Below are 144,179 nucleotides of genomic sequence, written 5' to 3' on the forward strand. Positions count from 1 at the left end.
GGGGTTAATCCGATTAGGAAATCGTTGAAAAAAACTAGGTCTATTCAGATAAATTAACAGATAGCTGTTGGAAGCACTAACGGTCCATCGGGGATTTTTCCCCCTGAAAAACTATCTGGCTATCCCAAAGCTTTCGTACATCCTCCGTAGTGCCCAAATGTGGCGGGACGAAGATGGCCTCAGCGTGTTCGATAATACCCTCCGTCTGGTGCTCCAGGAGGTTACCAATACTTTGATGGACGAGGCCCTTTAGGTACAGTCTTCCCTTCCCATTTCCAAGGGTGGCCTTGGAATTCGCCATGCCTCGACACTAGCCCTTCCGGCTTTTCTCTCCTCTGTATCTTGTGTCGCTGACTTAGTGAGCGTAATCCTTCCCGACTTTATAACCGTTTCTCCTGACACCGTTTTTTCCGACGCCTTACATCAATGGGAGGTGGGCGTTCCATCCCCCGACCATTGGATACATCAACGCGCGTGGGGTAGTCCGCTCGTAGACAAATCTATCGAATTCTTGACTGCCGGCACCTCCTATGACCGCGATAAGGCAAGGCTACTCTCGGTGAGTGCTAAATAGTCCAGTTGTTAGTTGGACGCTCTCCCATCACCATCCTTAGGTACCCTTTTTGATGACGACTCTTTTAGGATAGCCGTCGGCCTTCGGCTAGGTGCTAAAATTTGTGTTCCGCACACATGCAACTGTGGAAGCCAGGTTGATTCTTTCGGCTCTCATGGGTTGAGCTGTAAGAAAAGTGCGGGTCGTTAAACGCACCCTCGTATCTGCTGGAGTTCCATCCATCCTCGAACCTCCTTTTCTATCGCGAGATGATGGGAAAAGACCCAATGGTATGTCTCTGGTCCCTTGGTCAGGTGGAAAATCGCTGGTGTGGGATTTCACCTGCACTGATCTTCTAGCGCCAAGGTATTTGGCATCTTCGTCAGCCCCATAGAAATGGGATAACAAACTAGAACGCTTAATCGAATGCCTGGCAGACCACCGATTAGATTCTTGGCTAAAACGACAGTAACACCATCTACGCCGCGCGCACGAAGCTTATTTTATCTAGTGATCACGTCTACTTTGTGAATAACGTAGGCACTGATGTACATAACCATTTACAGGTGTTGTTGATTCATTAGTGGTCTTTTCCACTTTCTTTAACGGTTTTAGATGTAAGTACAAAGCGAGAGAAGGCTGCAAACTTGGGTTACTTAATCCAAGCTGCAACTATCCAGAATGTGGTTTTCGGATTCATATTTTTCGAAAGGTAAATACAGAAGTTCTTTGTTATTTTACGAGATGATAGATTACCTTTGGAATAATTGTTGTAACCATCTTTATTATTAAAAAAATAGTTTCCTGTATTTAGGGCTAGTTAGGGAGACTTAGACTTTGCTATCTGATTCTGTCACTCTTGTAAGCTAATGTTATGCAATTATAAGTTACCTAGCTAGCTCAAATCCAAAGTTAATTTTTTTTTCACTGTTTGTTTGGGAATTTTACATTGGTCGCATAGGCCTAACTACTTATAATACATAGTTTATAATAGGTTTTCAGTTTGCTTCTGTTAAAATTAGATGTACTTTTGTTTAGATAAACTGTCTTTGCTAAAGGATTATATAAGGTATTAACCAAGTATATTCTTGCTGTCTCTGAGGTCTGGCCCTCAATGGGTTAGAGTGTGCAATAACTGGTAGTTTTACCGGGGAGTCGGGGTCCAGCTCTTGTAACCCATATGGGCAGTGTCACACCGGGAGATGTTAGGTCTGATCAAATGGTCCTATCTCCACCTCCGACTTCGGTCAGATTTGGGCTGGATACTGAGCTTCGGCTCAGGCTAACGGAGAGGGTCCGTGCAAACTGGCCACCTCGGCGGATTGGGTAGCCTGCTGTGGGGTGGCGGGCCTCCGTATGAGGGCACGGTGGTCCTGTTTCCCGGCCTTTTGGAGGCACACCGGGATCTCCGGTGCCAGCTGTCCCGGGTTACTTGGGCTGCTGTGTGCTCATCGTTCCCCTTTAGGAGCTCTCTCCAAAGGGTTTGACTCTTTACCTTCGTAGGTAGGGTGTCGGCTGGAATAGCTACAGCATACACTCTTAATCCCACTGCTGTGTGCGAAGTGGGGATTGGTCCACCCATTGCTGCACCTTCTGCTGGTAGAGTGGCTTGCGTCAAAGGTGCGACCATCAGTAGTAGGGTTCTGCTACCCATGCTGGATTTGTCACCTGTCTGGGCTAGGTGGACGCTGGCGTAGGACACTATGATGATCGGCCTCCCGTGGTATGGTCTCTGTTACTAGGTACACCGGGCTATAAATTCTGACACACTGTCTCTGAGGTCTACATTTAGCGTTGAAGTAATACACAATGTATATACTAATTTAAAGTATTAAATATAATTTATTATACGTTTGATTCGCTCGCGTTCTACATGTCAAACAGTCTCATCGGTGTCATATTTTCTTTTCAAAGCATTGATACTGGTCTTGTGGATTTAATCCTTACGGCAGTCAATATGAACTTAAAGGGGCTCCAAAGTTCGGTGGCAAAAAAAAAGAAAATTGAGCATGGTTTTCATTCCCCCCAACCCCTTACTCGGCCTTGGCAGAGGCGGGCAGAGTCAACCGTAAATTTCGCACTTTATTGACTTTACACACATTTTGCCACCGAACTTTGGAGCCCCTTTAAATTGAAGTGACCCATTATTCCGACTTTCCCATCATTTTATCTCACACAACCTTCACAATAGCTTCATTTTCAAGTGATTTATTGCAGAAATAACAAGAGTTACCTGGGTGGTTAATTTAAAAGGTGGTTACATGAATAGCGGCGGATGCGTTTTAAGTCAACGAAGGCGCAAAATTGTAAGACGCGTTTCGGGTATAACGTTAAAACCGCAAATACGACACTACGATTACCCGTATGTAAAATGTTCATAAACCATTTTTTATAGAAAATAGCCGGGCCCTAATGTTCGTAATTGAATTTATAGCCGTATATGCAATACTAACGTAGATATTCGTGATAAACCATTACTGTGCACCGGTTTCCCCCATAAACATTGCGCGTAAAACATGCATTTATAAAAGTAACGTGTGAAAAGATATGTTTTTGTTTTAGTAATTACTCCTTAAATATTTAATTACGCAAATTTTAACCATTCTTCCTTATTTATTTAAAAAAAACTAGCTTTCTATGATTTGAAAGAAACGCGTTTTCTAGTGCGTTCTTACCAATTGGAAATTATGGTAAAAAGAAAACTATTTCTAACACTAACCTGTGAAAAGATGTTTTCTTTTGTGTATTTACTCTTACACGATTTAATTACGCAATTTTGAGCCATTCTATAACTTTAATTAAACGTAAGTCGCTTTAACGATGTCAAAAAACCGCGCGAAATAGAGTGTTAGTTCGCCAGTGTGGCGCCGATGGCGTAACTTTCGTTGCCAGCCAACGAAAAGCATGGGCCAAAGGCAGGGTTCTTCAAAAGATCTAATTGGACCACGCGACAAAATTTCAAAAATCGTTCTAGTTTGTTATCCGATTTCTATGGTCAGCCCCTCTCTGGGCCGCCACCCAGGCTGAAAACAAGAAGAAATCCAAGTACGAGGGCCTAGAAAATCGATATCTATTCAAACACGTTGCCATTGAAACTCTTTGCTCTTTCGGGTGCGATGGCTTGCCTTTGATTAACTCCATCGGTCGAAGGATTCGGGAGTCACCGGCGAGCCGCATTCCGTCGCGTATCTCATGCAAAGGATCGCAATCGCTGTCCAAAGGGGCAACGTGGCCTTGGTATTGAACAAATTCCCTCCGGCGCCTCGCTAGTGGACTGCCTACTCACTATACATTAAATGAGACTGTTTTTTTTGCTGTAACATAATTTAGCCAAATTATTGTTTTGTGTGCTTTTTTTAAATCGTTTTCGTTAAACAAAATCGCATATAAACAGTCTCTATCTCTCAGTAAGCTTGTTCGGGTCGGTCTATAGCTTGATGCCTTTGACTGTATTAGCGTCTATGGGAAGATAACATGGGGTTCCAACTCCCTATGGGTTGTGCGGCCCGAATCGGCCTCATTACAATGCATAGAAATCTTATAACATAGAATGATTCCGTATTAATACAAAATTGGCCAATTACATTTTCGGAGGTTTCGTCATTATCAACCAATCACGATTCAAAGAGTGACTACGGCAACGACTCGTTGCCATCTAGTTTGAGTTACTGAAAATAATAATTCGATTATGAATTACGTCACCTTAAGAATCCGCATTTGATTGGCCCACGTCAATCGAGTCACGGCCCCTTACACGCGCTCACCCGTGATCGCGTTTAATGTAGTTTTTAAACATGGTAGACTGTTTCTTTACTCGTAAAGATTTTTCTCTTATATGCAAACGTTTTGGATAACTATTGCGTTGTTTGTTGTTATGGCTCCTCGATGTTTCATTTCCACATGTAGAAAACGATTTGCGGTGGACGGTAATTGATCGTTGTTCAGGTAAAAGTTTGAGTTTCTTTAAGCCTCGGGGCAATTTAAAATGTTAACAAACGTCGGGCTTCCAAATTGATGATTTGGTAAAAATTACTTCAGGAAGTTCAGTGAGCCTAGTGGAACAACAACTCAGGACTATAATTACTGCAATATCCATTTTTTTAAACACCCTTTATTTAACATTGTAAATATCGGTCTTCGTTGAGTACTATCTCTTATGTTGTTTAACAGTGGAATGTTGAATTTAAGCAGAGTGCGAGACATTTATCTTGGCTAAGCTTCTAAGAGAAAAAGCATATTATTAAATAGAAGGTAAAGTTTTGAAGAAAAAAAAGACAATTATCAGTATAATTGTTGCTGTTTAATTCAATGACTGTCGTCAATTCGTCATAAGTGTACGTCATTCTTTAGTGTAATGTATTTTTTCTGGGATATAATTACTCTTTCATAAGGTTTTGTTTATCTAAGTTTCTACAAACATAATAATAAATTTAATTTTACTTACTTTAAATGTGAAATAACCTTTAAAAACAAAGGTTAATATTAAGGACCTTCAGTCACTGCTTCTCCCATCACTGCCATTGACATTGCCTGCTATATTAAAAGTTGGGCCTATGTCAGGCCTAGGCTTAAATATTTTCAAAGCGAACCTAAACGAAATCTTTTTTATCTTCCTCACAATGGCATTTAAATATTCCTTATAATAAGTAAATATGAAAACAAAACTAAAAGTTGAAAAAATTTTAACACTATTAATTATTAAATAAAAATCCAAAAACGTTGAAGTGGTTCATGTGAAAAATTCCAGCAAAAACCTATGAGAATTCTGCGAGCTTGGATCCATTGAGTTGGGAATAATACTATCTAGAGCCCCAGTTCAAATTCCCCCATAGGCTTTAACACAGCATTAGTGAAGATAGGAACGAAAATCATGGGAGGGTTATCAACTACGACAAAAGCCACCTATGAGCGAAAAATGCAACTATTTAAATGAAAAATTCTTCGATTGCCTCTGCCGCCACCTATTAGCGACTGACTTTGTGAACCATAATAATTTAAAGCTAAAAACAAAACAACGAAGTTTCCTGGTAAATCATATTTTATTTTGAAATAATTTAGAGTATTTTAAAAGATTAAATTGCACTAAAACAAAATAAAGTATGTAAAAAATGAATTAAAATAAATAATAATGAATAAAAATAAATAAATTATAATGAATAAAAATAAATAATAATGAATAAAAATAAATACTAATGAATAAAAATAATAAAGAATATAAATAAGTAATAAAGAATCCAGTACATGTTGAAGGCTGCCTGAAGCTTGTCAAGGTGAATATTATTGTCCTTGAAATAGGATTAGTTTGGTCAATTTCTTTCAAATTGATTCCCTCTTAATTTTTTCATTTAGAGTTTTGGCAATCTTACTCAATCTGATATTGCTATAAATGTTCATGGCGTTTTTGATATGGGGGTTCCAGCTAAATTCTTGGTCAAACATGTGTTCTGTTAGATTTGAAAAAATGTTTTCCCTCATCAAGCATCGTCTTACAAGTGTTTCAATTCTGAGTGGAATGTTTTTCAAAGAACCACCACGTTTTTCAAGGTTGAGGCTTTTGGTGCATTTTTCCGTGAGTGTAATGATCATTATTACATTTTTAGATGGATGTACCAACCCACGATGGTCGCAATTTAAAAACAAGGATGGTGATGAAACACAATAGTCATGAAAGCTTCTATTGTTGTCATCTGGATTTTCCTGTAATTCTGCTTTGCATTGATGACAGCTAAGAATTCTATTCAGCTTCCTTACAACAAAGCAAGCGACATAGTGAAGGATGTTGGCCGTAATCAAGTTTGAACCATGAAAACGAAACTCTAAATCAGCATCGTCTTCAATTTCATCAGTAAGTGAAACATCAGATGTGGTGTCCTTTTGTAAAATATTATTGGAACTTTCGCATAAATTAGGAATTGATGTATCATCGAGGGTTTAAATATTGGCGCAGCCAGATGCCTCGAAATTTGCCATAAAAGACCTCTTATAGGCAGACTTAAACTGAGCTACTGTGGGGTTATTGTTATAGCCTCCCTACTGTCGATAAACACTAAATGTAAGTGCTAAGTGATCTTGAGATAACTTGTAGGTAGGGAGATATCTGTATAAAGTGAAATTCTTAAAATTTGATTCTTTCAACTCAACTTTTAACCTAATCAGTACTTCAATGGTCCTTCAAGCGTAACTAGAGTATCTACCAGATGTAGAATACCAGTGATGGAAACTGCAAAACCCAGAGGTCCAGTTTTTCTAGTTGATTCTGAAATCAAGTTTCCTTCGTAATCACATAAATTTAACATCAAATCTTTCATTTTCAGGAGGCTTGTCCTTGCCCTCTCTTTGTTATAAATATTGATTGGAGCCATGTACCCTTTAGCGTCTGAATTTCGTGAATTGAGGATATCAAAAGCTCTGTGGTAAGCAAAACAAACTTATTATTTTAACATGTGCTAATATTAACACCCTATCTCTACCTATCCACAATTTCAATGAAGTTAACTGTTGGATCACATTTTTGAAACTCAGTAGCGGCTTTTCATATGTTGTGTTGTAAGTCTATATGAAAAAACTAAATTAGGATTTTTGAATGTTAAGGGAAAAACATACATGATCGGGCATTGAAAGACATGTGTTTTTGGTTGCAGAGTGCTACAATTTCCTATCAGTGTCTTCTCTTGTCTTCAAAATGTATTTAATTTTAGTTACTCCACGAAAACCTTTCACTTAAATCAAGTGTGCAATCTGTACCTCAAGTGGAAGTGTATTTGGATTTCCAGTTTGAACTGCAATATCAAAGATTTCTTGATTTGAACAACAAAGGATTCACTTTATCTGGAATCCTTATTGTAATTTTGAATAATTAAGTTCTCTATTTTTTTTTGGAATTTTCGTGCTGCTCCTACTTATGCCAAGAAACTTTTGCAAGACGAAACTGCGCATTTCCTACCCATTATGCTTAAAATTTAATTCAAAATCTATTACAAAATAGTATTGAACTCACAAAAGAAACCTTTTTTGTGTGAATAAAGAGTTTTCAGATAAAAACGCGTTTTCAAATTTTTTCTTAAACACGCGTCGCTTTCCCTCTTCAATTAAAAAGTCAAAATTATAATAGTTCACAAAGTCGTTAATAGGTGACGGCAGAGGCCATCGAAGAATTTTTCATTTAAATAGTTGCATTTTTCGCTCATAGGTGGCTTTTGTCGTAGTTGATAACCCTCCCATGATTTGCGTTCCTATCTGCACTAATGCTGTGTTTAAGCCTATGGGGAAAATTTGAAATGAGGCTCTAGATCCTGTAAGAATCGTCTGAGCTTCTACTATTTTTAACCGCCATGTTATGGCGCTAGCGGCTTGCCATAGTCAATGAATGGCCGCTGATTGGCTGAAGCTTAAGCAAAGACTATATATTCATTAGTCGTTGCTACAAAATGTCTTGGCGTCAGGTTCTCCCGTAGACGGGAGCATTCTAGGTAAGAGTATAAGATTTCTATGTTACAATGTAAGCCATTTGTGATAGTAGTGATTTTTTTAATAAAGATATTTCTAGTTATTGCTTAAGCAGATTTATAGATCGTTATTTAACACTACTAAAATACCCATAATAACTAATCTACTAAGCCTATGCCCTAGCACATATTGTCAAGAATAGATAATTTGACAAAAAATAATGAAAGCCTGATTTTGAAGGTTAAAAATGGTAAGTGGCCCGTGGCCAGTTTTTTAATTAAACTATCTGGGCTCTACTAGCCACAGGTCCAGTTTAAAAAAATTCCTTATTTCTCAGCTTGTGTCAGCCCAAGGTTCGTAAACAGTGTGAGAAATAAGGCACTATCACAAACCAATCTACAGTTTAACAAGTTGGCAAGCCAAAATATACCTTCTCGGAAGCATTGTCCCAAGTGGTATTAAATTCTCGAGACGTCCCTTAAAAATATCTCCGCAATTCAGAGTTATTTACTAAAAACGTAATCCCGGTTCAATCCCGCCCGGTATAAAATTTTAATTGTAAAATAATTGAGACGAAACAACAGAGTTTAATTTATTCAGAATAATATAAATAAAGTAGTTCCACCAGCGAGTTAGACGTACTAAAACAATGCACAATTGAATTTAAACCTATTTACAGAACAAGATTATCAGTTAAATATAATACGAAGCAAATTTACAGAACAAGATTATCAGTTAAATATAATACGAAGCAAATTTTAATGAAAGAAATATATACAACGGGTATTTGTATTTTTCTCGCTTACGACATACTCACCGCATCTTTAATGCGCATTTTAATTCAACACTCGCCCTTGAATATACCGTCAAAAGCTATATTCGACATCTGGTAGTGGACAACTCGTAAACTTCCTGTTGACGTTGTGACACATACCGCGTGAAAAAGACCAAAACCGTCCAATTTCCAATATCATATAATGACTCGCACACCCAGGAAATCAATTATGTCCAAATATCCACACCAATAAAAAAATAATTAACAAGAAATGAAAAACTTACCATTCACAAAGCACAGAAAGCCCCTTGACTAAATAATAAATGACCGTAGACGGAATAGTTAGGGCTCTTTATAAATAAAACCAACTAACCCGATTGATGAACTGCATTAAACATCTTAATCAGTCGAGAAAACGTTTAAAATAAATTACGAATGACGGACGACCCAGTTAAAAACCCTGACCACTATGTAAACAACTCGATATTTTCTTCATAAACGAACTATTACCCTTGAAAACTAATACGCTAGATAAATTAATAATAACCCACTCGAACCGGCTTCGGAGCAAAAATTACAATAAAAAAATATAATTATAACCGAATAAGCTTTATAGCAAAAATAACGAATTGAAAAATAATTATAATTATAATCGAATCGGTTAGCCTGCATGACAATAACGAATTGAAAAATATATAACACTAGCCCTATCGATATGGCTTCTCAGAAAAATAACGAATTGAAAAATATATAATACAAGCCCTATCGATATGGCATCATAGAAAAAACTAATTGGAAAATATATAATACTAACTTAATCAATTAGGCTTCAAAACAAAGGTAACCAATAGAAAAAATAAACAACGCAATCAACAAATTAACTTACAATTTAAGCAAAAGTCAATCCAAACACCCACACTAATAGCATTGTATTAACATATAATTCTAATAGCAAGAAACGAACACACCCTACAAAGCACGAAAAAGCGACTTGCGTAAATATTGAAGACACGTCAAACTGGTATCACCCGATTAATAAAATTATATCACACATTTTAAGCCGTTAAAAGAATTCGTTAAATAAATTCCGAATATGTGACAAAGTTAATCAAACATTAGACAACGACGTACATGCCGACAACTTAAAGGTTCCTCGAAAAATTAACGATTTCTCACAAACCTTGACAATACCAAAAGGTTATTACTCTTAAAAAATAATAGATAACAGCGTACTATGGACGTGAAAAAACCTACCAACACCAATAATACCAAAAAAAAGGTAAATAAAAAACACTCGTTATCTCAACCAGAAAATAAAGAGATTAAACAAATTAAAATAAATCAGAAACTAAAGACATTTTTTATAAAGACAAATATAGTTATTTTTACGCAGTAAATAAAACTAGGTGACCCGGGATCGATTTCTGCTACCGATCGCATTTTACATAAAAAATAATTAATTAATTTTAAATTCAATATAATTCACAAAAGCGTAAAATGTTGTTGAAAAAAAATTTACAAAAGTGTAAAATGTTGTAGGAAAAAAATTGACGTCAATAACTTTATAGCAGCGTAAAGGACTATCGCTTAGCTGTTTTTGAAAAACACTGAAGCTTAACAAGCGTCGGTGGCAGGGCCGGATTAAGCCGATTTTCGCCCGGGGGCAATTTCCGAGTGGGCGCCCACTGGAACCCGAGGAGCGTGGGGGGGGGGGGGGGTGGCCAAACTTAGCATTTCGTTTATGTTCTGAGTGAAACCGCTTAGATACCAATTGAAGTAGCGTGTTTGAGGTGTACTCTGCCGTGATTTGCACAAAGGCATTAACGACCAAAACGTCATTTTAAGAAAAACTCAGTTTTGTTGCTTTTTTTTTATCAATGAAAAACTTTCCCTCAGAATTTTCTGGAAAATATCCTATCTAGTAGTATTTTTTCTGCTCTTTTTAAATTTATAGTTCCTGATTGAAACTAGCGGTTCCTTTATCCCGCTTTTTAAGTAAAATTCCGATGTGCATGGTATTTTTTTAGGTTTAAATGTTCACAAAGGCAATAATGCATTTGCGCAAATTATTTAAAGGTAATCTCATATTACTTAAATTATTCGCACAAAAGCATTTAATGCTGATTGGATAAACCCATAAAATGCTTTTGTGCTAAGTAAAGGATGGCGCTTAATGCCTATTTGCGAAGTAGTTCCGTGAAAGTACCGAAATAATGCTTTTGTGACAAGCGTATATCTTAAAACCTAAGAGGGCTAGAAACAAACTAATTTCAGATTCAGAATCAGCACCACCAACTTACCCAGATAAAACTAAAACATTAAAATGTCAAAAATGGTCGTTAATGCCTTTGTGCAAATCACGGCAGTACTCTATATATAATAATTGTCTGCGCAAAGGATTAGGTAGGGTACCTTGAGTTAATAAAAATTCGGCACAATTGGAAACCTAAGGTTCATTTTGTAGTTCGGCTTTCAAAATACCAAACACTCATATCTTAATCCAAACCCTACAAAGTTGATTTCCAAATGTCAGGAAACGATTTTTTCGATGCGCTTTACGTTAACATAAGTATTATTTCTATTAAGGAGAATATGGAAATAAGCTTAGAGAAAACCCAATTCTAGTAGTTGAAGAATTCGGTAAAAAGGCAAAGGTAGAAAACCGTAGAATGTCTCACATTATTTCCTAAAAATATTTCTTTGTATAATAAAGATAATATATTTTTGACAATAAAAATACATTGATATATATTTTGTGTATACCACTTAGGGGCCCATTATCTGACTGTTGTCTGTTGACTCACTGAAACTATTACTTGTTACCGATATTAATGTACAATAACCGTAATTAACTTAACAATTACCTAATTAATATTGAATGCCCATTTAACACGCGATATATTTAAAATTACATTAAAAAATTTAGGTTGAGCTCGGAATTAAATAAACCTTTTTAAATTATGATTTAAAGTTTATTTACATTTGCAAATCCAAATCACCAACAATTACCGTCAATATTATAACATTAACTGTTATAAAAAGTTTAATAAAAAACAATCAAAATACAACAAGGGCTAACATTTACAGCGACGAGTAGACGATTCCCAGATTACGTCACTAACAGCATATGTAACTTAATTACTCATAAGAATGCTACTAGCTCTATTTCTTCACTAACGGTTTGTTTCACAGATATTTCGTCATCGGTACCCTACGTTATATTTGACGTCATATTTGATGTCATATTTGACGTCATCGAATCTCAAATGCTGATAAACCGACGGCCATTATTTTAGTTAACAAACCGGTTTGAACAACCAAGGCTTAGGAGCTAAAATGAACTACTGTCAAATTCAGCGATCACTTAATTGTCATTTTTCCCAACCTTTTATTTTTCTAAACTACTCATTATTTAACTTCATCCGCACAAACCGAGCGAGTTTATAAATTTCAATAAAGCTACATTGGCCTGACTAAAATTCCGACACAAAAAATTCCTTCTCAATTTAGAGGTTTTCCATTGGCTTAAATAAATATGTTAGTAGCCAATAGTGTGACTCCCAAAATTAGTAGGATGAATAAAAAGGTTAAAATCTAACGTAGTCCACCTTTTTACTGGTTCGTGGTGAAAAAAACCGTTAGTGAAGATTTTTGAATGGAATAAAGATACAGTGGCATACTTATGAGAAATTATGTTACATATGCTAACCGTAGGGAAGTATAACCCGAGGAGAGACACGATTGCCGTGGATGGTGCTGGGTGTCGGAACATTATCGCCCCAACGTGAGATTGCTCGTTGCTGTTATGCTAGCCTATAAACAAAACGTGGCTACGTTCTTCCCTCTCAGTCACTAAAACTAACTTTTAAAAAAGACTTTCTCGTGCCAAAATAAAGTGTGTAACAATGCCATTATTCAAATTTCAAACGGGTAAATTTTATTTTTAGATCTTTTTGTGTTTGCCGAATCCGCTATGGGTATAACAAGATTTCTTCAGCGCCCCTATTTGGATGGCGCCCGGGGGCAATTGGCCCCTCTGCCCCCCCTTAATCCAGCCCTGCCAAGATCATATCTCTCGGAATACTTTCACAGAAAGACAACCAGTTTTTTATCTCTCGGGCAAAAGTTAGGCCTAACTACAACCTCGTGGTTTAGCATTTTTCAACTTAACCCTAACTACAACCTCATCGTTTAGCATTTTTCAACTTATTTGATTCATTTTAAGATTAAATGTAAAAGGAAAACAACATAATTAAAGGTAAACAAATACTTATATCATTAAAGGTTTGAAAATATTCAATTTTACATAATATTGGTTTTATATTAGCTAAGTGGGTGATTTGGCTAAGGCTTTGTCACTAATTTGGACAAAAACAATTATTGAATTTATTTTAATTATTACATTTAATTTATTTCTGATTTATTTAGCTAAAATTATACTCAATCTTTTGTCTCTAAATTAAGGTTTTTTACTTTTCAATTCCAGTTTACTGCTCTCTAGTTTTGAACCCAGATTTCGTCGCCCAAAGAAAGTAAAATTAAAATTTAATTTGATAAACATAAGACTTAAGTTTTGGAAATTTCATAATACTCTTTCATTTTATACAGGGTGTCTCAATTTGCTCGATCAGGCCATTTTTCTCAAAATGTATTTATGCTAGGGTTCTGAAATTTCAGAAAAATCGAACGATTTTGTGCCGTTTTGGAAAATTTATTTTTTCACCGGTAGGTGTCACGCAAAATGTTTCAATAGAAAAGTTGTAGGGCATAGTCGAGAGTGTAAAAATAATTTTGGTTCGGTTGAAAAAGACCTATTTTTTACTGAGTTTGGAGGTCGGGGGAAAAACAAGTTGTACTAGCAGGCAATAGCCTTTAACGTAAACAATCGTACATAATCACAACACACATGTACATTTATTTTAGGGAACTTATGCTTTCATGCTATGTAGTTCATAATCAGATCTGCAAAAAGTTATTGTTAAAGAAAATTATTACGTTCAACACCTAATTAGACAAAGTAGACAAAGACCGCGTCTTCCATTTCGACGTGGTTACGAGTAAGATCATCAAACAAAGATTTGTAGACCAAATATTACGCTTATTTTTCTTTTGTTGTTTTTTAACGTGAAATATCAATTGTCCGAGTAGTATTTAAAGCGTTTACATTTCAAAGTTAAGACATTATCTCAGCTTGGCCGATTGTTGTCCAGTATGCCTCTTTACACTCGAGATCAGCGCGCTCATATGCTAGAATTATTTTAGGGAGAAGGTCGTCGTAATGCTACTCTGGTAAGTCAGTTATTTAGACGACGATTTCCCAATTTCAGACCAAGTCATACGACGGTTCTTAGAGTGGTCCGCGACTTCGACAACTGGGGTAATATCAATCCGAGGTTTCGTGGTCGTGGTCTCCAGGACATCGACATGGAAAACACCATACTTGCCTACTTCGTCGCCTATCCAGGACTGCCAGCTTTGACTTAGGGTTGGATCGAAACTACGTTTGGAGAACACTCAAAAGACACCATTTTCATCCTTATCGAGCGACACTTCACCAAGGACTGCATGAAGGTGATAGACAGCGCCGACTCGACTTCTGCAATTGGTTTTGCCTCATGGGAGACGCACACCAGGATTTTCATGATCAACTACTGATGTCCGACGAATGTTCATTCGGAAGAGATGGGCCTTTCAACCGTCAAAACCAACATATGTGGGACTACGAGAATCCACACTGGGGATTTCCTCACCGCCACCAAGTGCAGTTTCACTTAAATGTGTTGGCTGGTTTGTTAGGTGACAGAATTATTGGCCCGTTCTTCCTGCCAAATCGTCTGAACGGTCAAAACTACTTGGAGTTCCTTCAAAATGAAATATCCAACGTGTTGGACGACATTCCTCTGGCCGAGTACAGACGCATCTGGTTCCAGCAAGAATGGGCGCCACCTCACCAATATCGTGACGTGGTTGCATATCTAAACGACGAGTTTCCTGGAAGATGGATCGGAAGAACTGGTCCTGTTCGTTGGCCGGCAAGATCCCCTGATCTAACACCACTCGACTTTTTTCTTTGGGGATTCGTAAAGGACTACGTATACCAAACACCTGTGACGAGCGTTGAAGATTTACGACAAAGAATCATCGAAGCATGTCGCCGAGTGACTCCAGAAATGATTCGGGGAGCATTTCGCAATATGCAACATCGTGCATATTTGTGCATTGCATCAGAAGGTGGCATTTTTGAAAACATTTTGTAGAAGTCATTAAAAAACATTTGTCACTTGGGCTAATTATTATTTGTTTATTTTTCGAAATCTTATAACTGAAATGCATGTTACCTACAATTCGTTAAAGGCTATTGCCTGCTAGTACAACTTGTTTTTTCCCCCGACCTCCAAACTCAGTGAAAAAAAGGGTCTTTTTCAACCGAACCAAAATTATTTTTACACTTTCGACTATGCCCTACAACCTTTCTATTGAAACATTTTGCGTGACACCTACCGGTGAAAAAATAAATTTTCCAAAACGGCACAAAATCGTTCGATTTTTCTGAAATTTAGTAACCAAAGCCTTCCATACCTAACAAATAAACCCTGAACCCTAGCATAAATACATTTTGAGAAAAATGACCTGATCGAGCAAATTGAGACACCCTGTAGATCAAAATGGTTTTGATCATTCAGTCCCCGTAGGAGTAAAGAATCTAGAATCTCATACATATATTGAAACCAAAAATTTCCAGATCAATTTTTTTGAGAACACTTTTAAATGGGTATTGCAAAATTTGTTCTATTGTTATAATTCCAATTTTTGTTAGTTCAACATTTTCACATGACCAATCTATATCCCTCCGCTGTGGAATCCACACAGAAAAACTGCAGTTCCTAAGGACTTCCATAATTGATAATTCTAATGTTGGAGATTCTTTAGACATGGAAGGTAATTAAAAAAATGATAATATCAAATTATTAACTTGTTAATATAACTTTCTTTTAAGTAGCTCAAAATATTACACTATGTGATAGCCCCACCACCGCCTTATATTGAAATTATAACGTTTTTAAGGAAATTTAGGACTTTGTCAGGTGATGGTTGACTGACAGAAGTATTCCTAGCCGTTACTCAAAGATATTAATTCAACAAGGCGGGGGGAAGATGGCGACAAAATGCGAGTCGTGGCCTTTCGTGGCGTGAATTAAATCTGAGAGAGGGGGTTAAATACGGGGAAAAGAAAAATGGGGGAGATTGGAATTCAGAATGGAACCCTTTGTCATTAATCAATCACAAAATCTTTATTTGACACCGAATTTTATAAAACACTAAATACAGAAATGAACAAATTGCGGGGGGATTGAGGGGATAATTTTAGTTTGTTTCTAGTGATGGTTAGGCCATCTCTACTATGGTTCTTTTAGCTTTTTCCAACATAAGAGGGGCAATTAAAACAGGAAAATATACACTCCTTGACCATATATTTCTAATGAAAACTATCGCTTACTATTTTCTATGGGATCGGTTCCAGTATCCCTACTCTCATGCATCTTGGACTCAACGGTTGGAGGGAGCAGAAACAAATATACACTTACACTAAATAATAAACACTACAATTAAACTACTACAATTAGAGGTTCGACATTTAAACAATGGCAATGTTAACTTAAAATAAAACTAAACAAAAATGGCTACAACGAGGGTACAATGCGAACTAAAAAATATAGTCCGAACTGCAGAAATACACGAAGCGAAATGAACTCTCAACCTCGAGGGGGCTTGCTTTAAACCTTTTTCTCGAACAATAGCGTGGGGTTAAACTTTATTTCTAAAACGTTTTCTCTACTTTCACTGGCTATTTCGTATTTCGACCCTGGGTACTCTACAATGGGGGGGGGGGGGGATTATGATGGAAATTCTACTCATCATTTTATTTCGGTGTCCTCCACTCTCTTCGTTTACGGGTTTTCTCGTTCCTCGGTTTACGTAAGATGCCCGACACACGCACTTCACAGAACGGGACGTCTTTGGGGTTGCTTGTTTACACGTTTTCTTTATTCACACTTTCTCTTTATTTACTCGTCTACGGTTCGGCGGCCGGATTACGGGTTTCTTCCTATATTCTTCTACTTCACAAGCTGACGGCGGCGTAGGTACTTCGGGTTTCGGTCTGAAATGTCCGGCTAGGCTAGGGAATCGGTCTCGGTCATCTGGTTTTCTTCCCTCGGTACGTCTAGATTTTGGGTGATCAACAGGTGATTCGAGGGTGTTGAGGACATTACGTTTCCCGGATTCATTACTGCTCGGCTTATACTCTTCCGGTCGGAATGTCCTGGATGTAGGTCATCTAGGCAGTCAGTGAGGGATGTTTCGGTCATGAGGGCTGCATTGAGGGTTAATTAATATCTAAGCGCGACTTCATCGCGCATTATTTTATATTTATCTCGACATAGTCTTTCTCTCGTCGCCCGGGAACCAGAGTTCTCCCGGTAATGAAGGCGGACTTCCTTCCTGGAACAAGTTGAGTTCTCTCAAGTTCTGTCCAGTTCTGTCGAGTTCTCCTCAGTTCTCCTCAGTTCACCCTTTTTGGGGCTCTGTCTCTTGGTTTTGTGCCAGGAATTTTAGGGTGGAGTTGAAAATAAAAAGCATTTGGTGACCTCCCATTTTATTTGGGTCATGGGATGTATGACGTTGCCTGACCTGCGAAAGGTCCCTTGGGGTTGGTTCTGATTGATTGCGGGGGTCACAGTGTTTGTGGGGGAGAAGATGCCAGGAAACCACGAGGTTATATTTATTTTATTGTCAAGCGAAAATGTCCAGGCACACTTTTGACCTATGACCTGACCTTGGAAAACGTGCGCTTTTTGTTAGATTCGGGTTACCTGATAGTGGGCTAAAGGCCCACTAACATGACAAAGGTTCCATGGGAACGCTGTGAGTTGAGGGAATATTACTGGTTTAGTTCGGCGAGCTCCTGAGAAAATTTGGGTTGGGTTGGTTCGGAGAGAGTTTTTCACGGTAATAACAATGAGGAAAAAGACACCAATTATCTCCAGATGCCAAGGGCTCTTAATTTTAACATTGCTGAAGGCAGGGATTTAGTTTATAATTTATATTAAGTACCCTGTTTAATTAACTCTATCAATTTTATATTTTATAGTGGGGGGTTCATTGAGTTCTATCAGATTTATAAACTATATTTAATTTGTATGTATGGTTCAAAAGTTAAAGTTTTTAATTTATCATTAATTTTAATTTATATTTAAGACTGTGATTAGTTTTATTAAATAGAGCTCATAATTCTAAGATGTTTGATGTAGGGGACTTAAGAATACTTAACAATAACTGTCAATATACAGGGTCAAGAGTGCGGGGGAAAATGTAAGAACAAAAGTAAATAAAACATAGAAAAATAAAAAAAAAGTGTAAGTATGCGGGGGAAAGTGAACCTGAAGGGTTACAAAATTTTATTGGCCAGATAAAAAATGGAAAGTACTCAGTTAAAAGTCTCAAGTTAAATGATGTGTTTGTAGGTAAGAAATAAAGTGATTATTAATTTATAATATAATTTCTGTTTTCAGGAGCTCTCCAAGAAATTATCGAGCAGATGAAAAAATTTAAATAATTAAAATTCAAAATTGGATGAAATATGCCAAAGATAGAGAAAGAGACCCAGAGAAAAGTAAAAAATAATCAAATGTATTTGATGAACTAATGAAATTCGATTTAATAAAATAAAACTCGTTTTTAAATATCAATTCGTTTAAATTATTATTGTTATGCATATATCATTTTAATTTTAAATATTCATGTTGGGCAAATATTCAAATCGATGGTATCGGAACTAATAACCATAAGTTGGCCAACCGTTTGATAAATCCTAAAAAACAGTCATTTTTAGTCATCTCCAACGGAAAACCGACTGCATTTCGACTATTTATCCTTTCCGTTTTCGAATTGGCCAACAGCATTTACCCAACTGTTTTACCGGCAGACGGCCAGGTACGACATTTCGACGCTATAATCACTGTTTTTCCGTGGCCAGTGGTTTTGTGCTACTAGGGTAGACTCGTTTCGGTCGCGAATAGATTGTTAAACTAGGATGTACGGTGCACATACTTTCTGGTTCTTTCGTGCTTTGTATTAAAATGTAGAGAGATGGCTAGAGCCTCCCTTTCCGTCTAATGGTAAAACATCAATTTAATTTTTCTAGTACGAAATTTCGTTATAGAAAAATTTCAAGACACCGTATTTTCCTACCGACTAATAAGTGGTTTAATCTAGGCTGCTCCTAGGTTCAATCAAAAATATATATAAATAACATAAAGTGAACTTCTTCGGCCCTTACGCGCAACGTGAAAAATGAGTTTCCTCCTCAGAAAATGTGGATTGCGGTCCCCTTTGGGGGTTAACAGGGGGGTTTGGTAAATCGCCGCGGCGGAGTGTTAAATTCGCGCATTTTTACACCAGGTACATGAGCGAGTATTATAGTTCCACCTATTCTCAAAACCTTTTGGTTGCAGAATACCGGCCCTAAATGGGTTAGAGTGTGCAATAACTGGTGGCTTTACCAGGGAGTCGGGGTCCGGCTCTTGTAACCCATAAGGGCGGTGGTGCACTGGGAGATGTTAGCTCTGATCAAATTTTCCTATCTCCACGTCCGACTTCGGTCAGGTTTGGCCTGGATACTGAACTTCGGTTCAGGCTAACGGAGAGGGTCCAGGCAAACTGGTCGCCTCGGCGGATTGGGTAGCCTGCTGTGGGGCGGCGGGCATCCATATGCGGGCACGGCGGTCCTGTTTCCCGGCCTTTTGGATCCACACCGGGATCTCCGGTGACAGCTGTGCCGGGTTACTTGGACTGCTGTGTGCTCGTCGTTTCCCGTTAGGAGCTCTCTCCAAAGGGTTTGGCTCCTTGCCTAAGTAGGTAGGGTGTCGGCTGGAGTTGCTATAGCATCCATTCTAAATCCCACTGCTGTGTGCGAAGTGAGGATTGGTCCACCCATTGCTGCACCTTCTGCTGGGTTGAGTGGCTTGCGTCAAAGGTGCGACCATCAATAGTAGGCTTCTGCTACTCATGCTGGATTTGTCACCTGTCCGGGCTAGGTGGACGCTGGCGTAGGGCACTATGATGATAGTCCTCCGGTGGTATGGTCTCTGTTACTAGGTACACCGGGCTATAAATTCTGACACACTGGTTGCAGAATACCGAAGCCAAGGCTTAGAGCTATGTTCTAATTCGCACACGCTTTTAATGAATGTGAAAACTTAGTGTTATTTAATATGAGTGAACCAGAAGTAAGTGGACGACAATTAGAACTAGCTGTACTACTAGAAAATTATGAAAATGACGAATACTTCGTAACTGATAAAACAGGGATCGTGAAACAAACAATTGAATATATGAAAAACAATGGGAGCTTGAATGAATTACTGCAAGATATGTGTGCACAGCATGATCTGCTGTTTTCCAAATATGAAGATGACCCCTGTGGGTATTCTTCTTTCGTGTTTGACTGGTACCAATGGGTGCGTAACTTGTTTGGTGATGAAGAACCGGATCCAGTTATAGTATGTGAAGCCATACATCGACCAGCACTCTCCAAGGTGCTTCACTGGTTTGCTGACAAAGTGTTAGATGCCAAAGCGAGTGTGAATAGGAAATATTCAATTGAAGAATCGGCTGCGGTTGAAATCCCAAGAAAGTTTGAACGGCCGTACAACCTTGTGATTGATGAATCTGAAATCAGAAGGTGTAAAACTAGACATCTAAAGTCTGATCGATTATACACCATGAATCGTTGCCTACGTTATTATAAAGGCCCGTGCATGCTTCCCTAGAAGGGGGGTACTTTAACGTCACGACGTCTTGTTTCTTGGCTTCTTATTCCCAAGAGATGGCGCACCGAGTTGGACCTAATAAGGGGTTTTCGTAAAGTTTCTTAATAACTTCTAAGGGGCCATATATAAAAGTAGAAAATTTGTAAGTTAATCAGGAATTTGTTGAATATTAAATGTTTTATAATCATGACAATGTAATTAAAAGATTGTACAAATAAGATGAAAAAATAGCAGTTTATTTCCCATAAAAATATTAAACTTTATGTACCTTCCTTGATAATGGAATGTAATTTAGAGGTTTCCGAATTTGTAAAGTATCAGTAGCGTCTCTGGCGTGATTATAAATATTTTTCTTGTAGTAATTTGGGTAGGCTAAAATCTTTACAATTACAAACTAACACTTTGGTAAAATGGGATAATATAATTTGTAATACTGTGGCTAATACTCGGTCTTTAGGTAAATTTGGCAAAACTAACTGTATAAATTTTGTTACCTCTACTAAAAGCAAAACTAATAATCTGCTAGGGTATCTTAAAGTCTATCTATATTAGTAACATGAATGAGTTTGCAAGAGACATCAATAGGAACTGATAAAATTGAATGTGTTCACTGACATCAGTTTCACCAAATACAGATTCTATCACTTATTTTTAAATCTTGTTCTTTCGGGAATTAATGCAAACTGATGTGTATCCTATCATTTTCATGATGACCTTTACGTTTATTACTTACTACCTCTCCAAGGGGACTTTGTACCCTAGGAGAGGTTATACAACCAGCGTGTCAGTCTGTGTGTGTGTGTGGCCTGCGAACGCGTTCGCATTTTCGGGTCAAAGGGTAATCACTGCGTACGCAGTCGAACAACCGTTTTAGCAGTTAAAGGTTGGCAAAACCACCGTGTAACGGTAAGCGTTAAGGGATAAATTTGCTATTGCGTTGAGTTTTTACCTCTCCGAGGGTACTTTGTACCCTGGAGGCGTTATACAATCACCGTGTCTGTGGGTGGGTGTGTGTGTGTGTCCTGCGAACGCGTACGCATTTTCGGGGCAAAGTGTAATCACTGCGTACGCTTTGTGTTGAAATCACCGCGTTCGCAGTTGCTAGGGCTCTTTGCGTTCGCCGTTGCTAGGAATTAGGGATGGCAAAACCACCGTGTGACGGTGAGCGTTAACGGATTATTTTGCGGATGGTTTTGGTTTCGATGGTGTTTTGTCGTTAACGCTCACCGTCGTGACGGTTTTAACTCAGTTTGATTGGGTACTTAGTTATTGTAATGTTTATGCGTAGGTTGTGAATGTTGAGTTCGTGTTATGACGGTTGTGGGTGTTGAGTTTGTGGTGTTTGTGTTATGATGGTTGTGGATGTTGAGTCGGTTGTGTTGGTACGGGCGTTTTATCTCCAACTTCTTCTTAATGACTCTGGGACGGACCGAGTGCTGAGTGTTATGCAACCTCTCAACGTCCAATGGCAGGGTTTCCACCAATTGTACACGGTATTCGTCTTAGTATCAATTTGCGATTAATTAGCGCCGGCCGGGAATCGAACCCGGGTCTGCCTTGTGCAAGAGATTTACTCTAACCACTCAGCCACAGAGAAAGGGGTGTCCCGCCGGTGATTGAGAGTTTCATTCTCAATCACCGGAAGGACACAAAGCTGTAGCTTGGCTCCCGCCGTTAACCCGCGCCTCTCCCGTTCACCCGCCGTTCACCCGCGCCTTTCCTCCTTTAATCACCAGAATTTCTAATCACCAGATTCTCCCGTTCACGGGTTGCTTTCCCCCAACCCCCATTCACTGGATACTTTATCTCTCGTTCACCAGCTCCTTTCCCCCATTGCTTTCATCCCTTCTAATCACCAGTTGCTTTCCCCCATCCCCATTCTCCAGAATTTGTTTTCCTCGTGCAGATATCTGGAGATTAGATTTTTACCCGTTTGCTTATCGCTTCCGAGCCCTTTTAATTTCTAGGGTATAAGCAATAATAACAAGTTATTTTCAATTTAATTAATTTTTTATTTTATTTTAGAACTTTGTTTACATGTTAGTAGGTACTATCAGATATTCCATTAGATGGTTATCTTGTACATTACACAATTAAAACAAATTAAAGTAGTTAAGTTTACAGGCATTTAAATAGGGTGCAACGATCTCCTGCAACTTAATTTAATTAAAAGTTCTAACTCACGTATTTGTAGTGTTTAGCAGCAGTATCGTCTGACATACAGTCACAAACGTCATCTTCTTCTTCTTCAGGTACAGGTGAGAAGCTTTTGTCAGAGACCGTAGTTGCTTTTGGCGTCGGGGGAATGTCCCATTCTAGCGAAAGGTACTTTTTTCCCGATGGTGAATTATCCCTAGCCGGACAGTTTGGAAAGCATCTGGCGTGTTCAAGTTCTGGTACGTCTCCTGATTTCCATCCTTCTAAGATTCCATGGCATTTGTAACATCGTACTTCATCGCCCCGCTGAATATAGTAGAATCCAGCCTTCGCTAGTTGCTCCTTAGTGACGTGCGGATTTTTCCAGTGACGAAACGTTTCAAGTCGATACACTTCAATGTCCATAGCTGATCTAGACCAAATACGTTCTATAGTTTCAAATGATACATTCTCTAAGCCTACATTTACCCCTAAGTCTACTAAACCTAATTTTATCAATATGGTTAAATTTCTACGCTAAAATTCTCAATATAAACGCTTTTTTTCAATATGCAAATTGTTTTAAATATGTCTAAAAATATAGTCTATTACAAAGAAAAAATAGTTACTTACTTTACGGGTAGAAATCCTTTGTCAAGCTGTAGCAAAGACTGAGCGATCCGTCAGCAGGTCTTTACTCGTCAATGTGCCGTAGAGAAATGACGCACGGAAGATTAATTTATTCCTATCTTGTTGAGAATAATTCATCACGTGATCTAAACTTCAAATAACCCTCAAATTCTATTGGCTGTCTCTCTCTGACAGTTTAAACTGCCTCTAATGATTGACGGCACATATTAACCCACTTGAGTATTTGGAAAAAACCCTTTGCTACTCGAAGGAGAGTTTTGGAAATACCACGTTGACGATATCAAAATCGAGCTCTCACTTGAAAATGTTTACGGAAAACAATCCTCTTGGAAAATTGAGTTACGTAGAAGATTGCTAAAAAATGGCTAAGTGTTAAGTTTTTTTCAATAATGAGTCTTATTTTTTACATTTTAAAGTATTTATTAAGAGTGAAAAATCCTATGACTACACTGACGGCATATCTTAAGTACCGGTGGAAAAAAATCCAGTGCTCAAAGTTCAGTTATCTTATTAAACGTGCGCGTGCACAGAAAAATGAACGAGTCACGTGATAGTAACTTAATTTCTACGCTAATCTTACCCCTACTAGACCTAATTTCTGTCTAATACATTTCCAATATATATATATAAAAGAATGCCTAAAAATTTCATTTTAAATATAATAAAATAGCCTAGCTGATTATTATTATTATTATTATAACTTACTTTTCAGCGTGACCTTCAATGACTATTCCCAATGCTAAGACTCTTTATTGAGATAACTAAGAATTGATTCCCATGACTACCCTGACGGCATATCTTAAGTACCAGTGGAAAAAAAAATCCATTGCTCAAAGTTCAGTTATCTTATTAATCGGGTGCGCGCGCACAGAAAATGAAAGTCACGTGAGAATCGGTACGTCACTGAAAATAGGGGGAAGTGTCATCACTAGAGTTCTTTTTATCAATATATTTAATTAAGGATTATTTCAAAGTTTAGATGGCGCCATGGTTCTCAAAGCAGTGATATTAAAAGATCTCAACGGGTGGAATTGGAGAAACGCTAAAAATATTCTCGACATATTCATTCTCCCTGAGTATAAATAAATAAATAAATAAATAAATACATTCTTGGCGTAGTAGTAGGATTTTAAGAAAAAAATTAAATACGGAAAATCAATTATTTTATTTTAAAGGTTTTGTGATTTCCCACCAAACAATTTCAACATCTTCAATGTAGGCTGAAGATGCTTCGTTTTATTCAGCGTTGGGTAAATCGCCGTGTAAAAAAGCATCTAGCATTGCATTAACTTTTTCCTCCTCCTCGTCCGAGACCCCTACAATACGTCTCTCGATCTATAAAGTAAAGAAATCAAAATAAGCTAAACGATAATCCATACCTTCTATTCACTAGTTCAATTTATCACTGTCTCATATATCTACTATCGTACATACATACATACATACATACACTAACTTACTAACGCTTTAAAGTTAATCGAATAATAATAATAATTAGATCAAAACAAATTTCAAGCTTACGTTAATATATTCCCTCGAGTGAGGGCCCAATCTTTGAAAAATCTTCTCAATGACGACATGGGTAGCTAGATGGGCGTCGATGTAACCTTCGTCCTCTTGCAGGTTCAATTCACGTAAATACCAGTTTTTATATTTTCTTAACATTATTTCTAACGTTCTAAACGAAAATTGTTTTTCGGTTGGCATATCCGGCTTAAAAGAAAACCTAAGAACAGCTTTAGTTACACGCATATCCACGTTATTTTCCATAGCTAATATTTAGCCCTTAAACTTGCTCGTAATTACGAAGAATGTAAAAATATAGAATGTTCGCTCCTATATTTATACCAAATCAGAAATCACTTGAAATAATAACTTAATTTGGTACTTAAAAACGGTGAGATGAAGGGAGAGGTAGGAGGAGGGGTTTGGTAATTTATAAATTTTTATAATCAAATGTACCATAGCAAAAGTATATAAATAATACAAGAAGTGTACTAATTAGAATTTTCGCTCGCCAGGTAATTTCGTTTGATTTCCGTTTCGCACGGACGCAGATAACATGGTAACGCGACTACAGCGAACCGATAAAGCTAATTAATAAAATATTGTCAACCATTTGAAATTAGAAATGTTAAAATAAAACTTTTACAGATAAATCTAATTTATAAAATATTGCCAATTGAGGGTTTGCAAGTTAGTTTGATTATAGGTTTTGAGTGTTAGAAAAAACTGCGTTTCGCTACATTACACGGTGCGTTTAAGAGGTTAGAGGTTAGAGGGAGAGCAAAGACTATTTATACGCTTCGCTTCGCTTAGATACGCATATGCTTTGTTGACCTCTACAAGAGTTACAGACCTAGACCAATCAACATTTTCTGTAGACTTTCGGTTAAAGGCTGAAAATAAGATAGAAGACTTAATCAATATGTTTGGTGAAATATATTTTTCTCTGGAAGTTTGTGTAAATATGACTCAATTTTCATGATGACTATCAATTAGTTTCAACTTCCACATTAACAACCAAGGCTTCAACTTCTTTATAGATATTACTTAGAAATAACGCTAAATACAGGGTTAAATTCAATTCAAAATAAAAGACCATGACAATAAAAAAAAATATAAATCGCGAAGAAAATGAAGTAACGCGACTTCTAAAATTAGTATAAAATGTTTAAACCCTCTGAAAACGTGAAAATTCATATAGGACAAAACCCAAATACATGTTTACTGAGCTTAGCACTCTACTTTTTCAATCCTCTATTCTCAATGGTGACCTCTATTTTTACCATCGTCTGCTTCGTAAACTTTATGGATGCATTGGGAGGGCTCAAATTAAGCTAAGGGGTACACTTCTTGTTTAATTTATATACTTCTAACCATATTAAAGTATCAATTTTAATTAAAGGAATTCAACTTAAGTGTTGTTTTGCTATCTGAAATTCGATAACAAAGAAGGTAGTACAGGGGTACTTAAGTTGATTTTAATATTTTTTTAGAAATAACTTAAGTATACAGCGAAATAATCATTAGTGGTATCTAATTTTTTTTAAGTGCCCCACATACTTCTCATCTCGTATAAAAGGGGGTCATTTTTGTACTATAAAACCATTCCATTCCTGAAATCCGCTACAGGAAAATCTGCAAAGGGATAAAAAACAATATATATATATATATATATATATATATATATATATATATATATATATATATATATATATATATTTCGCGTAACGTCGACAGGCGGAGAGTTTAATTGGATTCTGCAACCATTTAGTCAAAAGTTGGGATACACTTCTTGTTTAATTTATATACTTCTATCCATATTAAAGTATCAATTTTAATAAAAGGAATTCAACTTAAGTGTTGTTTTGCTATCTGAAATTTGAAAACAAAGAAGGTAGTACAGGGGTACTTAAGTTGATTTTAATATTTTTTTAGAAATAACTTAAGTATAGTCATTAGTGGTATCTAATTTTTTTTAAGTGCCCACATACTTCTCATCTCGTATAAAAGAGGGTCATTTTTGTACTATAAAACCATTCCATTCCTGAAATCCGCTACAGGAAAATCTGCAAAGGGATAAAAAACAATATATATATATATATATATATATAGCTTAAATCAAATAAATAAATAAATATATTCTTTATGGATTATAAGTTCGCGAAAGGTGTGTATTATATTTAATTTCTTACATTTCGTATCATTATTTAATGATTTTTTATTTTTAAAAAAGTATGTCTTACTCTGAAGTCACACTCTGGTTTTGGAGTTACAGCTTCAATTTTTGATGGTGCCCCAGCCGTGTACTTAACAAACGGTGTCAATAGTATCGTTGTCTCAATTCAATCTTGGGATTGTCTTACTGAAAAATGGTCCTATGTCATTGACGCTCTGGGGTCACAAACAGGAATACGAATTACTCTACCAACGCCTACTATTGAGCAGTATTCGGATTGCTGTTACAACCATTACTTTCGCGTAACGTCGACAGGCGGAGAGTTTAATTGGATTCTGCAACCATTGAGTCAAAAGTATTTGCTAGATGAAATGTGTTTAACTGGGAGTTTGACGCTTAGCGTACCCCAGGTAATTGCGTTCGATTAGTGTAAACCCAGAATTGATGAGCAACTTTCCGTACTTCGGCAAAATCAATCATCCATCACCACAATGTATGAAGTTCTCGAACAAAAATTCAGAACTTTCTATAGTGTTTTCAAACCTTTGGAGAGGAGAGAGAATCCCTGTGGCTTTTTAGAACTATACAGTGGATTCCGTCTCTCAAACGACTATTCTAAGCCTTTGGAAAACCTCTTTTTAGAAAAATTCTGTGGGAATTGCCCCTTTGAAATATATTCTCTAATGAATTATTGTTTGAACGATATAAAACATTTACAATTACTGTTGGGAGACATACTGTAATTTTCTAAACAATAAACAAATACGAACCATTTTCATGTTTTATTATTATTAGGAATATGGATGAAAAAAAACACATTAAATATTTATTTCAAATATCTGTAGAACCGAAGCCTCTCGATCCTCTTTCTGTATCTTCTTCAATTTGCTAATACAAACCAAAACAGGAAAATTGAAATAATAATAATAATTTTGGAGGGTGGAACATATCAATTTAACTCACATGGCATTCCATAGGAACTGGTATCGAAATACATTCGCAGATAAGTTGAGCTATTCGATCGCCTCTGAAGATTTTAAATGCGTTTTTCCCGTGATTAATCAAGACAACTCCTATTGTACCAGTGTAATCTTTATCTATCACACCTGCTAAAACATCAATACCATGTTTTACTGAAAGACCCGAACGAGGGGCTAGAAATAAATAAATAAATATAAAACATGGTATTCGTTAAATAAATATATATATATATATATATATATATATATATATATATATATATATATATATATAATATTACCAATACGTCCGTAGCAGAAATCAGGTATAACTACACTTAAATCAGTATTTATTAGCTCTCTTGCCATGGGGGCTACAACATAGTTATATGCACTACATAAATCAAGACCTGCAGAGCCAGGTGTTTCTCGAGTAGGCGCGCATGCATATTTCGTTAATCTTACGAATTTCAGAATTTGCTGAGGAATTTCCATTATGGATAAATATTAAAGACAAATATTAAAAGATTAAGCTAAGCAATTTACGAGCGACGTCCTAGCGTACTTGTAATTAAGAAAGTAAGTACTTAGTTTTACGATTTTGCTTAAAACTATGATTTTAAATCGATAAAGTGAAACACGTAAAGTGTCCCTGACCAAAATTGTTTCGCAAACATCTGTACCGTTTAATAAGATACGAGTATGATAACGATTTCTAGAGCCCTATGTTCGATAATGATTCATTAGGAAAATTTGAATATAGTTTAAATTTTTAATTACTTATTTTTTGGTTTGACTACCAATTTGGAGGACTACTGTTTTGATTTTGATATAACTAAATTTGATTGGTTTTCGAAAAGTTATTGAAGTTTAGTAAATTATATCCTTCGCATACTTAAATTATGCCTTTCCACAATCAATGTAATTTAAATAAAGTTATTGAAAGATTGAAGCATTTTTTTTGTATACTTAGATGGAATCATATATTACCTACTTTATCAAGTCAAAGTTTAGTAAATTATACCCAGGATATAAGTTATCATGTTGACTTATAACCCTAACTTAATAATTTAAGCAATTCTTTTCTCTCTCTCTCTTAAAGAAATCTTATTGTAATAAGCTTAAAAATTTAGGAATAAACTTATATTATAGGATGAAGAAAAGTCAATAGACATTTATTTGTAAATTATTCGCAATTTTATTTATTTATTTATCTATTTATAAAACGAACTACAGTTCGGTCTCTGGGAGGCTTAGGGTAATGACAGCATCCCATGAAATCGAACGCTGAGCACTCCTCCCGTCGACGGCTTCTCTTCGACCCTCTTCTTCCACAGTACGTACAGCGGAGATGGGGCGGGAACTCCTTTATAAGATGCCCTGGGATGTGTTTGGTATAGACATTACCATGTCGAAAAATTACTCCCATTTGATAATGCGCGCACTCTCGACCCCAGCAAAAGAAGAGTCCTCCGCCTCTTACTGCCAATTCTTCCGTACATTCGCCGCAGTGAAAGCAAATCATAGATTCGGTTGTCGTACCGACGTACTCATTTCCCGAGGCCAAAGTTATGGAAATAGGATCCATTACTAAAAAATTAGTAAGAATGAATGATTGAATATAATATATATATATACAAAGTTTAGAATTTACAATTGAGGTATTTCTACGTGCTTAGTCCCTCGAGCCGATTCCGAACGAATTGGCTGTTTTCTTAATACTATCTCTCAATTTTTCTGTTTACCCTTTTTATACTCGAAGGGGGGTGAGGGGGGTGGAAGAGAAAACTTTTCGAAAACCAATCAAATTTAGTTATATCAAAATCAAAACAGTAGTCCTCCAAATTGGTAGTCAACCCAAAAATAAGTAATTAAAAATTTAAACTATATTCAAATTTTCCTAATGAATCATTATCGAACATAGGGCTCTAGAAATCGTTATCATACTCGTATCTTATTAAACGGTACAGATGTTTGCGAAACAATTTTGGTCAGGGACACTTTACGTGTTTCACTTTATCGATTTAAAATCATAGTTTTAAGCAAAATCGTAAAACTAAGTACTTACTTTCTTAATTACAAGTACGCTAGGACGTCGCTCGTAAATTGCTTAGCTTAATCTTTTAATATTTGTCTTTAATATTTATCCATAATGGAAATTCCTCAGCAAATTCTGAAATTCGTAAGATTAACGAAATATGCATGCGCGCCTACTCGAGAAACACCTGGCTCTGCAGGTCTTGATTTATGTAGTGCATATAACTATGTTGTAGCCCCCATGGCAAGAGAGCTAATAAATACTGATTTAAGTGTAGTTATACCTGATTTCTGCTACGGACGTATTGGTAATATTATATATATATATATATATATATATATATATATATATATATATATATATTTATTTAACGAATACCATGTTTTATATTTATTTATTTATTTCTAGCCCCTCGTTCGGGTCTTTCAGTAAAACATGGTATTGATGTTTTAGCAGGTGTGATAGATAAAGATTACACTGGTACAATAGGAGTTGTCTTGATTAATCACGGGAAAAACGCATTTAAAATCTTCAGAGGCGATCGAATAGCTCAACTTATCTGCGAATGTATTTCGATACCAGTTCCTATGGAATGCCATGTGAGTTAAATTGATATGTTCCACCCTCCAAAATTATTATTATTATTTCAATTTTCCTGTTTTGGTTTGTATTAGCAAATTGAAGAAGATACAGAAAGAGGATCGAGAGGCTTCGGTTCTACAGATATTTGAAATAAATATTTAATGTGTGTTTTTTTTCATCCATATTCCTAATAATAATAAAACATGAAAATGGTTCGTATTTGTTTATTGTTTAGAAAATTACAGTATGTCTCCCAACAGTAATTGTAAATGTTTTATATCGTTCAAACAATAATTCATTAGAGAATATATTTCAAAGGGGCAATTCCCACAGAATTTTTCTAAAAAGAGGTTTTCCAAAGGCTTAGAATAGTCGTTTGAGAGACGGAATCCACTGTATAGTTCTAAAAAGCCACAGGGATTCTCTCTCCTCTCCAAAGGTTTGAAAACACTATAGAAAGTTCTGAATTTTTGTTCGAGAACTTCATACATTGTGGTGATGGATGATTGATTTTGCCGAAGTACGGAAAGTTGCTCATCAATTCTGGGTTTACACTGATCGAACGCAATTACCTGGGGTACGCTAAGCGTCAAACTCCCAGTTAAACACATTTCATCTAGCAAATACTTTTGACTAAATGGTTGCAGAATCCAATTAAACTCTCCGCCTGTCGACGTTACGCGAAAGTAATGGTTGTAACAGCAATCCGAATACAGCTCAATAGTAGGCGTTGGTAGAGTAATTCGTATTCCTGTTTGTGACCCCAGAGCGTCAATGACATAGGACCATTTTTCAGTAAGACAATCCCAAGATTGAATTGAGACAACGATACTATTGACACCGTTTGTTAAGTACACGGCTGGGGCACCATCAAAAATTGAAGCTGTAACTCCAAAACCAGAGTGTGACTTCAGAGTAAGACATACTTTTTTAAAAATAAAAAATCATTAAATAATGATACGAAATGTAAGAAATTAAATATAATACACACCTTTCGCGAACTTATAATCCATAAAGAATATATTTATTTATTTATTTGATTTAAGCTATATATATATATATATATATATTGTTTTTTATCCCTTTGCAGATTTTCCTGTAGCGGATTTCAGGAATGGAATGGTTTTATAGTACAAAAATGACCCTCTTTTATACGAGATGAGAAGTATGTGGGCACTTAAAAAAAATTAAATACCACTAATGATTATACTTAAGTTATTTCTAAAAAAATATTAAAATCAACTTAAGTACCCCTGTACTACCTTCTTTGTTTTCGAATTTCAGATAGCAAAACAACACTTAAGTTGAATTCCTTTTATTAAAATTGATACTTTAATATGGATAGAAGTATATAAATTAAACAAGAAGTGTATCCCAACTTTTGACTAAATGGTTGCAGAATCCAATTAAACTCTCCGCCTGTCGACGTTACGCGAAATATATATATATATATATATATATATATATATATATTGTTTTTTATCCCTTTGCAGATTTTCCTGTAGCGGATTTCAGGAATGGAATGGTTTTATAGTACAAAAATGACCCCCTTTTATACGAGATGAGAAGTATGTGGGGCACTTAAAAAAAATTAGATACCACTAATGATTATTTCGCTGTATACTTAAGTTATTTCTAAAAAAATATTAAAATCAACTTAAGTACCCCTGTACTACCTTCTTTGTTATCGAATTTCAGATAGCAAAACAACACTTAAGTTGAATTCCTTTAATTAAAATTGATACTTTAATATGGTTAGAAGTATATAAATTAAACAAGAAGTGTACCCCTTAGCTTAATTTGAGCCCTCCCAATGCATCCATAAAGTTTACGAAGCAGACGATGGTAAAAATAGAGGTCACCATTGAGAATAGAGGATTGAAAAAGTAGAGTGCTAAGCTCAGTAAACATGTATTTGGGTTTTGTCCTATATGAATTTTCACGTTTTCAGAGGGTTTAAACATTTTATACAAATTTTAGAAGTCGCGTTACTTCATTTTCTTCGCGATTTATATTTTTTTTTATTGTCATGGTCTTTTATTTTGAATTGAATTTAACCCTGTATTTAGCGTTATTTCTAAGTAATATCTATAAAGAAGTTGAAGCCTTGGTTGTTAATGTGGAAGTTGAAACTAATTGATAGTCATCATGAAAATTGAGTCATATTTACACAAACTTCCAGAGAAAAATATATTTCACCAAACATATTGATTAAGTCTTCTATCTTATTTTCAGCCTTTAACCGAAAGTCTACAGAAAATGTTGATTGGTCTAGGTCTGTAACTCTTGTAGAGGTCAACAAAGCATATGCGTATCTAAGCGAAGCGAAGCGTATAAATAGTCTTTGCTCTCCCTCTAACCTCTAACCTCTTAAACGCACCGTGTAATGTAGCGAAACGCAGTTTTTTCTAACACTCAAAACCTATAATCAAACTAACTTGCAAACCCTCAATTGGCAATATTTTATAAATTAGATTTATCTGTAAAAGTTTTATTTTAACATTTCTAATTTCAAATGGTTGACAATATTTTATTAATTAGCTTTATCGGTTCGCTGTAGTCGCGTTACCATGTTATCTGCGTCCGTGCGAAACGGAAATCAAACGAAATTACCTGGCGAGCGAAAATTCTAATTAGTACACTTCTTGTATTATTTATATACTTTTGCTATGGTACATTTGATTATAAAAATTTATAAATTACCAAACCCCTCCTCCTACCTCTCCCTTCATCTCACCGTTTTTAAGTACCAAATGAAGTTATTATTTCAAGTGATTTCTGATTTGGTATAATTATAGGAGCGAACATTCTATATTTTTACATTCTTCGTAATTACGAGCAAGTTTAAGGGCTAAATATTAGCTATGGAAAATAACGTGGATATGCGTGTAACTAAAGCTGTTCTTAGGTTTTCTTTTAAGCCGGATATGCCAACCGAAAAACAATTTTCGTTTAGAACGTTAGAAATAATGTTAAGAAAATATAAAAACTGGTATTTACGTGAATTGAACCTGCAAGAGGACGAAGGTTACATCGACGCCCATCTAGCTACCCATGTCGTCATTGAGAAGATTTTTCAAAGATTGGGCCCTCACTCGAGGGAATATATTAACGTAAGCTTGAAATTTGTTTTGATCTAATTATTATTATTATTCGATTAACTTTAAAGCGTTAGTAAGTTAGTGTATGTATGTATGTATGTATGTACGATAGTAGATATATGAGACAGTGATAAATTGAACTAGTGAATAGAAGGTATGGATTATCGTTTAGCTTATTTTGATTTCTTTACTTTATAGATCGAGAGACGTATTGTAGGGGTCTCGGACGAGGAGGAGGAAAAAGTTAATGCAATGCTAGATGCTTTTTTACACGGCGATTTACCCAACGCTGAATAAAACGAAGCATCTTCAGCCTACATTGAAGATGTTGAAATTGTTTGGTGGGAAATCACAAAACCTTTAAAATAAAATAATTGATTTTCCGTATTTAATTTTTTTCTTAAAATCCTACTACTACGCCAAGAATGTATTTATTTATTTATTTATTTATTTATACTCAGGGAGAATGAATATGTCGAGAATATTTTTAGCGTTTCTCCAATTCCACCCGTTGAGATCTTTTAATATCACTGCTTTGAGAACCATGGCGCCATCTAAACTTTGAAATAATCCTTAATTAAATATATTGATAAAAAGAACTCTAGTGATGACACTTCCCCCTATTTTCAGTGACGTACCGATTCTCACGTGACTTTCATTTTCTGTGCGCGCGCACCCGATTAATAAGATAACTGAACTTTGAGCAATGGATTTTTTTTTCCACTGGTACTTAAGATATGCCGTCAGGGTAGTCATGGGAATCAATTCTTAGTTATCTCAATAAAGAGTCTTAGCATTGGGAATAGTCATTGAAGGTCACGCTGAAAAGTAAGTTATAATAATAATAATAATAATCAGCTAGGCTATTTTATTATATTTAAAATGAAATTTTTAGGCATTCTTTTATATATATATATTGGAAATGTATTAGACAGAAATTAGGTCTAGTAGGGGTAAGATTAGCGTAGAAATTAAGTTACTATCACGTGACTCGTTCATTTTTCTGTGCACGCGCACGTTTAATAAGATAACTGAACTTTGAGCACTGGATTTTTTTCCACCGGTACTTAAGATATGCCGTCAGTGTAGTCATAGGATTTTTCACTCTTAATAAATACTTTAAAATGTAAAAAATAAGACTCATTATTGAAAAAAACTTAACACTTAGCCATTTTTTAGCAATCTTCTACGTAACTCAATTTTCCAAGAGGATTGTTTTCCGTAAACATTTTCAAGTGAGAGCTCGATTTTGATATCGTCAACGTGGTATTTCCAAAACTCTCCTTCGAGAAGCAAAGGGTTTTTTCCAAATACTCAAGTGGGTTAATATGTGCCGTCAATCATTAGAGGCAGTTTAAACTGTCAGAGAGAGACAGCCAATAGAATTTGAGGGTTATTTGAAGTTTAGATCACGTGATGAATTATTCTCAACAAGATAGGAATAAATTAATCTTCCGTGCGTCATTTCTCTACGGCACATTGACGAGTAAAGACCTGCTGACGGATCGCTCAGTCTTTTCTACAGCTTGACAAAGGATTTCTACCCGTAAAGTAAGTAACTATTTTTTCTTTGTAATAGACTATATTTTTAGACATATTTAAAACAATTTGCATATTGAAAAAAGCGTTTATATTGAGAATTTTAGCGTAGAAATTTAACCATATTGATAAAATTAGGTTTAGTAGACTTAGGGGTAAATGTAGGCTTAGAGAATGTATCATTTGAAACTATAGAACGTATTTGGTCTAGATCAGCTATGGACATTGAAGTGTATCGACTTGAAACGTTTCGTCACTGGAAAAATCCGCACGTCACTAAGGAGCAACTAGCGAAGGCTGGATTCTACTATATTCAGCGGGGCGATGAAGTACGATGTTACAAATGCCATGGAATCTTAGAAGGATGGAAATCAGGAGACGTACCAGAACTTGAACACGCCAGATGCTTTCCAAACTGTCCGGCTAGGGATAATTCACCATCGGGAAAAAAGTACCTTTCGCTAGAATGGGACATTCCCCCGACGCCAAAAGCAACTACGGTCTCTGACAAAAGCTTCTCACCTGTACCTGAAGAAGAAGAAGATGACGTTTGTGACTGTATGTCAGACGATACTGCTGCTAAACACTACAAATACGTGAGTTAGAACTTTTAATTAAATTAAGTTGCAGGAGATCGTTGCACCCTATTTAAATGCCTGTAAACTTAACTACTTTAATTTGTTTTAATTGTGTAATGTACAAGATAACCATCTAATGGAATATCTGATAGTACCTACTAACATGTAAACAAAGTTCTAAAATAAAATAAAAAATTAATTAAATTGAAAATAACTTGTTATTATTGCTTATACCCTAGAAATTAAAAGGGCTCGGAAGCGATAAGCAAACGGGTAAAAATCTAATCTCCAGATATCTGCACGAGGAAAACAAATTCTGGAGAATGGGGATGGGGGAAAGCAACTGGTGATTAGAAGGGATGAAAGCATGGGGGAAAGGAGCTGGTGAACGAGAGATAAAGTATCCAGTGAATGGGGGTTGGGGGAAAGCAACCCGTGAACGGGAGAATCTGGTGATTAGAAATTCTGGTGATTAAAGGAGGAAAGGCGCGGGTGAACGGCGGGAGGAACGGGAGAGGCGCGGGTGAACGGCGGGAGCCAAGCTACAGCTTTGTGTCCTTCCGGTGATTGAGAATGAAATTCTCAATCACCGGCGGGACACCCCCCTCTCTAGCCACCAACGCCTGTTAAATTACGGTGTTTTTCAAAAAAACAGCTTTGGCGAATGTCCTTTACAAAGTTATAACGTTAGGTACTGTAATTTATTCTACATCATTTTAAATATTTATAAATTATATTAATCTTATATTTAATTAAATATTTATAAATTATATTAATCTTATATTTAATTAAATATTAATAAATTATATTAATATTATATTTAATTAAATATCTGAGTATTTTAATTTATTTGATCGTGTTCAGGAATTGAAATCGGGTCGCATCGTTACAATGCAGATAGTTTACCGCCGAGTCATTGACTTCCTTTAGGAAAATAAAAAATAAAGAAACCATTATGATAAGGCGGGTTTTTTACCTTTTAATAACGCTTTGAAAAAGGATAATGATTCAAAACTCCCGCGGAAACTATATAAAAGTAATAATATAGCGCCACCGTGTGGAGAACTATCAATCAAACCGGGTAAAAAATATAATCTCTTCAATTTTTCGAACTTCAGTCATATCTCGAGGGGTCAAAAAACAACACGAAATAAAGGTATATAAGGCCGTTGCCGTCAATTTAGAAGATTAAGTCTGTCTTAGTTCTTGGCTGTCAGACGAACTACTAGAGGACGGGGTCCTGGTATCGGTCAAAAGTTATGAGGTAACTCTGCGGTTTTAATTAGTATGTTCGGTCTTCGGTCAAGAAAAGAGTTAAACCGACACTTGTTACATTTCATTGAAAATTAGACCTTCAGCTTTATCGGAAGCGTATTTAATAGTACGAAATTTTGGTTTAATTGAAATTGAAATTATTATTAAAATAGAACGAAATTTCGTGTTCAATTTAAATTATTGCATCGAAGATATTCTAATGTACTGTCTACTCTGTTGATTAAAAACGGATGCGCCGCCCAGGTTTTGAACCCGAGCCTTCCTGCATGACAGGCACATGATCTACCACAGAACCACGGATATATGTTACGCTTCTTTGAAAATTATAAACTCAGCTTAGCGGAAGAGTATATTAATGGTTTTTAAAGTCTACATTTTTTACGTATGAAATTTTTAGGGTCAAATCTTGTTTTAGCGCAGTCAGCAGAGATAAGAGGATTAAAGGGTAGAGCCTGTGGGTGGTCCACTTTGTTAGTTTTTTTGTTATTTATTTACGGGTTTTCTTATCGACTAAAATAAAGGCGTTTATTTAACGTTTATTACTATACGAGCTGTCGTTTAGTCAAGTGGCTCTCTGTGCTTTGTTAATGGTAAGGTTTTTGCTTTTTGTTAATACATTTGGTGTGGATATTTGAATATCTACGATTCCTAATGCAGTCATTGATTTCCTGGGTGTGCGAGTCATTATATGATATTGGAAATTGGACGGCATTGGTCTTTTTCATGCGGTATGGTATCTTCATCAAGGGCGAGTGTTGAAATAAAATGAGCGTTAAAGATGCGGCAAGTAAGCGAGAAAAATTATTCGTCTCAATTATTTTAATTTTAATTAAAATTTTATACCGGGCGGGATTGAACCGGAATTACGTTTTTAGTAAATAACTCTGAATTGTGGAGATATATCTTTAAGGGTCATCTCACCAAATTAATACAACTAGGGACAATTCTTCCGAGGAGAGGTATATTTTGGCTTGCCAACTTGTTTTCTTTTCACTCTCATTACAATTTGGTACGGAGCAGGCAACCATGTTCGAATATTAAATAAGGTTATATAAATTTCCAAGCTAAATTAGGCTTCACTTTTTTCATTTCTATCAAAATATCTATTACATTTTATACTAAAACCATTTATATTATTGAAAATAATGGATTATTAACTTTCTTTTTCTTTATCCTTCGAATTCAATTCTTTAAATAACTTAAGAAAACTTTAATTACATCCCAAGCTAGTCCTAAGGCAAGGTTCCTAAAAGCACGCAAACGTACTAAGAGGTTGGCTCTTATAAGAACGGCGGGAAAGGAGATTTCCAAAGCCACACGAAAAGGGGGAAAGATAGCCGTGTTCCCCTAGTCGCTGGTGAGATAAACGAAACAAGACGCTGCGTGCAGAGGCATTGGTTAAAGCAACTGCGCAAGCGCCAACAAATAAAACCTGAAAATATCTGCCGTGCTTTCATATTACGTTTCAGCCGCCCAATTTGGCTAAATATATGACAAAATCACAAAATTTTATTTGCTTGATGAGATTTATTTTACTAATAGAAAAGTATTTATATTTGATTTACGTTTTTGAGAGTTTGGTTGATTTTTATGGTTTTTTTTAGTTTTAAAAGAGATAGTAGAGCAAATGGGGAAATATTTTATTTGATTTGATTGGGCGTTATTAGCTGAAGCTTACGCGGGCCGGTTGAGCCTAGTCGATTGGGCTCTCATCTACAACTTTCGTCGAACCACGTGGCTCAGTGGCTGTTCTATTTCAGCTTCATTAATTTATGGGTAAGAATTTATTTAATAGTTATTGTATTCTAAGTCACAAAATTTATTTCCAAATTTATTTTCTATAGGTTCAATTTTAAACTGTCTGTCACTTGCCGTACGCCCCTACACTACCAAGGTTTTTACAAGCAGCATTAGCCTACGATGTTGTTTACCTTATTAAGCCTTGTTTTGAATTAAGCGACAAGCTGCAAGCACCACTCATCTGTTTTAAACTGCTATGGAAAGGATAATTATTGTGATAATACTGTGATATTATTTTGAAATAATAGATGACGGTAAAATATGTTAATTATATAATTATACAAATATACTTCAATAAATAAATATGATCATGCATGGCTATGAAAATTTTACATTTGTATGTCTAAATAAAACCACTTTCTATTAAGAAAGCATGGTTTAGATTTAAGATTTTAGTTTTAATTGCCTTTATATTGGATTAAATGTTTTTATAGCTATGCCTTATCAAAAAATGTGCTGTATTTGGCTGTACAAATTATTTCAAAGGAAATTCAGAAGTATCATCGCATAGATTTCCTGCTGATGAAAAAATAAGAGCTATTTGGTTAGAAATATGCGAAAGGTGTCGCTAACAAAAAAAATCAATAAAAACCATTTGTTTTTTACACATAATTGGTAACGATTAGTTGGTTCCACTTGTATTTTTGGACCATTCCCGTTTGTTTCCACATTGGTATTGTTGATGGATTAAATTGGTTTGTTATTGGTTTTGAATGAGATATTTTGTTTTTCCAATTGTAGAATTTATTTATTTCCAATTGGTTTTGTTTATTGTATTTAAATGGGATTTTTTGATTTTCCAATTGTAGAGTTTATTGGTTTTGCTTATTGGTTCTAAATGGGATATTTCATTTTTCCAATTGTTTTTTTTAAATTTGATATTTAGATTTTCCAATTGTGTTGTAGAGGTTTAAATTGGTTCCAATTGGAGGTTTATAGTGGTTCCAATTGGAGGTCGATAGTGGTTCCAATTGGAGGTCGATAGTGGTTCCAATTGGAGGTTGATAATGGTTTCAATGGCATTTTTACAGTGGTTCAAATAGGTGTTATATCAGCAAACCCGTTTGTTAACACAATTACGCGATTTGTACACGTGTCGTAACACCCCATTTTAAGATTAAAAAACACGTTTTTCATAATACGTGGTTTTGGTACTCACACAGGAATTAAACGTTACATAGTGTATTGAATGAACCACAACTATAATGATGACATCATAGTTAGGTGGTTATTGAACGGAGTCACACTTTGCCGATAAGATTATATGTTTACAGTTTACAGTAATGAATATGACTGTGACAATTCAAGAAATGTAATTAGGGAGAGCATTCGATCGGTTTGCATTTACCTTTAAGACGGGTGAATTTGCATGGAAATAGTAAAGATAAATTTTATTTAATTTGATTACAGTCAGTTTAGTTGGATTATAAAGCAATTCTGAGGAGACTATAATAGAAAAAAAAACAAGTTTGGTATTTATTGGATAAATTAATTTTACTGGCAGCAATTATGTCTGAAAAAGTGTGGCAGTGGGCTATCACTAACCCAGGGCTGTAGCTAGCATTTTCACTAAATTGACAATTAAAATTACATAGAAATATAATAGGTGATTTAAATCAAAGATTAGAGCCCATTAGGTTTCCAAATGGTACCCTAAAGAAAAACCCAGTCGCAGTAGGAGCCCATTGAGTTCCAATTGAAACCATTAGAACCCATTTGGTTTAAAAACAAACTTTAACTGATACCATTCGCAGTCTGGAAATTTCCATCAGAAACCATTCTGAGCCTCAAAACTTCCATCAGGAACCATTCGGAGCCTGTTGACTTCCATCAAGAACCATTGGAGCCCATTTGATTTCCAAATGGTACCAATGGTGCCCATTAGAACACCATAGACCCCATTGAATTAATAGTTGTCCCATATGGTCCCCATTAGATACCACCAGGAAACCAAATGGAACCACTAGGTAATGTAATGGTACCACCTAATTTTTTCGTAAGGGATTGGATCCAACCTCCGGGTTGTTGGTCTCAATTGGGATACTATTTGAGGCAAAAGTATGAAATGGTTTAAATGAGTCTATTGGTCATTATTACTCCAATTGGGGACCTTTTCATATCGAATTAGTTCCAATTGTGTTGCGCATACTCCAATTGGAATTTTCATTATAACCAGTTGGTTTCAATTGAGGTCAGATTGGTACCAATTGTAAATTTGTTCTCCAAGTGTTCCCTAATTGGCCTCTAACATATCCGAATTGGTGCAAATACGGTCCCAATTTGAATTTGATTGGTTTCAAATGCTTTTTACATAAAAACCCCAAATAGAAAGTTAATCCCAAACATGCTAGAATATGTTCAGAGCATTTTTCCAAAGATAATTTTGATAAGGCTGCCATTCGCACCGCCATATTTATTATTGTGACTCGAGTCCAGCTAGGAAAGATCGTAGCGGTAAGATTTGGCAAGCTAAAATTTCAGAAATAAATAGAAAAAAAATCTAGCGTGCACGGGCCTTTATAATAACGTAGGCAACGCATGAATAGAGTAGTTGGGGGAGCTATGGTTGAAATTTGGTCAATCAACAAAAAGGGTTTGCAAATTATAAAGAGGCTGAAACAGGGTAAAAAACCATTAACCACTAAACAAAGGGACGAAGCACCTTTAATGTACACAATTAGTCTTTCGCTCCACAACCAAGATCTTGTGAAAAACAATATACCACCAGCTTTCGAAGCCATAAACAAAGGTAGATTATTTATTGCGGACAGTAAGTTAATCCCATATGTAAATTACATTTGCAAGATCATTGTCGACGGATTTCGCAAATGGAGGTTTGGCCCACAAGCTGCAAATGCCATAAGTAAGTTATCACTTTCTTTTAACCTTAAATAATTGATTTCTAAAATATTTTTTCATTGCAGAAGAAACAACCGCTTTGGTTAGAAATACCAAGTGCTTAAAAGGACTTTTTCATACAGCTGTTAAGGATATACCTTCTATCCTTAAATATGGATTTGAAGAAAACGACTTGGAGAGGTATCGCATAATTTTTGAAATAAAATTAATGCACGCTAAAATAGCGGATTTGGTTAGAGCTGCTGCTAGGAGAAGAAATGAAAGACGGGGGAAGAGAGGAGTTGGTGGCCAAACATTACGATGCATGCTGTACGGAATGAAACCTAAAAAAGGTAAAAAGACTGAGAAATTTTTAAAAAGCAAGGCCCCAAAGAGAAGGAAGGTATCAGAGAAAAAACAGCCCTCTAAGAAGAAAAATAAAACTGCTGACATTTTTGCGGAAACCTCCCCTGTTACACCGGAAATTCAAACATCAACATCACGCTTTCAACAATTTCCGTATCAAAAAAAGGAAGAAAAATTCGAAAGAAAATTATGGAAGATTTTGAATATTAGTTTTAATTTTTAAACTAAGGCTTAGGGTTTTTTTTTAAATATAAAACAGTATTAGTTGGCATGTTGTTGGGAGCAATATTGAGTAAGCGCTATGTGATTTTTAAAATGTTCCTAATATTTTATTATCTAAGATGATATTGTTTATATGAATTATGTGATAAGCATTAACTAATATGATAGTCATTAAATACAAAACTTTATAATTGAGGGTATTTTTTAAATTACGATTGTGCCCCCCATTGGTAAAACCGCTGATATTAAAGGCCATTTACTTTTAAGCATCCGTAGCAAGAAAGTGTTACCAGCAGCCTCATTCCAAGTTTATTAGTGAGCTTCGGCCCCCATTGGGAAAAAAGCGATCGGCGCCACTGCTTCATTGTGCAACTTGAAATTTCAGCATGTGACACTGTCTTTGCTAACATGAAATATGGACCAATGACGTCAAACTTTGCGGCAGTACAGCGCCATAAAAATTGCAGAACGTACTCAGCTTCAAGCAATTCTGAAGCAGTTTTGCATTTAAAAATATCTTCCAAAGAAGAGAAATTGGATGAATCCACTGCACATCCAATAAATTCCCCATTTTTTGAATTCCCCATCATTTTTCCAATTATCTTCACTTCGTCGAAAATAAGGGCTCCCTCGTTTGCAGTGTTAGAGTATCCAGGATGGTCTATTAAAAACTTATCAAATCTTTCGGACTCTTTTTGCAGATAAACAAAGTCCAGACCGCTTTTACTCGGAATTCCTCGGATTTTATCACGCAAAGTATGGGCACTAGGAAATTTTAAAACATCAAATGAGGCCAGTGCTTCATAGGCAGCAGGAGAGCGGGAGAATACAGCTAACGCTATTCTGTAGGTTAGCGGACTCCATCTATTTCCATTAGAGCCTTTGTTGCATTTTTTTTTATTTTTGAGAAAGTCGTTATCGGGATCTCTCTTACTGTTCATCTCCCAAGCCATTTTCAAAGCCAATCCTACAAGTTTATTCGTTTTCATTGCTTCCTTAAAAATTATCTCCAAGTCTTTCTGTCCTTTTAAGTTTGTTTCATTTACAACTTCTGTTAGATTCTGGTCCTGATTTTCACTTAGCTCGAGACTTGTTTCTTTTAATTTATTTTCAAGCTGTGTTATTTTTTGGGTTAGCTTGAACCTATTGCGCTTGTTTTGGAGGATTCGCTTGTTCTTGGATTTGGGAGTGAGAACGCTGATTCGGCATTTAGAATCCACAGCTTGTCTTCTCCATTTTCTTCTTGGGGTTTCTCCATTTTTCTTCTTAATTCGGTCTTTTATATACCTTCAGTGTTAAAAAAATGCTTCAATTTATTATCCTTGGTTTAAAAATGGCATTAAAGAGTGGCGGCGCCAGGGGTAGGATATTCAGGCTATAACCTACTTTTCATTTCACTTAGGGGCCCGTTCCATTTTTAGAGTTTTAGCAATTTGTATAGAGGGGCCCATAATTCATAAAAAGTATCAAATTCCAAGCGCTGCCACTGAATAAAGTCTTACCATTTTAGAGCTCGACATTCTGGACATTGATACATCCTATTCGAAAGTTTTTCTTTAGACACATTAGATGGGGGATGTTGTGAAGTTCATTGAGACGCATGGAGCAGGTTTAACTCATAGTCTTTATTAAGTCATTCTGTCTTCAATATTAGTATACAAGTGTTTATATATGCGCTTATACCGCTAGTTGTTTTCTTACCTGTTCGTTATCAATATTTAGATAAGGCTAATAAAAACAATATGTTACATGGGAGTGAACCAAGCCAAACACTCTTTAGATTGAACACGTTCAAATGCGAAAAAAACCTTCTGAAGTTTTTTAGTGTCCTGTATTGTTCCTAATTCGTCCTGTTAACAAAATAGTAAAAAATAGTGGAAAAGTTTATACTGTAGTTGCTTTTTATAATACACTGACTGGTCTAAATTGACTGGTACCTTTGATAATCCTGGACAAAACACATGATCTAGACCTAACTCGTTTAGAGCCATTTCAACAACATCTAAATGTAACAGTTTTGTCTCGAAATCAAAGTAGTCATACTCGGTGATGGTTTTGAACAAGATTGAAATATAAACTTTCCCATTTGAGGAAAATATTAATTTGATTGGAGAATCATAATAACTCGAAACTGCTATCAATCCATTTGGCCTTGTAACTACAACTTGTTCTTCTTCACCATTGAAATTTGTCATTCGTGTAAGACAACAGTCAGCTAAGAAATTATGATAAGAAAAAAATTACGAGAATTAATAAAATAATCTAGTTTGGAGATTTATATAAAATATTTTTACTTCTTTTAAGAGTATGGAAAAAAACTCTTAAGTTGATAATGGTCCTGGTGTTAAAGGTCGGTCTTGTTGATCTTTCAAAGTTGCAAATCTTTTTGGACTAATTGCTTCCACTGACTCGTTACGTTAATTATCATCACACACCTCCATTGTTACCATTTGGGCAAGAGGAATACATGGTTTTGTGTTTACGACGTCACTTGTATACGGTTGTTTATCAGCAAGCTTTCGTTTCCGTTGAAACGTTCCACCAATCATCAACTTGTTTATTTCATCCCATTTGTCTGGTGGTACATAATTACCAAATATCTCAGTTTGGGTTTCTGAAACATTCGCATGCTTTTCAGTTTGTGAAGCAATATCATTTCCATTGGTTTCACTTTGAGTTTCTCCGTCTTTGCTAGCTGGAGCTTGACTTCCGACACCAACAGTTGTGAAGAATGTATTAACTTTAAAAGTTTCAGTTTTAATGCACATTTCTAAAGTAATTGGTTTTGGCACTTCCATCATTGTTTGTAAAGCAACAGCACGACTTTCTTTAATTTAGAAATTGATTTGAGTACTTTTATTTTTTGGCTTTAAAGCCAAAAGAGCCAACTGGGCTTCTGTTTTTTTTTCGAGGCATTTTAAAAACTACAGAAAACAATCCTAAATTGAATTAAACGATTGGGAATTACTAAACCGACAAAATTTTATGTATTCAAATTCAAAACAAACCTAGAAAACGATGTAATATAAATTACTGGGCCTCTGCGCTAATTTCTCAAGGAAAAGCAGACGCTGCACACGACTTTGACAATTTCGCCTCTAGAGGGGCTAGTGTCGCTGAACTATTTTCCGTTGGGAATCGCCGACGCGTAACGTATAACGACTATTCCGATGAGGTAATCTAGCTCTATTGCGATTGGTAGTTAAAAAGGGGGAAATAACGCTGCCCTCTCTAGCTTCTCATTTTACATGGCTAATACAGTGAGAGGTATCAAATGGCCGAAGAAGTTCACTTTATGTTCTTTATATATTTTGGGTTCAATGCATGAAATATGAAATATAATATATACCTTACGCCGATATTTTCTAAATGCGCTACGTAATAGTGCCATATATCGGTGACCAAAATTAATATTTGAAAAAAGAACGCGACAGATTAGGCCTAATAACGTACATTTTCTGCGTTTTGCAAATTATAAATGGGTAAAAGTTGTGTAATAAAACACTGCCAAAACTACTCTTTAAGTTTCAAAACTATAATTTCATCGATAGGATTTAATATTTGTATAATAAGATGTAAGCTTCTTATTGATTTAAACTGTAATAGGTTTACTCTATCCAAACCACTTGATAAATGGATACATTGTTTAAACCGTGAAAGCTGGAGTCTAGCTAAATCTGATTTCATTTGTAGCGATCACCAAAAAAAGTGATGACAAACAAGTTAGAAATGGCAAACGATGCCTTATAAAGACAGCAAATACTAAAAAATACCAAACAATTGATCAGGTATTGAAATAACAAATTATTATTTTACGTAAAGAAATTACAGTAAGTTGGAACACCAATAGGAACTGGTTTCACACTGAACGACACCATGATCTTTTTTTTTCTTCGATTAGCTTCCTCTATCAGAAAATTACTCAAGAACACGGTGAGCTTATCTTTGGTTTTAATATGTGAGAGTAACTTTTTTAAGGGTACCGAGCGAATCTTGGTATTAAATCCTTCGATCTTGTACCTTATTGCCGAATTTCCTTTTTGCCTTCTAAGACGTATTTAAGGGAGTTTTCGATATAAGTATCGAATAATATTACATGAACTTCTGAAAACCCTATCGCAGAAGTATTTCGTTAGTTCGGAACACGTATTCAAGCAGGAATCCATAACTCTATTTAGAGGTATGGATTCCTGATTCAAGTTATTTATACTCATAGACTGTACCTCAGCCATTCCATCAATTATAGCCACATCAAAGTCATGTCGCGCTTCTGATCGGTAGAATCTTCTCTATTTTCGGAAGGCTTCGATAGTGCAACAAGCAGATGAAGAAGTTTCGCTTTATCGTCGCTGTGATTTAGTAATTAATCAGCACTGAATAAAGCTCTTTGTGCGACAGTTAGTTCGTATTTTCTAATTACGTCATGTAAATCGTTATCTGGCTGAGAACAAAATAAGATAATTAGACGCTCGAAAAGATTCCGATCTTCTTTCAACTCTAAAATGCCAACTTTGGTTTTAACATTCGCTTTTTTGCAGTTGTACTAACAAATAAAGAATGACATTGCGAAGAGGGTCCCAAAGGTTTACTTTACCTTCAACTAGTGATTACGCTTGTTTACCGCCATTTGTTTTGTTTTTTCTGCTAATTTCGCCAATTGGGGTGAAGTGATAGTGTGTCAGAATTTATAGCCCGGTGTACCTAGCAACAGGGGCCATACCACCGGAGGCCTATCATCATAGTGCCCTACGCCAGCGTTCCCAAGCCCGGACAAGTGACAAATCCAGCATGGGTAGTAGTACCTTACTACTGATGGTTGCACCTTTGACGCAAGCCACTCAACCCAGCAGAAGGTGCAGCAATGGGTGAACCAATTCTCACTTCGCACACAGCAGTAGGATTAAGAGTGGATGCTGTAGCAACTCCAGCCGACACCCCTACCTACGTAGGTAAAGAGTCATACCCTTTGGAGAGAGCTCCTAAAGGGGAACGACGGGCACACAGCCGTCCACATAACCCGGCACAGCTGGCACCGGAGATCCCGGTGTGCCCCAAAAGTCCGGGAAACAGGACCACCGTGCCCTCCCTCAAACGGAGGCCCGCCGCCCCACAGCAGGCTACATAATCCGCCGAGGCAGCCAGTTTGCACGGACCCTCTACGTTAACCTGAGCCGAAGCTCAGTTTCCAGCCCAAACCTGACCGACGTCGGAGGTGGAGATAGGACCTGTTAATCAGAGCCAACATCTCCCAGTGCGCCACCGCCTTTTTGGGTTACAAGAGCCGGACCCTGACTCCCCGGTAAAGCCACCAGTTATTGTACACTCTGACCCATTTAGGGGTGAAGTGAGAAAAACTTTGTTTGAGTCTCTGGTCGAAGGGTTACTTCAACCAAACCGCCAAGAACCTTCAACTTTCGATTTTCTTGTTCAACGCATTCGTCGGGACCTCTATATATCTTGAGTAATAGTCAATTATTACTAAATACCATTTTGCTTCAAGACATAGCATATCCACTGCGACCATTTCCCAAGGTCGTCCCGGAAGTTCGGATGGTAGCAACGGCTCTCGACGAATACGTTGCTCCCTCAGGCATTTCTCACATCGTTTGATCTTTTCTTCGATCTCTTTCGATAACTTTGACCACCATACCGATGATTTCGCTCGTTCCCGGCATTTAACGATTCCTACATGGCCGTCATGAATCTTATCCAAAACTACACTTCGCATGGTTTGCGGAATGATCAACCTCGCCCCTTTCATCAGCATTCCGTCTTGGAGAGAAATTTCGTTTCTGTACGGAAAAAAGTCAACGCAATTACTTAGAACACGCCGTTTATCCGGCCAGCCATGCTCGATATAATGCCGTAACTTCATGAAGGTGTCATCTGCCAATTGTTTTTGAAACAGTTCAGCAAGTTTAGGATCGGAAATTGGTAGATTACTCATCACTAATTGAATGTGCGCTGCGATCTCATGGTGAAGCTCGTCGTCGTTCACGTCGCCAAGTGGCGCTCTTGAGAGCGTATCTGCTGCAACCAACAATTTGCCTGGAGTATAGTAAACTTTGTACGAATACCTCATCATGCGGAGACGCAGCCTCTGAAGTCGGGGTGACAAGTCATTCACCTGTTTCGATTGGAAAATGGTAATCAAAGGTTGATGGTCAGTCTCCAACATGATGGACAGTCCTGTAATAAAATCTTCGAAACGCTTGCACGCCCAAGTTAATGCGTAGGCCTCTCTTTCGATCTGATGATACCTTTGTTCCGTCTGAGACAGAGTCTTTGAGGCGTAGGCAATCACTTGATGCGTTCCATCAGGCTGCTCTTGTCGTAACGGCGCTCCAATTCCATAGCTTGAGGCGTCCGCTGATACTGTGGTGGGTTTTTTTGGATCGAAAATCCCGAGAACCGGTTTACTGGTCAAAGTATTCTTAAGAAATTGCAATGCTGCCTGTTGGTTTGGACCCCAAATCCAACTGTTCTTTCTGCTTAGCAGACTGTTCAGCCATGTGTGGAATGAATTTCCCCAAGTAATTCACCATTCCCAATAGTCTTCTTAGTTCCGATACATTTGATGGCGCTTTCATCTCCGTGATCGCTCGGATTTGGTCGTCATCTGGACGGATGCCGGTAGCAACGACGATGTGCCCCAGGAACTTGACCCGGCTGACTCCAAATTGACATTTCTTTTTGTTATGCCGGCCGATTTTAACCTGTCCAGGACTTTTGTTAGATGCTCATCGTGCTCAGCCGTGTCCTTCCCCGAGACCAGTATGTCGTCCTGTTGACATACAGTGTTGTTAAGTCCTTACACGCACGACGACATCTGAGTCTGGAAGGGTTCGGATGCTGACGTCAGTCCAAATGGGAGGCAATTGCAACAAAATCTTTCAAAAGGAGTCATAAATGCGGTTAATGGTACAGAATCTTGATTTAAAGGAACTTGCCAATATCCAGAGTTGCAGTCCAATTTGGAGAAGATCTGTGCACCAGCCAATCGTCCCAACGTGTGATCGGTCGCCGGCATCTGGTAAGATTCCCTCTTTATATGATGATTAAGCTCCGTGAAATCCAAACAGATTCTGATTTCTCCAGCATTTTTCATCACGATTACCATGGGAGCGCACCAATCTGTGGGTTCTTCGATCCGCCGGATGACACCCAGCTCCACCATCCGTTTTAGCTCTGCCTCTACCTTTTTCATCAACGGTATGGCAACACGTCTCGGCGTGGTGATTGCATAAGGTATGGCTCCTGGTTTCAGTTCGATTCTGTACTCTCGCTTTACGCGGCCCAGACCTTTGAAAAGACCCGGATACTAATAATAATAGCTTCAGTTTCAACAACTCGGTATGTTGTACTTCACCGATGTGTTGTACTATTCGCAGGGTTTCACTCGCATCCCGGCTGAGAAGTGGATCTTGTAGCTCGTCAAGTACATAGATTTTGTCGTGAACCACGGCGTCATGTTTGGACAGTTCCGCCTCGATCACCCCTTTGCAGCGGAGTATCGTCCTTCCGGGTCCGAATAGTCGGCGATCGGGCATTTTCAGCGCTATATCTTGAAAAAAAAGTATCACAGAGTTTGGCTGGAATTACGCTAACGTCGGCTCCGGTATCGATTTTGACTCGCACTTTTCTGCCATTAACCTCAACGTTCACCATCCACCTTGGTCTTGGTAATTTCGCCCAGAAAGACATCTGACGTCAGACTGCTAATATCTTCGGATGTGACCTCATTCGTTGCCTTGCTTCGACAGACCCGATCGTAGTGACCAGTCTTCTTGCATTTTCTGCAAGTTGCTTTGCGAGCAGGACACTTTTCTCGGCTGTGTTGCTCATATTTGCCACAATTCCGGCAAGAATCTGCAGAGGAGTTTGTAACCGTTACATTATTAGATTTACTTGCCGTTCCGTTCTTTGCTTGAGATGGACGTTTATGCGGTCACATCCGCAACTGATTTCGTAAGTTGAGAGTGTCCACGACTGCTGTACTACCGTTCTGACGCCCTCCATTCAGAGACTTCTGCTGACGACGAATTTCTTCAGATTGCCGAGCCGTGGAAATTGCTTTCTCCAGCGTGAGTGTGCCGTTAAGCTGCATCTTTTCGGATAATGCTTTGTCCAGGACACCAACGACTATCCTGTCCCTGAGAAGCTCATCTTGTAGTGTGCCGTAGCTACATTTTTCAATCTGCGCCCTGCATGCCGTGATAAATTCTTCGACCAGTTCTCCCTCTTGCTGGACTCGTGAATTGAAGGTAGCTCGTTCAAAGATTACGTTCTTTCGGACGGCAAAATGACCTTCGAATTTTGCCAAGACTGTATCGTAGTCCTTGTGAGCAGCCACAGTGGCGAATGTGAAAGATGCAAAGATATCGTCAGCCTTGTCCCCCATCAAGTAGATTAAGGCGTTAACCTGGTCTTCAGGCGGCTTGGAACTCAACCCAGAGGCAAAACGGAATCTCTCCAGCGCGGCCAATCGTTCGGGGTTGAGAAACTGAAAGGTTCTGGCGGTGATACTTGAAAAGATGCGAAGGTCTGCACCGCATCGGCCATGTTGACGGGATCCCAACTGCTACGACGGAAACAGGAGCACGTAATGAGTACGGACGCAGGATCAGCTCGTTCACCGTATGGTCGGAAAGCAGGGGTCGTACACTTCTGACACCATGTTTTGTATGAATGATACAAAGAAGATTACAATAAAACAAGATTTATTAACAATAGTTGTACGCGGCTTTACATAAGGAGACTGATGCCCTGAGAATAATTCTCCGGCTTTTTATACTAGAAGTATGACGTCATGTCAATAAAAAAGAACGTTAAAAATATACATTGTTTAGTTAACCTATTAGGCTATATTAGATAATTATAGCCCTAATATTACATCGTTGGCCCTCCGAAGATGTTTTCCATCTAAAATACGTTTAACTGTTTGAGAAGTGTTTAAACCAGCTTCTAGCCACATCTCTGTTATTCCAATGAGTTCCACAAATTTTCAAAAGGCACGCAGTTGGGGTCCATTTCAATGTGCAACTCCCCTGGCAATAAAATCCAATTATCGATTAATAGCGACATTTCAAGTTGTTCCATAGAGTGATAAAGACCCAAATCCATCGTCACTATTGGCTTTGAATTAGACTTAATTTTTCGAAGTTTTTCATGACCATTAGCTGTAATGATCTTTCCATTGGAGAAGAACCAATAAGTGGAAGTACCGCGATACGATCGAGTAAGCTCTTTGGACTCGTCAATTATTGAGTTGTGAGCTGACCAAGTAAGACCCGTTTTTCTTGGTCCTTCAAAATCTGTTTGTTTTAGAATTTAGACAATGAAGTCGAGAATTCGAGAAGCTATCCAAGCTAAACCATTATAAAGAGTTGTCTCCATATTTTTTGAAACTCCGCGCTCAAGATTATATTGTGGATAGACGCGGCTACGTGGTCGTACAGATTTTGAAATTTCACAAGGATATAATTCGTAAATTGAACTTGGAATTTGAATAATTGCGGAGGAAAAATCTTCAGAAAATTGTTCTCCTTTATTTTTTGTTAAAGTACCATTACCGTTCTGGCCCAATGAACCCAGCCCTCGCACCTTCCTTGGACAAGGCATCGGCCCTTTCGTTCCCAAGATGCCCCTTATGCCCAGGTACCCAACAAAGTTGAACATTATTGTGCAACCCAAGAGCACAGAGGAGATCTAAGCAGCTAAAAACCAGTTTAGGAAGAATACTATACTGGCCGAGAGCTCTAAGAACGGCCTGGCTATCCGAATAAATCTGGATAACCTTCCCATGATACCCCAGATGTAAGCAGTAAGCAACATAGGAGCAAATGGCAAAAATTTCCGCCTGGAATACACTAGTGTGTATCCCTAGGCTTTCATAAAAGCCAAAATTATTAGTAAGGCAATACATCCCCGCACCAGTGCCATAGTGGGCCTTAAACCCATCAGTGAACCAGACAATCTCTCCTCTGGTACCGAGGGTCAAGTGACTCCACTCCGCACGGCTAGGGAAGTTGACCTCAAAAGGTTTACTAAAGTGAAGTTTAGTAACCATCATATCAGAACTCGTTGTCAGAATCGGCATCTGATTGGAAATATCCCGATAGAGCTTGGTGTGGCTATGCTCCCAATTATTAGCCTTCCACCAGCCATTTTGGTTAAGGCTATAGGCACCTAAAAAGGCAGCTTCCTCAATAAAAAGGTGGAGAGGAAGCATATTCAGTAGAATTTCCAGAGAAGCGCTTGGGGCTGTTCTCATGGCTCCTGTAATGCCGACAGAAGCCAGCCTTTGTAGAGTGCGCAGATCAAACTGCACAGTCCTTAAAGTAACTCTTGGCCACCAGACCACAGCTGCATAAGACAGGATAGGTCTGATGATCAGTACACAGCTCTGGGGCTTAGGCCCCAGGTCTTGCTAACTGTACTTCTAGTTCTCCAAAATAACATTTTGCCCTTCTTGACTATATAGTCAAGGTGTGGCTTCCATGTTAGTTTGCTATCCAGGATGACCCCGATGTACTTCACCTCGGTGCTCCCTATTAGGCCCTTTCCAAATAAGGAAATACCCTCGAACATGCCTTTTATCCTTTTACGAGTAAATGGAACCAAGACAGTTTTATTAGGATTAACCATGAGGTTGACCTCCCGGCACCAGCTCTCAACTAATGCTAGAGCCCTCCTCATTACGTCCTTCACTGTTACCGGGAATTTCCGAGTAATGATGATAGCAATATCATCAGCGTAACCGAAACAGCGGCATCCTTTCCTGTTCAACCTCCGAACAAGTTCATCCACCACCAGCCACCAAAGAAGGGGAGAGAGAACCCCCCTGTGGGCAACCACCATAAGGGAGTCCCCCAGCAAGGAGGATGTCACTTTCCGGTCTGTTAACATAGATTTGATCCAAAGGCACAATGTGTCATTGATACCAAATTTTTTCGCAGCCTTAAGTATAACTGCGCTGGAGACCTTATCAAAGGCTCCCTCAATATCAAGAAAAACTGCTAGCGCAATTTCCTTGTGCTCAATTGCCTTTTCCAGTCAGCTGCTGATACCATGCAGGCCAGTCTCAGTAGACCTGTCTTTCTGATAGGCATACTGAGCAGCCGACCGAGGAGAGTTGCAAAGAACCCCCTCTCTAATATAGTTGTCCACCATTTTCTCCAGAATTTTTAGGATAATAGAGGTAAGACTAATTGGCCTAAATGCCTTAGCTTCCAGGTAATCAGATTTACCAGGCTTGGGTATAAAGATTGCTTGAGACAGCTTCCAGGTGCTAGGTAAATGCCTTAGAACAATACAAACCCTGTAGATTCTCAGCAGCATAGGGCATAGAATATCACTGCCCTCCTGTAAAAGGATAGGAAAAAACACATCCGGTTTAAATGACTTTATAGCCCATATAAGTCTAGAATGCGTGACGACCTTATTCGCCACTGCCCAATCTTCCCTTTTGGTTCGATTGATCCTCAAAGGGAGAGTGCCAGTGCCAATATTGCTGGTGACCTTAGAGTCCGGAAAGTGTACATCTAACATATGTGTCAGAGTGTCCTTACCGGACTTTTAAAAACTACCATCTTTCAACTTAATGGTGTCAAGATGCTTAGTATTATCGTGTGCCAAAATTTTCATTAATTTGGCCGTACTGGGAACATACACTATGTTATGGCAGAAGTCCCTCCACGAAGCCTTCTTGGCATCGCGGATAGACTTGTGGTAGGTGGTGAGGGTGCGTTTATAGGCATCCCAATCACCCCCCTTCTTTGCCCTATTGAAGAGCCTACGAGTTTCTTTGCGCAGCCTGCCAATCTCGTGTTCCACCAAGGCACTAACCTTGGCCGGTTGGCAGGCTTTGCCGGACAATTGCGGTGATAGGAGTCGATAATGCACTGTTGAACGCGATCAACAGCCAAATCAAAATCCAACACCGATGACAGCCGTGGCTTATCACCCTTGAGGAATAAGCTTAAGTCTTCCCTGTAACCGGACCAATCTGCGCCCCTGGGGTTACGAATAGCGGTACAAGCCCATACAGGTTTGACCAGAATATTAAAGCAAAAGTGTCTGTGATCCGACAAAGACGGTTCGTTAGACACATGCCAGTTCTTGATTTTATCGCTGTACACAGTGTGAGATCAATAACTTCACTTCTGTTACAACTTACAACACTAGTTTTACTCCATTCCACTAGATAGCGCCATGATACGGATGTACGGCCTACCGAAAAACTTGCATATCTCCCTTGGCGTAGCTATATACGATCTCTGGTCATAATTTAGTAAATCGTAATTAAAATTGGAGAAGCGGTGGACGTAGTCTGATATTCAAATTATTTATCAAGGCGACAGTCATGACCATAGAAATCTCATAGGTAACTAGAATGCTGCCGTGTAACTGGCAAATGGGCCAAACGCCGGGCAGACGATAGCCAGATCTCAGCCAATCAGAGCTCAAAGAGTGGTTCTGACAAGAATTTAATGTCACCAGAGAGAATGACGTCACCTATCTCCCGCTATAGTAGCGGATCCAAGGAGGATTATTATCCTCCTTGGCGGAACCACTCTACGGCCTCTCATTGGCTGAAGGTTCAAGGCGAACTGGCGTCAAGCTCGGCCGTAGGCGGCAGCATTCTAGTTACCTATGAGATTTCTATGGTCATGACATCTCTTTTTAGTTTCGTAATAATTCGGTATTTTATATTTGTTGTTTTTCGGCCGTTAAAAATATTCATAAATATGATTAGTAGGTTTAAAAATAATTACTATTTAAAAATATAGTTAAATTTCAATTTTACAAAATTAACAATTTAGTAATGTCTAAACGAATTTTATTATTTGTCGCGTACCCTACGGTAACCAGAAAATTTGTATTGGTAAAGATGGATTTTCTGCCAGATTTTGACGTTGGTGAAATCACTAGACAGTGGAAGCCCTGACAGAGGCATTATAGGTTCTACAGAATATACTGTTTCGTTTGAAGATGATGAAAAGCTTTAGTCAAATGTTATACAATACTTAATAATGTCAAAAGTAACAAAATCTGCAGTAATTTAGTATTATAATTAAGGTATGTTATTTTAATATTGGTTCAGAAGTTTTATTTCTAAAATCCAGATAAAAAATGATAAATATCATTGTACTATGCCTCATAATCTGCCTTATTGAATGAGTAACATAGGAATGATATTCCTATATTACACATACTACTCGTTTTGCCGAATTCCTTTTACACTAAAAATTTACTGTTGATTGAAACACTGAATGATTTTGGTGTCCAAACCAATTCATGCGTAGAGAATTAACCTTGGCATCATTATCACCTCGGATCTTAAATTCGATCTCCAATATCTGTAATCATGCCAACAGTCTTTTGGCTATAATAAAATACAAACTGACTGGCCTCTCACTGAAAAATCTAACCATGCTTTATAACACCTTCGTTCGTCCGCTTTTGGAGTCTGCATCCTGTCTTTGGAACCCTTATCAAAAACACCACATCAATCAACTCTAAAATGTTCAAGCTTGTGCCTCTAAAATTCCCTTCATTCTCCAGACTTTATCTCGTTCTGACAGACTTGCTACACTAAATTGGATGCCTTTAAAGTCTCTCCGCCTATACTTGGATTTGGTACTGTTGTACAAACTGTTACGCAATTCTGGTCAGACTTACTTCTCCTACACGGCCTCTACACTTGTCACTCGTGGGAATAGCAGGAAACTCCATCTACCTCACTCTAAAAGGGACTACTTAAAATACTCATTCTTCTGTAGAACCATTATCCCCTGGAACTCCCTCCCGGAAGATGTTGTTAGTGCTGGCTCCATCAACCTTTTCAAGAGGAATCTCCTTATTTTTATGAACAGTCATGATCACCTGAACTAGACTATAACTTTTCCAATTTTATCCCTGTTTCTGTATTTCATACTTTATTTTTGGGCTGTATGGCTTGTTAGCCCTAGCCCGTCCCAACACTTAAGCTAAAAAAAAACTTACCATGGTGAAAATTATAGATTTTTATTGCAAAGAACCAAATCTTCAAATATTTAAAAAGAAAAGATTCTATGTATGTCACTTTTTTCTTTTCAGATTGAACCTGAAGTTTCACGATGCCCTTAAATCTTTTAGTAGTAAGCCAAGCAACAGGATATGCAGTTTCCTTTTGCATGTCTTTATGCATCGCAGTTCCCATCAGCTTACATTTAAAAAGATTTGAAGATCACTGTCTTCTCTATACAACTGGATCATTTTCAGTACAAGATGGACTGTTTACTCCTCAGTGGTCATCAAATTCTTTCTGCACATTCACCGACTTTGTTGGAATGTTGTCTTTAGCAATCTCTATAGCTCAGTGTATTAGAATGTGTCTATTTCTATACTACAATAGTGACAGTTCATTTTTTTCTGCGCTATTAGATACTATTCTGTGTTTGATTCTAACCGGATTTGTTTTTGTTGCCGCAATTATGATCTCTGGGGGCTTTAAAGTTTGGTGTGATGCTGTGACTCAGCGCTTTCCATCTTGCGAAGATGCATCTTTGACACAGCTACTTCCAAAAGATAATAACATCAAAACATATGGTTTCTACATACAATTTGGAACTGCCCAATTTGGAGCTTGGGTTTCATGGGTGTGTTGGGTACTTTTGACTGTACTCGCTACAAGAAAACTTTTTAGGTTCCACGAACAAGAAAATATGAGAGTTAGTATGTTGAGAGAAAGGCAGCGTTTGTTACGAGGAGATACTGATTCCCTCCTAGAGGTAGATAATTAAATATAAGTGTAAATAATATTATTTTACATACTCATCATTTTACTGTAGGTAATATATCTGAATATTAATAAAGCATCCTTTAAGTATATAATTGTAGAAATTGTAGCAAAATAAAGTAATTAATACTTAAGTGTAATATTAATGTAATGTTTTAAAAATGATAAGTAATCTGGATTAATTATTTTTCTCAAAAATAGATATAATTAGCAGAAGGTTTAGTTGAAATAAATACCTACAATATTCCTTGGGACTGTTAAACGTGAAATATTTTTAAACTACCATTTAAAAAAGGTAGAGTATCATATGTACTATCTCTCCGTACAACTGTGCTGTTAGTAGTATTACTTTTTCATACAGGAAATTATGTATTTTCCCCTAACATCTGTGGTACTAGCAAGTAACTTAAGTAATTTATATTTGATGTGTATTCTTGTTACAAGAGCTGACTAAATATATCATTCATGAGAATATTCTTTTAATTGACAATTAATTGTATTGTAGGTATGTGTAGCGCAATCTAACATGTTTGATCTACTAAAACTAAAGTATATAAAACTATTTGCCTATTGTACTAAAATTTTTCAAGTTTTTTTGTAGTTTTGAAAGTTTTAGGAAAAATATATGTAATGTTGATATTTTTGAAAATTAAATCTGTTAAATATTTTTTGTTGATTTAGGGTTAAAGACTGGTCACATCACTCACAAGCATGTTATTTAACATCCCTTTGGCTAAGTGAATGGGTCCCAAGCATAAAAAGATTCTGCCATCTTCATTCATAAATGGAATTTGATGTTTTGAATTACATCTGTTTTACTTATAAGGAGCCATCCCAAGGTATTTCTCCCCGATTTTTTTCAAACTTGGGGGTTTAGTAGACCTTCATGTACCTTGAAAGCTCCTAAAGGGAAAAGTTTCAGTGGAGATTCGTTTTGCGATGGCAACCAATTTTTTTTTTTAAACTCAGTTTCAACTTTCTCTACGTAAAATAGCATGGGAAAATCATGGATTAAAAATGAAAAATTTGGGTTTTAAGTCTTGAAAACGGAAATTGTTTGTCTAAGGCTTTTAATACGGTGTAGCACAAGTAATTAATAGAAATAATGGACGAAATTGTGATTTGAGATAGGACTGTTGGACAATAGGAAACAATTTTCCAAAACCGATAAGCATGGTGTGCCACAAGGTGATGTACTAGCCACAACCTTATACAACATATACACCGCAGACCTTCAAACTGCGCTCAGTCATTCTATGAGCAATGAATACATTGACGATAATGCAATATCCACTTGTAATCATAACCTATAAGAGCTAATTCGTAATGCTGAGGAAGATCTATATAAACAATGAAACTATCATCGTTTAAATGAAACAAAATTTATATTATTTTCTCCAAACTGGGATATACAAAATGAAGCGACAGAAGTTGAATTAATCTGTGCGGGAACCATTGGAAGAACTGAAGCTATGCAATATTTAGGTCTTTGGCTTGATGAAGGACTGTTAGGGGAAAAGCATACTCAATATACTATCAATAAAATGAAATCTAGAATTTGGTTACTTAGACCTCTACAGTATCATCTTAATAATGATACTTAAAGAATAATCTATAATTGAATTGTTGAATATGCTATCATATTCTATGCTAAGGCGCCCAAGAATGAATTAAATAAAATTGGATCTATAATAAATCGCGCCATAAAATTAATTGCTAAAAAACCAAAGTATTCATATCTTTAAGAAGCTAAACAAATTGTGAACATTCATAATTTTTAATATATGTTAATGGTAAATACTCTAAACATTATGTATAAAATAAGATGTAAAAAAACCCCTCAATGTATACTTAACTGGTTCCCTGAACTTGAACACTCAAAAGCAACTTAAGGATCCCCAATTAATTTTAACGTTGGTGGCAATTACAACAAGTACACTTTAAAGCCCTAAATTTAGTCCAGCATAAGGTATCTATGCCATTTCATATATATATGGTGTCTGCTCAATGTGAAGTAGCTCCTTTTTTAACAGATGTTGCTAGTGTTGAAATCAAAACCAGGTACTTAAGCTACATTTTAACCCAAACGGCGGGACATAAAAGTACCCACACGTTGATTGGCTCATTTGAAAATTTGTTAACAACCTAAATTAGTTATATTTAACAATATTTTAATTTAGCTTAAATTCCACTAAGAGTATAACTTGTTTAATACTCTACAATGGTTCTCTGGTGACGTTATTGTTTTGCTATTTTGAATTTAAGCTTCCTACGTAAATAATAGATGGCACCAAGGTCTCCAGTAAAGTCGTTTTTTCGAAGAATCGGATAGATTCTTTGCCATCTCTAATAACAAGGGCAATGATAAAGCCAACAGTTGCTTTAAAACACACTAAAGATAATGGGATCAAGGCATGGAATGACATGACTAATCAAATAAAAACAGGCAGAATGTTTGAAGAACTTAAAACAAATTTAATAGCATATTTAAAAAAACTGTTGTAAAATAACGACGTTTTGTATTTTTAAAGACTTCTATTTTATCTGCTTATTAAGGGCACTAAGTTTTTCAGGTGGTTTAAGATCTCATCGTGGCGTTCTCACTTTTCCTTTCCATGAATTCTGTGAATTAAATGCCTTAAAAAAGCAAAAAAATTGTAAATTACATCCCAAATTTGTTTTAATGCAACTGTTTGCAACGCCTTATTGTTAATTGGTCTTGAAACCTTGCCATTGCCTAAAAACAGGGTCCAGATATGAGAGAACCTAGAGCCTAGAATTGGCGGATTAAAATGACAGATATAAATTGAAGATTTTTTTGCGTTGTATTCTATCCTATCCGAATTATTACTTGTTAACAAATTCTAACAATAGGAAGAACAAGCTTACTACTGCGTTCCGTCAAGTCACTCGAGAAACTGATTTCTTCTTTTTACATACCCCTCTATCTATTACATAATAAAACTGATGATGGAGACACTGTCGCCATCTATGTATAGTTGGTTAAGGTAAATACATAACACTATGCATGGATCTTTATAATAATGATGGGAATGGAGCTGTCACCAATTATTTTTGGAGCAATACCAGGAAGTTCCATAAAGCTGAAGTACTGGCTATATTTTATACAGGCTGAAAAATGGATTAATTTCAGACAGTTTAATGGACTTGTTGGTTTGTTTTTGAATTGTATCTATGATTAATGATACAAGTTAAAGGTTTTTGCCGGGACATATGGGAAAAACCGGAAAAAACTCTTTTCATGCTAAATTAATCATTGATATATCTATTAAGTGACTAATTTGGTCATTGCATATAGGAGAGATTAAAAAAGGCCAGAAGAGTGAATAGAATAGAAGAATATACTGCTTTTATTATTTATTTTTTATTGAATTTTGCCACTAGAGGTGGATTAACCATGGAAGTAGGATTTTCCACACGGTTTTTAACAGGAAAACAAAAGGTGGAAAAACCCGCGGAAAAATCTAGTTTCTTCCACCCTTGGCAAAATTGTGCCCAACCCTGAGTTACAGACATGGGCGCGCCTCATACATTTTTCTAAGAGGGTAAGCAATCTTCAATATTTTATTAGTGCATCATAGCTCATGAAAGGGATCTCAGCGGGCACTTGAACTTCATAATCCCATACATTCCTAATATCTAATAAAAATAATACAATTAGGGAGTAATTGTTAAAGCTTTTAACTATTACCATAAGTTTTTTAACACAAATCAACTCTTTTATCATTACCATTTGGTCCCCTCTGAAGAAGCAAAAGGCGGAGCACATTTTTGCACCCTAACTGGCAACTAAAAAAATTGCCCCCAATTTCACTGTGGTTTGGAGGTAGCATGGACGCCTCTTACATGGGTAATCATTGCTATTCAATTTCACTAAATGTGATTTAAGGATAAAATGTCGTTTTAGATTTAAATTAATAAGCATGGTTAGTAAAACTAATTTCTAAATCACTTACTATTTAGTGCTTTTCTTAAACTACATGACTACCCAACTAAAAAACCTTGTTCGAGTGCCTGAATGTTTTTCTTAACAACTCAATTACTCGAATAGGGAAATTTGGCTCTTAATCGAGCACTTGATAAAAAAATTACCCAACTTGACTGCACAGAAATATTTTAAATTCTCTATATCCAACTCTATCAGCAAAAACCAAAATTCACACAGTATGAATCTCTGATCGAATGTAATATATTAATATAATATAATATAAATAATAAAGTCTAATCCTTAAAAAATTTTACACTTTGTGTTCCATAATGGGACCACTTTCTAAACAATTAGAAGTTTCTTTTTAAAACAAGGAATACTTCTGTGTATGGTTCCATACCAGAGTGACTGAGAAAAATCAATCACCTTAGGTAGGAACCATGCGCAGAAGTATGCCTTGGTTTAAAAAGAAACTTCTAATTGTATTAATTCCTAGCTGCGTAATAAAACAAATTATCATTTACAATTTATGTTAATGATTTTTCCAAGGCTCTAAAGTACACAAATCCTTATCAATCTGCGGATGGAATGGCAATGTTTACCCATAATGAAAACCCAAATGTAGTTATAAATGAGTTAGATGAGGATTACAGAAATTGTGTTAAATGGTTTGAGGATATTGACATGTTTATAAAAGGCATGCAAGTCAGAATTTATTCTTTTTGGGTCTAAAAACAAATTAAGTATGGTGAAAGACAAATGAATTACTAATCTCTAAGATATAGAGTAAATGAAGCTAATATCCTGGTTTCATACTTGATGAAGCCTTATCATGGAAATTACACATGGAAAGCATAATTAACAAAATCAAATATAAAATTTGTAGATTGCGCATTTCAACTAAATGAGTATTGCACCATAAAACCAGAATTAGCGAAGTAGACTAAGCTCCATAAAAGTGAAGGTATCGATCTACACGAAGAGAAGTGCTCTACATAGTGGTATAAGAATTTGGAACCACCTACCATTTGAAATTAAAGCACAAGAGAACACTGAGACTTATAGAAATAATAATTAAAAAAATTTTTTTAGAGCATAAAATTTTAAATTTTTTTATCTATAAAATACCATAGTAAATTTAGTGCCACAAACGAACCCTACAGAAAATCAGTCGTTTTCTGGGCAAAATTGAACTACAGCGGCCTCATGTAATTTTGCTTTTTTTTTGGCGGAGAATGTAGCACTTGACGCGTAGATTACGATAATATTTTTTTGGGCCGCAAATTATAATTTTTTTAATTAACTTAATTTTAAAAAAGTTGTAATTTTAGGGAATTACCGTTTTTTGTATTTTTTTGGCGGAGAATGTAGCACTTAACGCGTAGATTACGAAACTAATTATTTGGGCCCCAAATAATTATTTTTTTAATTACCTTAATTTTAAAAAAGTAGTAATTTTAGGGAATTACCGTTTTTTGTATTTTTTTGGCGGAGAATGTAGCACTTAACGCGTAGATTACGAAACTAATTATTTGGGCCCCAAATAATTATTTTTTTAATTACCTTAATTTTAAAAAAGTAGTAATTTTAGGGGATTACCATTTTTGTTTTTTTTTGGGCGGAGAATGTAGCGCTTGACGCGTAGATTACGAAGTTATTTTTTTCGGGCCGCAAATGATAATTTTTATAATTAACTTAATTTTAAAAAAATAGTCATTTTAGGGGATTACTAACGTTTTTCTAAAAAATAGTTCCATCTTGTATCCGTCGACACAACTTTTCTGACGCGCCCCAGCCCCATTCCGAGCATTGACGGTGGGGCTTACGTAATAGTACCTAGTGGCATCGTAATTAGTGATCACCTTAAATAGTAACTCCCCGTATTGGCGCCAGACGCACTTTGAGATTCCCCGTATTGGCGCCTGTCGGCGCCGCGCACTCACTTCGCTCAAGCGCTGGGGGCTCGCGGCGCCTCCCCAACCCCATACTAAAAAAAGCGATGGGCCATCTATAACGCGATCTAGAGGACAGTACCAAGCCTTACGCATCAAGTATATACTTTTAATATCAACCTGAAATAAGCGTTTGTGGCCCAAAAATACAAACACCTAGAAAATGAACAAAAACTGATTTTATTAAGTACGGGAATATCGGGAATATCACGTGGAAATTATTAGGACACCGAAACTGTGGTGTCGGCGAACACACGACGGAAATAAGTACAACGAAACACGTGAAAATGCCCAAAAATGTGAAATTTTTAAAATTACATAAAAAAAATAATAATTTGCGGCCAAAATAAAAAATACACGCGGCATCTACGTGATAACAGGCGCAACCAAAATTAATCTAAAATTCAATGAGACCGCTGTAGTTCACTTCACCCGTTTTCTGTACTGAGCTGGTGCCTCTAATTAAAGAATTTATTATTATTAACGTAGTTTATTCTTTGGATAGCACTCCTGGCTGACCATTCTCTAATTTTAAACTTTTTAATTGTTTAAATTATCGTAAAATGTTAGTCTTTAATTAATATGCGACACGTAGTAATGAAGTTTTTATTTATTTATTTAAATGGTACATAGCGGATCAGTATGTAAAATAGCTTCAGATAATAATAAAGATGCTATTATTGTTTCTATACATATCGCTACACATTTTATGATTCTGCTCTTGGTATAAGAAGTTGCAACTGCATCTCAATTAAAACCATTTTGTATGTGCCCCAACTCATTTAAAACTAAACAAATGAAAATTAATTTATAAATACCTACGCGTAATGTGGTCATGAATTTAGTATTTGTCAATGTATAACTGTATTGGAAGGGTTACAACTTTGACCCAGATAAAAGTAAATATTAAACCAATTTTTAAATATCAAAGTTTTTATTTTGTTTTATACATACACACGCATTTGGCGTTTTGTCTAATTCTCCTAAAACGCTATGATGATTTGTCTGTACATAATTTTTCCACCATAGCTTTGTTACATGCTGAAAACAGGCTTGCCAAAAATTACTACTTATAGTAGCAAACAAATGCACCCAGTAAAATGATGGATTAAAACTCAATCAATTAAATATTTTTGGTAACTAGTAACTTGTGAGAAAATATTTCTTAAATGAGCATTAATTATCAGATTGGAGAATTATTCACCAAACTACTGGACCAAGTGTATTAAATAAGTTTAAAATGGCCTACATGCGATGGAATATTAAGTAAACGTTTCTAGTCATACCGAGAATTAAGAAATTAATTTGTTATTTCATTTAAATATACAAGCAAATAATTCCTAATAAAATAAAATTTTTGTATCTATACTGAAAAAGATCTAAATTTCTTTACACATCTGTACATTTCTTTCATAAAAAAAATTTACATATCACAATTATAAAATAATTGACTTTTATATAAGATAAATTGCTTAATTTTGAGGGGGCATTTGGGACTCAAATCTACTACTAGAGTTCTTTCATTTTCCAAAACATTAAAAAACTTTGGAAGAAATACCTAAATGCATTTAAGTTCAGTAAGACATAAGACTTTTAATGTATAAGGGGAACTCATTAGCCAAGGTGACCAAAAACTACAACGCAGCATATTTCAGGCGACCATATTCTACACAGACGTATGGTTACTTTAATTTGACATTTTATTTGGCTTAGGATGGGAAAGACGCAAACAGCCACACGCACACACATTATCCAATGAATTTTTAAATAGTTTTTTGGTACATTTTTAAATGTGAATCCTTGATGACATCCAAAGATGGCACTCCAAATCAAGTTATTGACATGGGACTTTTATTAAATATATATATGTTTTATTGTTTTTATCTTTAGCCAGATTGACTATCATAAAATAAACTGGTAGCATATTTGTGCGGTTTACATGTAAAATCCAAAGATCAGAATAATTTATATGAAAACTATAATAAAGGGCGAATTTCAATAAATAGTTTCTCTAGCACCCACATGAAATGCTTCTTATGGTTTGGGAAAACCCAGATGCAAAATCAGAATTCCTAAACAAGTTCTGTCAATGCTTTACACTTTACCCTTTTCACATTTCAGTTCCTTCAGGTGCACCATCTAAAGTATTCAACAAATTTTTCTAAATACTTCTTTCATTTATATTTGTCATAAAAATAAATCACACCATGACTACTTCCTCTTGGTCACAGAATAGAAACCTAAACTGATCAATCATAGTTTGAACAGAATCCTCTAAATGCGGTCTCATTCGTTCAAACATGAGCATGTCATTAAACTCTAATGGAAGAAGAGTTGGCCACCAACAAATGGCTAAGTTTTTGCTGTCCATGCTGTTTAACTTGCAGTTTTCAGCAATTCTAAAATTAAAAATACATTAACACTTTAAATATCAGTATAATAGTCTTCAAATGTGAAAAATTGTTTCATTAGGTTCGACATTAATCAGTATGGCCCTGGTGATTTTTAGGTGTTCCTCCCTATCATTGCACCTGATTAGATTATTTTAAGAATTAGACATTTAAATTTAATCTCAAGTTTGTAAAAAAATTAACTGTCCTTTTGATTTAAAAACCGCGAACATAAATCTTTCAAAAAACTAAATCAGTTTGAAAAAGACAAACGTTTATTATTACCCATTAATACCTTTTTCAATATTTCAATTATAATTTGCCGATAGCATTAACTTATCTAAATAAATGTTAGAAGGCTGAAAAAAGCATAAAAGTTGTTTTAGAACACGTTGTAGTGAAAGCATTATAAACTCACTTAATTTTTTTTTCTATCTTAAGCAAGTATAGTTTGGATGGGTAGTTGTTGGTAATAGATTATGGGAATCAGGGGCATATTCACAGTAAACCAATGGCCACATTGACCTCTCACACCAAGTCATAATTATTAGCTAATAGCTTCAATCTTTACATACATTTTACCAAAGGGTTGGAAAAAATCTATTGGGCTGGTTTTGCTGGTTAAAACTGGATTTTTTTGTTGAATTCAGATTTCTCAAAACTATTTTACCCTATTACAATGCTTATTTTTAAAATAAGTAAATTTTAGGACCATATTTGACCAATAAAGAGTTTGTTTCTGAAATAAATTATCTCTGCGCAGAAATATCTGCAGAAATTTCAGGCTTGTTTTCATTTAGTCAAATTTTAGAAATTGCTATGTTACAAAACAGGCCATCACTAGAACAATGAAAAATACATAGTTCTATATGCGATTCAAAGTAAGCTAAAAAAAGTTTTAAAATGGAAAGAGAAAATGGACTTAATACATTGCCTGACCTTAAATATATCTCAGTTACAAGGTTAAATAATTAAATTCTTATCTAACTACAAAATATACTGCAAATTTGTCAGAATAGTGTTTCTGAGCAACAACAAAAGTTCCATTGAAGTTTTGGAGCTAGTGACCCTAAATGAAGTTTCGCTTACTTTAATTTCAAGAACATATGAAACGCTGAAAGAAAAACCTTGCAAGCAGAAAAAGAAATATCCTGGACATAACTTTTTACTAGTCAATCGCAATTTTTGATTACTGGATAATATAGACAGACTGAGTATTCTAAAGCTTAGAAACTCTTAAAAACATTCACAGCCTTAAGCCCATTTAAGTACATATCCTGTAAGAGGATGAAAATATTGGGCAAAATTCTTGTTGAAAGTTTCAACATTCCGCTGGTATTGCCCATCTTGTTAAAATGTTGCTCTTACATCACAAGACACAGCTTTATTAGTATATTCTTCACACGAGCAATTTGCACGTCTGCTAGAAAATCCGAAATTCCTTGCAACTTTAGCGCGATTTCGTAGACTTGTCAAAGTAAGAAACTTCATTTCGGAGACTGGGGGGCGATTCTGTAAGAGATCGAATGAGAATTCGATCTCGATACCCTATACCATGTCGAGATCGACTTTGACAATTTACATTGATTTAGGCTTATTCGAAATCATTACCGAACACCATTCGTCAAGATCTCGAAGTTCGAAATGTAGTTTTCGATCGAAAATTGGATTTCGAATATTTACAAAATAGGCCCCCAGGGCTTTTCCAGGTCTAAAATGGTGGGGCTGTACAATGGACCTCTTGTCCAAGTGCTGGGTAGGGCTTGACCAAACCCCTAGTAATAATAATAATAATAATAATAACCCTCCCTTATGTATCCGTTTAATATTCCTCCCCTTAATCGGTAAAAATTGAGGAATTTGGACACAAAGATTATCAGTAAAAATTACAATATTTGTAACCCTTACCAAAAAATAAGTTGGTTAAAAAACACTTCGGATAACTTGTATATCAACTTGGTTTTCAGTTTGTATTTGGGACAAATGCCTACTTAAAAATAACTTAAATCCTCTTTATTAATCAACTTATTTCCAACTAAACCAGAATCAACATTTACATTTAACTACTTAAAAGCAACTTAAATCCTACTAGGGAAACATCTAAAAACCAACTTAAAAATATTGTAATTTCCTGACTACTAAAAACCAACTAATTATAAACTTAGCAAAAGCAGTATTTTCCTACCAACTGAATAACAACTTATTACCCCTTTAATAGTAACTTGAAATATGCTGACAACTTGAGCCTACCTAATACCAACTAATAATGTGTATACAAACTAAATACAAACTGAAACCCAACTTATTTTTTGGTAAGGGAACAAATACCAATCTCATAGCAGTCAGTGCCCATCACTACTAAAATGTGTTCACTCTACATCAATGATATTACCAGTTGGACAACCAGGCTATGTGGTTTAATAAAGTTGTGTATGCCTGGGGGTAATGGTTATAAATAGTGCCCCTCCTGTGGAAAAGATTTCATAACATTGAGGAAGTCGATATAGTAGAAAAAAAATTCTTAGACAGTTCAAATCACACCCCCTGAAGCCCAGTTATGCCCATAGAGGATAGAGTGATAATCCAACATGGAAGGATATATTGTTGTATGAGGCTAAGTACTTAGTACTTAGCCTATGAATGTACTAAAAAACTCAATTTTACAGAAAACAATGCTTTAACTCTGAACAAAAAGTAAAATGTAAAGCTCTTACTTAACAAAATGTTGGAACACATATTTCAAGATTTGAAAGTTAACATCTGGCAGCTTCTTCAGGAGATCTCTTAGTGCAAATAGACGACAACTTTTATCCTGAATTCCTACACAACCAACAGTGGTAAAAAACAATTGAAAAATAAATTGATACGTCATAAAACAATACAATTCGTATTAATTTTTCAAGTATTAATAATTTAAAAGAATGTATCTTAAGTATAAATATACAGTATAACAAAGTCTAGTTGAAGGGATACTTCCACATAAAAATTTTAATACTGAACCAAGGGTAATTACTTTAAAAAAAGTTAAGTAAAAATTTTCAGATTTTTTCATTTCAAACATTTATCTTCTTTAGACTTGTTTTAAGTTGTAATTACAGCCTCAGACCTTTATTTAAATGTTGTCAAAGTGTCAGTGACTTTTCACTTCTGCATCATTTTTCTCTACATTGTGTTGCCTTTTTACAGACTTAATATTCTCCAGGCAATTTGTATGACTACAACAGAATTCACACATCTTTAAAATTTAATCCAAATTAACTTGAATTGAAGTTTAGGCGAAACTTTGAAATGCCAAGAATTCAGTGGTAGTTTTGCAATTTGTTAAATTGAGTATACTCTCAGGAAGCACTCAAGTTTTTTAAAACTATTTGAAAACTAACAAACAATGCCAAAAAAGTGCTGAATTAATTAATTTAACTTCCAACCATTGATTTGGTCAAAAAAATCTAGCCAGAATTAACTTCTGGCTAAATTTAATGACCAAATCAAGAATCCAGTGGTGGTTACAGAATACGTATAGGAAGAGCAGATTTTCTGCTGGAACTGACAGAACAAAATATATGCACTTCCCACATTGAGTTTAAAATTCCATCCTCAAATTAAATAAATTGTCAAAAGTTATACATGGTAATTCAATCTGTAAGAATAAACCCGAACGCTTGTCAAATTAGGCAGGATTTCAAGATGAGAATAAACTGTAAACCTATCAATTTACTATAGGTTTACTTTAATTGAACTTTTTTTGCTAACAGCAATGTTATTAATGACCCACTGCAATTTACAGTCAATCTATAGTGAATATTAAATTACTAAACATGATCTTATATTCATAAAATTGAATTAGTATTTGCCAATGAAAATTTTTGCTAGGCTAACTAAATTTGGTACTCTTAACGAGGTTATGCTCTCTTTACATTTTCTTAATCAAGTTAGGAAATATAAACAATTTAGGCTTAAGAGTTTAAATAAAATAAAAAGAGATATTCACTTGCAATACCAGTAAGCTCATCCATGACCGAAGCTGGTAAGAGAGGAGGTAAACGTTTTGAGAAAAAATCCTTCAAAGCAGTTGCCACAGCATTGACTGGAATGTCCAATTCACGAATTGACACTGTTGAGTCTTCGTCAAATTTTTGAAATAGCAGATCAACATGAGCACGATTTCCTGGTACCCTATAAATTCCTTCAGAGTCTAATCCTTCTTCTTCAATAAATACTATACATTTCTCCACAAATAAGGGAGTTGCCACTTGATCAGACTGTACAAAATCTTCCATTTCTTGAGCTGCCTGATTGGCCAAATTCCCTTTATTTGCCTGATTTGTATTATTTGCAGTTTTTTTCTTCTTCTTTTCTGTTTGACGTTTTTGTCTTTCCTAAAAATAAACAAAAAACACCATAAAAAATATAGCACTAAAATATTACATTTTTTTGTTGAAGATTTAACTGAAAATGTTTTTAAAATAGTCGAAGTAAATTCTTTACCAATTACTGGGATTAAAAGAGTAAAAACAATCAGATATTTAGGTTTCCACCTTGATGAAAACCAAACATGGACTCCTCAAATTCAAAGTATAATTAGTAAAATCAAATCAAGAATTTCCATACTTAGGATAGTAAAACAATTCCTGCCATCTCACATTCTGTTGCTTAGGTATAAAACTTCTATCTTACCAATCTTTAATTATGGAGATATATTATACTGCAATGCATCTCACGAAAACTTATCACGACTGCAAGTATTTCAAAACTCTATGGGAAAGATTATCCTAGGAGTATCGATATAAATAATAATAATAATAATAATCAGCTAGGCTAATACCCAAGGCACCACCTTAGGCCTAAGTCATCACGCGACTTTTGAAGCCTTAATTCAGGTGGCCGGGTTATAATGCGTAGGAGGGTGGTGGCAAGCCCTGCATGCCACGAGATCGAGCCAACAGCTCCCTACACTAACTATTACCGTTAACCTAAGCAAGTTTTTATGGAAGGGGAAACCGAAGAACTCGGGGGAAAACCCCTTAAACCAGTGGGGAGAGAACTTGCAAACTCAACGCGGAAGGAGTTGTTCTGAGTTTTCACCCAGTGCCACAAGCTGGGATCGAACCCGGCTCCTCTTGCCGCGAGGCGAAAGTGCTAACCACTCCGCCACCCCACCTATGTCGGCAATAGGACTTATTTAACCGAAGAACTTCAACAGAATATGTTCATACGCAGCTATCATGGACTATACTTGGTACACGAAGAAAAATTCATACAGCCACTTTTGTCTTCAAAACTTTTCATGATTTACACCTGTCTTACATAACAAGTTTGTTTACTAATGTTAACCTTATGCATTCGCATAACACCAGAGGATCTCATACCAATTTATTTATTCAAACCCAAAACTCAAATCATAGTGAAACCAAAATATCTTATTGTCTTGCAATACTTTATTATTATTATTATTATTGAGTGGGGTGGCAAGCCAAACACTTCGACCTAAGGTCCATTGTGCATCCCCAAACTGGGTGACTTAAATAAGTCCTATTGCCGACATAAAGCTTAAAATCTGCCCGGCCGTGATATTCGAGACGTCATACGTCTCTAACCGATGCATACCCAAATGCTCAAACCTCTGGGCTGCATAGTAATCACAGCAATACTTTGGAATGCGCTACCACTGGAACTAAAAAGTATAAATATCAAAGACTTAAAATTGTTTAAATTGAAGTTTAGATTACCTAAGGACTGGATTTTTTTTGACAAATTTCAAACTTATCTCTTTCTTCTGTTTTAACTTAAATTTAGAGGACCAATATGTAAACTAGCCTCTTTATGCTCTACGTATTAAAAATCTTTAAAAGTATAACTTCAAAACTAAGGGAAAATGTTGTAATAAGAACCCCATGTTAAGACTTAAATGTTTAATATTTAACAGAAAAACCATGAAATGTTTTCTTGAAAGGTATATGCTGTGTTGAACAATAGTAATAGCTATTTGGTAATTAAATTTCCAAGTTTGGATTTATTGAAATTAAAAAGACAGCAGCCACCACTTTTGAAATTCTCAACTGGCATCATGTCAACTGACATAAAGGTAGTTTGGTTTTTGCATCTTCTGTTGTGCAGCTCTTTGGCTTTTTAAAAGGAAATTGCAACCAATATTTAGCTGAAAGAATGACACTAATAGGGAAATAGCCATGTATACCTATTTGTTAGTTGAATGTGCTATTTATATTAATAACTTTTAAAATTCAAACTAGGTGATATATAGAATAGCGTAGCACTGGTCCTTCAAATTTTACTACTCAATTTATTTAAATCAAACAGTTACTGCTATTAAAATTATTAGAGAAGTGAAACATACTTCCTCTTTTTGCCGTCTTTTTTCTTGTTTCTCATCATCCCTCAGTTTTTTTCTATCTTCTTTCTTCTTATTGGTTTTCTCCGCTGCATGGTCCACCTTTTCCTACAAATTTTTATTTTGGAAGCATATATTTAGATAAAATACTGGCATATTTCTAGACTTAACCATCACTAAGAGCTTACCATATTAGAAATTAAAGATTTGGTATCTTCTTCCCCAGGTGGTTTGCATTGCAAAGTTTGTTCCACTTTTAATTTAGCTAAAATTATAAGCACAAAAACATTAATATGATTTAATTAAAAAAGCTAAAAGTCAAAATTAAACTTAAGTTAAATAAATAAAAATAAATAAAATAAAAATTGTGGTTCATTAGGGTGCAAACATGTGCAGAAAAATTAATACAAGATGCAAAAAATTAAAAATATCAGAACATTTTTAAAATATCCCTTAATATTTCCTTAAATGGTTTGACCCATACAAATTTTCTATAAAAACTCATGATGCTTTACAATAAGCCTAATTAATCAATCAAATGGAACACAGAAATATCAAATTAGTTTTAAGATATGCAGTTACAAGGTATGGCAAGCCAAATAATACTTATGATACATAAAATTTGATAAAAGGAGTGGGTAAGGTTATTGCCCAAAAATGAAACAAAAAATCTCATATCATCAATAAAGAAATTAAGGTTTGGTTTAATCTTTAAATTTCAAGAAAAATTGAAGTTTGTTACTTGTTAAAATACATTAATAAAAGCTTTTTTAGTGTTTATCTAAATAACTATTAATCATTAGAATTTTTTTAAAGCCCTCTTAGACTAAAAGTAAATACTAAAACATTTATACAGGTTCAGCACATTTTAGAAAAACCGCAAAGGTTTAAAAAAAAATTATAAGCAAAAAAAATGAAGTACACGACCAATTTGAGCAACAAACAACTCCAATAGCTACAAACCAAATTCCTAACCTAAAAACCAGGATAAATAGCTACCTGTAACAACAAACTTTATTATACTGCAGTTTAAATTTGGTGTTATTGAACTAAAAAATTTAACTTAAAACAAATTTAACTACTACATTCACGCTAGGAATTGTAAAACCTGTAACAAATCAAAGGACACTTTACACAAAGGCATTCATTCTTGGGTATTAATTAAAATAAGGCTAAGTATATAAAAATGTAAATATTTATAATTTTAAATCCATGTGAAAAACAGCCTAATGGTTTTCATAAACTTCTACAGATCATCGAACATAGCAATACTGTTGATGATATGCATTTGAGGTCTTGGTGCAAGGAAACTTACACAGAGGTGATATAAGATTTGCTTCAGTTGCAAAGTTTATTGGTTCAAGTGAGCTTGCTACTACTCCGGTTGAAGACTGCTGTAATTGATGTCGATTCACTCCACCAGAAGTAAGTGGAGAGTTAGTACCAATTAATGGGGTTTGATGACGCGCTAGACTTGACAGTGCAGCAGGAGCGCAAGACGGGAGAGTTTGATGAAGAAGCTTCTTTTTCTTCAAGCGGAAAGACCTTTTATTTTTGTATTTAGGGCGATGTATGGATGCTTTAAAGCGTGGGTCTTCCTCTTGAGAAAGATCACTTCCTTCTGAAGGAGGCGTCATTTCTCCGCTAACTGATTTTGTGTTTTACAAATTGATAATAGGAAGTGATTGAAAAGATAGAGGGTTGAAGGAAGAAGAGAAAAGATAGATTGTATTGATAAAAAATGCTTTAAAAAATTGTATCAAATAAAACTACGTTTAAAGTAGTAATCATGTACCAGGTACATTTTGACAATATATAGATAAAACAATATTTTTCCAAATTATTTAGTGTTGTAAAAAGAGTGTTAAAATAAAAACAGCAACCATTTATATTAATCCATGCCATGCTATGCCAGTAACTCAAAATAAATCCAGTGAATTTCACAATAATTAGAGTGATGCTTATTATTAATACCTTTATCCATTAATGGATCTAGCGATTGAGCTGAAACCAAGCCTCCACTACCTCTACTAGCCGATGAACCCCGCATTTGAGATGGATGATAGAGGGGTAAAGGGGGAGGTGTTGGACCTTCGTAAGAAGGAAGCCTAGGTGGAGCCACAGGTATTCCTCTTTTCTTACGCAACTTCTTGTGTAAAGTTACTTTTCTTCCAACTTTACAATACATATCTCTTTGTTGTCGACGCTCTAAGGAACTCCACTCGCTGTCAGAGTCCGAGTCTGATTTTAAATTGGTAGGGCATAAAAAAATTACTCATTTTATTTTCCATCAAAAAGAGCGAAACTTGAAAAATGTGCTACTCGAAGTGAAATATTTAAGTGCAACAAATTTATGGGAAAAATTATGTTTCCCCATTTAAGTTGTTAGATTCAAATAACTATACTATGGCAGTACAGTTGGTGGTAGCATGCTAAACTGAGAAGTAAAAAGGAGCTAATCGTGGGCAAGAGACCAGAAGCGATGAATTGAGAGGCGTCAAAATTCTGACAATAACATATTCTACATAACCTTAACTTAAAAAACTTCATAAGGGATGTTTTAATAATTTTATTTACGGACAAGCTATATTCAAAAACGAAAAAAATAGGGCACTGCCAGCCAGAAATATAAAAAGATAATTTTGCCAAAATTTCAATTAAGTCGTCAAATATTAATCCATTTTTTTGGCAAAGGCAGGTTAACTTAGATCTAGTTATTGCTAAAAAGAACTTGCTTACGAATAGAAATAGCTCTATTAAAATTTTTGTATGGAACAATTATTATCTGAGCTCAAAAAAGTCTAAAACATACAGAATTTCATGTAATTTTTATATTTCTAAGCAAAAAGGGAAATGGACTAAGGGTCAAAAGTAGGTTTGAATCAAAAGATAGCCATTAGGCCAAGAGTTGGCTTGAAGGATGACCCAGAGGTCAAAAGTGGCCTTGCATCAAGAGATAAACTACAATCCAATAATGGGCTTGCATTGAGAGATGTAGCACTGGCCAAGAGATATAAAACCCACTATCTCACAGTGGGAATACATGGACAAAAAGCTCACTGACTCAAGGTGGGTTTGCATTGAGAGTTGATCTACTAACAGCAGGTCCATAATTTTTGAGGTGGCCCATTGACACAGAGCAGTTGCCTTTTGAGAGATGGCCTATCACAGCATCCATCAAGAGGTACATGACCTATTGATTGAAAGGTGCTTCAATGGAAATCCATTGAAATTAATGATGACCAATGCGAACTCAAATCAAGTGAGAAATGTTCCAGAGAAGCTCACATTACGATTAGCTACAGGAGTTGAGAGATGCCCCAGAGCTTAATTCAAGAGGTTGTCTAAAGACACAATGGTCAGAGAAGAAATAGAAGTTTCGTCCATAAGGTTGTCAGTTGAGGAATAGTCTCCTTTTTATAAAAATTCAATGCATTCTTTATCAGCACTATAATAATTGGCAATCCAACTAAAAATGTTTTTAGGAAACTTTGCCAACTTTAAATTTTCTCTTAATAATTTATCTGAATGTTACAAAATGTTGCAATACTACTTCTAAAAAAGTGTTGTCAATTTTAGGCTCAAAATATTTACAGTAAGTTGAGCACACCTTTGAATTAAAAAAATTAAGACTAACTAATGAAAACCAAAAATTAGATCTGCATTTATAAAAAAAAATTAATTTTGATTAATATCTTTTTTGAGCATATATAAAAATTAAGACGCCATTTGCCCGTTGATTAAGTATTGTGTGGCACTATAGTCTGAACTCCACGAGTAGCATTCGTATGGAATCAAAATTAAGTTGGGGTCGGGGTTAAGCTACCCCCGAAAAAAAATAATACTGGCTTTTTTATAACTAAAAGAACTAAATAATTTAGTGGATGAAGGTTTATTGTAAAAAAAAATGTCCAAATAAATAAGCTCCTTTAAAATTCCAAAGTTCAAACAAACATTCCTGAAAATTAACCCCAGAACATAACACCCGACTTTTTATCTTTTATGTGTCCTCAAAAAAGAATGCTGCAGATATATTCACAAAACTTTCAAACAACCCTTACCAAAAAATAAGTTGGCTAAAAACCACTTACGACAACTTGTATTTCAACTTGGTTTTCAGTTTGTATTTGGGACAAATGCCTACTAAAAAATAACTTAAATCGTCTTTATTAATCAACTTATTTCCAACTAAACCAGAATCAACTTTTACATTTAACTACTTAAAACCAACTTAAAAATAATATGTAACTTCCTGACTACTAAAAACCAACTAATTACAAACTTAGCAAAAGAAGTATTTTCCTACCAACTGAATAACAACTTATTACCCCTTCAACTAGTAACTTGAAATATGCTGACAACTTGAGCTTACTTAATACCAAGTTAATATCAACTAATAATGTGTATACAAACTAAATACAAACTGAAATCCAACTTATTTTTTGGTAAGGGCAGTTTAATAATTCCAAATAATAGGAGATGACCTTTTAATTCAAGGTTTATATCAATTTTGATTTCCCTATTCACTGGATTTCTATGTACAGCGACTCCGCTTACTACTGCCGCGACCGCACGCTGAGGTTTAATGTAGAGTCCCTTCGCTCGCATCCCTCAAACGAGTGGAACTGTCTAACCCCCCTCCGGCCTCAAACCCTCAATCCTCTAGTCTCGCTTTCCCCCAAGTATGGTAGGCTACCCTGGCTACGCGGTAACAGACCGGGGACTCTGGAGTTACGGGGCCTAGAGAAAGAGAGATAATACTGTAAATTACGAGGGTCTTCTAGGCTATGGTAGAAGTCTTAGGTGAGATAGTACCATATTGTACTATTCTTGTGGTACTCATAAAATAAAGTTAACTATTTTGAATACGTGTAAAGTTAATGTTACCAACATAATCTAACTTCTAAACATGTGATAGTTTTTTTAGGCTTATAAATGACATTAGAACATTCTATATGAGACCAGTTAAATTATTCATAAGCTAGGGGGTCACTGGTCATAAGGACCAGTTTAATAATTTATATGCTAGGGGGTCACTGGTCAGAAGGACCAGTTTAAAAAAAACCTTATTTACAAGGCTGGTAGAGAGTATAGCTCAAGGCAAGTGCATATCAATTTTCAGGGCTGTATACAAATTCCGAACCATTTATCACCATGCGCTCTCACTATGAATATTGCTAACAAATGTAATATTTTATTTATTTAAACACATCTCATATTTTTCTGTAGTTATGCGGATGGTCCACACCTCAGTTTTAAAATCTTGTAACTAGAGTTACAACTTTTATAAACTAAGGTAACGATATATTTGTCAGGTTTGTTTGACAAAACAATAGAATGCCAATTTAATTAAATTATCATTTGAAACCATTTTACAACCAATACCCAGTTCATTTATGGCATTTAAAAGCTGCTCTGGTGCTATAAATTGGTTACATAACACACATTAAGGCAAGTACAAAAAGTGGTATAATACCTTTGACAAAGGCTTCTCTGTGTCCCTGCCTTCGTGCTAGAGATCTGACTCGATTGGGTTTACTGTCTTGCGGCAATGAATAAGAATATTCACTAGGGTTTCCACCAAACCCTTGTACAGCATCTTTAACATGAGCATAGTCAGTCCCTAAGTCAATACTTTCAGGAGTAGCAAGTGGTGCATTTGAGAGGCCAGTCATCTTAGCTAGAGTTGCTCCAGCTTGGTGTAGATGTTTTCCTGTCCGTGAACCAGTTGAGGTGGTATTTGTACTAAGTCGATTAAGGGCATCAGTTAAGTTTTCAAATTGCTTGAGATTGAGTTTTCCAGGCTGTTACAGAAAAATTTTAATATAGATCTACTCCAATTTAAGATAAAATTATTAGGTCAAGAAAATCATGCATGAAAATATTTCATAAAAAAAGGGCCAGATTTAGCTCTAAGATGACTGTAAAGTATGGAGTTTGTTGAAATTTAAAAATTACTTTCTTGTTATATGACTTAAACACTCAAGACTTCAATAATTTCAAATGGAACATCTTTAAGAATAAAATTATGTTCTTTGAACTCTCTAATTTCAAGTCATATTTTGCTAAATTTTCATTAATCCTAGTAGAAATGATCTTTGAAAAAATTTATCCAAAAAGGTTTTAATACAAATAACCATATCAGAGAGTTAATACTTAATGCTATTAATATGTTTCATTAATACCATTTTATCAATTGAAACATAAATAGTACATTTAACAATGATTTAATTGTTCAAAATCATTAAGTCTATGCATTTATTTTCTGGGAAATACACCAGAGCTTCTATTGTCCTAAAATTTAAAAAATAATTATAATCCTATGCAATTAAATAAATTTAAATGTTAGAAATTAAGTGGTGGTTTCATCATTTATCTACATTGAATAGTTTCCAAATCACACAAAATGAATGAATGAAAAAAGTTTTGCCTCTTTCTTAATTCATAATCTCAAAGTGTTAGCTTCAATTCTTTATACATTTATGTGCCCCATAACTACAATAGCAGATAATAACTTAATAAATAGATGAAAAAAGCTGTATTAGTCAAATGGTAAAGGTGGCCCTTACTTAATATGTAAATTAAAAATCATACGTCCATAACTGAATAAGAAAAAAATAGGTCTTCATTGTGATTGGAAACATCTAAAAATAGTTGTACTCATAACTTGAATTTTCAGTATGAACGGCAAATTTTCTGCTTTTCAATGGCTTAATAATATATTCTCCTTGATAACAATAAAAACATACTTTTGGTTTATTGTTCGGCTTCGGTCTAGTTGGAGGCGCTGTTTTTTGCCTCTCGGAATGATACGTATGGTATACCTCATTGTCAAGCCATTCTTCAGTTCTAGAGTGATAGTCACGTTCAAAAATCCTATTCTCAGTCCATCCTAGTAAGTAATTAAAAAAAAATTTTGTAATATAACTTGAAATTAAGATAATTAAATTAAACATAAACCAAAAAAGTGCAGCAAAATTTTTTGTGCGTTTCAACAACGAATAAAACTATATCAAATATAAGGCAGAATCAGATCCAGTAAATTAAAATAAAAAGTGCAAAACCCATTGAACACACAATTTGAGCACAGTTATAGAAATCCATTTAAGATATTGGCGAAAAAAGGAAAAATGAAACTGAAAATTTGACAATACCTATTAAGTCTTGGGAAGTATATCACTCCTATCATAAGGCTTCAAACAAAAACCACACAAACTATATAATTTAGGAATCTATTCTATGGTAAAATATTTAATTTCGGGTTAGAAATAAATAACCATAATTACAAGGTGAAATAAGTTGAAGAAAAAATGACTCTGCATGAAATAAAAGCATTATTTAAGTATTTTTTACAAAAGTACAGGATCATTTTTTCTTCACTAGTCTACAGAAAACTAATTATGCAAAGTAATAAATAGAAATACAAGAGAAAAAGATTAAACTAAGAGTACCCTCATTTAAGCTGGTTCGGGAAGCATGGTGACCAGGATGAGACTGGCCGACTGAGGAAGCCTTCTTGAGGCGTGGGGGTGGTAAATCAGGTGGGGCTGGCTCAGGAGGAGGTGGATATGCTCCATAACCTGTTCTTGCCGTAGCCACCGCCATTATAATTCCAGAAAGAACATAGGGTCAGAGAAGAAACGAGAAAAAAGGATAGAAGATGGAAACACTAGTTTAAGGAAGTACCAATATTAAAAGACAGAGGGTATGTTATAGCTAAATACTTAAAATATACTTAAAAAATTGAAATATATTAAATGGCAATTTTGCATACCTACAAAAAGAAAAAAATGAAATATTCTGCCTTATATTTAGGCACAATTCAAAGCATTCCAAAAAAGCATGCTCAAAGAATACATAAATTATTAAGATCCAACCAAGAACTTATCAATGTCTAAAAGCTACCTTGCGCAACTACGCAATGACGTCATTCCACTCTAAAAAACTCCACAGCCTTCCACTTTAATTTAGTTAAACAACAATGAGAACCTTAACTAGTTATCTTTCTTAGGGATCAATAAGTTCTTGACCAAACTAATAACACTTTGTAAGAATTTAGTAAGTTCAAAATTTAGTGTATTAACAAAAGTCACAATATTATTCATACAAATATTATTCTCTTTTTTTAATTTTTTTAACAATCATTGGATTTCAGAAAAATAAAAAACTAACTATACAAACATTTCGACCTCCTTTTTGTAATAGGAGCCTACTTATTTTCATGTGAAGGTATTCAACAAATGACAATATGTGTAGAAAAAAAGGCATAAACTAGAAAATGTACATGTAAACACTTGGAATGTCTAAGGAAAAAGTGTGGTAGATCTGACGTGTACCCTTGGTTTGAATAGAAGTTTTCAAACCTAATTTGTACTTTCTAGTAAGGTTATTTTTTCCACATCTAGGGCCAGCCAATAAATAAAAAAATTAGTATGTTTAAACATTCAATATAGTTTTACCTGCCAATTAATTTTTCTAGATGCACAATGGCAATAAAGTCTTACACATGGAAAATATATACGTATATAATTTCCTGGTATAACGTACATACGTTAATTTTTTTTCAATAAGTATAGAAGTCATTTTAAAATAATCTTTTATAAGTTACGATTTGGTGGGCTAGACATTTTGAATTACAAAACCAATAATCAATGCCTGAGGTATAATTTTTATTCTTTGTAGAGGAAGTTTAATACCCATTTAATTTGCTCAACAATTATGATTGGTTGATGCTTCGAGAAAAAAAGTGAGAGAGTGAAAAAATAATCATAGTACCTTTCATAAGCTTTCACATAAGAAAAAAATTATTAATCAGGAAATGTCTAATATGAAATACTTCAATACATGCTGTAAATTTTAATCAGCAATTCGATGTATTCTTTCATGGTTTTATACCCTGCTATGCTAATTGCACTATTTTCTTGTGTTTTCATCGTTCCAATAAAATAACTTCATCATTACACGATGTAACGGATCCGGTCACCGGATAGCGTCCGTGTCCGTTACAGTGAACCCTCCTATTTTTTATGAACATTTTTAGTTATATTTTTGCTATCAGACGCTAGAGGGATAGCAGTCTAGCGTGGCCAGTATAAATGTCCTGCGCCACGCGATTTCATTGTCTCTTTCTCCTTGTCTCGCCCAGATATGGTTGCCCGTGAGGATTCCGGGTCAACGTTTTGTATCCCCTCGTTGGTATGTTTTTAATTTTTGCCCCAAGAATTTCCTTCTGTATTATAAAGTTTCCCCGAGATATATTATGGCTGAACGAGGTAGTTCCGATGTTATTGTAAGTGTAATTATATTTGAATCAACTTGTGTGGTGATTTTCACTTACAGATTTACTTGCTACTGCACAAGCGATAAGTGTTCAGTTTATTTACAAAATTAAAATTATAAATGGAACAACAAAAAGTCTGCATTGACCTTTAATGTGTTATTTCGACTAAAATTATAAATGGAACAACAAACAAAGTCTACATTGACCTCAACTACTTTCCTCTCCCAGATGCATTCGTGGCTTTTCGCAGTCAATGTGATAAGCTAAATACAATTCACCACTAACTTTACATAAATATAAATGTAACAGGATTTCATTCAATAATCTTCCACTGATAACATAAATACATATGGAATTAATTACTAAAATACATTTTTTAAGTTATATAATTTTTCTTTCATTAGAAGCAGCATATTTTTATAATGTTTTGAGACTGCGTAAGTTAGGGGAGGCAAAGCATATTAAACCAAGAATTCTATCTAGAAGCTACTTTCCTGCTAAAGCATGTAACCACAAACATGCCAATTATTGTATTTTCATAAATATTCCAAATATTAGGCGTGCAAATGCCAATTTTGTAAGCCAATTAAAGCTATGTCACATGAATGAGGCTTGACTTGTTAACCAATAATTAATTGTATTTCAAATTATCTGATCAAGGAGTAACAAATTTATCGCTATGAAAAGGTCAGGAATAGAATATTGTTCCAGACTTTGTTATTCCATACCTACTTTAACAAAACCAAACACTTAAGACCTTTCAATTTAAAATTTTTATACTAAAAAGATTTAATAGGAAACTCACTTGTAACACTACTTAATTAAAAGTATGCCAATAATTTGTATAATGATAAATTTCGTAGGATTGACAAAAATGCGTTTTTTGAATTGATAACAAAAACAATATGTGCCAAAAGTAAAGATTATGTAAATGCCTTAAAGAAAAACGCACTAAGCCGGTGCTGAAAAAACATGCACAGCCATGCTGCTAAAATATTTCCTTTTAAAACATCACAGAAATGATAAAACGCAACACAAAATCAGTTACAGAATATATCAAATCTTTTTTCAAATCACCGCTAAGTCCAGAAGAAAGGGTATCATCATCGTCATCTTCGTCATCATCAGTGATACTATCGGAACAATCTAGATCATTTCTTGCAAAGACACCAGCTCCACTGAGGCTGGGTGCAGATGGAGCAGAAGGGATGTTTCCCGGAGTTGATTTTAAGCTGTTAGACTTTTTCAGATCAAAACGGGGGAATGGGCCTATTGATTTTTGATGAGGCTGATGAGATTGTTCAGCTGAGCCACCCTTATTTAACGGACGTCGTCTATTGGTAGCGTACAAAGAAGCAGTTGTGGTTTGATGGGAATGAGTTGAATGATGACCAGTTAAAGGATGGGGCAAAAGTCGAGGAGAATAATGCATTTGACTGTGATACGATGGAGGGGGAGAGCCCCCACTTGGACCTCCACTGCTTCCACCAGAAGAGAAAGAAGACATTGGTGGTGGGAATGTCAAATCAATTCCACCACTGGAATGTGGGTCTTGAGATTCTTGGTCATGGGAGAAATGTGACGGTGTGTGTTGTCGCGCTGGAGGCAAAGGAGGTGGTTCCCGACCCAATGAAGCCTTCATACTTAAAGATCGATCTAACGATTCGGTACTAGGAAATGCTTGACGATATAGTTCTGTGGTTTATTTTAGTTTTGGAAAGATATTGTAATAGCAGCAAGTACAGTGAGGATGGAGGTGAGAAAAACAAAACAGGAAAAGCCTTAATGATTATTGGCCAGTACAAAAGCGCAAATTTGCACATTCTTAATTACTATGATAAAATTTATACAAGTAAGCTTTTTAACAAATACAAATAAAAAAGCCTTCAACTAAAAATGTCAAAAATAGCAAATTAAAAAATTATTTAATAAACATTACCTGCTTGTAAGCTGCGCCTATTTTTAACTCTACTTGGTTTTACCAGTTCTCCATTTTCTTGCAAATGATCACCAGGATGGAAGACACTGGCATAGAGATCGCTATCATCACTGGGGCTAAGAGGTGCACCAGTGCTACCATCTAAGTGGGGCGAAGAGGGTGATAAAGGCTCATCACAGCTGTCATCAAGTATTCCATGCATACCAGAATCTGTAGGTAGTTGTTCATAAAGGCCTTCAGAGTCTCCCCCATCATCAAGAGATCCACTCCTGATGTGGTAAGATTCTTGACGGGATGGCACAGGTGGAGGGACGGGAGTCCTTTGGCTGTCAACAGAATAGTCTGAATCTTCCATATGGAATGCTTTTTCAATTTGGGGCTTCCTCTCCCAAACCTCCTTAAAAAATGGCGTATAGAAAGCAGCTGAAAATTGAAAAAACCATAAATCTTAAATACATTTATGCACAAAATATATTAGTTTCAAGGAGATAATTGGTAGTCTGAAAAATTACATAATACTCCGAGAATACGAAATTATGAATGATTGAAAAATTATGCTTATAAAATATGTAAATTCAGAAAAAACCTCCAATAATATTTTGTTATTTTTATGTTATAGAGTATGCTTGATTAGGAGCTGGTTTTATTCGAATAGTTAAGAAATTAAATTTAAAATCTTTGAATGGTGAAAAATATTGGTTTAATATGGGGTGGCTGAGTGGTTAGCACTTTAGCCTCGAAGCAAGAGGAGCCGGGATCGATCCCAGCTAGTGGCACTGGGTGAAAATCCGGAACCACTCCTGCGTAGAGTTTGTAAGTTCTCTCCCCACTGGTTAAAGGGGTTTTCCACCGACATCTTCGGTTTCCCCTACCGATAAAAACTTGCTGAGGTTAACGGTAATAGTTAGTGTACCCTTACCAAAAAATAAGTTGGCTAAAAACCACTTACGACAACTTGTATTTCAACTTGGTTTTCAGTTTGTATTTGGGACAAATGCCTACTTAAAAATAACTTAAATCCTCTTTATTAATCAACTTATTTCCAACTAAACCAGAATCAACATTTACATTTAACTACTTAAAAGCAACTTAAATCCTACTAGGGAAACATCTCAAAACCAACTTAAAAATAATATGTAACTTCCTGACTACTAAAAACCAACTAATTACCAACTTAGCAAAAGAAGTATTTTCCTACCAAACGAAATAACAACTTATTACCCCTTTAATAGTAACTTGAAATATGCTGACAACTTGAGCCTACTTAATACCAACTCAATATCAACTAATAACGTGTATAAAAACTAAATACAAACTGAAATCCAACTTATTTTTTGGTAAGGGTAGGGAGCTGTTGGCTCGCGTGGCATGAAGGGCTTGCCACCACCCTCCTACGCATTGTAACCCGGCCACCTGTTACTTGATCACGCACAAGCAGCATTGCTTATGTGGTCAAAGGTGGTGCCTTGGGTATTAGCTCTATTTAAAAAAAAAAATATATATAAATGAACCAGTTTCCACAACTTAAGCGACACTCCAAACCAACACTTAATAATGTCGCAACGGATGCCCCAAATGTGTCAAATCCAACTTACCCTAGGCGTAGTGGCTTTTGCCACAAGGACAGCCTGACACTCCTATTCCTACATTATTAGTTTTATATTTTATTTATTGCCACTCTAGAGATGGCGCCCGAGAGGCGAGAACCACCTTGGAAGCCAGGGGGTCTCCTCTATTTAAGCTCTAGTCCGAGCCGGCAAGTTTCGCGTATGTTTTGGCAGTCAGCCGGAGTAGCTCGCCAGAACTTCCTTGGCAGCACTGTTCCTTTTCATTAGGATATTTTTTTGCCGTGGCAGTTACCCCTGCCACTAGTTATCACAAGCCTGATCTCAAGTTTAACTGCAATAAAAATTGCTCTCTCCTCTCTGGTAATGTTGATTGTTATTTTTGTCACTGTTTTTCGACTATGTAATAAGCATCCGTTGATAGTTTAAGATAAGCTAACCTCACATTGTAATTCTTTTCGGCCCCCAAATAAAGACTTTATTTATTGAAATAAGGTAATTTTATTTCGATTGAAGCAGATTTGGTTTTCCCTTGACTGAATATCGGTTACAATGTTGTTTAAAAAAAACAGTGCACTTGTTGTTTGTATTGTTGGAGTATTTGCATAGCCCTACAATCTAACAGTTATTCTTTATCATAATTTCTAATGTATGTGTATACCATTTTTAGGCGCTCCATCACATTTCTGAACAATTTAGTACCATACACTCCCAATTAATATAACTGAATCTGATAATTTTATCTATACACCTGAAGTATGAACCTTTGAAGGGATTTTAAAGTACCATTTAAGTCATTCCATGCTTTGAATACCCTTGTCTTTAGTACTTTTATTAATATATTTTTGTAATTGTTTCCGGCGAAGAAATTTTATTTTACGCCCCTAGTAGTTCTAGTATCACAAGTGTGTTCCGGGAACCACTGCTGAATAAACGTAGGAACTATATTTTTGACTTTGAACATGAATATGAGCAAATTTTTAATACACAGTTTTTGAAAGGAGTCAACTTTCGCAATCTGTTTAGCTTCTGTTAGGGAGGAAAACTTCGTCTTTTTTGCGATTAGTTTTATGGCACGATTTATTACTATTACATCTTCTAATTTTCCTGTTTTATTCTTATTTGCATTGGCGTAAAAAATTATTCCATATTCCACTATTGATTTTATTATTGATGTGTATAAAATGCGCAACTTATCGCTAGTAAGATAATATTGTAAAGGTCTATTCAGCCGTATTCTTGAATTCATTTTATTTACAGTACATTGTATAGGTTTGTTCCATGTAAGATCTTCGTCAAACCATCCCTTACCAAAAAATAAGTTGGCTAAAAACCACTTACGACAACTTGTATTTCAACTTGGTTTTCAGTTTGTATTTGGGACAAATGCCTACTAAAAAATAACTTAAATCGTCTTTAATAATCAACTTATTTACAACTAAATCAGAATCAACATTTACATTTAACTACTTAAAAGCAACTTAAATCCTACTAGGGAAACATCTAAAAACCAACTTAAAAATAATATGTAACTTCCTGACTACTAAAAACCAACTAATTACAAACTTAGCAAAAGAAGTATTTTCCTACCAACTGAATAACAACTTATTACTCCTTCAACTAGTAACTTGAAATATGCTGACAACTTGAGCCTACTTAATACCAAGTTAATATCAACTAATAATGTGTATGCAAACTAAATACAAACTGAAATCCAACTTAATTTTTGGTAAGGGCATAGTCCAAGATATTTCATAGTTTGTGTTCTCTCTATAGTGTTGGCACAGAGTTTGTAGGCCAGCAGCCTCTTTTTTGCTTGAGTTGGCGCGAAAAGCATATATTTTGTTTTCTTCTTGCTTAGACTCAAACCTTTAGTTTTTAGTTTGTCTGCTAAGCTGTATGTCTTCTTCAGCCGTAGCAATTAATTCATTTACTGTTTTGCTGTTAAGACAGCATTGTCGTCTGCAGATTCATTCCCATTTGAGTGATAAAGTGCTTGATGGAGATCTGCTGTATAAACATTGTAGAGAGTGGGCCCCAGGACACTACCTTGTAGTATTCCGTGTTTACGTATTCAAGTGTAGATACGTGCCCATTATGTGTGACGCATTGCTGTCTTTTATCTAAGTAGGAGGTCATCCAGTTTAAAACTTTACCTTCTATACCCATGTCGTAACTGATATTAATAAGAGCAATTTTCAGTCCATATTTCTTTATGTTCTAAATTTTTGTTAATGGAGTATTTGTACTTGTAGATAGTACAGGTGAAATGTTGCCATGCGTAAAAATGTTTGTATCTACTACGTGAGATCTGTTAACAACAGTCGTATTAAGTCGTACGTTTTGTCGGTTGACTGTTTCATCTTCTGTATTGGGTTTTTGGTTCTCTATAGCGGTTGATTTTCAATGGCCTAGGCCAGTTTGTTCAGTCAGTAACAGTTTTATGGTATTTTGGGTTGCATATCAATAAGAACGTTTTACCCCAGTTCTCTGAATCTAATACTGAGAGATAGAGTTTTCAATTCACAGACTAACTAAGTGACTTGAGATATCTTCCTCCAAAGTTTCCTCGTCACCATTGCATTGAAGATCACATATTTATAAATTGGAGTATAAACATATCGTTCCAGATTTTTATCTTCTGACGTTCCCCAGATTATAATTTGATCTTCCTGTTCGCTTGTTAAGCATATCGTATATATTTACTTTTATTTTCTGTAGATCTAACTACGAAACTGTTGTACAATGTCCTAGCGTCTAATGAGCAAGTAGTTTTCCTGATTTCAGTACTTGTTAGTCCAATATTATTCAGTAAGGTTTTAAGATCATCTACATCAATGTTTTTATTACAGTTGACAATAAAGAAGTTGTATTGGTTTGAAAAATTTACTACGCAGTTAGTTTTTTCCTTATAACCTAAGATTGTATTTTTCTTGTGAGAGTCTTGGTTTGGTGTATTTTTCATATTTGGCTGAATTTGGTTCCTTAGAAAAGTTGTCTTTGATGTTCTTTGTTTAGTTTGCACTTGTTGCTGGTTAAACTTTGAAAGTTTGAAACCAGGTGCTTCACTGTCAGAGTGAGTTAATTTCCAAGTTTCTTTTTTCTTTTTATGAACCAGCTGCCAAGACTCATCCATTTGGTCATTATTTGTCGGATCAATACACTCCTGTAATTCAGTGTAATCTTCTTCCATCAGCTCATTTGTGGCCGGTATTTTCGTATTTCATTCTTCTTCTAATTAAAGGAGTTTATTATTATTCACTCTAATCTTGTCAATATTCTGAATTTCCATCATATTCGCTTGTCTGTCCCATAAGAACCGATATATTTCCTAAATCACTCGAGCCATTTATCATCTTTGTGTAATTTTCCGATTATTCAGAAATGTTTTATGAGTTGTCTTCAATAGCAGTATTTAGTATTTTTAGTTCCCCTTTAATATCTTCTATGTCACTTTCGATTTTATAAGTTGTGGTTTGATGGGAGATTTTAGATGTATTTCTGTTAAGCCCATATTTCCCTACAGGCTTTACAGGCATAGAATCGTTTGGCTCTAGTATTAGTTAGATTGATACAGTCCAGATGGAAATATATGAGGCATAAATCACAAGTTACCATAGTTTTTTCATCTCTCCTGCCATGGATACATCCAACTTCAAGGCAATGCTTTACAAGATAGGCCATTACGCCTAGGCTTACTATAAGTTAGGAGCTAAACTTTGCACGTCTGCTCAATTCAGTTTTTTTGTCATAAAGTTTCTTATTATGAACAAATAAAATAAGAGAACTCCTAAAACCATTATTATGAAAGGGGAGTAATTAAATTGGCTATAATTTGACTACAATACAGGTAAGAAACATTTTCTCAACCTTAATTGATTCATTACACAGACATGAATTACATTAACAAATTAACCAAGGACAACCAGTCTGGTCGTTTCTCATAGTCTCACTTCAGGATAGCCAGAATACTAACAGATGTTGTTCGAAATGGTATTTTGCCAAAATAACCCAACAGAAGATTTGGGGGAATTTAATCTGGCAGCCTGGTTATGAAACGATCTGCCTGGTGTGTAGACTCGCCTAGTTGAACTTGTTGAATATTGTTACTGAAGATGAACCTCTGAATTATTTATGATAAGTCTGACAGATGTGTGTGCGTTTTAGTAAGTCATCAACGGCAAAATGGCGCGAAAGCTGACCTGAGCTTCTTTTGCAACTCAAACCATGGATGCCAAAGGAATCCACACGGCTACAGCAGTTGCAAGTGTGCGGGACACATATTTTGGCGCCCAACAGAAAGCCAACAGCGATACGGAAGGATTTGTCGTCTAATAATGTACCCAGGGATGGTGAAGGAAGCGCATTGAGCCAGCAGCCAGTCTGTAGCTGGGCTTTGTCCCTGTCACTGGATGCATGTGATACTTTTCGACTAGTGGAGCCTCTTGCACTAATTCGGAGATCAGTTGATAAAACCCCTCCTTAAAAGAGTTCCCACTGAGTTAAAGCATCGTGAAAAACTAAGCCATTAGAGACATGTGTCAGATTTATAGCCCGGTGCACACCACTGGAGACCGAAAGGAGCTAATTTCTACAACTGCGTCAATATGGATAACAACGAGGCATAACGTATTTACCTTCAATTAAATTCTTTAATTTACTCAACTCTAATAATAATAATCAGCTTCCCAAGTCTAACTATCTTTCTCCAGCCACCTACTCCAATAACTATAGCCGATAAAACTTTCCCCTGCTCTCTCTTTTGACTCTAGGTGGCGCCTCTATTTTCGCGTGTTACCTGCTTACGGCTTAGCACCCTCTTTAGGGCCTTACAATGCTCTATGCCAGCATCCACAGCCCAGACAGGTGACAAAACAGTCAAGGCAGTAAGAGAACCCTACTGCTGACGGTTGCACCTTCGATGCAAGCCCCTCAACAAAAGGGCGACCAAGTCCCACTAAGCACACAGCAGTGGGAATAAGAGCGGATGCTCTAGCATCGGAAGGCAGCACCCTACATACGTTGGTAAGGTGCCAAAGCCCTTAAGAAATGGCTCCTAAAGAGAAACAACAACCCAGTGTAACCCGGCACAGGTGACACTTGAGTACCTAATGGGCTCCACAAGGGGATACTCAGGCCCCATAGAGACACGGGAAATGACGACTGTAACGAGGAGCCTATAGTATGTTCGTAACAGTTTAAAGCACCAAGCAAAGCGTGGCTCCACAAGGGGATACTCAGGCCCCATAGAGACACGGGAAATGACGACTGTAACGAGGAGCCTATAGTATGTTCGTAACAGTTTAAAGCACCAAGCAAAGCGTTTAGTCAAACAACGTGATTTTCTAACCATAGCACTCACAGCCTTGGTTTTAGACAACAATTAGATAGCATTGTCCGAACATAGATTGGTAGTATTGAACATCAAAGCAGCTGGTATTTAAGAAGTAACAGCTCGCACTAGGAGGTGTTGAGCAGATCATCGAGGATTGAGCTTGGACTTCCACCCAGCGACAAATCATCAGGTACCAAATATTAATTTCAAACGCCATGATGGAAGCCACTCTATGCACGATGAAGCAAAAGAGCGCTGGATTGGATGAATCTCATTGCTGAACACCCCATTCTTATTATGGGAAGGCACCTTATAGCATTGGCGTAAAAACAAAGGGATATGGGATGACATTACGAAAGCATTCGAGGAGACAGTCTAGACAGATCATATACAAAGCATTTAAGAAATCAACTTTAAGTAAAACCGTTGGAGCCTGATGAGTGGTTTACCAGGAGTTGGGTGGCGTTAGTCGTGGCTTCAGCCCCTCCATGCATTTCAAGCCGCAACTGCGTAGAAAAGGAGCAAGACTTTTGCGAAACATGTGATCAAGCTAACGTGGCGACCAAATGCTCAATGGTATTCCTGACAACGATTGGTCAAATATCCCTGTCCTTTACTTGAGAGCACAAAGAGATGCGCCGTAAAGAGAGATCTGTGAGGTGCTGGGGAGACAAGGAGACGATTGCTAAGTGGTGCGGACGGTCAATTCAGCAACGTTTAAGGCAGACAAAGAAGACCGATCATCTTCAGACTCAAAGGGAGGGTGATGACTTAAGCCTAAGGTAGTGCCAAAGAAACATAGGAACAGACTATACAGACACAGCTCCTGTAACATCACTGTTGGATAGCTTGGCTTCAACGATTTTAGTGGTTGAATACAGGGTATTAGTTGTTTACACCATTATTAAATTGACTAAGCTAGATAATAGACCTTTCCATAAATTCGCTACGACTGCCCAACTTGTTCTGGAAATTGTGCAGTCAAACCTATGAACGAATTCATTAGCTCTCTTTAGTGGGGGAGCTAAGCAAGCATTGTAGAAGTGATAGAACAGTAAACAAGAAAGCCATGTTAATTTATAGAAAGGCCCATTAGTCATGTACTTTAACTTAAAGTGGTGTCGCCAGTTTCGGTGGAGCCATCTAGAAGGCGCAATGTATAAATTTCAATAAAATGGTTAGTAAACTTAAGCAAATTCAGCAATTTCATCATCTAACTACCACAAAAGTTTTGGTACACCATCAAAATCAACCTTCAGTGCCAAATTCACTGTTTTTATGTTATAATTATTTGTGTAGTTTTGTAATTACTAAAAATACCTTAAAAAATAGTTTAATACAGTTTAGTTTCGAAAATTATAGTGAAATCATTCACATTAACTAAATTGATTTAATTGGCTATATCTCTGTAGCAGGTATGTTGTTTTTAGTTTGTTAAATTATGAACAGTACATATATTACATAAAAATCTTCAACTATCAAGGATAATTGAAGTGACTAGCACAGAAAATTTCATAATAAGCATTGTCAAATATACCAAAGAGTAAACAAAATTGGTAACTTTAATAAAATCTTACTTTTTTGCTGCATAGAAGCAGTAGATGTCATGAAATGTGCTTGAAGTTTGTCGGCTATGGCATTTCCTTCAGTGATAAGTTGATGAGATAGGTCACTTGAAAAGAAGTCCTTGGCGCTGTCAGTTTCACTAACAGCCAAAATTTGAATGGGAATGTTTGGAATATTATTAGAAAAGGCCCTAAAAAAAAAAGTCATTATTAAAGGTGGAGAAAATGAGCTGCCATGTTCTAAAATGTTCCAATAGCTGACATAAGAAAGATTAAACAATTAATCACTAAATCCTCAAATGAAATTTCACATTTACATTAGTATTGTCAATGTAAGCTATTTTATTTATCAGCTATGCTTTCATATCAATAGAGTGGTATGCTTATAACAATTTCTAATGGAACCATCATTTAAAACCTCCTAATCAAAGGTGAATGGTAGAGTACATATTGCGTTAACTTTTCTTCTCACTGGTTTAAGGAGTTTCCCCTTTCCATAAAAACAAGTTGAGGTTAACGGTAATAGTAAGTGTAGGGAGCTGTTGGATCACGGGGAATGAGGGGCTTGCCGCCATCACCCTCCTACACAACATAACCCAACCACATAAATTAATAGTATTAACAGTCACTTGTCTTTAGACTAAGGTGGTACATTGAGTCTAGCTGATAATGATGGTTATTAATAATCACGCCAATCTACGATTTATGTTCATCATTAATCAGATTGTGTTGAATGCCAATTCAATCACAAATATAAAACATTGTTTAGAAAGTCTGAAGCTTAAGTACCCCATATTGTTTTGAAAATGGTTTGCAAATTTTAAAAAAGAATGAAAGCTAGCTGCAGACATTATGGGAAACATTAATTCTCCTTTTAAGGTTTTGTCAAAACCAACTACTTAAAGTATAAATAGCAATTTTCAACTGAAAGGTCACACTCTCCTAAGCAAAACAATAAAACCATTAATCCTGGAATTTAGCTTCAGTAAATAATCTGCTATTTGTCCAATACTATGGGATTTTAGTGAAAACTACAAAGGTGGTAGATTTCAATTTTACCACTGGGACCATATTTTCCCAACTGAATAACTTATTATTTATATTAATGGAATATATGAGAATTCAGTCATAAAATAATTGTTAACCATCTATAAAATATAAAATGCTTTGAACAAGATCCTAAAGTGGGTAAGTGAAGCTTTAAAGATATAAAGCTCACATTCAGAACTTATTTTCAAAACATTTCTCAAAGATAGAGATTTTGGACATTCAACCACTATGTCACAAGTTCTTTAAAATAATTTTAATGATAATTATAATTTTTATGAAAAAAGTATTTGGATTAGAATAAAGGTTCTTACCCTAAAGTAGCCAAGGATGCTTTTCTTTTTGTTGAATAGACTAGTATGAACCCATGAACTAGTTCATCTCTGAAAGCGTTGGCTCCATGAAACGATGTTACTCTAACTTCAACACTTCTTTTAGACTCTCCAAGATATGTTTCTAATGTTACTGAATGTGGTGCAGTCACAAAACAACATTGATGACTTAGCAATGGGCCTAAAACATGTTCCACTTGATAAGGATCACCACATAGCATACACATTAAAATACGTATGTCTGGATTTATGGCATGATCAGGCAACTGATGATAAATTTGAAGTAACCCAGCTCTTCTCTGAATACTTTCAATCAAAGACCTTAAGGCTTGGTTTAAAGAGTTAGATTCAAAACGTTGAATATCTGGTTCACCATGATGATTTTCCTCAAGATTATCTTCATAAGTGCTGCTAACATCAATAAATGGACACTGAAGATTTTTGGCTCTGTTTTGACCTTCTTCCCTTAAAAACATTAGGTCTTTTTCGTTGATAGTTGCATCAGCAGCAAAAAGAATGACTATTGGCAGGCCATGAAATGGAAGCCTATCTTCTTGTTCCAAATTTGAAAGTAAAGTTTTCTCCAAACTATCCCGGATGTACTCCAGAGTTTGAGGATTAGCGTAGACACAAAAGCAGCCTGCAGAATAGAATAGTATTAAGCTCAATAAAATTTTATACGTTTAGAGCTCAAACTCAATCTAGCATGCGATTTATTTAGTTTAAATAATCTTATTATAATCTTGGTTAATTTACCATGAGGACGAAAATTTGTAGTTCGAAATGAATTTTGAGGAAGGCCTACATCACCATCTATGATCCGAAAGTCCAAAGTGTAATGTACTTTTTCAACTTCAAATGTATTATCAACACATTGTGCCTGTAAAAAAAATCATTTCAGTTTTACATGTAATTTGAAAATACTAATAACCATTACCTTAATTGCATTAGCCAGCCTCTCAGCAAGACCTCCAGATCCCAATAAAACAAGGTTTAATTGATTGTTTTCAGTCTCCAAAAGCCATTGACTATTTCTGCTCCACGATGAGGGCCTATGGTGTAATGCAGTTATTCCAAGCCAAAACACAAGACTCAAAACATTAAGACATAGGCCTGTACAATTTCTCGCAGTGAACCAATAAAAACTAATTTCCAATTTATCAATTGCTCGAGTTACCCCATTAAGATTTATCAGATATTATAGCAATTCCACCCTCTGTCAAAAAAATTTCTTCAAAGGGAAACCTCAGGTATTTGATGTGGACCAACAACGTTTGCAGTTCTGGCTGCTGTTGCCTTTGGTTTTAAAAATGTTGGCGCCACTGTACAGGGAAATTTGAAAAATTGAAGGGGTCTTCCATAAAGATTGCTTGGCAGGTTACATTCCATTTAAAACTATTGGGTCTATATTGAACATTCTCTGGTTTGAGAATAACGATAATTTTTTTAAGCTTCACCAAGTATTCATTGTGTATTTCATCAAATCCTATTATGTTACTTTAAAATGGGATAAGCTGAATAGTATTCATTAACCAAGCTGCAAATAAGTGGACAACCCCATAAGCTAGGATACAAGGTGAAAACTAAGATCCAAAAACAGCTTCGCTCTAATAAGGTCTGACAAGTTTATAGCGAATGAAAATTTATCAGGTTAATAATGTGACAACAACAGTTAGTAACATACTCCCAATGTTATTTATAGCAAGTAATGGTCCTTTGTAGAATTAGGCTTTTAGGGTGAAGTGCACTACAGCGGCCTCATCGAATTTGATATTAATTTTGGTTGTGCCTGATAGACCTTGTCACGTAGATGACGAGGGTATTTTTATTTTGGCCGCAAATGATTATTTAATTGTTTAATTTAATTTTTTTAATTTAAAAAATTTCTCATTTTCATTGAATTTTATATTAATTTTGGTTGCGCCTGATAGACCTTGTCACGTAGCTGCCGAGGGTATTTTTTATTTTGGCCGCAAATGACTATTTAATTTTTTTATGTAATTTTAAATTTCTAATTTTTGGGCATTTTCACGTGTTTCGTTGTACTTATTTCCATCGTGTGTTCGCCGACACCACAGTTTCGGTGTCCTAATGAATTCCACGTGATATTCCCTTTTTTTTTATAAAATCAATTACAGTTTTTGTTCATTTTCAATGACGCCTTTTTTAAAAGTTAAGTTGATTAAAAAATTATCATTTGCGGCCGCAAAAAAAATGGTTTAGTAATCTACGCATCAAGTGCTACATTCTCCGCCACAAAAAATACAAAAACACAGTAATTCCCTAAAATTACTAAATTTTTAAAATTAAGTTAATTAAATTATCATTTGCGGCCCAAAAAAAATAGTTTCGTAATCTACGCGTCAAGTGCTACATTCTCCATAAAAAAACGAAATTACATGAGGCTGCTGTGTAGTGCAACTTTGCCTATGATTTGGGGGAATTCCTGCTTATTTGGTTTAAAAAATTAGGTGTAGGACCAAACATTTAAAGAACGAGGTAACTTCACCAATAATTCATCGAAGGAAAAATACTTTTGACAAAACTAAAATCCACAAAACTGAAGTGGTACAGTCCTGATCAAAAGTTTCTGGCCATTTTTGTTTGGCAGTCAATTTGTTTCTATTTAAGGTAGAGAGCCGAGTGAGGGCTTCACGGAAAGAATACCCTCACGAAAATATTATGCCGGTTACGATAATGCGCTACCACTAGTAGGGCACAACCCATACCGGAAATAGTAAAACCCCTCCGAAATGGCGTCACGAAAAGATTAGTATCATTTGTCGTGTTTACGCTCGTTAAAATTTATAATTATTATTTATTAAATAAATGGTCTCGCGCGATATTATTTCAAATATTACTACTTTCACGTTTGCTTTTGTTTAACTTGAAAACCAAATTAGGGTTAATTTTCGTGTTTTACGTCGTCACTATTTCTTCAATAACTTTTCAACCACAATTCCGATTAGAAAAGTGAACCCAGATTTGGTTTTTAAATGGGATAACGCGTCGAACGAGCGTAAACACGACAAATTATACTAATTTTTTCGTGACGCCATTTCGGAGGGGTTTTACTATTTCCGGTATGGGTTGTGCCCTACTAGTGGTAGCGCATTATCGTAACCAGCATAATATTTTCGTGAGGGTATTCTTTCCGTGAAGCCCTCACTCGGCTCTCTACCTAAAATAGAAACAAATTGACTGCCAAACAAAAACGGCCAGAAACTTTTGATCAGGACTGTACTGCAATGCAGCTGTTAACCAAGTTTATAGTCAAACCAGAATAGGAATTAAGCTACAGTGCGCTCAACTAAGAAAACAAACCACACAAGCTACAACATTTGCATTTAGTCGCTTCATTTTGTATAATTAAAATAAAGTTGAAGTTCAACAGTATTTCGTCACATTTTATCAAGTTTTGATACTGGAAATGGTATAATTGTCTTCAAGGTTGAGTTGTTAAAAATAATCAAATTTACCAGGTTTAGTTTATCACCCTTTTCCCTGTCAGCTCTTATGTAGATATAACATTGGCTAAAAGAACTCTTAAGAATGAGGTATATTTTTACATTTATTTTTACCAAGAGTTTAGAGGGTCTTGTTAGGCTAGTTATGATAAAATTTCTTGTATATCACTAATAGGAAAAGATTAACTAATCAAATTAATATGTACTTAATTTTAATTTAAATTATATTATATTTTCAATAATTTCTAATATGTATCTGTTATGGAAAAATATGGAGTAGTAATCTGGTAGTCCTGTATATGCAGACGAGTTTTTCTGAGCACGAATGATATCGGGGTAGTCTGTCAGCTGAAGTGTATGAAGTTAGTTCTAACCATTTAATCGTTACTATTATGGATATTATTATCGACTTAACTTTTTAATGAAAGTATTAAATATTTAATTTATATGAAAAAACCTTGGTCATCATTAATGAAAGAGATATCTAGCAACAGATCTAAATATGATATCTTAAAATCAAGTTATCCTTGCTAGGTAGCAGAGGTGCTTTGGATAAATTCAACTTTGCTATTTTCTTAAATGTTAGGGAATGTATGTGGGAATAATGGGTTTCAATTTAGTCAGTTGGTTTAAAAGAGTTTAACATTAACTATTTAACCTAAATTAAGGTAATAAACAAGAAACATCCATTAAATAATAAATATTTTGTTTGACAAAACAGAATATTTACCATTTAATGGATCATTGCTGGATCAGCTCTTGAATGATAGAAACTTTAACTTAAAGAGATAGTGCCAACTCAGATAAATTTAAAATTTTGTTCTTTGGCTTACACGTTATAACAGATTTTTAAGTCCTGATTCCGAATATATATACATATTAGCACTTTCAATTAGTATTTAGTTAAAATTTTAATGTAAAATAATGGTATTTCAATAGCCGCGTCAAAACTTTACAGATTGTTGACGTCATGAGTTTGGTCGATTTCAGCGCGCTCGGGCGGCGGGGAATTTCCAGTAGCCTTTTTCTACTATCGCATAGAGGATTTGTTAGCGCGTTTTTTGACTTTCTTCTCGCGGACCACATGGTTCGAGATTCTCGGATCAAAAGAAAGCTATGGGAGTAAAATTTCCTCCTGTAATCCCCTATAAATTCTTTCTCCAGCTCGCTCAAGTAGCAACAAATAAACATCAACCTATCTATGACGTAGACAGTATGTGATAAAAAAAAGGTACGCTATCTTTCTATTTTATAATTTGAAATTAATTGTGAATATTTATATTTATACCAAATGTTTTTAACTATATTTTTCTTTAATATATTTTAAAAAACTTCATATACGTAGAAAATTCTGACACTCTTTAACAAAATGGGAGCTATCTAAAGTGTTTCCTTGTGTTCCATGAATATGGCCTTTTTTACCCATTTTCATTCTCCTTTGCATAAATAAGACTGGCATATTTTAGTTTAAACTGAACAAAATTCAGATACTCTTCCACTCTTAAGATATCTCTAAACATTACAAGAAATGTTTTTTTTTTATTCTGGGAGAATGACTATGTTGAGATAATCCTCCAGCATTGTGATAGAATTTTCCAACCAATAACATTTGCTTTTTTTAAGGGGGAAGGAGCTTACTTTCCGAGCATGCTAAAATTGTCTCAACATAGTCATTCAAGACCCTTATATCCCAGAAGTCTTGCCAGACATGCCACCTAGAATTCACAAGATGTTAGAAATTGTTATGACTATGTTGAGACTATCTGCAGGCATCATGGTTTTCCCCCATCACAGGAGAGTATAAAGGAAATATGTCTCAATATAGCAATTCTCAATAAGTATAAATACATTCTGGATATAACCTAATGGTACAAAGAAAAATAAACACACCTGTGAGCTTTCAGAGCAATTATTTTATCCACAACTGTATCCATGCAGTTAGGATTGGCAGGACAATGCTCTCGAATAGGACCATGAACAAAACCCAAGTGCTGCAATATCATTAGCATTCTGTCTTGACCAAGTCTATCTAAAGCTTTATAACGAGAATCTTCCTGGAGAGATTCGGTAATTTTATTGAAATCTTCTTGGGTTAAGACATTTCCTGGTCCAATACTAGCGAAATAGTAAAAAAGTTCAGCTTGTTCCAAAAGAAGTTCTTGAAAATTATGCTTTGCTTTTTCAGTAATTTCACGTTGATGTTCTTGATAAATTTCTTTGAGATCATGTTCAGATAATCTTTCACAACACTCACGACCAAGAAACAAAACTCTAACTTCAGATAATAGCTTCCCAGGTGTAACTAAACCAGTTTCTTCTAAAAGTTCTTTAAATTCTTGACGTAGTTCTTGTCTCTGTTCATCGGCATCTAAGGCTGCTCTGTGTTCTTCAAAACAAGCTTCAGCCTCTTGAGTATCCAGAATATCAAAAGGAATTCTTGTTTCATTACTATCAACCAAATCACTTTCCTGCCACCTATGTTCATCGGGACTTTCCAAAAAATATTGGTGAAAATCAGGGTGTTCTTTCAGCCTTTCCTTAACATATGACCAATCACTGAAATTTAAAAAGGTTGACAATTGTAGCTTTCAACTAAAAAATAATTTAGAATAAGTTTTTAGATCTGTTTAATGGAGTAAAAGAGCAAAAAAATTTATATTTTGGGCAAGGTCAGGAAGTGAAAAAATCATGGTCATTGATGTACACCCATAAATACAGGCGATGAACTACCTAAAAAAACAATACAGGGCCAATAACTCAAAATTTGTTTTAGTTAGGAATTTGAAACTTTCAGGACCTTTAACCATGCCTTCAAGAACATTTAAAATTTATCTCAAGAACCATAGGTGGTTTCAATTAGAAAAGTGATCCCCTTCACATTTTAGGTGATGAAAATAATATACCAGAGACCAGGTTGAAGGGCTATTAACTCTAATAATACTTATGCTAGAGTATCAAAATTTGCTAGACATACTCATCTGGTAGGGCGTCTTTAGAAATTGCCAACTCTGATGACCTTTTTAACTCATGGTTCAAGGTCATTCAAAGTTTTATCTTGAGAACCAATGAGAAATGGTTGTCAATCAAAAACTATTATTAGTTAATCGAGAACTTTCTTATTTTTATAAGTTTTTGGGAAAATATTTTTCTAATACCAGTATCGGCCAATATCAGCTTCGCTTAAGACCATATTGGCCGATACCAATATTATATATTGGTGCATCACTATGTCCTATGTTTATTTTTAGGGGTACTTTAGACGAAACTGAAAATTTCTGTGTCAAAATTATTTTGCGGAAAAGAAAATACACTGAGTTATTTATTTTGTAAAATTACAGTTTTTTACCGTTACTTTTCGCCAAAATTCGGCCAGCTTAATTGTCGTAGGTGAAGTTGGAAACGGGATGGTTAAAAAAATATTCAAAAGTAAAGAATTTTCCAATTTCTATTAACAGAAATGGTTCAACTTGCATAACTTAAAAAACCTTTTAAATGGTCCAGGATCACGGGACTGCAAGGTAGCTGCTGCCTTCAAAAACGCCTAAAACCAATTTTCTCCTAGACATTTCTCGCAAATGTGGAACTTTACTGCGGCCAAATATCCAGGAATAAAACGTTTCCTTCGACCAGAAGGAGGAAGAGCCAAGTCCTTCTGCATGATTCATTTAGACCCCGGTTTCAGGATCTCTTTAGTTAAGGGAATTGTTCACTGAAATCGGAGTCGTATTCAAGAGCAGCAAGAGTGTAAATTAAGTGTTAATCACGATGGGCCGTCTAGCCATATTATCAAGGAAAAATAAAATATATTTGTCCCCACCCAATAAAAAATTCGCTATATTTAGTGTATCCTAAAGGGGTTAGAAAACGATAATTTAAAAAAATTAATATCTGTGTATTTTCAATTCCGCAAGACGCATTAAAAAAAAGTGCGTTCATGTGTTATTATTCACCCCAGTTATCTTTAACCAAATAATAAAGGCAGTTGATAAGAAATATATTATAGAAATCTAAATAAAAAGTAAGTTAACGTTATTAAAGCAAAAACTTACCCATCACCAATACTAGCCAAATCTGGAAGTAGTTCACCCAGAACTTCTGGTAGTACACGTATGTACATCTGCATTTTTCTTCCAATATATTCTTCTTTTAACTTTTTAACGTGCCTTTTGAACATGTTCCTTGCTGCATCTTGCCCAAATTGTTCGCAATAGTGTAAGAAATCTTGATTTTGTGAAAATTTCATGTTCACTGAGCTCCAAACAGCACGGTAGTCAGTAACTTGAGATCTGATAAGAGACTGATAGGCATCTGTAGCAACATCAAGTACTTCTTTCCGCGCTCTTGCGGATTCATAAAAAGGTATTACTTTTGATCGCCCTTTTGTACGATCAATCATCTGGGCTACAACCACAAATGCAAGTTCAACATTTATATTTTCATGAGCAGATGTCTCAACTAAAGGGATAGTGGTTCCCCTGATTTCTTTACGCGTAAGTAGCTTTTCTGCTTCACGAATGTATGAATCGCACGCTTCCTCATGCTTAGTGGTGGCCAGCACCACTGGTTTTTTCGTTTTGAGCAGATGACTGAGGAGTAGAACAGTAAATTCAACCTGTTTCTCTATGCTTCTTCCTTGAACATCACTAACATCGAAAGCACAAACATAGCCATCAACGTTAAACTTTCCATCGGGAAGTAGCTTCTGTTCATATTCCTTTTCAATTCCTAGCTGATTTTTGCAAATGTACATAAGTTTTTCGGCAGAGCAAAGCTTGGTATTTGTAACTCGTTTATAGTAGGGATCATGTTTGCCACTTTTAAAAGTTTGAAAAGAGGAATCATCTATGAATTCAGTATGTTCAATAACTTGAAACATTAGCTCGACACCTTCGTCTGAAGTTTTACATACTTCTCCCCAATAGAGAAAATGATCATTATTAACAACTCTACCGCTGAAATCAGTTTGACTGAGAACTGAGATATGGTCAACATGATAGTCATCAGCCAACGGCCTCACGAAACGATTACAAAGACAAGACTTTCCAACTCCGGTGACGCCTTTTTCTTTCTCAGTTCCAGACAAACCTACAACAGCTATGTTAAATGTTCTCGGGACCTCATATTTTTTAGCCATAATAATTTGATCTACACTAAGCTTCTTTTTTTTATGTCCCTCTAGGAATAACTAATTCTTCAGCCATTGAAAGACCAAATTATTCAATTCCAGAATGTTAAGGCATAGACTTGATCCATTTGAGAATCAAACAAAATGACTAGCTTACACAGATGAACATGTTCAAGTTATAACTTTTGTGTCCCGTAATCAAGAACTAATTCCACTTATTAATGGCCATAATAAAGTCCAAAACCTATAAACTATATCACTTGTCATTGTTGTTAATTTTGAAGTTACGTTTTCCTGGGGAGGGAAAAAATAGAAAATTGTTTTAGAAAAAAACAATTTACACATCAAAATCACAGTTAATATGCCAAAAGTAATCTAAGCCTCTGTAATGGCAAAAGTGACATAAGGTATAGAAGTGTGTCGGAATGTTGTTTTTTTCACTGAGAACTTGTCACAAAATAAAAGGGAGAGTAGGAGAGGCGCTAAAGAATCTCTATGCGCGAGTAAAGAGACGAGAAGAGAGTATATGGCACAAAGGTAAACTAGCCCAAAGCCCAAAAAGAACGCTTCCCATATATGGCCATCTAGTTAGGCTAACAGACTATTTGTAACGGTAATGAAAAGCATAAGCAATGTAATTTCTGCACCTAAAAATAAACCAATATATTGAACTAGAATTGAACATTTCCCGCAATTTAGACCAAAAAGAATTTAGAGAACCTTAATCTTTGAGAACGTGTGTTGTATGTTCTGGGCAAATAAGGTTTCACATTTTGCCCACTAGTTAGTTTTTGACATAGATAATAAATATCAATAAAAAGTAGAATTCACGTAACTAAGTGGAATGTCACTTATATAATATATTGTGTTACAAATGCCATACGTATATAGCACATTGCGAATATCTTTGCACAAATCAGGGAGATGCTCATATTCCTCTCAGAAAGAAGAAATTATAAACAGGGAATCAAATCACTTAAAAATATATATTCCACCTGTAGGCATCTGTTTTCAATGATTTTCCATTAATATCTTTTCTATTTTCATTGCCCATGACATACTTGCAAAATTATAAGCCCTAGACAACGCAATGAACAATATGTAGTATATCCTTCGCATTTCCCAATGTGCTCATGCTATAGATGCAGCCCTTTTTGAAATCTAAATGGTTTTAGATGGGGATATATATGTTCTTAGGGCAAGAAGATTCCATTGCAGAAAGAGTATGGGCTAAACTCAAATAGTTTTACCCGGTCAAAGATAACCTTATAAACGGGCTTAATAAAGATATTCATTATAAAATTACTTTTTGCCCCTAAACGACGCTAATTAAAATGTCATTTTCTCTGAAAATGACAATCATATTCAACGTTCAATGGTAATTTGTATAAGTCATCTAAATAAAATTTAAAATGGCTAGATATGCTCAGCTTTCACTCACAATTTTTCAATTCATTTATTAATGTCAATATAGGTAAAAAGACAATTTATGATTTTGTAAGATATTTTTAAAGCAACTGCTGGCTCTAGCATTGCCACCTGTACAGAACTGATACTTTATTTAGTGACTTTAAGCTAAATTATAAATCAAGCGTAAAAACTAATATTTAAAATTACTGGAATTTATGTTTATGACCAATTTACAAACAATCAAATGAACGTGAGGGGGTACCTATGAGTACCGCCTTTTGAGTTTGATCTTAGCAACATCTATGGAAAAAGATTTGCTACACGTTGAGCTGACACTTGCTTTAAATGCCACACAGCCCTAACAAGTTAATTTAAAAAAATTCTAAGGATGAATGGCAGTCAATGGATAGAACAATGTACCTCAAAGCAGCAATTAGAGGCACAGTTACAATGTTTCAAGAGTAAAATGTTAAATATCTGCAGTTTGTTAACTAAAAGTTACACTTAGTTTTTATCAATATTGCATTAGAAAATCAGCCAAGGCTAAAGCAACAAAATAGTTTAAGAGTTCCTTGTATTAATATAATAATAATAATAAAAATAATATTTTGAAAAATATTTAGAAACTCAAAAATATAGTTGAGTGGAAATGGGTTGGGTTATTTACTACGTGTAAAATCACGTATAATTTCACTTCATGACTGAACTACCAATATACTCACAGCTCTTCAAATAGATATAAATTACATTAAATTATCCGCAGCTTTAACATTTCAAATGTTAAAAAGTACTCTTTTAAAACTACTCTTAATCCAATAATTTGAAAAATGTTAATGGTTCTAGTTTGTTTTAAGGCAATTACCAACACTTCAAAAACATTTGAAACTGATAATAAAGCAAATTTATGAAACTTACCATGAGCAACATTTTTCCTCCAAAATCTTATGCATGAGCATAGTTCTTTTGTCGTAATGTTCATTCAATAAGAATGAATATAAGATGCTTAATACATGATTTGGAGCATCATAAAAATGAATCGTAATGATTAACACAAAGATATTGCCTCGCCAGCAGTTTCTTCTTTTGATCAATTCTGTAAAGTTAAAATGTACCACATTAAAAAACTATGTTAAGTCAACATTGATCAACTTAAGCCTAGGCTTATTATAAGAGCAAAAGGAATGGATGATAAATGATTCAAAGAAATTACCAAGGCTAGCTGATATAATTCATAACACCACAAAGTCGCCCATGATTCCGGTAACTCTTAAGGCAAATTGGTTACTTGATTTAGGCCTTATATTGTATTAAACATAAATTATTGTTACAAGGATTTTCCTGTTTGCTCTAAGCCTAACCAACGATCATAGCTCACACAACCAGGCTGATTCATATCGAAATCAACGATCCACTTTTGCAGTAGCCAAGGGAACAGACTGATTTTAGTCTGGTTGTCTGTAATTCCGTTTCATTAATCAACAATATGGCCGAAGACCAAAACTACACCAGAGATTCTGGGAGTCGCTAAGGTTATTGAGATGCAAAACTCCCCAAACCCTAGTGGCGGTGGTGCCGACTCTACGTGGAGAACTGGAGATATCCAAATTTTCTATTTTTCTATTATATCATAAGCCTATAACCTATGATAGGCTTATGATTATATCAAACTAGCACTACTGATTCCTTACGAATCGCCGACCTCATAGAAATAGAAATGAGACTAGAACCACGATCGGATTGGGGTAGATGTACCAGCTAGATGGCCGCCATTAGAGTGGAATTGCACATATACGCGCCATCTAATAAAAATAATTTAAACTAAATATGATCACGTGGCATAACGTCTTATGCAACGTCGTCTGGTTTGTTTTTGTTTTTCGACCGGTTTTCGACATTGTTGTGATGTAAAAAAGACAGATTTATTATTTCAACGACCATATAGAAGTTATTTAAATAAATATGAAATTCATTACGTTCACAAGAATCTACATTACCGTAAATTACAGTTTTATAAACGTTTTAAATTTACTGGCCTTGAAATAAAATATACTTAGAACACTTTCCCTTTCATTCCCAAGTTTTTGTCTCTTGAAAAATAATTCTTATAATATTACATACTTATGAAATGAGCATTTTATTTCCGAAATCGGCTATTACCAAGCAAAAAAAATGCAATTTTTTACCATTTTTAATTATCCGACGCAAACACAAAAGTATCGTCACTGCGCAAAGCTAGAAGGCTGCCATTAGAGTGGAATTGGGCTATCCGCGCCATCTGACAAGCGATTTAAACATTGTCGCCATGGTTATGGAGGAAATTTTGAAGCCGGTTAGCCACTGCGCATGCTAACCGGCTTCAAAATTTCCTCCATAACCATGGTGACAATGTTTAAATCGCTTGTCAGATGGCGCGGATAGCCCAATTCCACTCTAATGGCCGCCTTCTAGCTTTCCCATTTCCCTTGGGATTGGCGCAAAGCGCAATGGTTCTAGTCTCATTTCTATTTCTATGGCCGACCTAGAGTCCAACTTACAAATTGCAAATCAGAACTCACCACTTTAGTCAATAACACAGTACTGAATCTCGAATCTCGACTCGAAACCACTCATAAAGACCAAATCAAAATTCTATCGCTCCATCTTACCACTGCCACAGATTAAGTTAAAAGTGATCTAGATACATGCCACGAATCCCTAACCATAAAACTCAGTTCGCAAGCATCCACCATCGCAAATGAAGTCATTGATAAAATCGAACCCTTGCAGACAAGTTGACAAACAATTACAGTCTTCTGATACTGCCAAGAATGTAACTTCAATACATTCTTGATATTGCAAAAAACGTTTGCCAAATTTGACCCGTTACTCCAAACGCGCCAGTCTGATTATATGGCAAAAATTGATGCAAAGGTTGAAAAACGTCAAGAAGACTTTCAGAAACACAACATGTTACTCCTCAACATTACTGAAACTAATGCGACTGATAATACTTTGGGCTACACTCAAGTCGCTGAATTGCTCACCAAGAGTGGCCTCTGCGCACACAAAATTCTTCAGGTTACCCCGCAATCAAGCTTCTCAAACCAATAACCCCAGGCCTTTCAAAATATTATTTCGAAATGGTTCACAAAACTCACAATTTCTTCAATATATCTCCTATCGTCGTCAAGATCTAAATTTCGCGATACGCACCAGACCTGATAGAACTAGAAACAACTATCTTTGTATTATGACGCAGTTAATGAGCTAAAGCGACGACTCAACAATGGCGAAAGTAACCTTTGCGTTCGAAACTACAAAGTTATCTCTAATGACCCATACTAATAATAATAATAATCAGCTAGGCTAATACCCAAGACACCACCTTTAGGCCTAATTCATCATGCGACTTTTGAAGCCATTTATTCAGGTGGCCGGGTTACAATGGGTAGACCTCCAATCGCTACCCAGCGGACCACTGCCCCACAGGCAATTTCCAACGGTACGATGGGGAACACTCCCCTTTCTTCCGACACCTATAGCACGGGAGCTATCCCAAAGACATTTTCGTCTCACCGAAGCACACTTCCGAAGTGCCCTATCAACCAACATATCTACGATAGTTCCTCTTCAACGACTCTAAACGAGCGAAACCAACCTTGACTAACACACTCAGCTAACCAGCAAAATCCACAGTGGTCCTCCCACTCAATGTCTCAACTCTATGTAAGACACAACTATCCACCACAAAACTACATTTCAACGCCTCCTCCACAGTATAATCCGTCCTGGAATACCTTGTCTCCCAACTTTATACCTTTGGGTCAGAATCCCTCACAATATTGACTGACCTTCAACTGGTCTGCCTTCATTTTTCGAAACTATCTTCTTCCCTCAATGTTGTGTCCTGAGTTTTAATAAAGCTCTGATGGTTGTTATGAACTAAATACTATTTATTGACAACTAATGAACAAATGAACTTATCTACATTCTTCTCTCCAAACTCTCTCATCTCTCTTGTTTTTGTTATATCTGTTTGTTCTAGTGACGCTAGCTCCCTCTATTAACCAAAACAGGAACTACTTATAGTTACGCGGGAATATTTGAATGTGTATTACAAAGATGATTATTTAAATGACTACATACCAATACCCTCCCGGACGAAATTCAACACTTATAAGTTCAGTCTTTTGGGTTTAACACTGATACGAGTTGTACGTCTGTGTTGATACTGTTGCTTATCCAATGTTGGTGATGACGGTGAAATGTTGACGGTAGGTTCTGGCAAGTTTCCACTTTGATCATCCCGTGTGTTTGTTCTTAAAGAAGGAATTGAAGTTGCAGATCTTCTGTGAGGTAATATGGTAGGTCCTTCATCCCTAGAGTCGTTTGGTGTTTGATTTGGCTGATGTTGGAAAGTTTGACTTTGAGGACTGGACTTTGTGTCCGGTACTACAATTGATTGTGATTTTTCCCACTGCATTCCATTTAGGTTATCCTTTGGAATGTTTACAGTTTGAGCCTTAGGAAGTCCAACTTCTCTTGACTTCTCTGTGTGAGCTGGATGCATTTGATTTGCGTGTCTACGTACAACGCTTATTGGTTTCCGATGGTTCTTGTCACTGTGCCTAACTGCCAAGCTGGTCCTTGCGAGTAGTTCTTCACGTAGACTGTGTCATTAGCGGTAAGCTTCGTTGTCTTAATTTGACTTCCTGGAGATTGACTCATGATGTGTCCTGGGTGAAACATATCAAACGTGGTATACAGTTTTCTGCCTAACATTATGTCAGCGGGTGAAAGTCCATTATTCAATGGCGTACGCCGATACTTGAATAAGAATTTGTCCACACGCGAAGCCAGAGTTCCTTTAGGGAATTGCTGTAGACCATCGTCAACTTGTTCAATAAGTTCTGATGTTGAACCGTCTAGTTTCTTTAGTGTAGTTTTGGTCGTTCGTACAGCACGCTCTGCTCTTCCGTTGGATGCTGGATGGTAAGGTGGAGAATGAAACAGTGTTGTTCCATTTTGTGTGAGAAATGACTAGAAAAGCAACTTGCATTATCGGTAACCAAGGTTTTTATGATTCCATATCGAGCCATATGGTTTCTGATATGTTTAATAACTTCGCTAGTGGAGGTGGTGTGTGTTATAGCGATCTCTATCCACTTTGAGTCTGAGTCCACTATTATGAGCAAGTACTTCGTTTCCATCGGACCGGCAAAGTCCACGTCTATTCGGCATGGGAGAATTAGCTTGACATTGATGCCAGTTTTTCACCTTGTTTTCGATGTCGTAATCGAGACCTGGCCACCAGACTTTGGTCCGTGCTAGCAATTTCATGTGGGTCATTCCTTGATGTGAATCATCAAGGTGAATCGTGAATCTTCAGGAAATAAGGACGACAGTCGTCCTTTCCCTGCAAGGAAGGAGGCCATCCAGTGCGCACAAACGTAGTAACAGTGTGCAAAGTGGGATCCCGGTTAATAAATAGAAATGTCGTCCGAGGATATAATCGTGAAATTTAGTTATCCCGAAGAAAAGGGCGAGAGCTTCCTTTTCTATCTGTGGATAGGCTTGTTCAGTCTTTGTCAGCGTGCGGGAAGCGTATGCTATGGGTCTTTCATTTCCATCAATTGAGTGAGCTAGAACTGCTCCAACGCCGACAGAGGATGCGTCACAAACTAAATAAATGTCATTCTCGGGATTGCAATGAACTAATAAACTATGGGATGTCAACATCATTTTAGCCGTCGCGAAGGCTTGCTGGTGACGTGCGGACCATTGCCATTTGGAAGAATGAGCGAGCAACTCATAGAGTGGTGCGAGACGAGTAGAATTTTCAGGAACAAACTTAGCATAATAATTCATGAGAAATAGGAAGGCTCCCAATTGCTCTACATTTTCTGGAACAGGGGCCTTCGTGATAGCTTCGATTTTTCTTTCTTGAGGGTGTATTCCTTCAGCGTCTAATCTGTACCCTATAAAATCTAGTGATTCCTTCAAGAATGCACATTTGTCTCTATTGAGCTTCAACCCTGCGGTTTGTAAGGTGTTGAGAACTTTATCGAGTTGTGGCAAATGATCTTCTACCGAGACACCTCCAATGAGGATGTCATCCTGGAACGGGTATACACTCTCCTGACCTCTGAATAAAGTTTCCATGGCTCTCTGGAAAATAGCCGAAGCTGATGATACGCCATATGGTAGTCTATTGTAGGTGTATAGCCCCTTTGGTGTATTTACTGTCACTTATTCTTTAGATTCTTCATCGAGTTCTAATTAACTATATGCTTCACGAAGGTCAATTCTCGAAAACACCCTGCAGCCTTGCATTGTGGCAAAAATGTGGGCAGGTATGGGGATAGGATATTGCTCCGTGTCGATTGATGTGTTTGCTGTAAGCATGAAATCACCGCATAATCGTATTGATCCGTCGGGTTTCATGACTGGTACCAGTGGAGCTGCGTAATTAGATGTACGAACTGGCGTGATGATTCCAGCTGCCTCTAATCTGTCAATTTCCTTAATGACCTTTTCTTTCAATGTAAATGGTAGAGTGCGTGATTTACAGAATCTTGGTTGGGCATCGGGTTTCTTTACTAGGTGTACCAGAACCCCTTGAAAATGTCCTAGACCAGGTGAGAAAGTTTCCCTATGTTTATCAAGAATGTTTTCTAGAGTGAGACCCTTTAAATCCAAATGATGAGTAAATTGCTCCAAAATCCTCAAAGTTGAGAAGATCCAGTTACAGCCACATAAACTTGGTTCGTCACCTTCAGTTACTACTAGTGGTAATTTTTCTGTCTTCTGATGATATTGTACCGTAACAGTTGTGTAACCTTTAGTATTCAAGTTTCTATTACAGACTGAACGAAGTTTGAAGGGAAAAACATCCAATGGTGGAGTGTTGGGAATCTTGTTAAATGTGTTTTCAGATACAATTGTGAAAGCCGAACCTGTGTCTAGTTCAAAGTCAACGAAAGTAGAATTAACCTTGCATGAGAGTTCACATGGCTTGATAAGTGATAGTCCCAATGTTTGTACATCAGCTGTTATGTGATATGCTGAAGCTTGGTATTCATCCATCAGTTTGTGCTCGTACCTACGTTCGTCTGTCTCCTTTATTTGTTTCACTACTTGTTCAGTCGTACTGCTCTTTGATAGACAGACCCGTGCTAGATGACCTGTCTTCTTGCATTTATTACAAACAGCATCAGCATGACTGCAAGAGTTAGTACGATGTTCATTGGAACCACAACGGAAACAACGGCCGTTTTGTTTTGTAGGAATCGCATATAAAGTCTTTCCTTTCTGGTCACGTTGTCTTGTTGTACTGTGGGCAGAAGTGGATTGCTTTCCACGAGCTTGATATTGCCTCATGTGGTGAACGGGTTGAGCTGTATTTCCGTTGCCTGATTTCATATCTTTGGCATCTTTGTTTGCGGTTTCTATGGCTTCTGCAAGCGTCCTTGCTTGCGCCAAAGTAAGTGTGTCTTCTTGAAGTAAGTGTGTCTGTGTGGCTTGATTCTCTATACCACAGATAAATCTATTCCATACCATGTTTTTTAGTTGTGTTCCATAGTTGCAGTGTTCTGCTAACTTCATTAGTTCTGTCACAAAATTCGCTATAGGCTCGTCTGGACTGCGTACTCGTCTATTAAACTTAAACCTCTGGGTTATTTCTCTGGGTTTTGGATCGTAGTGAGTGGCAAGTAATGCAGTTATGTCAGCATACGTTTTATCCTTGGGTTTCTGTGGAACCACAAGAGGAGCTAACTTGCCATATACTTCTGCGTTTAAACATGTTACCAAAATTGCCCTTTTCTTGTCTGCATCTGTTATGCCATTAGCCACGAAGTATTCGTCTAAGCGTTCAGAATAAGAAGTCCATGATTCCGCTCTTGGATTGAACTTGTCACATTGTCCATAAGTTCCTATCACTGTTGTTGTTGTCATGAATGACCTTGAAATGTCTACTATGCAATAACAAAAGAACTACGTAACTTGATCGGGCCTTTGCTTGTCATAGAGAGTGTTGACTGAGTTGGTGTTTCTTGAGTGTTAGAATGTTTTACTGATTTAAAATGATCTCATCTCCATCGCCATTGTTGTGTCGTGAGTTGTAATAAAGCTCTGATGGTTGTTATGAACTAAATACTATTTATTGACAAATAATGAACAAATGAACTTCAAAATGCCAAAACTCATTAAAGCTATAAACAATGCTTTTCTCCTTCCGCTACTTCCCAGCTAGCAATGACAACGTTTCAGTTTCGTTGATTTTTGGTTTTTTTGGTTTATATAACGTTTTAAAGTTATTTCTTAACTTAATATCAACGTTGATATTAGGTGAATACGAATACTTTCAGCTCTTTTCAACGTTATATTTCACAAGAGTTATAGACGTTAAAATATCGTTTCAATTTACAAATATTATATTAGATATATCAAGAATGTATTGAAGTTACTAAGAATATTTCAGCATAGCATTAACCCCTGGTACCATCCTCACAGCTTTTGTGGAGAAATTTCGTCTGCATTTAAAGGGGCTCCAAAGTTCGGTAGCAAAAAAAAAGAAAATTGATCATGCTTTTCATTCTACGTAACCCCTCACTCGGCCTTGGCACTGTTTGGAGCCCCTTTAAGCTACAAAGGCGGCAAAAATGAGAATCAGAATCCTGTAGTCCCGTATTCTTAGTAACTTCAATACATTCTTGGTTATATTTAGAAAAATACAATTTTTTTAAAAAACATTTACCATTAAAATTAACTTTGATTTTCTTTATAATTTTCGAATATACAACTAAACACTCTTAAACATCCTTATTCCTAAACTAAAACATATACTCGTAAATGATAACTCCGTTTTTCTTGGGCGTCAACATTTTCTAAAACCAATTATTCACTTCGGTAAAAATACCTCTTAGGATCGAGACGCTAAAGCTTCAATGTCGCTGCGCCACCTAGGCTCAAGTATTTCAATTTCAAGCAATTAATGTGAAATTAAACTTCAAGTGATTGGTTCAAATTAAAATATTAAGCTTCATAAACAATTTGCTAATTTCTATAGTTCATATCTTCTATTCGTTAGTATTATGAAGATAATAACATAAATACGTTCTTGGTATTATAACATCTAATAATGATATAAATAATATTAACAAATAAAAGTTTAAATATTTTTTTTCTTACGTTTTAGTATAAGCATGTTTTCGAGTAAAAAACGTTTTTTAAATGTTTATAAAACTAAAAGTTCCATGATATGGTTTTAATACTAGAAAAAAATACAAAAACTTTATTAGAAACTAACTGATTAAATACTATGAGACATCGCTTATATCTAGCCCTTATTATTGGGTCATTGGCTATTTTTATCCGAAATAGACTGAGCTATTTAAATCATAGAGATATAAAAGAAATAGAGGTACTATTGTCTCTGGCGAAGTTGACCGCGAGTGCCGACCCCCTTTTCGCCAATGTAGGAAGCCGTGAGATGCGCGGTGAAATGAAATACATTACATGTAAATGACAGTTGATTTAAACAAAGAATAGAATAGATGGCGTTGCAAATTCTGCCCATCTCCGCTTTCATACATGCGTGGGGAGGGATGAATTTTCCCGGTCAAAAACAGGGGTGCCTTAACGCGGTAATCTTCCATCTATTTCTTTTCTATATCTATGATTTAAATCAAATACAAGTTTTAAACATTTTTTTGCAAGGCTTAGATTAATTAATTACATTTGCTTAACCCTTGGTCTTAAAATAATGCTCATGCTCATTGTTCGTGAACTTGAGGTTGAATTAAAATGGCAATCGTACGCAACAATAGTAACTTTTAATTACAAATGGTTAAAAAGGATTATTTACATAATTAAAACGAATGACTGAAACAGGTCGATTGAAGAAACTGAATGATAAATTTACGGGTTACGTAATTACGTTTACTATTTATATATTTCTTATGGTGCGCAAAAAATATATCACGACAACTAATATTAGTTTATAAAATATGGTTTTTTTGGCAGATATTGTTTTTGTTTAGTTTTGTCTCACCTTGATTTATCAATTTAAAATATGATGCATTTTTAGTCTAATGGTAATTTGCAAAGTTTTACTACTGGTCTTTGGGTTTCTCGATCTTGGGTTTTAAGCGTGACTACCCGAACAATGTCGTCTGGACCAGGATGGAGTCGCAAGATACGTCCGAGCTTCCATTTAAGCGGTGGGAGGTCTTCATCTTTTACCAGAACAAGGTCCCCGACTGCTAAATTCTCCTTAACTGTCGTCCACTTGGGTCGTTGCTGTAATAGAGCAAGGTATTCATTCCGCCAGCGTTTCCAAAAATGTTGAAGTAGTTGCTGGCTGATTTGCCATCGAGTAAGTCGGTTCGTTTGGACGGAAACAAGGTCTGGCTCCGGGATCGCCGTCAACGCATCTGCAATGATGAAATGTCCTGGAGTTAATGCCGTGAGATCGTTAGGATCGGTGCTTAGTGCTGTTAGAGGTCTGGAGTTGAGACATGCCTCCATCTGACACAAAAGCGTCTGAATCTCTTCATAATTTAGATTGGTGGTTCCGACGACTCTGCGTAAATGATACTTCACTGATTTAACGCCTGCCTCCCATAGTCCTCCGAAGTGCGGCGCCCCTGGTGGATTGAACCGCCATGATATCCCTTCGTCCACCATCCACCTCGCTACCTCGTCGTCGGTCGTAGTTTTCATGACTGATTTCAGGAATTCTTTCATTTCTCGATCGGCTCCGATAAAATTAGTTCCACAGTCGCTGAAGATTTCGCTGCTTTTTCCACGGCGAGCGACAAATCGTTTGAGAGCTGCTAGAAAAGCTTGTGACGTCAGATCGCTGACCAGCTCGAGATGAATTGCGCGAGTTGCAAAACAGGAAAAGACGGCAACGTACGCTTTGAACATTTTGCATCCACGTCCCTTGAGAACTCGTAACAGGAACGGCCCTGCGTAGTCAACGCCGCATCTCAGGAACGCTCTAGAAGGATTGACTCTTGCTTCAGGAAGATCCCCCATCATTTGCGTAGACAGTTTTGCTTGGAGTCGAACGCAGCGGATACATCTTCGAACATCATATCTGACAGCGTCTCGAATGCCGAAGATCCAATATCATTTCTGGAGCGTAGTGATGAGTAGCTGAGGACCGCCATGTAGATTTCTGATATGAGTGTCGTTGATCAGTAGATCTGTTAATTTACTTCGACGAGGTAATATGATCGGGTGAGTTTGGTCCAAAGGTAGATTTGCATGTTTCAGACGTCCTCCTACGCGGATGAGCCCGTTCGAATCGATGTATGGCTTTAGTGGAAGAAGTTTGCTTTTTGCTGTATAACGCCTTGGTCTTTTTGAGTAGTTCGATCTCATTACCAAATTATTCATATTCAGTTATTCTAATCCAGTGGTTCAATGCGAAGTCAATTTCTTCTTTTGATAGTGGTCCGCTACGTCTGGATTCTTTATTGGTACGAGTGTTGAAGCTGAAACGTATCATGTACGCAGTGACGTGCTTGAGCGTTCTCAGTGAAGAGACCATCATTAAAAATGAATTCTCGAGTTTTGAATGATTTACCGCTAATGTCTTGCTTTTCTCTTCTGTCTTGCATTCTTCAGGTTCGATGGTTGTTGGTTTGATAATAAGATCAGACTCTTTCAACCATTGAGGTCCTTGCCAACAGAGTGTGTAATTCTTGAGCTCTTGTACAGAAATGCCTCGAGAAGCACAGTCTGCGGGGTTCGATTCGCCAGGGACATGATGCCATTTTGCGTTTGGTATTAGCTGTTGGACTTCGGAGACTGTTAGCAACGAATGTTGTCCACCGTTGCGGAGACGAAGAGAGCCATGCCAAGACGACGGTTGAGTCGGACCAAGCGTGGACGTCCTTGATATCGATTTTCAGCGCTTCTTGGACCAGAACGATCAACTTTGCCAAAAGTACAGCTCCGCATAGTTCCAATCTCGGTATGGTGACTTGTTTCATCGGAGCTACTTTCGTCTTTGCTGCGATAAGTTGGACCTTCGTAATTCCGTCGTCACTGCGAGTTCGTAGATATACCGCTGCGGCGAAGGCCTTCTCGGACGCATCAGAGAACCTATGCAGGCTGATATCTTGGTAATTTGGTTGAGATACGTGGCGGGGAACATGAATGTCTTCAATTTCTGGAAGCTCTGACTTGAACTTCTGCCATTTGTGGACATGCTCTGGTCGTAACGCTCCATCCCAGTCAATCTTCTCTCTCCACATATCTTGAATTAGTAGCTTACTATTGATTGTAACAGGCGCCAAAAGTCCAAGTGGGTCGAAGACTCTCGCGATGTCTGCTAGGATGGTACGCTTCGTTTCAGTTGTCCGGTTCAGCAAAAATGAGACGGCGTATGAGAAATAATCGCCTGCTGGGTGCCAGTGAAGTCCAAGAGTCTTTATTGATTCGTCTTCTTCGATTTTCAGTGGGCCTTGAATTTCTCTCAGTTCGGCTGGCAATGAATCGAGTAACGCTTGATCGTTGGATGCCCATTTGCGAAGCGAAAAACCACCTTTGCTTGTGAGCTGTAATAATTGAGATTGTAATTTTAGTGCATCTGATGTCGTACCTGCCCCGGACATGAGATCGTCCATATAGAAATCTTCCGAGAGACTCTTCGAAGCTAACGGAAATTCGGTAGCATCGTCATGAGCAAGTTGATTCAGGACTCTCGTGGCTTGAAATGGTGCCGAAGCGGTACCGTACGTGACGGTTAGCAGACGGTATGCGTTAAGCGGCTCGTCCTTGCTTCGTTACCAGAAAATTCTTTGGTAGTCAGTATCGTCAGAATGAATCCAGATTTGGCGGTACATCTTAGCGAGATCAGCGGTTATAGCGATGGCTGGTAGTCGAAAGCGAATAAGTATCTTGACAAGATCGTCTTGTAGTTTCGGCCCAATTAGAAGAGTGTCATTCAGTGACAGTCCATTCGTTGTTTTCGCCGAGGCGTCGAAAACGACACGTAGTTTCGCTGGCTTCCTTCAATACGGCATGATGAGGTAGGTAGTAATGCGCTGCTTCTTTTGTAGATTGAGCCAGCTTCATGTGACCCATGGCCAAATATTCGTCCATGAATTGACGATATTGTTCGTAGATGTGTGGGTTTGATTGTAGTCGACGTTCGGTCTGCATGAATCGACGTTTTGCTATATCTCTCGATGCTCCAAGACCTTCAGTTGTGTCCCGAAAAGGTAGACGTACGATGCATCTTCCCGTATCTTCTCGAGAGTGCGTTGATTTGAAATGTTCTTCGCATTGAATTTCGGTGTTTGTCATGATTTTCTTGCTAGGAAATTCTTCTAATTCCCAGAGCTTCTGAATCTGGTCGTCTAGTTGACAATGATTAACCAATATTGACCGTTCGCTGTCCGTTGTGGATACTGTTCCGGATACTGCCCAACCAAATATGGTATTGAAGGCACCTGGTGAACCTCGTGGACCCTTGCATTGACCATTTCGTATGACGTCGACGAATGTATCGCTGCCAAGTAGAATGTCGATTGCTCCCGTCTTGTAGAAATCTGGATCTGCTAGGTTGAGTCTCTTTAGGTGTGGCCAGTTTCGAGGGTTGGTAGGTCGCCGGTTACTCGTTTGAGAACGTAGACTTCAACGGTTAATACGATGTTGCTGTCGATACGTGATTTGATTCTCAGTGAGGTCGCACTATGACAGGACCCAGCTCCAGTTGATCCGATTCCAGAGATGGCGACATTGACCTTGGTTCTCTTTAAGTTAAGGCCTTGGGCGCATCGTTCCGTGATGAAACTTGCTTCCGAACCGGAATCTAGCAAGGCTCTGACGGCGTGGAATTGACCGTTGTAGTCCATTACTTGGACTAAAGCTGTTGATAGCAAGACTCCCGTAGAGGATCTTGATGTCATTACCTTCTTGATTTGACTAGTTGGCATGGACCCGTTTCCACTCTTTGTTTGCAGCTGACTCTCTTGGTGTAGTAAAGTATTATGTCTTGAACTACAATTTTTGCATTTACCTGCCTTGCAATCGGACGATCGATGATCTGACTTCAAACAGTTGAAACATAGTGTATTTTTCTTGACTATGTTCCACCGTTCTAGAATGGGTGCCGCCAGGAACGTACCACATTTATAGATTGAATGTGGTTCGTCACAGACAAGACAGGATTCTTTAACTGCGCCAGTGTGATGAATCGCTCTTTTTGTCAGTATGGATGACGATGACCTCTGCTTGTCTTGTGGCGTCTCCGATACGCTAAGGGCTCGGGCTCTTTGGTCAAGAAAGTTAGCAAACTCTATGTGGGTCGACTTGTACCTGTTAATGAAAGCTCCCACTGGCGACGACTTTCAGGATTCAACTTCTCCTTCACGACGTGTAACAAGATAGCGTCCCAGTGTTGTACTGGCTCTTTTAGTACCTTCAACGTTCTTAGACATTCTGCAGTGGTGTCTACGAGATGACGAAGCTCTGATCCAGATTCGTGAGTGATGTTTGGCTGTTTGAACATCCGATTGATATGTGCCTCGATGATCTCTCGATTATTGTTGTACCGCTTCATAAGAATATCCCACGCTTCGGCGTAGTTGTTGTCCGTCACGGGAATGGACTGAATCAAGAGAGCTGCTTCATTTCGGAGTGACGTCTTGAGATATTGGAATTTTTGACACCCTGATAAGAACTTGTTATCGTGTACCGTCGCTGTGAACAGGTCATGGAATGAAAACCATTCAGTGTAGTTGCCTCCAAATATTGGTAGCTCCATCTTGGGTAACTTGATATCGACTGTTTGACGAACGGCCGCCGGCTGTTGAGGTGGGGTCTTGGTATTGAGAATTGTTTGAAATTTAATGGTCAACGCTTCTAGACGTTCAATGAGAGTATCAAATTCGCGATCATGACCGTCTACGTCCGCTGGTAAACAGGTGCTAGTAATAACTTGGTGACATTGTTCTAGTTCATTTGTATGCTTTTCAAATCTTGCCGAGATACAACCTGATTGCAGTGACTTCGAGTTGGTCTTGTGGAGTGTTTTGGAGTACATTTTCATATCTTGATGCTTGTCCTTTAATCCATCTGCGCTTGTTGATACTCAGGGTCAGGTCCATTACGTCTCAGGATGATGATGAGACAGCTTTCACAGTAGTTGACTAATTGTTACGAGGTGCAAATGCAACTTCAAGTATCCCACGAGAAATGTTGAGGATAGGCTGCTTTCTGGTTAAGTCGTAAATTAAACCACGGCGAAAGGCGAATCCGGCTCGACGGACCAAAAATGTTCGTGAACTTGAGGTTGAATTAAAATGGCAATCGTACGCAACAATAGTAACTATTATTTACAAATGGTTAAAAAGGATTATTTACATAATTAAAACGAATGACTGAAACAGGTCGATTGCAGAAACTGAATGATAAATTTACGGGTTACGTTTACTATTTATATATTTCATATGGTGCGTAAAAAATATATCACGACAACTAATATTAGTTTATAAAATATGGTTTTTTTGGCAGATATTGTTTTTGTTACCTCTCCGAGGGGACAACTTCTTCTTAATGACTTTGGGACGGACCGAGTGCTGAGTGTAATGCTACCTCTCAACGTTCAATGGCAGGGTTTCCACCAGTTGTACACGGTATTCGTCTTAGTATCAATTTGCGATCGCATCGGGCGGGATTTGAACCCGAGACCTCCTGATTGACAGGCGGACGTTCTACCACAGAACCACCGACACTTGTTACGCCTTATTGAAAATTAGACCTTCAGCTTTATCGGAAGCGTATTTAATAGAGTACGAAATTTTGGTTTAATTGAAATAGAATTGAAATTGAAATTATTGCATCGAAGAAATTCTAATTTAGCGTTTCTCTATTGATTAAAAACAAATGCGCCACCCAGGTTTCGAACCCAGACCATTCGGCTTGGCAGTCGAGCGCTCTACCACAGAACCACCGATAGCTGCTTAGATTCACTGAAATTAAAACAGGCATCGTAAGCATAATAGGTAATAAAGTCTTTTTTTATTAATGAATTTATGAAGGCCTAATCTGGTATTTTTTAAAGGTTAAATCTTGTTTTAGCGCAGTCAGCCGAGATTAGAGGGTTAAAGGGTAGACCCTGTGGGTAGTCCACTTTCTTAACGACCTATATATAGTTCTGTTAATTCAAAGGAGATAATTTAACGTTAATTGCTTTAAAAGCTGGCGGTTAGTCAAGTGGCTCTCTGTGCTTTGTTGATGGTAAGGTTTTTGCTTCTTGTAAATACATTTGGTGTGGATATTTGGATATCTACGATTTCTTGGGTGTGCGAGTCATTATATGATATTGGAAATTGGACGGCATTGGTCTTTTTCATGTGGTATGCGTCACAACGTCAACAGGAAGTGAACGAGTCGTCCACTACCAGATATCTACGGTATCTTCATCAAGGGCGAGTGTTGAAATAAAATGAGCGTTAAAGATGCGGCAAGTATTTCGTAAGCGAGTAATTCCAAAAAGCCTCTGTAGATATTTCATTAAAATTTGCTTCGTATTATATTTAACTGATAAACTTGTTCTGTAAAAGGGTTTAATTCAATTGTGCATTGTTATAGTACGTCTAACTTACTGTTGTAACTACTTAACTTATGATATTCTGAATAAATTAAAATTGGTCGTTTCGTCTCAATTATTTTAATTATAATTAAAATTTTATACCGGGCGGGATAGAAATGGGTTAATATTTTTAACAAATAACTCTAAATTGCGGAGATATATCTTTAAGGGTTATCTCGAGAAATTAATACCACTAGGGACAATTCTTCCGAGGAGAGGTATATTTTGGCTTGCCAACTTGTTTAGTTTTGTCTCCAACACTCATGGCATTTTTACCTCTCCGAGGGGACAAAGTCCCCTAGGAGGGGTTATACAACGACCGTGTCTGTCTGTGGGTGGGTCTGTGGGTGTGTCTGTCTGTCAGGACTGCGAACGCGTTCGCATTTGCGGTGCAAAGTGTAATCACTGCGTACGCAGTTTCTCAAAGGGTTGGCAAAACCACCGTGTGACGGTGAGCGTTAACGGATGCATTTGCGGTTTGGTTTAGATGGTGTTTTTTCGCTCACCGTCGTGACGGTTTGGTGTATTACGTTTTTGTAATGTTTATGCGTAGGTTGTGAGTGTTGAATTTGTTGTGTTTGTGTTCTGATGGTTGTGCATGTTGAGACTGTTGTGTTTATATGGGCGTTTTCTCTCCAACTTCTGCTTAATGACTTTGGGACGGACCGAGCGCTGAGTGTAATGCTACCTCTCAACGTTCAATGGCAGGGTTTCCACCAGTTGTACACGGTATTCGTCTTAGTATCAATTTGCGATCGCATCGGGCGGGATTTGAACCCGAGACCTCCTGATTGACAGGCGGACGTTCTACCACAGAACCACCGACACTTGTTACGCCTTATTGAAAATTAGACCTTCAGCTTTATCGGAAGCGTATTTAATAGAGTACGAAATTTTGGTTTAATTGAAATAGAATTGAAATTGAAATTATTGCATCGAAGAAATTCTAATTTAGCGTTTCTCTATTGATTAAAAACAAATGCGCCACCCAGGTTTCGAACCCAGACCATTCGGCTTGGCAGTCGAGCGCTCTACCACAGAACCACCGATAGCTGCTTAGATTCACTGAAATTAAGACAGGCATCGTAAGCATAATAGGTAATAAAGTCTTTTTTTATTAATGAATTTATGAAGGCCTAATCTGGTATTTTTTAAAGGTTAAATCTTGTTTTAGCGCAGTCAGCCGAGATTAGAGGGTTAAAGGGTAGACCCTGTGGGTGGTCCACTTTCTTAACGACCTATATATAGTTCTGTTAATTCAAAGGAGATAATTTAACGTTAATTGCTTTAAAAGCTGGCGGTTAGTCAAGTGGCTCTCTGTGCTTTGTTGATGGTAAGGTTTTTGCTTCTTGTAAATACATTTGGTGTGGATATTTGGATATCTACGATTTCTAACGCAGTCAATGATTTCTTGGGTGTGCGAGTCATTATATGATATTGGAAATTGGACGGCATTGGTCTTTTTCATGTGGTATGCGTCACAACGTCAACAGGAAGTGAACGAGTCGTCCACTACCAGATATCTACGGTATCTTCATCAAGGGCGAGTGTTGAAATAAAATGAGCGTTAAAGATGCGGCAAGTATTTCGTAAGCGAGTAATTCCAAAAAGCCTCTGTAGATATTTCATTAAAATTTGCTTCGTATTATATTTAACTGATAAACTTGTTCTGTAAAAGGGTTTAATTCAATTGTGCATTGTTATAGTACGTCTAACTTACTGTTGTAACTACTTAACTTATGATATTCTGAATAAATTAAAATTGGTCGTTTCGTCTCAATTATTTTAATTATAATTAAAATTTTATACCGGGCGGGATAGAAATGGGTTAATATTTTTAACAAATAACTCTAAATTGCGGAGATATATCTTTAAGGGTTATCTCGAGAAATTAATACCACTAGGGACAATTCTTCCGAGGAGAGGTATATTTTGGCTTGCCAACTTGTTCATATTATTTCTAGATGCTCTTTCTTATTCTGTTTCGTGTAATAAGCTATTTAGAAATTTAAAGGTAATGAAATATTTAAAATTTCAGGGATTTGAATTATATCGCCTTTATTGTGCACGGATAAAAATATATTATTTTTTAAAATAGAACCATAATAACACTTAGCTTTAGTCTGTTATTAGCTCTTGAGCAACGTATATGGGGCGCGTTCAGTAACAGCAAACGGTTGGACCGTTGAATGCGCATTCACTACTGTACGACTTTTTTCACTTCCGGGATTGACGTCACGTTTGCAAACAGAGAGTCAACAAAATAAGCGGTTGGAAAAGCCGGTTATTTTGTTGATAAACGCAATCGTGACGTAACAGCACGCGGGAAGGCTAGTTGCAGACGATATTTAAAAAAAATTCAAACAATCGTAAAAAAGGGTTCAACAGACGTGGCGTCACGATTGCAAACGGAGATCAACGGTTAATTAGCAATTTCCCCTCCGTTGAGCGTCACTGAACGCGGCCATGGCATTTCATTTATATTTGATCAGATATAGGATAATATCAGAATTAGATTAGGAGAAGTTACTACAGAGCCTGAAATTCTGGAATTGTAAATGCCTTACAAAAGCGTGGGGGGTAAGTTTCTTTCTCGTAGAAAATCCCAACCCCATCAAAAGGAGAGAAGATTCTCGAGGGACGCTGGGTACGATACCGCCATCTAACGTGAGGTAAAGAAATAAAAATATCGTCTCCTATCAAGGTTCGTAAAAGAAAAGCACTATAAGGTTGGCTCTTGTAAGAGTGGCGGGAAGGTGGATTTCGGCAGCCGTAATTTAGAATGCACCACGGGTAACTAGACCGCCATCTAGTGAGGCTAAGATAAATTATTTCAACGAAGAAAATCGTGGTCTGCAAACCTAGGCTTAGCCGTGTTTTGTTATTGATAGGCCTTTATTAAAAGGTGGGTAAAAATGTCGACCCTCGCAGCAATATTTGAATTTATATGAAAACGAATTTCCTGTCTTGCGTAGTTTCGTGGTTTCGGTTTAAAATCGTCTGCGTTTCAGACGTCGTGTAACGAAATAGCAGTTTCTTAATGGTCTTTCACATAAATTCAAATTTTGCTGGGAGGGTCGTCATTTTTACCCACCTTTTAATAAAGGCCTATAGAGGTCAGTGGAAGGCGGTAGCTGCAGCAGCTGTCCAAAATGGAAAAAGTAGATGAATTAAACACCTTATCAGACCATTTATGCATGAAAAAACAGAGAAATTCTTAGTTTTATTAGAATCAGAAAATATTCAGAATTATTTCTTAAAGCTACTTAAGATATATGAAACTCAGAGAAAAATATTCAGGCTTGCAGTAGCAAAGAAACAGAAGGCCACGGAAGAAGAAGAAACTAAAATAAACCACGAGAAAAGAACTAGGCCTAGTAGAAATAAGAAAAAAAATTATTTCGTTTACGAGTAAGGCTACCTTTACGTTGCTATTCGTTTTACAATTATTTTAACAAAATAATACAAATATTTATTGTGTATAAGATGACACGCGGCCACTCAGGTGGGGGAAAACGGGGAACTTCCCTCCCGTGTTAGAGGAATTGGACGGTGATAATTTCGGTTCATGTATTTCTGACCAGAGTGTAAATGATTTTTAGAGTTTTTATTATTGTCAAGTCCACCGTGACACGAAGATGCCTCTATATATCAGACCTCATTATTCTGGCTGATGATCTCAAGAACTTTATTCCATTTGCCCAGCTGTTTTTCATAAGTTCTATGACATTTGATTCGAAAGGATTTGGTCCAACAATTTTGCACTAAAATTCTTATGTCATGGAGGTCTACTTTCAAGTCTTTCAAATTTTCACTTATATCGTCAATAGCTGTTCCGTTGGCACAATTTACTATGTCAAGTACCATAGACGGAGAGGTGCTGACAAAGCCCTCAATGACGTCTTCCTTCGTACCCCAAACTTTCTTTGACTTTTATCTTCGTTTTCCTAAATACACACATGAAACTCCAATTGGCCAAATATTCGAATCCATTAATGTCTCTGAGCTCGAAGTAGTGATCAATACAAAGCATCTATAGTATGTATCAGATTGATACTTCATAGATATCTCATTCCAGTTATCTCGACTCCAGTCTCCCTTAGGTAGCTATGCAGTATATCAACTTCAGTGGCTATATCGCAATTACCAATGAAGTAAGACTCCGACGGCATAACAGCTTTTATTTTATAGTTCTTGCATTCAGCTTGAATAGTAGTCTCCATTCGACGATCTGCTGAATTTTGCGATGATCCATTTTTATTTTATTTCGCGTAGACACGTGGGTGCCCTTGCTTCCATGCAATGGCTATTCATCTGCCGAGGTCGAAATCGTCCTTGTATCTTTATCCTTCCTCGTAACTAATTTCCAGGGTCCCGCTGATTGCTTATCATTTTCCATCTCCGACAAAACATCAACAGACTGCTGATAGTCAGTTTCTCTTGGAGTATTACCGTTTCTAATGTTCGCAATTTGTACTTTATTTTCACTAATCATTTTTCCTGCCGTTACAGTTCTTTTCATGCTATTTTCACTAACAAATTTTTTGCCGTTTCAATTCTTTTCATGTTATTTTCAACTTGTTCCGTGATTTTAGACCAGGGTTAAGAGGGACTTCTTCAGTTATCGTCGGGACTAATAGACTTTCAGACAGCTCCTTTATAGTCTTAGCATTATCACTCACCAAGGTAGTGAGATAAATAATTTCTTCTTTGATCCCTTCTATGTCCTTTTTAATTTTGCTATTAGTACATTTATCTTAGGGTTGAGATTGAATAGGCATGACTTTACCATTGGTACTTTTATCTTGAGATTGTGGAAGAGAATGGGTAGTGTAACAATTTTTATATATATATATGTGGAATTATAATTAAATGTTATTAAGGAAGTTAAATTATTGGTTTCGGTGTCTAGGAGTTAAGGTTATATAATAATAATTAAATTTAAATTGTTACATTGAAGAAATAAAATAAATAGTTATAGAAGTAATTTAATTAATGATAATAAAATATAAAGGCTGGTCAGGCCACAATTAAAAATATACACAAACAAATTATACAATGAAAATAATATATTTACAAAAGATAAAGGTCCATGGCGTCCCAACGTCCACCGGCCGAAACACTCGGCCCACACTACGGGCACTAAGGCCCCGCCGTATTGCGAAATTAGGTGAAACCTCCTTCCCGGCGGGGAAAGTTTTGGACAACGGAAAACCCGCGAGGCAACGTCATAGTTAAGGGAGAGTAAAATACGTTACAGTAGTCATGTCCTCATTCTTTACTTTACAGGACCTTAAGTATTTCAGTAGCTCTCTGCAGTCTTAGCTTGTGTAATTGTAAGAATAATACCTTCCAAATGGAAAGTAATAAACACTTTTCCGCCGGGCTCCTCACTCGAGGAATGTTTGTTTTCTCTACCATAATTGGTTACATGTTGTTTCAAATAATATTTATTCTTGTACATTATCTTAATAAACTTGATACTGAAGTAAGTTTTAAAAAAAATAAATAACGGTGACATGTCGAAACCGTGTATGGCCAGAAGTTATAGATAAGTGTGGCACTTACTTATCGAATCCGTGTATGGCCAGAAGTAATATTTATCTCAAATTGAAGGTTTATTACTAATTCACGAAATAATATTATCGCCTTCTTGGCGAACTTTTTTTCGCTTGGCTTGCTCCAAAATGCTCTCGACTTCCTCTTGGATCAAATAAATGTTACGCTTGACGTCATCGTACCGTAAAACCAGATTGCGGTTTAGTCACTAAAATTCCTAGAGGTACGTAATTTTGGGTACACCAATAAATTGCCATTGTATTTATCACTTTTTATTTGTTGCCTTCAAAAGTTCGTTTTTAACCAAAGATAATATAGAACTCGTACCCTAGATTCAAAATCTATGCCTTGCGCGTAATCGAAAGCGATTAAACCCAGGTAGCAACAGCACGTGTAGATTTGGTGGATACTAGGTTATTATAGTGGAACAGACGTGTGGAGAAATATAACACGTAGTCCACACGTGTTTCTGGGTTTTTTTGTACACCAAATGAAGTTCGTGTACAAATACTCGTGGCCTACACGTGTTGGTTTCGGTAACCATCCACGTACAGAAATTCATGCACAAATACCCGTGGCCCACACGTTTTGGTCTCGGTTAACGTACACGTAACGACATTCGTGCACAAATACTCGTGGCCTACACGTGTTGGTTTCGGTTATCGTCCACGTAACAAAATTCGTGCACAAATACTCGTGGTCTACACGTGTTGGTCTCGGTTACCGTACACGTAACGAAATTCGTGCACAAATACTCGTGGCCTACACGTGTTGGTCTCGGTTATCGTCCACGTAACAAAATTCGTGCACAAATACTTGTGGCCTACACGTGTTGATTTCGGTTACCGTCTACGTAAAGAAATTCGTGCACAAATGCTTGTGGCCTACACGTGTTGATTTCGGTTGCTGTACACGTAACGAAATTTGTGCACAAATACTCGTGGCCTACACGTGTTGGTTTCGGTTACCATCCACGTAAAGAAATTAGTGCACAAATACTCGTGGCCTACACGTGTTGGTTTCGGTTACCGTACTCGTAACAAAATTCGTGCACAAATACTCGTGGTCTACACGTGTTGGTCTCGGTTACCGTACACGTAACGACATTCGTGCACAAATACTCGTGGCCTACACGTGTTGGTTTCGGTTACCGTCTACGTAAAGGAATTCGTGCACAAATACTCGTGGCCTACACGTGTTGGTTTCGGTTACCGTACTCGTAACAAAATTCGTGCACAAATACTCGTGGCCTACACGTGTTGGTCTCGGTTACCGTACACGTAACTGTAATAATATTGTGATTGACATTCGTGCATGTAGATGGCGTTTGCGTGCCTATCGGCAAAAGACGGGAAACAAATTGTAAAAAACTAAATTGCTTTGTATATAAACAAATGTAACTAGATTGGAGACATTGTTCTCGGCTATGTAATAAACTTTTATACTCTTTGAATATGGTCTGAAATCCCTTATTACGACATGGTGTCAGAAGTGGGATACGAACCCACGCCCTCATACGAGGACCGGCGACAACCTTTCAGTTCTCATTCCAGGGGATCGCAACTTAATGGCGCTCAGATATACCATCGCCCATTTCACCGCTCACACTCTCAGCACTCATCCCAATCATCTTGTCGAAACTGCGGTCTTCAACACGCTAGATCCGATAGGTGCCCAGCAGCCCAAGCTACTTGCATTGCATGTCGTCGCCGTGGTCACTGGGCTGGCCTTTGTCGAACCACCCAGTCTCGGACACCAGCTCACGTCCATACCTTGCACGATCCTATACAACACTATGATGAGACTCACGACCTCCAGGATGATTCCGATAATGGCGTCGATGACTTAAACACTGCAACATACTCGCAGCAAGTGCCACACCCTACAAGGGGTTATTTTTTCATGAACGACCACACACAACAGGATGAACCGGATTTCACTATACACACTTTGACGTCAGTTTGTGCTGCCACTCAGGACATGGAATGCACGTCTAGCAATGATGAATGGTATGACACAATATATTTGAATAATAATCCAATTCGATTTAAATTGGACAGTGGATCCCAGGTCAACATAGTTCCTCAGTGCATCTTTGAAACCCTCCCTCTAAAACCCATACTCGGCGCACCAACAAGGACGATAGTGGCATATACTGGCCATGCAGTGCCAATCTTGGGTATGTGCATCTGGGTCTGAGACTAGAAGACTACTTTTTCATATAACTTCTGGAAGTACAACCCCGATTCTGGGTGCAAAGGCTCTTTTGGAACTGGGTCTAGTTCAGCGTTTGGCAAAGGTACAGGCTATCTCTACTACCCAGTCGAAAACATCAACTACTACTCCATTACAAGAAGATCCGAAGAAAATTATCGAACGCTATCCAGAGACTTTCGATAGAATCGGAAAACTACCAATAACATATCAAATTCACTTAAAATCTAATGTTACTCCCTACCGCTCTGTAGCACACAGGCTGCCACAAGCCCTTTTGGAACCAGTCTACAATGAACTCCAGAGGATGCTTCAGGAAGGTGTCATTATGCCTGTCCAGGGCCCCACGGAATGGATTCATCCAATGGTTGTTCAGCGGAAACCAGATGGCGGTATCCGGATTTGTCTGGATCCTCGGAAGCTCAATCCTGCTATAAAACCAATCAATTACCCGACACCAACGGCCCAGGAGATATATTCGAGAATCTCTGGTAACAACATATTTACCGTATTAGATGCTAAAAATGCTTTTTGGCAGATCGAGCTAACCAAGGAAAGTTCTCGACTCTGTACATTTGCAACACCGTTTGGCACTTTCCGTTACCTGAGGCTCCCCTATGGGATTTGCACTGCATCACAAGTTTTCCAACAGGTCATGCACAAACTGTTCCCTCCGGCAGAGTTTCCTAATACGCAAATCTCAACTGATGATTTCCTGCTTTCGGCCAAAGACCTTCCTGAACACAACCAACTCCTTGAGCGAATTCTACAAACTGCTAAAACAAATAATCTCACTTTCAGCTCGAAGAAAATTCAGCTTGCAGTCAACCGCATAAAATATTTGGGACATATCATTACCCCGAATCAGATCGCCATTGATCCAAAGAGGGTACAGGCAATTACAGACTTACCTCCACCTGGTGAGAAGAAAACATTGCAAAGGTTTCTAGGGATGGTAAATTACATTATGAAGTTCATTCCATCGTATTCTGAAAAATCCAAACCACTACGTGACCTACTGTGGAAGGATGCTGTATTTCTCTGGGACACAAACAAGCAAGAAACATATGACAATCTAAAAACCTTAATATCTACAGCTCCTGTTTTGACAGTTTTTGATCCATCTCAACCATGCAAAATTTTAGTTGATGCGAGCTCAACGGGAATCGGAGCGGTCCTCTTGCAAAACAGCAAACCAATTGAATATGCCTCTACCTCACTAACTTCAACTCAGATGAACTATGCTCAGATTGAAAAGGAACTTCTCGGGGTATTATTTGCGTGTGAAAAATTCCATTACTACATAATTGGTACAAATGTCCAAATTGAAACTGACCACAAACCTCTCATTGCCATTGTCCAGAAGCCGATGCACATGCTTTCTCCTAGGTTGCAACGAATGGTCTTGAGACTTTTACGATACAACTTTTTACTTTCATATGCTCCTGGGAAGTCCTTGCATATCGCGGACACCCTGTCACGTGCGGCTCTCCCGGAAACATCAATCAGTACTGGAGAGATGGAAGGACCCCATGCAGCCCTTCACTCGTTAACCGCACTCTCGCCAGAAAGGCGTATCTCATTTCAAGAAGCTACACACCGCGATCCTGCTCACCAAGTAATCTTAAAATTTATTTATGAAGGCTGGCCTGACTCGCAGAAAAAAGTACCGTCAGAAGTCAAAGCATACTGGCCACATAAAGAAGAATTTCATGAACAGGAGGGGTTGATATATCGAGGTGAACGCCTACTGATACCGACAAAAATGCGAACTGAGGTCATGCAACAGCTTCACTCTGTTCATCAAGGAGTTAATGCCTGCCTATCCAAAGCCAGACTTCACGTATATTGGCCACAGATGTCATGTGAGTTAACGAAGTTTGTAAATAATTGTACCATATGCAGATCCAGAGACCGGGCGAATTCCAACATACCACTCCATCCTCATGATGTGCCCGAATTACCGTGGGAAACTGTCGGGGCGGACTTATTTCAATTTCAAGATAAAAAATTAATCTTGCTTGTCGATTACTTTTCAAAGTTCATCGAAGCCAAAGAACTCGGTACTAGTAATGCAGAAACGGTCATTCAGTTTCTTCTACCGCACTTCGCAAGATACGGGGCACCGCAGCGCCTTATCTCGGACAACGGCCCACCCTTCAACTCGTACAAATTCAAAGACTTCCTGCGGAGCTGGGGGACGGGACACATAACAAGTAGTCCTCTATATCCAAAATCTAATGGTATGTCGGAAAGATCAATTCAGACTGTAAAGAATCTCCTTCACAAAGCTCGTCAAGATGGAAAAGATCTCCACTATGTCCTCATGGAATACCGAAATACTCCAGTTGGCTCATTACCTACTCCGGCCCAAATGCTTATGGGACGTCATCTTCGCAATCCGAATACTACATCAAAAGAAATTCTGTATCCACAATATCCGATTCAGTATATTCAACGAGCTCTATCGGAACGACAACAAGCAATGCGGAACTCACAGACTTCGATCCGAAATCCAGTACCAGCAGTATTTGATGCCGGTGATAACGTATTTTTTAAAACCGATCACCGCACTTGGGTACCTGCCACTATAATATCACAGGCTCCTGAACCTCACTCCTATATAGTGACAACAAAAGATGGTCGCACTTTTCGAAGGACACGTATGCATCTACGTCCTCGCCCTAAAGACATAACTTCACCAAGAGATAACGGTCCAGTTGTTCCAAGGAAGACAACGACCCTGGCATCGGAAACCTCGGCATACATTCAACAAGACTGGGATGACGCAACCAGCATGATAACGCTACCACCAAACCAGCAACAGCAACTGGCCTCGCAACCACAACCCCTGATCTCTCAACAACAGCAGTCTGTTCCACTACAATGCCATCCGAAAACTGTTCAGCAGAAACATCAGCAACTACCGGGTCAGCAACTACCAGATCAGCAACTACCAGATCAACAACAAGGACAACAACAAAGCGGTGAAGAACCAACACTCTCAATGCCACAGCCAAAAGGTTTTATCGCACCATCGCCAATTCCATCAACAACTCCACCATTCTCGGCACCTAAGAAAAGCACTCGTTCTGGACGTATAATCACAATTCCTAAGAGATTTTGTTAAAAAAAAAAAAAAAGTTGTAATAATATTGTATTTGACATTCGTGCATGTAGATGGCGTTTGCGTGCCTATCGGCAAAAGACGGGAAACAAATTGTAAAAAACTAAATTGCTTTGTATATTGCACCGGTTATTTACGTTTAGGGCACCATTCAATACACGTGTTCGAACACACAATTTGTTCCTGTATAACACCTATCATTGAACGAACATCGAACTTCCATTCTTTAACCCTAGTAATTTTCCTACATTCATAAATGAAAATATTGCATTATTGTCAATTTAAAACACCCACAACTTTCTCATTTGATAATTTTTTAACATACCCGCCTAAAATTAAATATTAAATACGATTAATAAATTTTATGTCCAATATTTATAAACTTTCGAATAAAACAATATTTTCAAATAATGTTTTAATGAAATGAATTTTTCAATAAAAAAGCAATATGAACCAAAGTCAAAATTTTTAGGCCAGAGTTTCCAAAAGTACACCGGTTCCGCCCTTTTGGGGTTCATCAGTGCTGTGTATGAACTCTGGCTATCTTTGGAAATCTGCCGATATCAGTATAACTAATAAACAATCAGAGTGCCCTATAAGTGAGCAGTCCATTGCAATTTATAGTGAAATTCTTCACCAATTATTGCATGGCGGTCGCTATTCAGCAGACATCTTTTACGCTCGGGCTTCCGTTGAATTCCAACGTTAAGATATTTATATCAAAGGTCAAAAATTTTAGGCCAGAGATTCCAACGGTAGACAAGAACAAGACGTACGACGGTCAGAATACACACAATCCTTCTAATGTGTTAAGTTTGTTTGAGCTATTGACAGCAACCTGCAACGCCGGTATCACAACCAAAATACAGGGTGTCTCAATTTGCTCGATCAGGCCATTTTTCTCAAATTTTGTTTATGCTAGGGTTCTGAAATTTTCAGGGTTTATTTGTTAGGTATGGAAGGCTTTGGTTACTAAATTTCAGAAAAATCGAACGATTTTGTGCCGTTTTGGAAAATTTATGTTTTCACCGGTAGGTGTCACGCAAAATGTTTCAATAGAAAAGTTGTAGGGCATAGTCGAAAGTGTAAAAATAATTTTGATTCGGTTGAAAAAGACCTATTTTTCACTGAGTTTGGAGGTCGGGGGAAAAACAAGTTGTATTAGCAGGCAATAGCCTTTAACGTAAACAATCGTACATAATCACAACACACATGTACATTTATTTTAGGGAACTTATGCTTTCAGCTATGTAGTTAATAATCAGATCTGCAAAAAGTTATTGTTAAAGAAAATTATTACGTTCAACACCTAATTAGACAAAGTAGACAAAGACCGCGTCTTCCATTTCGACGTGGTTACGAGTAAGATCATAAAACAAAGATTTATAGACCAAAAATTACGCTTATTTTTCTTTTGTTGTTTTTTAACGTGAAATATCAATTGTCCGAGTAGTATTTAAAGCGTTTACATTTCAAAGTTAAGACATTATCTCAGCTCGGCCGATTGTTGTCCAGTATGCCTGTTTACACTCGAGATCAGCGCGCTCATATGCTAGAATTATTTTACGGAGAAGGTCGTCTTAATGCTACTCTAGTAAGTCAGTTATTTAGACGAAGATTTCCCAATTGCAGACCAAGTCATACGACGGTTCTTAGAGTGGTCCGCGACTTCGACAACTGGGATAATATCAATCCGAGGTTTCGTGGTCGTGGTCTCCAGGACATCAACATGGAAAACACCATACTTGCCTACTTCGTCGCCTATCCTCGAGCGAGCGTCAGGACTGCCAGCTTTGACTTAGGGTTGGATCGAAACTACGTTTGGAGAACACTCAAAAGACACCATTTTCATCCTTATCGAGCGACACTTCACCAAGAACTGCATGACGGTGATAGACAGCGCCGACTCGACTTCTGCAATTGGTTTTGCCTTATGGCTGACGCACACCAGGATTTTCACTATCAACTACTGATGTCCGACGAATGTTCATTCGGAAGAGATGGGCCTTTCAACCGTCAAAGCCAACATATGTGGGACTACGAGAATCCACACTGGGGATTTCCTCACCGCCACCAAGTGCAGTTTCGCTTAAATGTGTGGGCTGGTCTGTTTAGTGACAGAATTATTGGCCCGTTCTTCCTGCCAAATCGTCTGAACGGTCAAAACTACTTGGAGTTCCTTCAAAATGAAATATCCAACGTGTTGGACGACATTCCTCTGGCCGAGTACAGACGCATCTGGTTCCAGCAACTTTTCTATTGAAACATTTTGTGTGACACCTAAAGGTTGAAAAAAAAAAATTTTCCAAAACGGCACAAAATCGTTCGATTTTTCTGAAATTTAGTAACCAAAGCCTTCCATACCTAACAAATAAATCCTAAAAATTTCAGAACCCTAGCATAAATACATTTTGAGAAAAATGGCCTGATCGAGCAAATTGAGACACCCTGTATATCCACGGTCACACATATATACATATTTACACTTATTTGTTACTTCTAATCATACTTCGAAAGCATCGAAGATTCCTTCTATCAGTATCACTCTTATATTTTACTTCTGATCACACTTATTTGTTACTACTAGTCAGCCGTTGAGTGTCACACTTATTTCTTCTGGTTATACGACAAAAACTAGTTCGATCAGTTTCATACTTATTTGTTACTTCTGATCATACTTATTTGTTACTTCTGATCACAGTTAATTGTTACGTTGAGTGTCAAACTTATTACTTCTGGTCATACGCCGAAGACTAGGTCGCTCAGTGTCATACCTTCAGGGCACGTGTAAATTCAAACCAAAAAACCATCGTGAGTTAAAAACCTTTAAAACACGCGGAGATCACGTGTGAAATTACACGAACCGATTTTCGTGTAATTTAACATTAAAAAAACACCTTCAGGCCACGTGTAAATTAACACCAAAACAACATAGTGAGTTAAAAACCTTTAAAACACGCGGAGATCACGTGTGAAATTACACGAACCGATTTTCGTGTAATTTAACATTAAAAAAACACCTTCAGGCCACGTGTAAATTAACACCAAAAAAAAACATAGTGAGTTAAAAACGTTTAAAACACGCGGAGATCACGTGTGAAATTACACGAACTGATTTTCGTGTAACTGAAAATTTAAAAAACACCTTCAGGGCACGTGTAAATTCACACCAAAAAACCATCGTGAGTTAAAAACCTTTAAGACACCAGGAGATCACGTGTGAAATTACACGAACTGTATTTCGTGAGCTATTAACCCTAAATTCAACGTTTTCTACACGTGTGTAATTTTCAAACACGTATTATCCACGAAAAATACGAAAATTGCACTATAAATACACGTGTTTTTGCTACCTGGGGTATATGTATTTATTTCCAATTCCATTAGAATAGAGACACTTGTGAGCTTCCCCTCTCTGAAAACCACTTCCCTCAAGGACTTCATTCATTCGTTCATTCCAAATTCGCGCTGATTGCTTTAGTCCGTAAAGACTACGATCGGAGAAAACTAAAGCATTGACTTTTCGGACGCCAAAGCGTTCACCTTGTAAAAAATAAAGGTCCTCAAAAATAAAGCGATATTTCTCGGTTTTAAATAGACTCTGTTTCACTAGTTATTTCACCAATTCGATCAAACGATAGTTTAGTGGATTGTTTCAGTCCGATTCGCTAAAATCAAACGCTCTCCTAAAATTAAAATTGTTACGGGAAGAAATAAACCGAAATTCTTCATGGTGCCGAAACCCGGGATACGAAACGGTAATTGTGTTTAAATAAGTTTGTGAAACGACGAGGACGCACCAGCGATCAAATTGCCAGGCAAGTGATTTCCAATAACTCCGACAATGTAATAAAAAACGCCGGCAACCAAGGTGATGTTTCAAGGAAAATATTGAAAGATCCATGCAGTAAAGATAGCCAAGGCTTTACGAAGAAGTGCACGATCAGCTGTGGCGAGAAAAATTACAAAGCTAGATGATCTCTTAAATAACGAAGACGCAACACCAATAGAAGTGTTTGAGGATGAATTAATCCTTTTATTGGAGAAGGAAAAGGAATTGAAAACCTGCGACGAAACGTTGGAGCCGCTCATCGACGATGAAGATGAACTCGAAAAGGAAACCGACGACGCGATCATATACATGGAAAACATCCATGCAATGAAGCTGAAACTCAACAGGGTGCTCCGAAACAAAAGAGCAGCAGTGGCTAACGTCTGGCTTCCGCAAAATAACGGAGTCCAGACATCCAAAAATAATGGTACCCCAATAAACAATGGGTTACCGCAGCCGCCTCAAAATTACGTTCTGGTCCCAATAAACAATGGGTTACCGCAGCCGCCTCAAAACTACGTTCTGGTCCCAATAAACAATGGGCCAGAGCGGCTTCCAAACAACGCTCTGGTCCCAGTAAACAATGGGCCAGAGCGGCTTCAAAACAACGCTCTGGTACCAGTAAACAATGGGCCAGAGCGGCTTCAAAACAACGCTCTGGTCCCAGTAAACAATGGGCCAGAGCGGCTTCAAAACAACGCTCTAGTCCCAGTAAACAATGGGCCAGAGCGGCTTCAAAACAACGCTCTGGTCCCAGTAAACAATGGGCCAGAGCGGCTTCAAAACAACGCTCTGGTCCCAGTAAACAATGGGCCAGAGCGGCTTCAAAACAACGCTCTGGTCCCAATAAACAATGGGCTAAAGCCGACTCAAAACAGAGCTCTGGGCCCAATAAACTATGGGCTAGAGCCGACTCTAAACAGAGCTCTGGGCCCAATAAACTATGGGCTAGAGCCGACTCAAAACAGAGCTCTGGGCCCAATAAACTATAGGCTAGAGCCGACTCTAAACAGAGCTCTGGGCCCAATAAACTATGGGCTAGAGCCGACTCTAAACAGAGCTCTGGACCCAATAAACTATGGGCTAGAGCCGACTCAAAACAGAGCTCTGGGCCCAATAAACTATGGGCTAGAGCCGACTCAAAAAAGAGCTCTGGGCCCAATAAACTATGGGCTAGAGCCGACTTAAAACAGAGCTCTGGGCCCAATAAACTATGGGCTAGAGCCGACTCTAAACAGAGCTCTGGGCCCAATAAACAATGGGTTACCAGAGCCGCCAAATGCGGAACTCTCGTCAAGTTACCTATCACTCCTGCCGTCAAACAGAGGACTATTGCCGCAAGAAAGAGGAGCACCCGTCCGGGCAAGCAGCGAGGGATCTCAATCTACCTTTATCATTTTCATACCTCCCGGTGGATCTACATCCAACGAGGGAACGCAAAACGCGTCCGCAGCTAAAAGGCAAAACTCTTTAACTATGAACCATCCAACTAATTATCAGCAGAACATTTCCACAAACTACGCGCAGAACATTCCGTTTCCGGAAGTTAGGCTTCCACCCCTAATCATCTCGAAATACAACGGAGAATATACAAAATAGAATAACTTCTGGAGCCGATTCAGCGCTACCATCGGGAAACATCCAAGGTTAAGTAAAATATAAAAATTTATCTATCTGACTTCTTATTTAGAAGGGGAAGCTCTTAGAGCAGTTGCTGGTTTAGTTGAGAATGAAGCTTCATATGATGAAGCCGTTCAGATTTTAAAAGAAACATTCGATAAAAATCAGATAGCTATCCATACCCACATGGATAAGTTAAAAAAAAACTCAGCCAGTTAACGATTCAAATGATATTAAAGGGTTACGCCGCTTGCTAAGCACTTGTCAAACCAATTAAAGAAGCTTAAAGGTTTTGGGTTTTAAGATCGCCGATAGAGCGACGTTTCTAGTTCCTGAATTATTAATATGTTTGCCCATAGAAATCAGAACGGCTTACTGTTTACAGAGAAAACCCGTTAATACAGGTGAACAGTGGGACGGGGATGAGCTAATAAACTTCTTGCGAGCTCAAATTGATAGCAGAGAGATGGCAGTGATGCTGGGGGGTTATAGGTCAAGGGTGGACAATCACGAGACCGACAGACATGCTAAGTGAAAATGGCCTAATTTGCTTAGGCGAATCAAATTCTTTATCCTATGCCTAGAAGCACCCAATTATTTAAAGTAAAAATATACTCTTTACCAAGCAATTAACGATAAGAAGCCATAGCCAAGTGCTTCACGGGGGAATAAATGATACAATAACGCAAATTAGAGAACGATATTGGATCCCAGCGGGTCGCCAACTTGCTAGAACAATCGTCAAAGGTTGCCTAAAATGCAAAAGATTAAACGATAAACTGGGCGATAGAGAAACTGAAAATAGTATGGGAACGTATCAACAATGCGGAAATTAGATAATTATTTTGGTTCCCGGGGAATAAATTGGAAGTTTATAATTGAAAGAAGTGCTTGGCAATGTGGATACTGGGAACGATTAATTCGTTACTTTAAAACGTCATAAAAAATATTGGGTCGTGCCTCTTTGTCGTATTCCGAAATGGAAACTGTTCTCAAAGAAATTGAGTGACTCATAAATTCGAGACCAATAACTTTAACTACAATTATTCAAACGAACCCGTACCCTTGGCACCATCGCATTTCTTGATAGAACGTAGAGTTAATTCTTTGCCCCCTTTAGCTAATAAAAAAAAAACAAAAAACAAAAACAAAACACTCTTGTACGGTGAAAGTCGTACTGTAAACAAATTGTCCTTTGGTAATACCATAGAAATCTCATAGGTAACTAGAATGCTGCAGCCTACGGCCGAGCTTGACGCCAGTTCGCCTTGAACCTTCAGCCAATGAGAGGCCGTAAAGTGGTTCCGCCAAGGAGGATAATAATCCTCCTTGGATCCGCTAATATAGCGGGAGATAGGTGACGTCATTCTCTCTGGTGACATTTAATTCTTGGCAGAACCACTCTTTGAGCTCTGATTGGCTGAGATCTGGCTATCGTCTGCCACGGGGTTTGGCCCATTTGCCAGTTACACTGCAGCATTCTAGTTACCTATGAGATTTCTATGGGTAATACTCTTTCTTATATATGAAAATCATATTACCAGGGGGGAGTGTTAAGAGACTGTTAATCTATGTGGAATGTTAAAAATAAGAATTAAGTTTCAAAACTAAATGTTAAAAAGATTAAAAAAAAAGGTTTTCTTAAAAAGTATTTTGTATTTTTAAACTTGTCTTTCTTTCGTTAATGATGTATTCGTACACGTTATCGAGTTCGACAAGCCCTTGTAATGGCTACCAGATGAGACCGGGGACCCCCGCATGGTTCACGGATCCTCCTTTTCTAGAAGGCCCAAGACACGTGTCAAGTGTCATCTCTTGGGGGGAGCGGAAAGCGAACGAGCGAGGTTTAAACGGTATCTTCTGGCATTCAGTGAAAAAGAACCACTGTAAATCGGAGAAAACTAAAGCATTGACTTTTCGGACGCCAAAGCGTTCACCTTGTAAAAAATAAAGGTCCTCAAAAATAAAGCGATATTTCTCGGTTTTAAATAGACTCTGTTTCACTAGTTATTTCACCAATTCGATCAAACGATAGTTTAGTGGATTGTTTCAGTCCGATTCGCTAAAATCAAACGCTCTCCTAAAATTAAAATTGTTACGGGAAGAAATAAACCGAAATTCTTCATTACCACCAGATAGAAAACTTTCATACCAGAGCCATTGTCTCTAAGCTGTTATGATGGTTCTATAATGAAATCCACAGGGGTTGCGAATATTCGATGCAATTACAACGGTAAGGAATATTATATTGAATTTCAAGTTGTACGTGGAAAGAAAACATCTTTACTCTCGGGTTCTACCTGTATTGAACTGGGACTGATGACAATACAAGTTCCAAGTACCGAAGTTCATGCAGTTACGTCAAAGTCTCTACCAAGTTTTATCACGAAAGAAAAAATTTTGGTTGATTATTCAGATGTTTTTGAAGGATTGGGATGCCTCCCGGGCGATTGTCATTTACTACTTGACAAGTCAATTGGACCAGTGCAACATAGACCACGTAATATTCCAGAAGCACTGCGTGAACCACTAAAATTGAGAATAGATGAACTAGAAAAGCTGGGAGTGTTAGCTAAAGTTACTGAACCTACTACATGGATCTCTAGTATGGTTGTCGTTAAAAAGCCTACTAAATCTGCTGACGCTACTAAACTGTCCGGTTCTGACAAGACCAAAATACTTCCAGAAAATCTACGAATATGCATAGATCCCAAAGATCTGAACAGAGCTCTGAAAATAGCTAAATACCCACTACCAACAATAGAAGATATTTTGCCAAAGCTTAAAAATGCAAAAGTATTCTCTGTCTTGGATTGTAAAGATGGTTTTTGGCAAGTGAAGCTAGACCATGAAAGCAGTATGTTGACCACGTTTTGGACACCTTTCGGACGATACCGTTGGTTGCGAATGCCTTTTGGAATTGCGTCAGCTCCTGAAGAATACCAACGACGCCAAAACGAAGCCCTTGAAGGTCTTGAAGGTGTTGTAGTCATCTCTGATGACAATGTTGTTTTTGGTTGTGGTGACACTGTCAATGAAGCTATAGTAGATCATGATAGAAAACTAATTCAAGTTTTGGAAAGAGCTCGAAAGCTCAATATGAAATTAAACAAGAACAAACTAAAACTCCGCCTAACGGAAGTACCTTATATTGGACACATTTTATCTGCAGATGTTGTTTCACCAGACCCTTATAAGGTACAAGTGGTACAAAATATGCCGACACCTCAAACTGTCCAGCAAGGACCAAAAGGAAGCTTTCGAAAAACTGTTAAAAAACTAGTGACATGCGTCCCGGTATTGCGCTGCTATGATGTTACCAGGCCGGTCACATTGCAATGCGATGCCAGTGAAGTTGGTCTAGGCGCAACTTTTTTACAAGACTCTCAACCTGTGGCATTTGCATCACGAGCGCTAACCTCAACAGAACGCAGATATGCACAGATTGAAAAAGAATGTTTAGCGATAGTTTTCGGATGTCAGCGTTTTCACCAATACTTAGGTGGCCGTGATAACGTCACTGTCGAGACGGACCATAAACCCCTGGAAACTATTTGGAAGAAGCCTCTACTAACAGCGCCTAAACGTTTACAGTGCATGCTTTTAAAGTTACAGAACTACAATTTGGAGGTTCAGTATAAGCAAGGCTCGCAGATGTACATCGCGGACTGCCTGTCAAGAATCTCAGTGCAAAGTCCAGAGATCGGTCAAGAAGAACACCGCGATCTATCAGTTTACACTGTAACTGATACTACAAATTTTCAGTCGACGCTGGAACAAATCGACCACTCAAATTATCTCAGAGTGTCCGACAAACAATTACAACGAATCAAAGACTGTACTACGGAAGATGCCACGTTACAGACGCTCAAAACTACCATTAGACAAGGCTGGGCATCTTCGAAAACAGCTACACCAATTGCGATTCGACAGTATTGGACTTATCGTGATGAATTGACGTACGACAAAGGACTACTCTACAAGGGTCAACGAGTTATCATACCATTGAGTATCAGAGGTGATATTCTCAGAGTCTTACATTCAAGTCATTTGGGAATTCAAGCCTGTTTACGAAAGGCTAGAGATGTTGTGTTTTGGCCAGGCATGACCGACCAGATAAAAGAAACGGTTACGAAATGTCAAATTTGCAATGAATACCAAAGTGAACAACAAAAAGAACCGCTTATCACAGTTCCTCTTCCGGATCTTCCTTGGCAGAAGATAGCAATGGATCTCTTTACTGTTGATGCCAATTCTACCAAGTACTTAGTCATGGTTGATTTTTATTCGGATTTTTGGGAGATCGATCCGTTGACTAATGCTCGAGCTGAGGCCATTGTAGAAGTGTGCAAGAAACATTTCTCTCGTAATGGGATTCCTGAGACCGTCATAACGGACAATGGTCCACCTTTTAATGGTCGTGAATTTCGCGAGTTCGCCGACCTTTGGGGTTTTAGGCACCTCACTTCTTCGCCGTACCATTCGCAAGGCAATGGCAAGGCTGAGTCTGCCGTGAAGATTGCCAAGTCACTTCTCAAAAAAATGCACAAAACCAAAGAAGATTTCTACCTCGCTCTTCTGGATTGGCGTAACACACCAACAGACTCTGTCAAAGCAAGCCCAGTACAGCGTCTCATGTCACGTCGCACTCGCTCCATTTTACCGGTGCCGACCAAGCTTCTCAAGTCACGCGTCGAACATAATGTAAAACAAAGACTGGATTTAAAACGGACTTGCAGCAAAAAGAATTACGATCTTCATGCCAAGCAATTATGCGAACTGCACCCAGACGAACCGGTATGGGTCAAGGTCTATCCGCATGATAAACATTCCACATGGACAATGGGTTTCGTAAAGGAACAACTTTCAACGAGATCGTACATAGTCACGGTAAATGGCAAGCTTTATCGCCGAAACCGTCTCGTTTTACGACCTGCAAATAGACCGTTTAGTTTACCGATAACACGGCCAGGTCCAGCACCAGTTGACATTCCTGGAGCTATTTCTGCTTGTAACACAAATACTGTGCCAATTGCGCGCTCAAATCCACGACCATCGAGTCCCGTGCAAAGCAGTACGCCAACAGTACAAAACAGTGTGACTAACAGTCCCGTTCCTGCAACTAGTATCACTCCACATCTACCAAAGAAACCACCAGTTTTTTTTATCCCCAGCGACAGGTTGCACACACGTAATAGTACTGATTCGAGTGGACATGAGGAAACAACACCGAAACACACCAGGTTTGGCCGAACCGTGCGCAAACCTACCTACCTAAAAGACTATGAACAATAATTGTTTTAAGTGTAATTATTCGTTTTTTTGTTTCATTCTAATAATTTCCTAAAGTAAACTTAAAAGTGTATAAGTGTTAATAATAAATCTTTCTCTATAAAAAAAGGAGATGTTATGTTATCCATATTAATCATAGCCCCCATAATCTGGCAACCTAGAACAAAGACTATATAATTAATCATTCGTTCAGTCCGTGTTCTCACTAGAGCCGAAGGCGGTATGAGTGAACAGGTGTAATTTTGTATGTTACTATTTTACTCTATTAAACTAGCAAATTAAATGTTATTAACAAATCTAAAGTCATTATTTATTAAAGACTAACATATAACAAAACACCTCCTACCAGATGGTGGCAAAGACCGTTTCGCATGAGCCCAAAGGCCCTCTATACGATTAGTATGTGTCCCAGTTTCAGGATCTTTAAAGTGTAGCGAATGGTTCACTTTAAAGTGCCTGAAATCACAATCTAATGCGTCGTAACTTTTCCAACAATCCGAATATATCGTTGTTCCCGGCGCAATCCACGTGTCGATGAGAGGGATTAGCGTTGCGGTATCCCTCTTTTTGACAGGCACCATGAAAAAGTCTTTACTCTCCCGATCCACTCCTCCAAACACCCACTGCCCTTCAACACGACGACCACGATGGAACTTCCGTTTACCAAATTTCGATTCGTCGATCTGAATGACTGCCCCTGGTCCCCCAATCCTTTCGCTGGTGAGAACAGCCGCGTCGAAAGCCACCTCTCTACAAGCTCGGTACCAGCGCGAAACCGAACGTTTGTTAATTTGCAGTTCTTGAGCGGCAAAAGTTTGGGGAACATTAAACGCAAAGAAATAAATAGTAATCAAAATATCTCTGAACAGCAGTGGAGATTCCGCAAACCATGAATCTTTTCGAACGGCAACTTTCGCGGTTGCATTGAACTTTCTTTTTCTGTTTCGGCACTGCGTTGTACCGGCGACATCTCCATACGAAGCGGTCAAGCGCTGCATCGTCCCTGTACAATTCCATTGGGTCCTTGCACTTAGGACAATCGACGCCCTTCGCCAACATATTTTTTTGTTGCAGCCATTCTATCATTTCGGCGGGATTACGCGATAGGCGATCCAATTCGAAGAACGTAAAGAATTCACCTTCGTAGACGCTTTCGTCCGTCGATTTTTCACTAGATTCACTTTCACTAAGTGCCTGGTCTTCAATTGTAGACATAATTTAAATTTTATCTAGCTGGAAAGTAACACGGACTCAAAACTAAGTCGACTAACAGTAACACGAACGATAACTAAAACAAAGAGTGGAAACCTAAACAAACAGTAACAAGCCGTGGTGTAGGCGACAACCCGACGAAGTTAATTACTTCTAAAACATGTAAAAGACGTTACTAAACTCCCCGTATTGGCGCCTGGCGCACTTTGAGATTCCCCGTATTGGCGCCTGACGGCGCCGTGCACTCGCTTCGCTCAAGCACTGGGGGCGCGCAGCGCCTGCCCAACCCCATACTAAAAAAAGTGATGGGCCATCTATAACGCTACCTAGAGGACAGTACCAAGCCTTACGCATCAAGTATATACTTTTAATCTCAACCAGAAACAAAGTGGCCCACAAATAGATAACACCGAGAAAATGAACAAAAACTGTAACTGACTTTATACAAAAAGGGAATATCACGTGGAATGCATTAGGACACCGAAACTGTGGTGCCGGCGAACACACGAAGGATAGAAGTACAACAAAACACGTACAAATGCTCAAAAATTAAAAATTTAAAATTACATTAAAAAATTAAATAATAATTTGCGGCCAAAATAATTACCCTCGGCATCTACGTGACAAGGTCTATCAGGCGCAACCAAAATTAACGTAAAATTCAATGAAAATGATAAATTTTTTAAATTAAAAAAATTAAATTAAACAATTAAATATTCATTTGCTGCCAAAATAAAAAATACCCTCGGCATCTACGTGACAAGGTCTATCGGGCGCAACCAAAATTAATATAAAATTCAATGAAAATGATAAATTTTTTAAATTAAAAAAATTAAGTTAAACAATTAAATAATCATTTGCGGCCAAAATAAAAAATACCCTCGACATCTACGTGACAAGGTCTATCAGGCGCAACCAAAATTAATATCAAATTCGATGAGGCCGCTGTACTACACTGTCCCTATCTAGTGGTGTGATGGGGTCACTGGAGCCTGTGGGGGGCTCCATACCCGGCTCTCAAGGTCATGTGATCGGGGCGCTGGGTCACTGGAACCTCATGGGTGTTCCACACTCGTCATTCTGTGACCTACTAAGGAGGGTAGTTTGCAGTGGAAGAGGAAGCCACTCTAGTCCTCAGCTGTGCGAGGGTGGGTCTCGGGCAGCCCATGGTGTCGCCTTTTGTTGGGCCGTGATGAGGGCGTTTGTTTGCTATATGTGAGGCGGTCAAAATGGCTGTCTCACTGGCCGAACGTTGTTTCGCAAAGCGCACTTTTGTCCAGGGCTGGTTGTTTAAGGTGGCCGCTGTAGTGCTTAAGGCGGAGCAGCGGGGTACAAATACATATACTTATGTACTACACTTCAGGCCCTCAAGGGGTCGGAGTGTGCAATAACTGGTGGCTTTACCGGGGAGTCGGGGTCCGGCTCTTGTAACCCGTAAGGGCGGTGGCGCACTGGGAGATGTTAGCTCCGTCCAAAGGGTCCTATCTCCAACCTCCGACTTCGGTCAGGTGTGGGCTGGATACTGGGCTTCGGCCCAGGCTAATGGAGAGGGGCCGGGCAAACTGGCCGCCTCGGCGGATTGGGTTGCCTGCTGTGGGGCTGCGGGCCTCCGTATGAGGGCGCGGCGGACCCATCTCCCGGCCTTTTGGGTCACACCGGGATCTCCGGTGCCAGCTGTGCCGGGTTATGCGGGCTGCTGCGTGCCTGCCGTTCCCCTTTAGGCGCTCTCTCCAAAGGGCTTGGCTCCCTGCCTTTGTAGATGGGGTGTCGGCCGGAGTTGCTAGAGCATCCGTTCTCTATCCCACTGCTGTGTGCGAAGTGGCGGGCTGGTCGTCCCATTGTTGCACCTTCTGCTGGGTTGAGCGGCTTGCGT

At 37.1% G+C, this 144,179-nt stretch overlaps 8 protein-coding genes across 17 annotated transcripts; 3 read left to right on the plus strand and 5 right to left on the minus strand.

Moving 5' to 3' along the window:
* Window positions 1-22,761: 22,761 nt before the first annotated feature.
* Window positions 22,762-23,397, minus strand: LOC149943206 (death-associated inhibitor of apoptosis 2-like). Its single transcript, XM_090179723.1, has 2 exons — window positions 23,375-23,397; window positions 22,762-23,174 (listed from the first exon to the last, which is right to left on the minus strand). Exon 2 carries the CDS (start codon window positions 23,165-23,167, stop codon window positions 22,781-22,783), a length of 387 nt encoding a protein of 128 aa, XP_090035849.1. The 5' UTR covers window positions 23,168-23,174; window positions 23,375-23,397; the 3' UTR covers window positions 22,762-22,780.
* An 11,656-nt stretch (window positions 23,398-35,053) lies between these two features.
* On the plus strand, window positions 35,054-35,954 carry LOC149943207 (death-associated inhibitor of apoptosis 2-like). 2 transcript variants are annotated; one of them, XM_090179633.1, is made up of 2 exons: window positions 35,054-35,305; window positions 35,505-35,954. In XM_090179633.1, the coding sequence occupies exon 2, from the start codon at window positions 35,512-35,514 to the stop codon at window positions 35,896-35,898; it is 387 nt and encodes a 128-aa protein (XP_090035759.1). In that variant the 5' UTR covers window positions 35,054-35,305; window positions 35,505-35,511; the 3' UTR covers window positions 35,899-35,954. The 2 variants fall into 2 exon arrangements, with proteins under 2 accessions (XP_090035759.1, XP_090035760.1); XM_090179634.1 differs by having other exon boundaries at window positions 35,510-35,954.
* Window positions 35,955-41,484: 5,530 nt separating this feature from the next.
* On the plus strand, window positions 41,485-43,077 carry LOC149943208 (uncharacterized). Its single transcript, XM_090179584.1, has 4 exons — window positions 41,485-41,809; window positions 41,871-41,985; window positions 42,043-42,303; window positions 43,074-43,077. Exons 1-4 carry the CDS (start codon window positions 41,485-41,487, stop codon window positions 43,075-43,077), a joined length of 705 nt encoding a protein of 234 aa, XP_090035710.1.
* Window positions 43,078-55,306: 12,229 nt separating this feature from the next.
* On the plus strand, window positions 55,307-57,815 carry LOC149943209 (transmembrane protein 179). The gene is made up of 2 exons (XM_090177836.1): window positions 55,307-55,452; window positions 56,473-57,815. Exon 2 carries the CDS (start codon window positions 56,493-56,495, stop codon window positions 57,156-57,158), a length of 666 nt encoding a protein of 221 aa, XP_090033962.1. The 5' UTR covers window positions 55,307-55,452; window positions 56,473-56,492; the 3' UTR covers window positions 57,159-57,815.
* A 6,154-nt stretch (window positions 57,816-63,969) lies between these two features.
* Window positions 63,970-104,309, minus strand: RhoGAPp190 (Rho GTPase-activating protein 190). 9 transcript variants are annotated; one of them, XM_090178842.1, is made up of 22 exons: window positions 104,067-104,309; window positions 103,772-103,949; window positions 100,371-101,740; window positions 98,212-98,877; window positions 93,792-93,906; window positions 93,611-93,734; window positions 92,837-93,494; window positions 91,488-91,666; window positions 83,215-83,433; window positions 83,011-83,151; window positions 82,149-82,766; window positions 79,243-79,371; window positions 78,541-78,683; window positions 77,268-77,595; window positions 73,766-74,032; window positions 73,107-73,439; window positions 71,980-72,056; window positions 71,798-71,899; window positions 69,434-69,821; window positions 68,160-68,277; window positions 65,262-65,454; window positions 63,973-65,194 (listed from the first exon to the last, which is right to left on the minus strand). In XM_090178842.1, the coding sequence occupies exons 3-22, from the start codon at window positions 101,453-101,455 to the stop codon at window positions 65,150-65,152; spliced, it is 5,928 nt and encodes a 1,975-aa protein (XP_090034968.1). In that variant the 5' UTR covers window positions 101,456-101,740; window positions 103,772-103,949; window positions 104,067-104,309; the 3' UTR covers window positions 63,973-65,149. The 9 variants fall into 9 exon arrangements, with proteins under 9 accessions (XP_090034967.1, XP_090034966.1, XP_090034964.1 ...); XM_090178841.1 differs by having other exon boundaries at window positions 63,970-65,194; window positions 83,011-83,433; window positions 93,792-93,888; XM_090178840.1 differs by having other exon boundaries at window positions 63,970-65,194; window positions 68,160-68,265; window positions 83,011-83,433.
* An 8,612-nt stretch (window positions 104,310-112,921) lies between these two features.
* On the minus strand, window positions 112,922-113,878 carry LOC149943211 (uncharacterized). Its single transcript, XM_090179585.1, has one exon. The coding sequence runs from the start codon at window positions 113,876-113,878 to the stop codon at window positions 112,922-112,924; it is 957 nt and encodes a 318-aa protein (XP_090035711.1).
* A 355-nt stretch (window positions 113,879-114,233) lies between these two features.
* Window positions 114,234-115,476, minus strand: LOC149943212 (uncharacterized). Its single transcript, XM_090179586.1, has 2 exons — window positions 114,648-115,476; window positions 114,234-114,586 (listed from the first exon to the last, which is right to left on the minus strand). Exons 1-2 carry the CDS (start codon window positions 115,474-115,476, stop codon window positions 114,234-114,236), a joined length of 1,182 nt encoding a protein of 393 aa, XP_090035712.1.
* A 316-nt stretch (window positions 115,477-115,792) lies between these two features.
* LOC149943213 (uncharacterized) lies at window positions 115,793-116,986 on the minus strand. Its single transcript, XM_090179587.1, has 3 exons — window positions 116,878-116,986; window positions 116,470-116,825; window positions 115,793-116,425 (listed from the first exon to the last, which is right to left on the minus strand). The coding sequence occupies exons 1-3, from the start codon at window positions 116,984-116,986 to the stop codon at window positions 115,793-115,795; spliced, it is 1,098 nt and encodes a 365-aa protein (XP_090035713.1).
* Window positions 116,987-144,179: the final 27,193 nt, after the last annotated feature.

This window comes from Leiobunum rupestre, chromosome 6 (genome assembly GCF_980474605.1).
Source record: "Leiobunum rupestre chromosome 6, qqLeiRupe1.1.hap1, whole genome shotgun sequence".
NCBI lineage: Eukaryota > Metazoa > Arthropoda > Arachnida > Opiliones > Sclerosomatidae > Leiobunum > Leiobunum rupestre.

Bases quoted from the DNA above. Each gene is read 5' to 3' on its own strand.
- LOC149943206 (XM_090179723.1), bottom strand. From the start codon at position 23,167: ATGGACATTGAAGTGTATCGACTTGAAACGTTTCGTCACTGGAAAAAT.
- LOC149943207 (XM_090179633.1), top strand. From the start codon at position 35,512: ATGGACATTGAAGTGTATCGACTTGAAACGTTTCGTCACTGGAAAAAT.
- LOC149943208 (XM_090179584.1), top strand. From the start codon at position 41,485: ATGAATAGAGTAGTTGGGGGAGCTATGGTTGAAATTTGGTCAATCAAC. The intron at 41,810-41,870 runs GTAAGTTATCAC...TTTTCATTGCAG, and splicing joins ACAAGCTGCAAATGCCATAA to AAGAAACAACCGCTTTGGTT. The intron at 41,986-42,042 runs GTATCGCATAAT...GGATTTGGTTAG, and splicing joins GAAGAAAACGACTTGGAGAG to AGCTGCTGCTAGGAGAAGAA.
- LOC149943209 (XM_090177836.1), top strand. From the start codon at position 56,493: ATGCCCTTAAATCTTTTAGTAGTAAGCCAAGCAACAGGATATGCAGTT.
- RhoGAPp190 (XM_090178838.1), bottom strand. From the start codon at position 101,455: ATGGCTAAAAAATATGAGGTCCCGAGAACATTTAACATAGCTGTTGTA. The intron at 91,667-92,836 runs GTAAGAACCTTT...TTTTTTTTTTAG, and splicing joins GCATCCTTGGCTACTTTAGG to GGCCTTTTCTAATAATATTC. The intron at 65,455-68,159 runs GTAAGAGCTTTA...TTTTAATTTTAG, and splicing joins GTGTTCCAACATTTTGTTAA to AATTGCTGAAAACTGCAAGT.
- LOC149943211 (XM_090179585.1), bottom strand. From the start codon at position 113,878: ATGGGGGATCTTCCTGAAGCAAGAGTCAATCCTTCTAGAGCGTTCCTG.
- LOC149943212 (XM_090179586.1), bottom strand. From the start codon at position 115,476: ATGGACGATCTCATGTCCGGGGCAGGTACGACATCAGATGCACTAAAA. The intron at 114,587-114,647 runs GTCCAACAGCTA...CGAACCCCGCAG, and splicing joins CGTTGCTAACAGTCTCCGAA to ACTGTGCTTCTCGAGGCATT.
- LOC149943213 (XM_090179587.1), bottom strand. From the start codon at position 116,986: ATGTGGTACGTTCCTGGCGGCACCCATTCTAGAACGGTGGAACATAGT. The intron at 116,826-116,877 runs GCAGGTAAATGC...TACTACACCAAG, and splicing joins ATCGATCGTCCGATTGCAAG to AGAGTCAGCTGCAAACAAAG. The intron at 116,426-116,469 runs GTAACCGGCGAC...CCACACCTAAAG, and splicing joins AAGTCTACGTTCTCAAACGA to AGACTCAACCTAGCAGATCC.